The sequence below is a fragment of the Microcebus murinus genome, chromosome 15, assembly GCF_040939455.1.
Source record: "Microcebus murinus isolate Inina chromosome 15, M.murinus_Inina_mat1.0, whole genome shotgun sequence".
In the NCBI taxonomy this organism is placed as follows: domain Eukaryota; kingdom Metazoa; phylum Chordata; class Mammalia; order Primates; family Cheirogaleidae; genus Microcebus; species Microcebus murinus.
This window is the reverse complement of record NC_134118.1, coordinates 26202734-26320926: the sequence shown is the minus strand read 5'-3', so window position 1 is coordinate 26320926 and position 118193 is coordinate 26202734. Positions and strand designations below refer to the sequence as shown.

The window sequence follows — 118193 nt, the reverse complement described above, 5'->3', positions numbered from 1 at the left end:
TATTGTTTACACAAATACTTATTCTTTTTGTTGTTGTTGTTTTTGTTTATTTGTTTTTTGAGACAGAGTCTCACTCTGTCACCTGGGCTAGAGTGCAGTGGCATCATCATAGCTCATTGCAATCTCCAACTCCTGGGCTCAAGCAATTCTTCTGCCTCAGCCCCCAGAGTACCTGGGGCTACGGTGGTAGCCACCACACCTGGCTAATTTTTGTAGTTTTTGTAGAGACAGGGTCTTGCTCCTACTCAGGCTGGACTCCAGCTCCTGATCTCAAGCAATCCTCCTACCTTGACCTCCCAAAGTTCTATAATTAGAGGTGTAAGCCACCGTGGTTGGCCCTACAAAGTGCTTATTATTCTGATATTTGCTTCCTTTCTCTTCTGACTCTCCATTTTTATCTGAATCATTTTAAATTTACCACTGATACCTATCCTCATCAATTGAGGTTTTATTCTTAGCATTTTTACTTAGTGTGTGGTTTTGCCATAGAAAGTTGGTTCATTTCAAGAGTTCATAGGGCCCAGACTACCTCAGTATATCTGCCCTTCCTGTGGTCTCCTTGCACTTACTTGTGAGTTGGATCCTGTAAAGACCCTCCCTTTTAGGTGCTGTCATTAGATCAATTTGCTGAGCTTCCACTCTGAGGTGGAGTCCTCTCCTTTAGCAGGTGAATGCCTATAACTGATTCTGGGTTTCCCAGCTCTTAGAGCTGTCATCAGTTCATTTTCTCTCTCATCATTTCCTCTCTTACTTTTGTTATATCATGCAGGTTTTGTTGTTTGTGGTATACAATTCCCACTCACTTATATTTGAGAATTTATAAGAATACCTCATCACCTCATTTTGTTGAGAATATTGCTGACATTTTTTAATTTGTATTTCTATCCTAATTGTTCTGCCTTTTAAATGGAGTGTTTCAGAGAGACTCAACAAGTATGTCAAAGCAGCTACCATCTTGTCACAAATCTCCTATTATTTTATTTTTAACTAAAATATTCTTTCTTCCTAATTGACATATCAAAGCTTAGGCTTTCAAAAGGCAAGACTTTTTCTACTATCTTAATGAGGACAATCATATTCCTTCTTCTAAGTACTATAGAGGAAGTCTTCTTGTCATGCAGAGCTGGTTTCTATGATCTTTCTTCCTCAAATCACCTGTTCTGAGCTCCTCTCCTGTTTAATCCAGCCAGGTCTCTGAAACCAGCTCACATGCTCATAGCAGTTGTTTAAACTGGATATAGAATTTCACCTTCAGCAAAACATAAATTCCTGGAGGATAGGAACTTGGTCTGTTTTGTTTATTATATTCCTAGTACCTAGAAAAACCTCTTACACATTGCAGGTCTTTTTTGAAATATGAAGGCTTCCATAGAACATATCACCATCAATCATAGAATTTGTTGCTTTTACTTTTAATATTTATTTAGTGCTTACATTTTCTAGTAGAATTCCATGAGTGCAGTGATTATATCTGTCCTATTTGCCATTGTATTTTCAACACCTATCATAGTAAGTGTTAAATGAATGGATGAACATCAAATAAACCAAGTGTGTTCAAGGTACCTATTTAACTTACTATCATTTTCCCTTATATATTATATTATTCTACCATAGCTCTTTTCAATACTGAAATACAATTATTTGTTTACATATCTATCTCCTTGAGGCGGTGGGCTTTGAGTCTTTAACACCTGCTATACAGTTTGGCTTTTTCTTTAATTACTAAATAGATAAATAAGTAAGTATAGCTTTAAAAGTAAACCAAAAAAAAAAAAACCCTTGTGGTTATGATAAAAATATCAAGCTGATTTCTTCTATGTGCTTCATATAAGTGTTGTGGATGGAAAAAGAAAAGATGTTGTGAATTGACAGGTATATATATATACTAAAGGTATAATTTAATAATTTGGTCCTGTAGTGTATGAGTGTAATTTCTTTCCTTGCAAACATGAAATAATGGGCTTTAATTCTAGGACTTTGTTTTTGTCTTTGAAGCTGAAAAGGGAGAGCTTTTCCAATTTCCACTTTTGAATTATTTCTACAAATTGAAGAAAGATTTTCAGACAGCAGACAATAAAACTATATATACAATATGTACTAGTTCAGCAAATACGTATTGTTCAGCAAATAGCTCTGTGCCTCAGCCTCCTGGGATCATGGTAATATTGTACTTCCTAGTCCCCTTGTGTTTGAGAGGGCCCATGTGACTAATTCTGGCAATAAGTTGTTAGTAAAATAACATCTACTATTTCCATCGTGCAGATAGTAAATTGCCACTGTGAAACGCTCCAGAGCTCTCTTTTGCTCTGTATGGGGATCAGCAATGTTTCCAATGAAGCTGCTCCATCACAGTGATCTCAAAGAGAGAATGATGCTGAACATCATTCTAAGTGAACATGTGGCCCATCTAGCTCTAAGTGAATATGTGTCATGATCAAGAAATAAATCTTTGTTGTTTTAAGCCACAAAGACTTTGAGTTAATTTGTTACCTGAGCATAACCTAGATTTTCCTGATTGATACAAAATGTAACAATTGAAAACATGAAAACAGATAAGAGCTGTATAATAGGTAGGTAAACCATTGGAACACCAAAGAGAGTATTTGTATTTTAGCACATTTAATTCTTGACCTTCCTGGATGCCAAGGCAAACGGTGAAACTTGCTGAGTTATTTAACTTTCAACATTTAATATTGAAAGCTATATCGATTGATTTCTATCAAAAGCTTTTCCCAACTCTACTCAAAATTTTGCATTTGCATTTATATATCTCAGTGGAAAACACTGTGAAGGACCAAGTAGTCAATAAGAATATTTCAAAATGAATATCCTATCTTTAGCCATAGAACTATCAAGCGTGGAAACCAGCACATTTGCTATTTTTATTTATTGAGTTAAAAGTACATAGGCTCCGAGGCCACACTTACCTTGTATTTAATCTCTACTAAACATTAAATGTAACTACTTTCCAGCTATGTTATCTAGTAAATAGATATGAGATATTTTGCAGACTAACTTGAGGGATAGAAAATATCTATCAAATATGTAGCGCATAACAATAAGTAATAGTTTTTAATACTATTATTTTATCTGCAGTGCTTTGTAAAAGGGAATCACATTCATTGCCTTATAGTCTATTCAAATTCTTCAGCATGACTTTCTAGACTTTCTCTACTCAGTCTGCACCTTATCACCATCACTTTCCATCAGAAACCCTCTGGCCCAGCCAGGTGTGATGGCTCGCACCTGTAATCCTAGCTCTCTGGGAGCCTGAGGTGGGAGGAGCACTTTAGATCAAGAGTTCGAGACCAGCCTGAGCAAGGTTGAAACCTCATCTCTACTAAAAATAGGGGAAAAAATTAGCTGGGTGTGGTGGCATGTGCCTGTAGTCCAGTCATTTCTAGGGAGGATGAGGCAGTAGGATAACTTGAGCCCAGGAATTTGATGTTGCTGTGAGGTAGGCTGATGCCACAGGTACCTGATGCTGGCAACACAGCAAGACTTTGTCTCAAAAAAAAAACAAAAAGAAAAGAAAAGAAAGGATCCCTCCAGCCTCACACAGATGAGTATCCTTGGCCTTTCCAGAACATTCTTTGTGATATCTTTGCTGAAGCTCTTCATTGTTCTCTCTTTTTTGGGGTAGGAGGCAACAAAAATATTCCCAATCCTTAAAGCCTTTTTGGAACTTGATTTTATATTTCAGCATATTTAATTTTGACCTTTCTGGATGCCAAGGCAAAAGGTGAAACTTGCTGAGTTATTTAACTTTCAACATTTAATTTTTTTTTTTTTTTTTTTTTGAGATAGAGTCTCACTGTGTTGCCCAGGCTAGAGTGAGTGCCATGGCGTCAGCCTAGCTCACAGCAACCTCAATCTCCTGGGCTCAAGCAATCCTTCTGCCTCAGCCTCCCAAGTAGCTGGGACTACAGGCATATGCCACCATGCCCAGCTAATTTTTTGTATATATATTGAGCAATTAATTTCTTGAGCAATTAATTTCTTTCTATTTTTGGTAGAGACGGGGTCTCGCTCAGGCTGGTTTCGAACTCCTGACCTCAAGTGATCTGTCTGCCTCGGCCTCCCAGAGTGCTAAGATTACAGGCATGAGCCAACATGCCTGGCCTCAACATTTAATATTGAAAGCCATATCAGGAACCTAGCATTGTTTTATCTGTTTTACACATGATATTCCAAATATTCCTAAATTATGAGAAGAGTAATTTATATTTGCTTATATGCCCTTAGTCTTCAAGGAAAGGGTTTTTATCCCCAAGAAAATAAATTAATTGGCACTGCTGGGAATTGTACTTTAGTTCTGCAATTTAGAAAAATAGAATAATTCTCTAATACAGTGATTCTCCAGCTTAAATGTGCATTTGAATAACCTAGGGGACTAGTTAAAATACACTTTTGGGGGACTCCTTTCCAGAGGTTTTAAGTCTTATTTGGTCAAGGGTCCAGAAATGTACATTTTTAACATGCACTCCAAGTGATTTTGAAGCTAGTGAATCATATATTTTTTTTGAGACAGAGCAAAACTCTAGCTTAAAATACAGTATTAAGTACAGAGCTAGAGCGGAAGTGAGGTCAACCTATGCTATCAACACCTTTGTACACATTTGTGAACATTCATTTACCTTCTTACCATCAAGGGGAGAGGAGTTAGCATTATTGGAAGTCTACTATATTCTAGGTGTTTCCAGATACAGTATCATTTAATTAACCCAACAATCCCAACAAACAGATATTATAATCAGCTCTTTGGAAATGAGAAGATAGGTTCAATAATGTTCACTGCAACATAGTAAGTGACAAAGTTCAATTTCAAACCCAGGTCTGTCTGACTTTGGAAACCCGTCTGTCTTATGGTATCTGTCTTGTATTTGATAAGAGTCAAGAATGAAGTTTTTGGCCACAGAGCTAAACAAAATTAAGCCATTTAGACTGGTCTCAAACCTTCCTAACCTATGGGTTAGGAAGCACTGAGCTAACTTTCTGTTTTCTGAAAGGAGAATATACCAGTCTAGTAAACAGTTATTTGAGTCCTTTTAATCTTGGAGGAGAAAACTATAAAATAAAATTTCAGATATCTATATCGGAAGTTTTCCATGAAGAAGGAAGGACCATCTGAATGAACTGAATTAATTTTCTCTATCTCTTAGGCTATATCTATCTGCTTCTGCCTTGGACCCATTGTCTTCATCCCCTGATTCTTTAGATTTAAAAATAGGAAGGAGAAGGGTTGTCTGACATAGCTCTGAACAACTTAGTCATGACAGCATCCAATAAGTTCTGAAGGGCAGCCTGGAAAGGGAGGTTTGTGAATGTGAAGAAGTATTGAGATAAGAGTATTGCCCTACAGGTAAACAAGTTGGCCTTTAAAATACTTTCTAAATTGCTTCTTCTGTTCTACCTTGTCCTAAGGAGAGATTCACTCTGAGACACTCTTCATGTGATGGAGATGGGTTGAAGGTGTACCAGCCTGTATAAGAAATAAAAGGAGGATATTAATTTGATTAGCACTGTGCTTAAGCCCGTTGATAAAGAGGACACGAATCTTGTCCTTGAGAAGCTTTTGATATGATTGAAAAGACCAAATAATCATGTACCCCAAACACTACAGACATAAGAAAACCAATGTTTACTCATGACATTTGCAAAGCATTCATTAGTGTTTGAATTCTGGAAATGTACGAGTCTTATAAACCTTGGACAAATTACTTACATTCGTTAAGCTTCTAGTACCTCAACTATAAAATGAGGACAATAGTAGCGTCCACCTCAAAGAGTTGTTTGGAGCATTACATGAGATAATTCATGTAAAGTGTTTAGGATATGTTAAGCTATCACTATTATTAACACAATATTCGTTTGCTTTCTGAAAATTGGTTGGGTAAATCCTGCCCTTCCTTGCATTAAGAAGAGATTAATGAGTGGAAAAACTGATGCAATCTATAATCATAATTAAAATGGTAAATACAAAACTGATACTGTTTCTCCAGGGAGATTTATTCACCAATGACAGTCTCTTAGGGATCACTTACATGCTGGGTGAGAACTGGTTTTATCTGCCTTTGAATCATACTTAGAATAAGGGGACAATATTCTCTGCCTCCAGAATTACATTCACCTTACTTCCCATAAGAAGACCTTTGGTACCTCTTATTGGAGGCTTCGCCTGATCGTACCTGTTCCCCTCTCTCAGGACTTTTGGAATCCAACCCTTCTGCAACCTTTCTCCTAAGTAGGCTTCTATAACTAATGATGCCTGCTTAATACAAGTCCAAATAAGGTGAGGTATGTTCTGACAATGTCTCTTTCTACTCACACCAGCCTACATAAGCCTTGGGGTTTGTTCCGTTTTATTTTGTTTTGAGAGAGAAAATGGAGGTTCTGAGTTTTGCACAAGATCAGCCAGGATAAGATGCCTCAATGAGCTAAATTAATTCTCATTATGCCAAACCAATGACTGTCACTTTGAGATAGGGAACTAGCAGGTACTCCTCTAGCAGTGCTTTGGGCATTGCTGCATTGCCTAACTGAGTCAGGAAGTCTCAAAACAAACTTTCAGATTACTCTGATCAAAACAGGATGGAGGCAGGACAAATTCCAGCCAGTTTGAACCAAGATGGTGGAGAAATAGATGGTGTCACCCCGATTCTAGGAAAACACTGCCCTTTCCATTAATATTCTTCCCCTTGGTTAGCCTATAATTAAGCCGTTGCCTAAATAGAAAAGCAACAGGAACCAGCAGGCCAGTTTTCTTCTCTGGGGAGAATTTGCCTCTGCTCTGTCTCTGGGATAGACTTGCCATAGTTTCTGAATAAATCTCACTTTCACTCTATACTGTTGGCTTGCTCCTAAATTCTTTATTACATGAAGCCAAGGACCCACTTGGACTTCAAGTGGCTCCCAGCATTGGGAGTCACTTTCCTGTGTCAATTTCTTCATCTCAATCCCAGAATTATGTCCAAAAGATCCAGCTGTCTAGCAGAAAGGAAATAGCAAGTCAAGTCACTAAATATCAATTCTCTGAAAGCCAATATCCTGAAGATAAATTTGAGGATCAAACAATATAAACAATGACCAATAATCCAAAATACTGAGAATATTTTTGAAGGAGCAGGATCTTATTGTGCTTTTTTCTCTGCCATTTTATATGCAAAAGCATTGATGTCCTGTTAATTGTTTCTTATTGTCTTCTCTGTTGTTGGAGACATATTCCTTTGCCTCTGCCTCTGTATCTGTCCTCGTCCCTGACTTTGGTGGTTTAACAGCTGCAACAAACCATCACAGCCATGGATTCAGATAGTTGTATGACATTTTGCAGTTTAGAAGCTGGTTAAAGTGACCTGGTGTCTGGGAGAGGCAGGAATCCATCCTCTGGTGTGTGGAACCTCCGGCTAATCCTTACAAGCCAACCTTAACATTTACCTCTTTTTAGGAGGTCTTTTTGGTTAAATCATCTATTTCAATCAATCTTCATATATATGCCTCTTTCTGTTAATTGTATTTCCATTCTCTCTGCACTCCAGATTAAAACTTCAAAGTTTCTTTCAACTCCTTTCTCTATCTTATGCCTATGCCTCACTCTTGATTTCCACTACCACGATCCAGTTGATGTTCTCAGCCTCTCTCCAGGAGCCTTCCAGATGACCCTCCCAAACTTCCAGACTCTTCTTATTTACCCCCCATTATGCTGCCATAATAAATATTCTAAAGTGCTACTCCAATCACTTCATACCATTCCTGAAAAATCTTCATTCAGTCAGACTCCTTAACCTAGTATTCAAGATTTTTCATATCCTGGACTCAAGTTATTTTTACAACCTGGCTTCTATTACACCACTTTATGCACGCTATGCTGCAATAATTGATGATGTGTGTTTTTTTCATTCTTTCAAACAATGCATATCCCTCTAATATCCTTCCCCATCATTTCTAATATTAAGATACCTTCTATTCCTTCTTATTTAATTTTCATGCTTACATATATGTTCAAGGTTAAAAAAATAGTAAATTCAAATCCAATGTTTTGGTCAAGCACTCTCAGAATTCATGCCCACATTTAGTCTCTAAATCTCTGCCCCAAACTAGCAAAGTCCTACAATGTTTGTTATGTATTATTCTTTTCCTCAGGTATTATTCTTTTAATTAGCTATGGAAGAGCCTGCTGGGATCTAACCCTGTTTACTAGATAGCTGTGGAGAGGGACATGAGCAGAATTGCTTTCCTTTTACCTTGTATCCCTCTCAGTAAGGAGGCATAGCATTTTTTTAATATTTTATTTTTAGAGCAATTTTAGATATATAGCAAAATTGAGCAAAAAGTACAGAGACTTCCCATAACCTCCCTGCTCCCACCCATTATCAACATCCCCCACCAGAGTGGTTCATTTGTTACAACTAATAAACCTATATTATCACATCATTGCCATCCAAAGTCCATAGTTTACAATAGGGGTCACTCTTTTTTTTTCTTTTGAGACAGAGTCTCACTCTGTCACCCTGGGCAGAGTGCAGTGGCGTCATTGTAGCTCACTTTAACCTCAAACTCTTGGGTTCAAGCTATTCTCCTACCTCAGCCCTCTGAGTAGCTGGACTACAGGTACATGCCACGACACCTGGCTAATTTTTTCTATTTTTGGTAAAGATGAGGTCTCGCTTTTGTTCAGGTTGGTCTTGAACTCCTCACCTCAAGCGATCCTCTCACCTCGACCTCTCAGAGTCGAGAGGGTTTGAACAAAATAATAATGTATATGTGTCCACCATTATAGTACCATACGGAGTAGTTTCACTATCCTAAAACTCCTCTGTGCTCCACATGTTCATTCCTTCCTTCCCAAACTCCCTGGCAACCATTTTTTTACTGTCCCTATACAGCATGTCATGTAGTTGAAACAATACAGTATATAGCCTTTTCAGATTGGCTTCTTTCACTTAGTATAATAATATACATTTAAGTTTCCTCCATGTCTTTTCTTTTCTTCCTTCCTTCCTTTCTTTCTTTCTTTCTTGCTTTCTTGCTTTCTCTCTCTCTCTTTCTCTCTTTCTTTTTTTTGAGACAGAGTCTTGCTCTGTTGCCTGGGCTAGCCTCCATGTCTTTTCACGACTTGATAGCTCATTTCTTTTTAACACTGAATAATATTCTGTTGTCTGAATGTACCACAGTTTATTTATCCATTCACCTACTGAAGGACATGTTGGTGGCTTTCATGTTTTAGCAATTATGAATAAAGTAACTATAAACATCTGCGTGTAAGTTTTTGTGTGGACATAAGTTTCAACTCTTTTGGATAAATACCAAGGAGTGCAACTACCGGATCATATAATAAGATTATGGTTTAGTTTACTGGTATTAACTGAGTAGCACCTAAGTGGACACATAGGTACTACAGTAATAGGGTATTGGGCAGGTGGGAGGGGGGAGGGGGGCGGGTATATACATACATAATGAGTGAGATGTGCACCATCTGGGGGATGGTCATGATGGAGACTCAGACTTTTGGGGGGAGGGGGGAAATGGGCATTTATTGAAACCTTAAAATCTGTACCCCCATAATATGCCGGAAAAAAAAAAAAGATTATGGTTTAGTTTTGTAAGAAATTGCCAAATTGCCTTCCAAGTGACTGTACTGTTTTGCATTCCTACCAGCAATAAATGAGAGTTTCTATTGCTCTACATCTGAACCAGCATTTGATGTTGCCAAGGGTTCTAGATTTTGGACATTTTAGTAGGTATGTAGTGATATCTCATTGCTGTTTTAATTTGCATTTCTCTGATATGGGCTCATATAATGTGGACTATCTTTTTTATATGCTTATTTGCCATCTATATATCTTATTTGGTGAGGTACCTGTTAAAGTCCTTGGCCTATGATTTAGTCAGGTTGTCTGTTTTCTTATCATTTATTTTTCAATGTCCTTTTGTTTTTTTGAGGCAGAGTCTCACTCTGTTGCCCTGGCTAGAGTAAGTGCCATGGTGTTAACCTAGCTCACAGCAACCTCAAACTCCTGGGCTCAAGCAATTTTACTGCCTCAGCTCCAAAGTAGCTTGGATTTCAGGTATGCGCCACGATGCCTGGCTAATTTTTTCTATATGTTTTTAGTTGTCCAGCTAATTTCTTTCTATTTTTTTTAGTAGAGACAGGGCTCTCGCTCTTGCTCAGGCTAGTCTCGAACTCCTGAGCTCAAACGATCCACCCATCTCGGCTTCCCAGAATGCTAGGATTATAGGCATGAGCCACCGTGTCCAGCCTCAATGTTCTTTTATATTTTTAATATATTTTTAATTTTATTTGATAAATATAAATATTTTATATTTATAAAATATGTCGTTTGAAAATATTTTTCTCCCAGTCGTGGTTTCTCTTTTCATTCTCTTGAGAGGTATGGCATTTTCAAACAAGGCAGTTTTATCAGACAAAAGAGGAAAACTGTCTCGGCTAGAATAGGAATGTGGGTGATAGGGTACCACAAACATTCTGTATGCACCGTCTACCACAAACATTCTGTATGCACCGTCTATCCTCATTCTAATTCTTGGAGTCCTGCTCTTTCCTCATCTTTTCCCTGACTTACAAGAGACCTGCAGAATATTTTCAACTCACTTTCCAGTACCAATTTCTACATTAGTCAGGGTCCTTGGTTATAAACAAGAAAACCATGTCTGATAACTTAAACAGAGAGAAAACATTAGAAGAGTGGTAGTTCACAGAATCAACAGGGAGAGTGAACAACAAAATTTTCCAAAAAAGAAAAAAAAAAAAAAAGCAGAAATGAAGAGAACCAAGACAACCAAGATCCCACCCTAGGAAGAGACTATATGGACACATCCTTTGTTGCTGTCACTGAGATATACTTTATTTCAGCTGCTAGCAACTCTGAGAAACTATGGGATATTAATCAGGATGGTAGCTGCTCTGAATTTCTGACAGTCCCTTTCTCCCATTTTCATTCCTTTGCATCATTTCTACCCAGTTTCAAATCCTAGGTATAAGCTTCTGATTGACCAAACCCAGATCACATACTCTCTTTGCTGCCAGGTATCTGGGAGAAGAATATATTGCCCACCATCTATTGCCTTCTTTAGTCAGACATAAGAGCCATACTAACAAATATCTACCTACCTATCTCGCAGGCTTTGAATTAGAAAAAATATATATAAAACCACGTTCTTTACTGAAAGACCTTTTCAAATGTTACTTTATAATGTTAATTATGATAGTTATATTCATTAGTATTGTTATGATTTGTATTGAGGATATGTTCCACCTCTCCCCTATAAAAGTATATTTTTTTCCTAGTATCTTCAGAACTTCTGCCAACTCACAATTTTTTAAAATCACCTGATTTTCCTTGATTTTAGCAGATCCTTCCCATCAAAATTCAATGAAACACATGACGGAAAGTTTCCCACAGGATTTCATTCTCATGGCCTTTACCAAATATCCATGGCTGGATCTTCCTCTCTTCTTTGCCCTCCTGACCTCCTACATGTTCACATTGTTGGGAAACATTGTTATTATTCTGCTCTCTCAACTGGATTCTCAACTTCAAAGTCCCATGTATTTCTTTCTCACCAACCTTTCCTTTTTGGATCTCTGTTTCACCACCACAACTGTTCCTCAAATGCTGTTCAATTTAGGGGGATCCAATAAGAACATCACTTACATAGGCTGTATGGCCCAGGCCTATGTATTTCACTGGCTGGGCTGTACTGAATGTGTCCTGCTTGGCATCATGGCCTTAGACCGCTATGTGGCTGTGTGTAAGCCTCTGAGGTACTTCGTAATCATGGACCATAAGCTCTGCCTACAGCTGTCCAGCACTGCTTGGCTCATTGGTCTGGCTAATTCATTGCTGCAGTCCACACTCACAGTCCAGCTGCCTTTGTGTGGGAACCAAGTACTGGACCACTTCTTCTGTGAGCTTCCTGGTCTTATTAAGATGGCTTGTGTGGACAACACAGCCAATGAGATTACTTTATCAGTGATGGCCACCCTCCTGATAATGGGTCCTCTCTTCATGATTCTTGTCTCTTACAGTTATATTGCCCAAGCTGTATTTCAAATCCCATCTGCTAATGGGAGACTTAAGGCCTTCAACACTTGCTCGTCACACTTACTGGTGGTATCTTTATTTTATGGGCCTGGCATCTACATCTACATGCAGCCCTCTGAGAATGGCCCTCAAGACCTTGCCAAAGTTTTGACCCTGTTTTACTGTGTTATCACTCCTATGGCCAACCCATTCATCTACACCCTGAGGAACAAGGATGTTAAAGAAGCTTTGAGAAGGTTTCTGAGAAGGGCCATTTCACCCAAGACAATATGAGAAAATGATGCTTTATTTTGGATGGGAAAGCTCAGCAGTAATATAAAATACATTCTCCTTTTGATATATATTCCATCAAAAACATGGTTAAAAGTAAAGAAAATCTTTACTTATGAAGATAAACACCTTTATAACAAAACACCTGAAAGTTTGAAAATGCTTTCAAACTTTTAGTATAGTATCAGTGGAAAATGATAACAGTGTATGAAGTTCTGGAATAAAAAATATAAAAGGAATCACTTTGAAAAGTGTCTAACTAGGTTTGAACTTTATTTATTTAAGATAGGTTCTCACTCTGTCACCCAGGCTGGAGTGCAGTGGGACCATTATAGCTCATTGTAACTTCAAATTCCTAGGCTCCAGCTATCTTCCTGGAACACAATTTACAAATACTTTTGTCTTTTAACTTTTATACTAGAGTTGAAAGTGATCTTTGCATCACCATTACAATATCAGAGTATTCTGAAGTTGACTCACTGCATACTTATCTTCACCAGTCAGTTTTATGTGTTTTCATGATGCTAATTAGTGTCTTTCCATTTCAACTTGGAGAATTTCCTTAGCATTTCTTGTAAGGCAGATCTAATGGTGATGATCTCTCTCAGCTTTTATTTGGAAATTTCTTTATCTCTCCTTCATTTCTAAAGTACAATTTTGCCAGATATAGCATTCTTAGTTAGCAGTTTTTCTTTTCAGCACTTTGAATATATCTTTCTACTCTCTAATGGCCTGCAAGATATCTACTGATAAATCCCCTGATAATCTTGTGTAGGTTCCCTAGGATGTGTTAAGTTGCTTTTCTCTTGTTTCTTTCAAAATTCTCTCTTCCTCTTTATTATAACTTTTGACAATTTGATTATAATGTGTCTCTGTAAAGACCTCTTAAAGTTCAACCTATTTGGGGGTCTTTGGACATCACAGGTATACATGTTCAATTCCCTTCTCAGATTTGAAAAGTTTTTTGTTATTGTTTCTTTAAATATGCTCTCTGCCTTTTTGTCTTTCTAAGCTTTTTCTGCAACTACTATTAATATAATGCATATATTGTTCTGATTGATGGTACCCATTAAGTGACATTGATGTTATTTACTTGTTTTTTATTCTTTTTTTCCTTTTGTTTCTCTAACTGACTAATTTAAAATGACCTATCTTCAATCTCACTGAATATGTCTTGTATGTGATTGAGTCTACTGTTGAGACTCTTAATTGAATATTTCAGTTTAGTCATTTTGTTATTTAGGTCCAGGATTTCCATTTGGTTCTTTTTGCATGGTTTCTATTTCTATATTAAACTTGTCATTTTTCTGATTTTGTTTAACTCCCTATCCATGTTCTTTTGCAGCACATTGATCTTTTGTGAAATAACTATTTTGAAACTCTTTGTCAAGCAGTTCATGGGTCTCCATATCTTTAGGGTCAGTTACTGGAGTTTTATGCATTTCCTTTGGTGGTGTCATATTTGCCTGATTATTCATACTCAGTGTAGCTTTGCTTTGCTATCTTTGCATTTGAAGGAGCAGACATCTCTTCTAGTCTTTACAGACTGGTTTCAGCAGGTAAAGACAGTCTCCTACCTAATGAAGTTGCCTCCAGGATTGGAGAAAACCTACTTCACAGAAAAGGAGATGAGAAAATAAGTTCATGATGATGGGATTCACTGATCCTATTCCATACTATATCATCTAGAAGCATCTGGTCTGACAGATAGTTGGACTGGCTTGCTGAAGGCACAGCTGAATCACCAGCTCAGAGTAATACACATTCTCTAGGATGTAATGTATGTACTGAATCAGAGCCTCTAAATGATGCTGTGTCTCCAATAGGAAGAAAATAAGAGTCCAGGAGCCAAGAAGTGGAAGCAGGAGTGATTGCATTAATCATCACTCCCAGTGAAACATTGGGGGATTTGTACTTCCCATCTCCACAATTCTAAGCCTGGCAAAGCTAACGGTCTAGTCACAAAGCCAGAAAATATAGCAAGAGTCCAATTAAATACAAGCTGTGACTGCCACCTATGCGTTTTGGAACCCTTGTGTCCAGGGGTCAGGAGAAGAAAAGATTGTCACCATAAGGGAAGGGTAATTTGATCCTGATTAGTAGGAGGAGGTAGAGCTATTGTTACATAGTGAGGTCAGGTGGAATATATATGGAACTCATATGATTCACTTAGTTACCTCATGATTCACCCTTGTTTAGTTATTGTGATAGATGGATAACTAGACCAACAGAATAGAACAAAGAACCAAGAGTAAAAAAAATACATACATAAAACTTCTATTTATAAATTAATGGGCATGCAGATTAGTAGAGAAAAATGAACTGTTCACTAGTGTGGGATAATTGAGTATTCATGCAGAAAAAAATGCAAATAAAACTCAATCACTGTCTCACATCATAGCCCCCCAAATTCAGTTTTAAATATAAAATTTGAGGTAAAAAACTCAAAATTTTAAATCATCTGAAAGAAAATGCAGAATAATATTTTAGTCTTTTTGGGTTAGGAAAATGTTTCTTAAACAATATCCAAATAGCACAATCTATACAAAAACAAAAGTAAATTTAATTAAATTAACCATAACATTTTCTGTGCCTCAGAAGACAACATAAAAACAGCTGGAGAGATCAGCCTCAGATTGAAATGGCAGATATGAATTAAGATTTTGTGAAACCTGAATTTTATATAATTTGGGAAGTTCTCTCTAAAAATAGAATACAAAATTATGAATGTACAATTTACTAGGGATGCTCCTGGAGACTTCAAAGCAACCCAGGCAAGTGATGGATTCTAAATATCCAGTATATATAAAGAGTTCTTTATAAACCAATAATAAAAATGTGTACTATGATATAAAGCCAATAATTCACAAATGGTAAAATCCAAATTAGAAAATTCTCACTAGTAACATAAAAATGCAAATTTAAAAATAATAGTATATAAATTTATACAAATAAAATTAAAAAGAGTTTGAAACTTCAGTGATATCAAAAGTTAGAGAGGATATGAATCAGCAAGAATTCTCATGTGCTACTAGAGGGCGTATAAATTGAGAATAATTTGACATTATCTAATGCACAGATTCCCAACTAGTGCATTGTGGCACGTGGTTATGCTATGAATGTGTGACAGGTGTCCTCATACTGATCTCCTTAGAGTGGCCAGACAAAAACAAGGGAACTTCGCACACTGAGTATAATCGGAAAAAAAAAAAAAAGAAAAAAAAAAGAAAAGAAAAAAACAAACAAACAAACAAAAAAAAAAAACAAGGGAACTTAATAACTTTAGAGCTGATTGCTTCCAGTCACAAGTACCTTCATATGTTTATCCTAGTTTGTTATATATTTATTATTTTCTTATGTATGAGATGAGAAGGGTTCAAAATAAATGTATTAATTAGAATTCTTAGTTTCAAACATCAGAATCCATGCTACAGATGAAATGTAGAGAAATTTGTTAAAGAATATCAGATGATTTACAAAGTCTACCAAAAGCCCAGATAGAGAGATACTGGGACTATTCAGTAAATGGAAAATGCCCAAATTTTACTCCCAGACTGCTCATATACACAATCCCACAACACTGAATAATAACTGACATTTTCAATATAAACACTGAACACAGGATAATACAACATGGGCTCTGGTCACCTTTGCCTCTAAAAGTTCATAACTTGGCCAAATGCTGCCACCCTCATTTACATAAATTCTGCACAGTATCCTCTTCCTCATAGTGCTCTCTTCTAAGTTGAAGTTTTTCATGGATGCATCTTATTGGTAAAACACATATCACATGCCTGAACATTATTTTCCAGAGAAGTTGGAAAGTGAGTTTTTCTAGCACCTACCTTGAAGAGTTAGAAGTTATAATGGGGGAAAGTAACAGCTATGGGAAGGTTGTTTAAAATATTCTGGGCAGCCACAAATATGTCAAATATTCATAACATCCTATACAATAAAGAGGAACATACCCCCTTTACATAGTAATTGCACTCCTGAGTAAATGCCATAAAGAAAAGCTAAATGTACTAATGATGCTCTCACACATGTGCACAAAAGATGTCCATACTGTTTACTACAGCATTGATTGTAAACAATTTACTTCACACCAATAGGAGAATGGCAAATAAATTGGAGTATATTTATAATCTGGAAGGATGTACAACAGGGAAAACAAGTGATCTAGAGATAGATTTGTCAACATGGACAAATCTCACATGTAAAGTGCTAAGCAAAAAAAAAAGTAGCAAAGAAATATGTAAAAATACACACATATATATACTGCTTATAGGTATTTTTAAAGTTATAGATAGATATGCAATCTAAAGTGTTCATGGAAATGAAAACTACCAAATTCTGGATAGTTGTTACTTCTGGGGAGAGCAATGAGGTCAAGAAGAGACATATGGATACAATTTCATCTGTAGTGTTTTATTTCGTAAATTAATTGGTAGATACACAGGTATGTGTTATTATTCATGCTTTTAAAGCTTATAATATTAATATTTCCAAACAAATATAAAAGTGGACAGGTTAGTTTAGTGAACAACCATGTGTTCACTATTCAATTTCAGTAATTACCAACACAAGGCAACTACCATTTTCAATCTCTCACTGTCTGGATTATTTCAAGGTAAATCCCAGATATCATATAATTTTATCTTTTACTAATTCACGATGTATATCTAAAAGATATGGACTCATAATATTTTTGCATAACTCAAATATTCATAACTTAAGAAAATTTGGGAAGCTGAATAAAATTCAATATAAGGCAGAAGAAAATGTCCAGAATATTGCATTGTAGGGAAAAAAACAAACAAACAAAGAAGAGAAAATATTAAAGAAGGGGTAAGAGCAAAAGAGATAAAATGAGATGGCCTAACATATGTATAATTGGAATCCAAGAAGGAGAGAAATCCAGTTAGGAAAACTGCTAAATTCCAAAGATAAATATAAATAAAAAAATAAGCCCAATACAGAAGATAGTTTACTATCCAATGAACATTGATTGGACTGATTTTTTAACAGATGTGGTGGCAGCATCAGAAAACAAAATATTTTCAAAATTCTAAAAGAAAATAACTGTTAACTGCCAACCTAATATTTTTCAAGAATGAAGGTGAAAATATTGTTCAAGAATGGAACTAAAATAACAACTATTTCAGAGACATAAAACTTGAGATCATTTATCACCAGCAGACTAAAGGAAATATTAAAGGGTGATCTTCAGGAAGAAGAAAAATGATTTTAGATTAAATTTGGGAAATGCATAAAGGAATGAAAATGATAAATAATGCTGTAAAACTAAATAAATATTGAATAATAACATCTTGAGGGAAGGGGTTAAAATATAGAGAAAATTAAAGGAGGATATGTGCCATCATGAAAACACATGAAAGTATAAAATTAACTGGTAAGCAAACACACAAATGAAGAAGCGGAAAGACTCAAATGTTACCACTACAAAAAATACCAAACCATAAATATAAACAATAAGAGAGAAAGAACAGAGCAAAAGATATATAAAACAATGAAACAACAAATTTAGAAAATGATAGGAATAAGTCCTCATATATAAATAGTAACATTGGATGTAAATGGATTTAATTTTTGACTTAAAAGATGTAGACTGGCTGAATCAATAAGAAAACATGATCCAACTATATACTGCCTACAAAACTTAATTCGCCTGTAAAGACACATGAAGGGACTGAGTCATAAAGGGATGGAAAAACATATTCCACACAAACATAAACCAAAAGGGAGTAGGAGGAGCTATACTTAGACAAAACAGACTTTAAATAAAAAATAATAAAAAGAGACAAAGAAGGTCACTACATAATGATAAAGGGATTAATTCAGCAAAAGGACATAATCATTCTAAATATATATGCACCCAACACTGGGGCACTCACATACATAAAGCAAATATTATTACATCTAAAGGAAGAGATAGACTCTAATATAATAATAGTCCAGAACTTCAACATTCCCTCTCAACAATAGACATATCATCTAGACAGAAAATCAACCACAACAACCAAAAAAAAAAAAAAAAAAAATCCCACTGGATTTAAACAGTACTTTAGACCAAATAGATCTAATAGACATTTACAGAACATTTCATTAAACAGCTACAGAATACACATTTTTTTTCCTCATCAGCACATGGAACACTCTCCAGGACAGAACATATGTTAGGCCACAAAACAAGTCTCAACAAATTTCTAATAATCAAAATCATATGAAGTATATTCTCAGAATATAATGTAATAAAACCAGAAATCAATATCAAGAATAACTTTGGAAACTATAAAAATACATGGAAATTAAGCAACATACATCTGAACAATCATTGGGTTAACAAAGAAAATAAAAAGGAAATCAAAATACTTCTTGAAACAAATGAAAATGGAAACAAAACACACCAAACCCCAAAAGAATATAGCAAAAGCTGTGGTAAGAGGGAAGTTTATAGCAATAAATGCCTACATCAAAAAAATAGAGAGATTTCAAATAACCTAATGATGAACCAAGGAACTAGAAAAGCAAGAACAAACCAAAACCAAAATTAGTAGAAAGAAAGAAATAACAAAGATGAGAGAAGACCTAAATGACAAAGAGATTGAAAAACTTTTAAAAGGCTCAATTAAACAAAAAGTTGGGTTTTTTAAAGATAAAATTGATATACTACTATCTAGACTAAACAAGAAAAAAATAGATAATACCCAAATAAAAAAATCAGAAACTAAAGAGGAGACATTACAATTGATAGCACAGAAATATAAAAGATCACCAAGACTAGTATGAACAACTATATGCTAACAAATTGGAAAACTTAGAGGGAATGGATAAATTCCTGGACACATAAAACCTATCAGAATTGAATCAGGAAGAAACAGAAAACCTTAGGAGATCAATAGCAACTAATAAAATTAAATTATAGTAAAAAGTCTCCCAACAAAGAAAAGTCCAGAACCTGATGGCTTCATAGCCAAATTCCACCAAACTTATAACAAAAAAACTAGTAACAATTCTCCTAAAACTGTTCCAAAAAATAGAAGAGGAGGTAATTCTTCCTAACTCATTCTGTGAAGCCAGCATTCCCCTAATGCCAAAACAAGATAAGGACACAAGGAAAAAAGAAAATTATAGGCCCATATCCCTGATGAACATAGATGCAAAAATCCTCAACAAAGCATTAGCAAACTGAATCCAACAGCACATGAAGACGATAATACAACATAATCAAGTGGAATGTGTCCCATGGATGCATGGATGGTTCAACATACACAAATAAATAAACGTAATACATTACATCAACAGAATGATGGACAAAAACCATATGATCATCTCAATAAATGCAGAAAAAGCATATGATAAAATTTAACATTCCTTTATGATAAAAATGCTGAACAAATTAGGCACAAAAGGAATATGCCTCAGCATAGTAAAGGCTGTATATATGACAAACCCACCACTAACATCATACTGAATGGGGAAAAGCTAAAAGCTTTTCCTCTAAGAACTGGAACTAGATAAGGACTCCCACTTTCATCACTCCTATTCAACACAGTATTGGAAGTCCTAGCTGGAGAAATCAGATAAGAGAAAGAAATAAAAGGCATCCAAATTGGAAAAGAGGACATCAAATTGTCCCTCTTTCCAGATGACATGACCTTATATTTAGAAAAACCTAAAGACTCCACCAAAAACTCTTAGATTCGATAACAACTTCAGTAAAGTGGCAGGGCACAAATCAACATACAAAAATCCATAGCATTTCTATACACCAATAATGAACTACCTGAAAAAGAAATCAAGAAATCAATACCATTCATAATAGCTACCAAAAAAAAAAAAAAAAAACCAGGAATAAATTTAACCAAGGAGGTGAAAGACTTCTACTAGAAAAACTACATAGCATTGATGAAAGAAATTGGAGGACACCAACAAATAGAAAGACATCCTATGCTCATGGATTGGAAGAATTAATATTGCTAAAATATGACCATACTACCAAAGAAATATATAGATTCAATGAAATCCCTACTAAAATACCGATAACATTTTTCAAAGAATAGAAAAACCAATCCTAAGATTTGTATGGAACCAAAAAAGAGCCTGAATAGCCAAAGCATTCCTGAGCAAGAAGAGCAAAGCTGAAGGCATTACACTATCTATAATTTTGAAATGTATTACAAGAAAAACCTTATGAATGTGATGAATGTAGGAAGGCCTTCTTTCTAAGCTCACATCTCATCAGAGAATCCACAACAGAGAAAAACACTTTATGTGTCATAAGTGTGAAAAATCTTTCAAACAGGAGTCAAGTCTCTTTCAACATTAAAAAAAAACACAACTAATCAAAATCACCTCACTTTAATTATCGTAGTAAAAATGTTAAGCAGCACTTGTTCCTGCAGACTTCAGAGAAGCCACGTGAGTATTCTCATTGTCTGTTACTATCTCAGTCTCCTCTGACGTGACAGTATCCACAGACTAAATTCTTTCTCTCAGGGTGAACTAAGCCAGATTTTCTATTTCTAGGCATCAGGGATGGCTAGTTAAAAATGTAAAGCTTCAGGGTGACCGATTTTACCCTATTCACAATTAAATCCAATTTAGAGAAAAATGCACATCCATAACCCAGAGTTGAAAGTACAGCACTTCTCAAGTGAATAGTTAAATGTAAGGCATTACTTTTCTTCCTTTTTCTTCCTTTGCTTTAGAAATGTGTTGAGGTTAATACCGTAATAACTTATCTGAGACGTAGTTTTAAAAGGCGGTTGATATGAGTGAGGGTGAAGAAAGAGTACTAGGTTCCATCATCCACTAAGCTACTGTGTGACCTTAGGCATATTGCCCACTTTCTTAGTCTTAGATTCCTCATCTGTGAATTACAGGATCAGATATATAATCTCTCTAAGGTCTCTTCCACCTCTACGGTTGATTTTTGTGAATGCCATTATACCTCTATATTTTATTCCTCAGCTTGACATTCAAGAGCCCCCTCGGCAAATTGGTTTTAGTATTTCAGATGTTATTTTCCCTTACTACCTGACATGAGCTCTGTGCTCCTATTACATTAATCTTACCTTCCCAGCCATCCTGTGTATACTCAAGCTTCCATGTCTTTGTCTTTCATTCCTCCCCCTTCATACCCTGAATGCCTTCCCTCTTTGCTGTTTCTCCACCAGATTATATATATGTCTTACCATAACCCATTTAGAATAAATAAGCTTTCTGAATGCTGAACCTCTCAGAGGTTGTGTAGCAGTACCCCTAATGTGTCACTATAGATGGGCTTGGGCTATATGTTAATATTAGTGACCTCGTTGGGCTCCTACCTGTAAGAGGCCAGGAAGGTTTGCCTGTGTGCCTTCAGTTAACTTGGTGACATTGAGTTTACTTTCTAAAATAAGATACTTCTCCTTGAAGAACAGAAGGACAATCCCTTTCTGGGGATATCCGGGAAAAGCTAGTGCTCAAGGAGGCACTGGTCACTCTACCTGAGGAGGCAGCCTGTGATGCTGACCCAAGCATACCAGACTGTAAAGGGAGTCAGAAGAAACTCCTTTTTGCTGATGCAACTGTGCACTATACATGCAGGTAGGACAGTCCCAAGAGAAAGTACTTGTTCAAGCATCTTTACTTTATGCTAGTGCAGAGAAAAATAAAATGAGCTGGACATGGAGACGAATGCTGAGATCCTCCCAAAACAAAGAGTGGAGTGTGATGTAAATCAAAAGATAATTTAGAAACTTCACTGGACCAGAAGACAAGTAGCAAAGCTCAAGGCAGGAAAAGCCACAGGTAAATAAGAGTACAGTATATCCTGGGATGCTTGAATCAGAAATACCCTCCATGGCTCCCATATGACAGTTGATTTCAGGGACTGAGTGACTTTGAGGACATTAGCTATCATTTCCATTGAGTCTAATATTACTGTCTGTTAATAATAGAGCTATCATTTTGATATGATTAGCCAGCTACTGACAAGTGGACAGACCTTGAACTTCCTCTAGATTTCTAAGGGAGAGATTAAATTTCCAAATGTGACAGCCTTGAAGGGTAACTTGAGCTACAGAAACTTAAGACTCTGGGATGACGATGGTGTTTTGGGCATAATTAACTGAATGTCTGGTGAACCATTCAATGCAATGCCACTTCTGCATCTTCTCTCTTATTCTTTTCTGCAGTTTTTCTCTCTTTTATTCACCTCTCCTTTTTCTTTTCTCTTTCTCTTCCTTTTTTTTTTCTGATCACCTACATTCCTTCTATATTGTAAGCATCATTTCTTTCTGATTTCCCATCCCCTCCCCAAACTTGTGTTTCCTTGATATTAGTGCTTGTGGGGAGGAAGCAGAAACACTGGGTTCAATCAGAGATTCGGGGGTCACATTTAAGAAAAAAGGAGGAAAAATTCTAATTAGGGAGTCAAAGCTTAGAACCCTATATCAGAATTTATGATTAGCTGTTAGTAACAAAAGTCTGAAAAATACACAATGTGTATAGTCCTTTCACGTAAAAGAGGTATAAAAGTAGACAGTTTGAGGTTGTTGTTTTTGCTCTATGGATTCACCAGGGATCCAGGTCCCTTCCACCTTGTCACCATCCTTTGTACCTAGCTTCTCTTCCCTTGGCTGCTGAAGCACTGGCCATCAATTCTGCATTCCAATCAGCAGGAAGGGCAAAAAAGGGACTCTCCCAGCTAAGTCAGCATTGTTCAAGGAGACTTCTCAGAATGTATACATTTCCTCTTATATCCAGAACTTGTTCACATGACCACACTTGGCTGCAAGGATAACTGAGAAATGTAATCTTTGTTTCAGGTGCCAATGTACACACATAAAGATTGGAATTATTATTTGATAAAAGGGAGAGAATACTTATTTAGTAGACAAACAACAGTTTCTGCCCCAGTCCCAAATAAAGGTATGACATTTTAAGTTCCAAAGTGCAGGTACCAACCCTTAATAAATGTGTGCTGAAAGATCAGTGGACAGATGAATGAATGATGATAAGAGGTGCAAGGAACACAATCAGAACTAGGAAATACAATGGTTCTTCTCGTGGATATTAAGAGGAAGGTGGCGATAAAGCAAGGAGAAGGAAAAGAGGAAGTGAGGAATAAGAATGGAAAAAACCCCTGAGTTAGAGGTCTCTTACCTTACCAAGCTTCCTTTAATAATAATAATAGTATTAAAAATCTTTGTGAAAAAGATATAGTTTAAATCCATTTTTAAATGGTGTCAGAAGACTTTTTAAAAATTTTTTTTTTTTTTTTTTGGAGACAGAGTCTCTCTCTGTTGCCCTGGCTAGAGTGTAATGGTGTCATCATAGGTCACTGCAACCTCAAACTGGGCTCAAGCAATCCTCCTGTCTCAGCCTCCCAAGTAGCTGGGACTACAGGTGCTCATCTCCATACCTGGCTAATTTTTCTATTTTTTTTTTTTTTTTAGAGATGGTGTCTTGCTCTTGCTCAGACTTGTATGGAACTCCTGAGCTCAAGTGATCCTCCTGGGCCTCCCAGAGTGCTAGGGTTATAAGCATGGGCCCAAAAGATATTTAAAAAAAAAAAAAATCCCCCTAGAATCCTACCTCCCTAATTTAAGAATTACTTTTATTTCTTCACATTGTCTATTTAGAGAGATTGATAAATAAATATGTCATTTTTGTCAGTGTATTTAGAATTTTCTGATCTGTTCTATTTTTATTAATCACTCTTATTTTTAAAATGCTCCATGTTTCATTGTAACTATATTTATTATCTTGTGGCTTTTATAATAATTTTAGGTCAATTTAGGCTTTAGATATGTATACAGTCATGTGTCAGTAACAGCAATATGTTCTGAGAAATGCGTCATTAAGCAATTTTGTTGTTTGAACATCATAGAATGTACTTACACACACCTAGATACAGCTTCCTACAGACGTAGGCTACATGGTATGCCTATTGCTTCTAGGCAACAAACCTGTACGGTATGCTACTGTACTGAATACCGTAGGCAAGTGTAATAAAGGTAAGTATTTGGGTATCTAAACATAGAAAAGTTACAGTAAAAATATGGTATAAAAGATTCTAAAATAATACATCTATATAGGGCAGCTCCATTATAATTCTGTGGGACCATGGTCATACATGTAGTCCATCACTGACCAAAAAGTCATTATGTGCAGTGCATGACCTGTATATAAGGCCATCTCTACCTCTATTTGGGATATGTTTCACATAAGGTGGGATAGTTGAGTAAGAAGATTGTCATACATGTTTTTTGTCTAATGGACACTATGTTAACATTGCAACCAAAGAAATGGCCCCTTTGATATCCATATGGCTAACTCACCCATCAAAGCCAAAGGAGCTAGCTGATCAGGAACCTGGATTTGAGTCTAGCTTGGCTGACCTCAGCAACACACTTCACTTCTCTGAGCTTTGGTTTCTTCAACTGTAAAATGGTTTAACTTTAAAAAAAAAATTATGGAAGTATGAATATAATTAAAAATACAGGAAGCATATGTGTACCGGTAAATAAAATATCATAAAATGAAACCAAATCTAGATACAGCCTACTACACACCTAGGTTATATGGTATGGCCTATTGCTCCTAGGCTACAAACCTGTAAGGCATGGTACTGTACTGAATACCATAGGCAACTGTAATAATGGTAAATACATAACCACCACCAAGGTCAAGAAATAAAACCATTGCTAGTGTTCCAGAAGGCCCCACTTGTGCTCCCTCCTAAATTTTCCTTTCCTTCTCCTTGTTGTGACTTCTAACATCAGATGTTAGTTCTTTATGTAAATGAAATCATGAAGTATGTGTTTTTTTTAATGTCTGGCTTCTTTCACTCATTATTATGTTTGTGAAAATTGTCAGTGTGATTTGTAGCTGTCATTCATTTGTTTTCATTGTTGCATAATATTCCACTGTATCAATAAACTTTAAATTTTGTATCTATCCTACTGTTAATGGACATTAGGGTTTGTCCAGTTTAAAGCTATCACAGAAAAATGCTGCTAAGACATATCTTTCAATATGAGCATATAGACATTTCTGGTGGCTGGGTAATAGAATATGTATATATTTAACTTTAGAAGATATGCCAGAGTTTTCCAAAAATGGTTTCACCAATTTATACTCTCACAGTGTATGAAAATTTCCATTGCTTCATAATCCTCACTAACATTTGGCATTGTGAAGCCATTTTTAGCAGGGATTTCAGCATTGGGTGTGTGGTTCTTTGAGAAATACCCAAAGACCTATTGCTGAAATTCAAAAGCCTGGAAACATGCAGTTCATGAGGCTGCATGAAAACAAGCACTCTCACACTTTGCCGTTGAGAGTACAAAATGATAAAACTACAAAGACCTTCCTTTCTCTCCTCTCTCTTCTTTCTCTCTTATTGCTCACTGCAGCATTATTTGTTAAAATAAAATATTGGAAAGAACCCAAATATCCATCACTATGAGGCCTGTAGAAAAAAATGATGGTACATCCACATTATGAATTATTATACGAGTGTGAAAAACAAAGACTATTTCTATGAACAGATTTAGAATAATGTCCAGAATTTTCTGTTAAATGATAAAGCAAGATGTGAAAGAGTGTATATAACAACTTACAGGGGTAAAGGAGATAAATTCTTATTTTTGCAAGAAAAAAGAAAAGGCAGGGAAGGGATAAGGGAAGAAGGAAGGAAAGATGGAGAGGATAAATAAAACACTAATGAAAATGAGATATGAATACATACATATATATATATATATATATATATATATATATATATATATATATATATATAGTAAAGGGATGAGGGATGGAAGCAAAACTCAGAATATACCTTCATATATAATGTTGATTTTGAACTAAGTAAATGTTTTGTATTTAAAAAAAATTGAAAAGGAATGAACGAAAAGCAAACCCTGAAATTGAATACAAACAAAAACAAATGATCCTAACTATATATCAAGTTTATAATATAACCATACAGAGAAAAGAATTAATTCAAATATTGTATGTATACAATACTCTGACTATACTCCTTAATAGGATATAATTCAAGAACAAATAAAACAAAGAAATTTGAATTCTACATAACAGGTATGTTGCTGCTAGTGATATACTAATATTGTAATTTTGAAACTATTTTGTTTATAAGTTAGAGTGAATTGAGTGACTATATTGATGCTGTTAGGAGCCAGGGTTTTTACTGTGGGAAAAAGGAAAAACAAATATGTGGTGGTGAAAATAAAAAACAATTCTGTTGGGTTATTTTTTAATAGAAGGTATCCTGTAAAATCCTCATCGTATATACTCCAGCTCTTGTCTACTGACAGGGCCTAGAAGCAATGATATATCCCATTAGCAATGAGCTTATCCACTGCCCCAAATCCAGATCTTGGTTTCTGTAAACCAGTCTCAACTAATAAGAACTGTGGCTTCATGGAGCAATGACGATTTCAAGTCTAGGGTAAGAAAGTATTAAATGAGCCTGAAATATCTTGTGTGAGAAAGTAAACTCCACAAAAACTGTTGGGGACTTACTGAAGGATATAGAAGCCAGTTTGAAAGGGCTCCAACTGAGCAAATTTGACCATCAAAATAATACTGACAGTAACTGTTTATAACATTGAATTTTAAAAGAACACATGAGTTTATCATGATAAAATGAGAGAGAGCAAAGGAAAAGTTTTCCTTGTAGGGAATGACAAGTGATAAATGTAGAAGGAATGTGCCTTAGTTTCCCCATCTGTTAAATGGAGATAACTGTACCTAACTTACAGGCTTGTTATGCAGAGAAAATAAATTAATATGTATAAAGCACTATGTTAGCTATTATTGTATTGCCCCTGGAAGAGAATGTGCCTTCTAGCACCTCACTACACCTGGAGAGGGGAGTCAGCGTGGCGACCACAGAGGTGTGGGAACCTCCGGGCTTCCTAGAAGGAACGCATGCGCCGCCGTGAGCTCGCTATTATAACGCACTTCCGGCCTTTGTAGTCTATCGTTCTCTGGGCTGCGGTTGCCAATGATACAGAGGTGATGTGATCTGGGTTACGTGGCTTTTTCTCTCACTGATGCCTCGGTGAGCTTCGGATTCGGGCTACTGCTGAGGGTCTTCGGAAGGGCGGGTCTGTGCGCTGAGACCCCGGACTGGCTGTGGGGAGTTGGCAGCGAGGGCTTCTTGGCCAGAGGTTGGCCGGGCAGGTGAGGGGCAGAGGAGGCTGCTCCGGAGCCTGGAAGGGCCTTGTTGACTAAAAGTCAGTGTCCTTGCTCCCTACCCTTACCGCCCCCACCCCATCTCTACTCCTGAGCTTTTCAACCTCTCTGCCCTAATACTGGTGGCCCTGTAAACTCTTCCCTATTCGCATCTCATCCGAATAGATGCGATATAGAGGGATGTTTGTATTTTCCCATGTCTTATTCTCAACTATGGACTTGAAACAATGAGCAGGGATAGTTTTAAAATATGCCACAGCATCTTATTCTGATTCATATTTAGTCTCATTCACATAGTATAAAGGCTTTTGCTATCTGTTGATTTTTTTGTATGAATATTTAAATAGCATGTACTACCATGTTTCCCCGAAAATAAGACAGGGTCTTATGTTTATTTTTCCTCAAGAAGACACCCTAGGGCTTATTTTCAGGGGATATGTTATTTTTTTTAAGTACGGCACAACAATCTACATTTATTCAAATATAGTTAAGTCATCTTCTTCTGGAACATCATCATAACAATCCAAACCCCGAATTCCATCCTGAATTTCTTGTGACTCTATTTCCTTTAGAACCATTGGCCCCAATCGCTCATGTTGAGCAATAGAGCTCTCATGGGGTGGGTGAGAAGGGCTGCTCATCTTCTTTACTGCTCCGCCAGGAAATGCATGGGTTGTGCATACACTGCATAGCAATGCCCATCACTAGGTCTCATTTTTGGGGTAGGGTTTACATTGTGCAAATGCTTAGAAATCCTGCTAGGGCTTATTTTATGGGTAGGTCTTATTTTCAGGGAAACATGGTATTGTCAGACAGGTGCTGGTCTAAGCACTTTCCAAGTATTTCTTCTCATAACTCTATGAGGTAGGCACTGTTATTATGTAGACTGTACCTTCTCTTTTTAACATCCAAGAAGTAAGGTCATACAGCTGATAAAGGGTGTAGTCAAATCCAGGCAGTTTGGCCCCAAAGCCCATTTTCTTAAAACCTTTGCTATGCTAGCTGCACTCTCTTGTTTCTGTGTTAGCTTTACAGCCGCAACCCAGGAGGTTACTTTTCTCATTTGAATCCAGTCTTTCTTTCGGACCTTAGTAGTCCTGGGCTTCTAGTAGGATTTACGGTTGAAGAGGAGTATCTGAAGACGTATACATCTGTCAGTGTGTCCGCAAACCTGATGAAATAGCCATTCTATTTGCTTGTGTGCATGTGTTTCCCCACTCATCTACCCATATTGTTCTTTGGACAATAGAAAAGATTACAGTCCTGGCCCTAAAAGAAGGTAGCAACTATTGATTAAGCCACCATTATACCTAAATTGTACATTATCTCATTAAAAGGTTAATGTGTATGTTTATGTGCCAGGTTTTGTGTAAAACCACTTTATTTATTTATTTATTTGTAAAATCACTTTAAATGCATTATCTTACTTAATATTCTCAACAACTTTGCGAGGTAGTTTTTTTTTTTGTTTGTTTGTTTGTTTTTGAAAGAGAGTCTTGCTCTGTTTCCCAGGCTAGAGTGCCATGGTGTCAGACCACCTCACAGCAATCTCAAACTCCTGGGCTCAAGTGATCCTCCTGCCTCAGCCTCCCAAGTAACTGGGACTACAGGCACACACCATGACACCAGACTAATTTTCTGTTTTTAGTAGAGACAGGGTCTTGCTCTTGCTCAGGCTGGTCTCGAACTCCTGACCTCAAGCGATCCTCCCAGAGTGCTAGAATTAGGCATGGCTGCAAGGTAGTTGTTGTTGTCTTCATTTCATACATGAGTTTGAAGCTTGGAAAATTATCAATCAAGTCACTTGCCCTATATCACTTTGTTAGTAAGTCAGAATTTGCAGTTAGATCTGCTTGTCTGGGTTCTCTGCCACCTCATACTACCTTCTACTTATTTCAGATAAATAGAAAAATAGGATTTTTATCATCTCTGTGTATTTGTGTGCATCTAGGTGTATGATTGCAAATGCATAAAAAATGAAAGGATACATTCCAATCTTCAATACACTATTCTGGGAGTAGAACTTGGTGAAGGAATTCTATATTCCTCTGTACTTTTGAGATTTCAAAAAAATAGTTGTAAAGAAAAGTAACAGTATAAGATTGAAGTGAGGGTAAAAAGTAAGGCTCCTATAGTATATTAAATAAGAGCTGGCAGGAGGAAGAGGGCAAGCCAAAACAAATGAAGAGGACTTCAGAAAGGATGTGAAATTTAAATCAAGCTGCAGAGATTGGGTAGGGTTTGAGTAAAGGCAGAAGGCAAGAGCAAGGACATGGCACAAGGATGAGAGAAGCGTGATTAAAGAACAGTGAGAAGGAAAGCCTGACTGGACCGGACAGTTTTTGCATGTGGAATAGAGGAAAGCAATAGTGAAACCAATGGAAGCTAGAGGTCTGACTGGTCTTAAGCCAGGCGTGAGAGTTTGGAAATTTATTTAGTAAGTGGAGAGCCATAGATGGTAACAGCAGAGGTAAGTGTAGGAGGATGTATTATGTTAAAGGCACATTTGTATTGTACGTTGCTTAGTCTTATCCGACATGCATATCCTGGGTAAAGAATACTTCTCCATGAGGACAATGGTAGATTTGGGGTGTTAAGCTTGCTGAGGCTCTAGGAGAAACCATCTTTAAAATGCAGATGAGGCAGGAGGATTGCTTGAGCCCAGGAGTTTGAGGTTGCTGTGAGCTAGGCTGATGCCATGGCACTCACTCTAGCCTGGGCAACAAAGCAAGACTCTGTCTCAAAAAAAAAAAAAAAAAGCAGATGTATTTTTTAAGGTAGAGGAGACTATTATGCTAATTATATAGCTGGCATAAACATTAAGGTTGTGATGCTGAATGGCAGATTAGTAACTACATTTGTGACCAGAAGGGCAGGATTGTGAAAAAAATTGGGAAGCAGTCTTCAAAGAAAAACTAAGATGTGCTGGTACAAGGATCTGGTTATTTGGACTACCAGATAAATGCAAAATCAGGTGAAGGAAAGCAAAAAACAAACAAAAATGAAACCTAGTATATACAGAGAATAAAGGGAAATTGAATTTCATGAAACTGAGTAAAGATTTGAACAACACATACCAGAAAATGTCTAACAACACATACCTGAAATGATCTTCTATGGGCAGAGCTCAGAGCTTCAGCTGCATTGTTTGTGAATGGAAAAACTTTAACTTGAAACCAAGTGTAATAGGTGGCAAATAGGGAAAAAAAACATTTTGTAGAAGCCTGAAAGATTGAAAAAAACAAGAAAGAAAATGTGAGTGGCTGTTTAATCCTTTGAACCCGGGGTGGGTTTATTGAGTAATATGAGAAGCACATATTCTGAATTTTTCTGCAGATAGCCGGATGACTTGCTTCTCACTCCCTTCAGGTCTGCTCAACTATTACCTTACCAACAAGGCCTTCCCTGACTACATAAAATGGCAACCTTTCTTCCCCCTTACTCCCTATCTCCTTTACCTTTATTTTCTCTATGGCATTTATCACCACTTGTCCCCATTCCTCATTCTGTCCCCTCCATTCCCCACGTAGAGCTAAATATATATATATATATATATATATATATATATATATTTAAATTTGTGGAGAAGATTATGTTACAGGTTATCCAAAAGGATGTTGTCTTACCCTAGTAGTTTTTCCCCTTTGATAATTATGTGACCTAGTGATAACTAACACTTTTGGGCAGAGGCTTTCAAACTTTTTTGACCAGGACCCTCAGTAAGAAATATTTTATATTATAACCCAGAACACACATACACATGTATATTAATGTATACTTGAACATGTATGAGCTACACACACAAATAATTGAAATAATTTCACAAAACATTATGTATCCTTACTTTATGTGACATACTATTATTTTTTAAATCCTATATCATTTTTAAAAATCCCCCAAAACCTGGTCACATCCCACCACACAGATTTTATGACCCACGAATGAATCATGACTTGTAGATTAAAAATGCTTTTGTTTTGATTTTAAGAAAAAAAATTATAGTAATTCACTGCAAAAATTAACCTAATCTGGGGTGTTGACATACATCATTAAATTAAATAATTAAGAATAGGGTATTTACAGTAATAGGGTATTGGGCAGGTGGGTGGGGGGAGGGGGGAGGGGGGTGGGTATATACATACATAATGAGTGAGATGTGCACCATCTGGGGGATGGTCATGATGGAGACTCAGACTTTTGGGGGGAGGGGGGGAAATGGGCATTTATTGAAACCTTAAAATCTGTACCCCCATAATATGCCAAAATAAAAAAAAAATAAAAAAAATAAAAAAAGAATAGGGTATTTAAATCTTATGTGAACACTGATCACATTACAATTAGAAGAAAAGTTAGATTAATATGGTCACTAGGTCACATAATTATCTTTCTTTCAGAAAATTGCCTTCATTAATTGCTATCCTAGTTAAGATTGTTCATAAACTTTAAGTGGTCATGGACATTTGCCTCAGCAGTAATTTTATTTTACATAAAATTGTCTACTCTGTACCTTCAAGATGCTTCAAAGAGAGTTTTGAGAAAATTAAAGAATAAGAAAAAGCTCAAATTCTATTCCTGTTTTAAAGTATTAGAACTAATATTTCTTTCATTTTAATGTCTTTGGGCCAAGACCACTGCAGTCAACTGCTTTCTGATTCTTTTGCCTTAGTGCATAGATCACTAGGATATTCATTTAATCTTTCAAGAACATTTATAAGAAAAATAATAGTGGTAATTTATAATACTTTAGAGTTTACTAATCTGGCAGCTTCTTTGTGTTCTTTATCCATGATCTCATTTTATCTTTTTTTTTTTTTTTTTTGAGACAGAGTCTCATTCTGTTGCTTGGGCTTGAGTGCCGTGGAGTCAGTCTAGCTCACAGCAACTCCAAAGTCCTGGGCCCAAGCAATCCTTCTGCCTCAGCCTTCTGAGTGGCTGGGACTACTCAGAAGTCAGCCACCTGGTAGCTCATGACACCATGCCCAGCTAATTTTTTTCTATATATATTTTTTTAGTTGGCCAATTAATTTCTTTCTATTTTTAGCAGAGACTGGGATTCGCTCTTGCTGAGGCTGGTTTAGAACTCTTGACCTTGAACGATCCACCCACCTCAGCCTCCCAGAGTGCTAGGATTACAGGCGTGAGCCACTGCATCCGGCCTCATTTTATCTTTATATCAACCCAGAAAGATAGTCAGTGTTGGCTTTAGAATTCCTATTTTATAGATTTAGGAGGGTAAGGCTCAAAACATGAAGTCCAAGACTTTGGAGGGAGTACCTGGAGGATCATGTCTTAATCCTAGACCTTCCACACTTCAAACGTAGATCTCTTTACTCCACACCTCACCTAACTGGAAAGACACTGCCTCTCCTCTCAAGTGCATTTGTTAAGTTTCTCATTCTGTCTTTTTATATTTACTTTCCCTTCATCTTCCATTTTGTTTCCCTTTTCTTGATTCTCAGTGTTATTTATGACCACTTGGGTCCAAAGTGCTTGTTTACCTTTGCTGAACTAAAAACTTACTGTGAGTCTAGTATCTTGCCATTCAAATGGAGACCCAGTATACTCAAACTGATTTGAGCTATTTCATTCAGGATGATCAAAATGGTCCCTTCCTTCAATAAACTGCAAGTTTTTTTGTTTAATTTCTGTTTTCCTTCCCATATTACCTACATCAGTATTTGGATAGTCCTCATCATTAACAAGCATTCAATATTCTTCATGAGAAAAAGTGACTTTTAGTATAAATACTCCCAGTCTCTGCTGTCATGAGGTTTTTCACATTTTTATATGTATCTTCTGTGCCAATTATATTCTAGATCTCAGGATTTCCAGAGGAAAAGATCAAGGGGGAATTATCAAGACTAGATTCTTTTCTGAATGGCCACAACCATGGCCCTTCAGACTACAGAGATGCAGGAGGGACCTCTGACAATGAAGGTAAAGGAAGAAGAAGACCATTCATGTGGGCCAGAATCAGGCCTGTTAAGAAATAACTCTCATACCACAGAGATCTTTCGTAGACGTTTCAGGCAGTTCTGTTATCAAGAGACGCCTGGGCCTCGGGAGGCTCTTCGAAGACTCCGAGAGCTCTGCCATCAATGGCTGAGACCAGAGATGCACACCAAGGAGCAGATCCTGGAGCTCCTGGTGCTAGAGCAGTTCCTGACCATCTTGCCTGAGGAGCTTCAGGCATGGGTGAGAGAGCACCGCCCTGTGAGTGGAGAGGAGGCAGTGACTGTGCTGGAGGACTTGGAGCGAGAGCTGGACGAGCCAGGAGAACAGGTGGGCAGATGAAAGAATAGGGGTTTCTATAGGAACAAGATTGGGGTTTCAGTGTAATAAGAGGAAGAGGAGGAGGAAGAATATTTTTTATGCCAGATTTGTTTTGTTGTAGGTTTTTAATCTCTCTGCCTCTGTTTTTTCTTTGCCTACTTCTTGGTCCTTCTTTTTCTATCCAGTGGCCCTGAGAAGGCCTCCTTGCAATGTCCTCTCTGATATTTGGTTCCCAACTGTCCTTTTTCTACCAGGTCCTGACCCATGCTCATGAGCAGGGAGAATTCATAAAGGAGACGGCAAGTCTAGGAGCAGCTCAGGAGTCATCAAGTGGCCATTTCCAAACCTTGGAGGAGCAGCTTCCATGTAACTTGCAAGAGGTGTGCCCGGTTCAGGAGATTGGTGAGGATTAGAATTTCCTTAGGGAGCCTACCTCATTCCCTAAATGTTTATCAGTTCAACACATTTTTTTAGTGTCTGTTATGTGCCAGGCACTGTGCCAGGTACTAGGGATACAGCAATGAGCAAGGCAGACACGGTCCCTTATCTCACGTAGTTTACAGTCTGGTGGGAGAGGCAGACAAGTAAACAAGCAGTTATGATACAGGGCATCGTCTCTCTGAGTCTGGGTATAGTTGTTTTAGAGTGGGAAAATAAACAGAAAAAGTGGCTGCTTGTCCCTTTCTACCTACTCTCATGGCCATTTTTTTTCTGTTGTTATGAATATTATCTTTCATATTTCATGTTATCTTTCATTTATCGTTATTTCAGATGGCAAGGCTAGGACTTGGAATGTGGAGTTAGCCCCAAAAAGGAAGATTTCTAAGGAAATAAAATCTCTTGTACAAGTTTCTGGAAAACTGAATGGTGATATTACTCAGATGCCTGAATGTGGAGACACCTGTGACCAGGAGGGCAGATTGGAAAGGCAACGAGGAAGCTCTTCAGCAGACAGACCCTATATCTGTGGCGAATGTGGAAAAAGCTTCACCCAGAATTCTATCCTTATCGAGCACCAGAGAACTCACACGGGTGAGAAGCCCTATGAATGTGATGAGTGTGGGAGAGCCTTCAGCCAGCGGTCAGGCTTATTCCAGCACCAGAGACTCCATACTGGGGAGAAGCGCTACCAGTGCAGCATCTGTGGCAAAGCCTTTAGCCAGAATGCTGGGCTTTTCCATCATCTCAGAATCCACACTGGGGAAAAACCTTACCAGTGTAATCAGTGCAATAAGAGCTTTAGTCGGCGTTCTGTTCTCATTAAACATCACAGAATTCACACTGGAGAGAGACCTTATGAATGTGAAGAATGTGGCAAGAACTTCATTTACCACTGCAACCTCATTCAGCATCGGAAAGTCCACCCTGTGGCTGAATCCAACTAACACCTTGGAACAGGTAGGGCAAAATTTCCTGACATCAGACCACTAAGCAAGGTAGCAAGGATATTGTTTCTTACTTTGTTCCTAAAAGAACAATAATAGTTTAATCCTTTAGCATAGAAAGTTCCAGGGAAAGCCAGGAAATGCCCTTATTTATTTGCTGAGAAAAGCATTGTATTTTAAATACATTTGTCATATTCTCTGTGGTCAGTGACATCCACAGCTTTGCAATACTGAATATGGCTTCTTGTGTTGACTTCCTTTTATATGCTGTATACCTAATCTCACACACACCAGTGCAAAAGTTTTCTAGAGTACTTCAAGAAAACTTTTTCATAGTTCTAGTTCTAGTTCTTAAAAACTTTTTTAAAAAGTTAAAAATAAGCTGGGCATAATGGCTCATGCTTGTAATCCCAGCACTTTGGGAGGCCGAGATAGGAGAGGATCTCTTGAGGCCAGGAGTTCGAGACCAGCCTGGCCACATAGTGAGAACCTGTCAAAAAAAAAAAAGAAAGCAAAGTTTAATTATATGCAACCTGAGTACAAAATAATGTCAAAGACAGTTCACTGACTATGTAAAAATTAATTTTAAAATAATTGTAGTAAAATTTATAATGTAAACCACCTGACTTCTTTCCATGCACATAAGATAGGATAATTGGCTTTTTAACCTACAAAAGGGGGCAAATGAATCCTCCCATATTAATGAACAAGACCCTTCTCCCTATAGATTTTTAGTAATTTAGCCTTCAGTGAGGAACCAAGTAATTGAAACAGCCATATATTAGCAGCTCAGTGGCTAATCATACAAATACTGCTCATGATTTTAAATTTGTTCAGAGGCCAAGAAACTTAGCTAAAAATCTGATACCTCACTTCAGATCTTTGTTTTGAAAATATAAAGCTCTTCATATTTTTCCCATAACATAAAATGACCATTGTCAGTTTTTACCTTTTATCTTCTTTCTTTAATTTTTTGTATAGAAAATTTCAAACATATACAAGAATAAAGAGAAGAATATGATCAGTCTTTTGTGTTGATTGTGAACCTCCACACTTCTTGGCATTCACTATTGATTACTATTAATACCATTGCCATACATACAAAAATTTCTTTCCCTTAACACTGATTAACTCTTCGCACAGCTTTATACTAGGCCCAGGAGGCAAAGAAATGGAAAACGTATAGTGATAACGATCTGGTTTGGAAGACTCAAAACAGAGAGGGTAACTTAAGAATAATAGAATCACTCTAAGGGACCTTACATATCACTTCTGGCTGCCCTTATTTGCTAGATAGGGCAAAGGAGTTTCTGGGAAGTAACCAAGATCATACAGCCATTTAATAGCAGAGCTGTAATTATTAATTGAACCCTGTCCCCTAATTCCTAGTACAATGCTCTTTCTACTAAGCTGCTGGAAGAATATATCACCAAATAGAAATTACAAGTATATGGAACTTAAAGAATTTATAAGTCATTGAGGTTTTGCTATATATGTTTCAATAAATGCACAACTCCTCCATTTAATTTACAGTGGAGTCCAGGAGAGATGCTCCTCATTCTTCATTGGAAGCATTTTATTTATTTTGTAGCGATCGTTTATTTTTAACTTTTAAAATTTAATTTACTTAGTAGGGCTTTTTGAAAAAGATCATTCTTTACCTGGTTCAAAAATCAAAACAATATATAAAGGTCCCCATCTTTCCCCTTATAGATAGCCATTTTACTAGTTTCTTATGTATTTTTCAGTGTTTCTTTATGTAAACATAAGAAAATATACCCCAGGTGCCCTGGCTCACGCTTATAATCCCAGCACTTTGGGAGCCTGAGGTGGGAGGATCAAGTAATCCCAGGAGTTTGAGGTTACAGTGAGGAGCTATGATCGCACCACTGCACTTCAGCCTGGGGGACACAGTGAGACCCTGTCTCTAAAAAAAAGAAAGAAGAAAAGAAAAAAAAATTCACTATATAATCTAATTTCCTCCATTACACAGAAAGAGGGTGTATTGTTTATACATTCTACATCTTGTTTTCATGAAAGCATATAATCTTTAGAAATTTTCACATCATAACAGAAAGAACTTCCTTATTCTTTATATAGGTGAATAGTATTTCATTTGCTGGTGCTCCATTTATTTAACAAACTCCTATGGATGAAAAATCACTATTTTAAAATGTTATACATTCTGTTTCATTCTTCTCCCCAGTTGAGTTGAAGTTCTCTTCATTTAAAAGCTAACAGCTTTGGCCGGGCGCTGTGGCTCACGCCTGTAATCCTAGCTCTTGGGAGGCCGAGGCGGGCGGATTGCTCAAGGTCAGGAGTTCAAAACCAGCCTGAGCAAGAGCGAGACCCCGTCTCTACTATAAATAGAAAGAAATTAATTGGCCAACTGATATATATATATAAAAAAAATTAGCCGGGCATGGTGGCACATGCCTGTAGTCCCAGCTACCTGGGAGGCTGAGGCAGAAGGATCACTCGAGCCCGGGAGTTTGAGGTTGCTGTGAGCTAGGCTGACGCCATGGCACTCACTCTAGCCTGGGCAACAAAGTGAGACTCTGTCTCAAATAAAAAAAAAAAAAAAAAAAAAAAAAAAAAAAAAAGCTAACAGCTTTGACATGAATTAGGAAACAAGGTGTGGACAACAAGAATTGCACATGATTCTTCTGTAGGGAAATGGAGAAATGATAAGTAGTGTTTTTCAGTGTAGTGTATTAGTTTCTGTCATAAATTCCTAGAGCTAACATAGTGAACTGTTTGTATAACTACTTGTGACTAATTGTGTGTATTATCAAAAATCTTAAATTTCCTCAAGAGTATTTTTTATTGTGTCTTGAAATTAAATTATTTCCAAGAGAAATACATATGGATTTTAGAGTGATGTTAAGGAAAATATAGTAGAATTAACTTTGAAGTAAATTAACTTCCCAAGTAAATATATATTCCATGAAATGATGTAAGCATATACTATGATATTCTGAGTTCATAAGTATCTTAAATGCCTCTTCATATGTTGAAACAATATGTTTAGATAATTCCATTACATCAGGACTTAAAAGATCTAAAATATGAACAGATCAGGCTTTTAAAGGATGCAGTGAGTTTTATACCCAAAACTGAACATTGGCTGTTTGGTTTGTTTTGTGCTTGTTTTTTATAGCTTCTCAAAAATTCTCATTTTTCTCAACAACTGGTAAAAATACTAAGAAACAGAAGTTATTATATATGCTGTAGAGACAGATGTACTACTTAGAATGCAATGATGCTTAACATGATTAAAATGACTTGACAGTTTACCAAACTAACTTCCCTTGTTTTCGGTTACTGTGCTAATTCTCTTAATCTAGGATGTACATTTCCTCATTAGTTAAGAAATAATATTTGATTTAACTAATAGATAATGGCATGTCAACCTTGGCTGCTTCTATAACTATTTCAGTCCTTCCTGGCTAGAAGTTCTTAGCTGTCTCCCTTTCACATTTTTAAATTTCCCTCATTTTCTCTTCTTTTTTTCTATCCTGGCTCATTTTATTCAACCTGTGGAAATTGCTCTCTCCTATCCTTTCAGGTTCCCTGGACCAGTATCCACCCCTTCTTATCCTCTTAAAAATTCTAGTCTGAAAGAGCAAAAGTGGTCACAGTTCTACAGCTAAGCAAGGTGTAAGAAATTTCAATTCAAATCCAATTAAATAACCATATTGGTTCTTGAGGAGAGCCTAGCACTCCTTTGAGCACTGTTCAAGACAGTGGATACTACATCAGGAATAGCTGAGAATCTTGCAACCAAATCTGCCTAGAGCTGTAGATAGAGCCCTGAAGACTCTGTTTCACTATAATTTTGATTAAATAAGGATTCTAGGAGTATCAAGTCTCTGTCTATATTTTGTATTTGGAAATAACTCCTATTTTGTATATCTGATGATACTTTTCCTTTAAAAAACATAATTTATAGTGGAGGATTGTTTTATATTTTTTCCAAAAGACAAAAATTATCTCCAAGGAGATTTTAAAATAAAGGTCTATCTAAAGTCAAAGTTATTATAACATATGAAATATTTTCTGTGGAGGAGTTTTGAAATATAAAATATATACCAGTAAACCTTTGTCATTGGTTAAATGTTGAGCCCAGTAATTGAGAGTAAAGAAGATTCTCTGTAGAGGGAGACAGAGGGTAGAAAAAAGTGTTCTAGGTAGAAGGAACAAGGCGGGGCAAAGTCCATCCAAGATATGCTCAAAAACCAGGCGTTTTCCAATTTGTCTGAATTACAGAGTTACTTCAAGGAGGTACAGGAGTGGGAGATGGTAGGTAGAAACCAGACTGAGAGGGCCTTGAACACTTTTGGAATGACTTTAGTCTTTGTTTGGTAGGAGAATATTAGCTTTAAAAGGAGATTTTTCTGGAGTTTAACCCATTTCATACATACATGAGGAAAGTGAAGCCCAAGGTGCTCAAGCACTTGTAGTGATTTTTCTGTTTTTCAATCATACTGAAAATTTTAGAAACAAAACCAACTGTGAACAAAGATTGTTGTGGATTACATGTAGTTTTACAGACACTTAGACTTGGAGCCCTGAGACCCATTTGGGGCATCTGCAAACAACAGCAACAACAAAAATGCGATGGAAAGAGAAAAAGGAAACACAAAATTTGAGAACATAAATACTCATATGGCAAAATTAGATGCTAAAACTCTGGATTGGGCCAACAAATGATGACCAAAGAGAAGGAAAAATAAAAATCTAGATGCAGATACAGAGTGTCCCAAGAAACATGCTTTATCTTCATAATAATTATTAGAAATCTCTTCATCTCTCAATGGGTCCATGTGTTTTAGGTACTGCTGGCTTAAGCAGTATAAATAGTCTCACTGCCCTTGACTCCTCATCCTTTTTAGTACTTTCTATAAAAAGGAGAATAGAGAAAAGAGCATAGTCTATAAATCACTGTGATTTTTAGGTATCTTTGAGCCCACCAACTGCCAACTGTGCAGTGATGAAAGCACTTTTTCTCGCTGGATACCTGCATTAGAATCACCCGGGTTATTTAATTTAAAAAGTTAAGCTCACTGTTAACATAGCTAGTTTAAAGTGCAGTTTTCTGGTGAGTCCCACTCCAAACCTACCGAAAGTTTCTGAGGCAGGGCCTGGGAATTTGAATTTAATTTAACTAGCATAGGCTGGTGCAATGGCTTATGCCTGTAATCCTAGCACTCTGGGAGGCCGAGGCAGGTGGATGGCTCAAGGTCGGGAGTTCAAAACCATCCTGAGCAAGAGCGAGACCCCCGTCTCTACTAAAAATAGAAAGAAATTAGCAGGACAACTAAAAATATATAGAAAAAATTAGCCGGGCAAGATGGCACATCCCTATAGTCCCCGCTACTTGGGAGGCTGAAGCAGGAGGATCGCTTGAGCCCAGGAGTTTGAGGTTGCTGTGAGCTAGGCTTACACCATGGCACTCTAGCCCGGGCAACAGAGTGAGACTCTGTCTCAAAAACAACAAAAAAATTTAACTAGCATATAAGTGGTTCTCAGACATAAAGTAACTATATAATTTATTGTCCCGTCTGGGACATTTTTTAGAATGAAAGGGAGTGCTGTTAATAATTACACCTAGGCAACAGCCATAAACCAGGAAGTATGGTCCCCCTACTAATAACTTTTGCAACAGGCAGTAATTTAAAAATACTGAGGAGATAGAAGATGAGACAGAAAATAAAAAAGAATACAATGTTCTCTCATGAAAGCTAAGGCAGAACAGATATGAAAAAGGCTGTTAGAAACTTAGGAGTAGCCACCTAGACCAGGGTAAATCCCAATAACAGATCTATTGGATTAGATAAGAAAGGGTGGGACAAAATGTCTACAAAAACAAAACAAAGGGACCCCCTCCCAAATTAAACCCACTGTTAACATAGCTGGTTACCTAAGATGACCCTATTAAGTGAATGGTTTACCAAACAAGATGGAAGCATCTGAGTGGTATTGGGACTGATGGAGTAGGGTATTAGACCTTATATTGTAAAGTGGGAAGATAGGGCACTGACTGGATCAGAAGCTTGCAGAGATAGGGCAGAGGGTGAGCCATTTTAAGCAGGTAGCTAGGATGAATGGAGGGCCAGATATTGTGCCAAATAGTTTCATAAATTATTACATTTAATCCACATAATTTGTTGGCTGTGGAGCCAGAACCCTCTTACCATTGCATGGTGCCAAAGACAAACTGCTACAGGTGACCCTGCTGTCATATTCAGCAGTTGCCTCAAGGTCATTGACTAAAGGGATGGGGATGGGGGTAGTGGTGGCCTCCCATCACCACCACTGCTTCCTGTGAATTCAGTATAGAAGGGTATGTAGTCAGGGATCTATAAGCCCCAAACTTGCTAGTGATTAAGTTATTCAGAGGGACCTGATTTATTTAAACATTTAAAACAATGAAGAGCAAGCCAACATCTGTCCCTGTTATTGCCGCTTTTCTCAGGTGGGTGTTGACTGTTGCTTCTGACCCTTGTGGCAGCGCTGCCAGGGCAGAGTAAAGATTAACCGAACAATTTGTGTCCTACAGGTATTATATCGGACCCAAGGGACCTTTTTTTGCTTTGAAAACTGTATTACATCTTCAGAGAGACATAACCAGGGCTTGGAGGAGGAGCAGCTCTGAGCGTGCCTGTGCCTAGATTCCCGCCCCCATATCTTTCGTCCCAGGGGCCTGGTTGTGTTTGAAGGCGTTAGTTAGGGATAAACTGATGAATCTCTCTGAAGGCTCCAGGGAAAGATCCTTACATCTGGGAGCTCCGAGGACCAGGGTCCTAGGGAACATAGTGCCAGGTACGATCCGGTGGAAGCGGTAGGTGTTTTCAGTGGGAAGTAAAGAAGTCAGCCCAGACTGAGTGGCTGCGGGATACCAAGGGCCATTTCTGCCTAAGACTTTCCGGGAAGGCTTTTGAGCTTGAGAACGTAAGCCACGTGTTGGGCACAAACTAACCACTGAGATGGTGAGTCCTCCAAGTTTCCTAGAGAGGCGGCAGAGGAGGCAGAAGTGCTTTCGAACCTTGTGACGTACTTCCGGTGTCTCAAGTGAGTTGTGGACCGAGTATTCCCTTTTCCCTGGGCTGGTGTCGAGTTGTTGGAACCCCCTCACCCCCTGACTCTAAGTGGGTGTAGACGGGTTAGTTCCTCTACCCGTGCAAGATGCTCTATACCTCCGGAGAGACCACGATACTTGGAGGTGGGGCTCTTACCCCCTTTTCCCAGGCCTAGTTCGGGATCCCTGATATGACGTAGATCTCTCAGAATCCGGATTTCCCTTTCCGTGTGTGCGTCTCCAGACGTTTCGGAGATTCTAAATACTGAGTGAGCTCAAGCGCTGTACAGAGCGCGGTCCGTGCGGACAACTCAGTTCTCAGATGGGAACGCAAACGTGCCAGCGGAGAGGCCTCCCGGAGACCATTGGCGGACAAGTCTTAATATCTAAAAGCTGGTTTCCTTACCTATACTTTTCCTGAATCCTCGGCCATTTTACCTGAACAGTTTTTCAGTTTTCATAAAAATCTCTTGTAGTAATTGTCTTGATTTACCTATCTGTATTGTAAAGGCTTAGCACTTTTAAAAAGTACATGCTCCTCAGAATTTTGCCAAACAACAGAAGATGGCACATGACCTTCCTATGGGTAAGAAAACTGATTCAGAAGTTAGCACATTCAAGCAAATATTTATTGAATGCCAAATATATGCCAGATATATGCTGTTCGTAAAAATAAGAATAAACCAGATTAAAGGGACATTCTTTTTTTTTAAGCGGCATTCTTTATAGTGTATTAGGAAAGACTGATTGCCTTGAGGAAAACAAACATCGTATATAGGAGCTTTGGAGGTAGGAAGTTAGAAATACTTCCTTGCATATATCATAGCAGAGCTGTCTCTGTAGACTATTAGGAGCTGTATAGCAAAAAGGAAATGGACCTTGGGAGATAGAGTATATGACAGAGTTCAGAAAACTACAAGTAAATATAGGTAGGTGTGGTGGAGCTGAGGCAAAAAGGAAAAGTAGAGAATATCTGAAATAGACCAAGGAATTTAGACTTTTTAGAGCAGTGTGCTTTTCTATCTTTTTAGTGTCATGACACATAAAGAAAATTTGTATTCATACTGCTAAGCAGAAGAGACTAGGCTAAGGGCTTCAGCCTTATTGGCCACTCCAGTATCAAATGCCAGCACTCCTATAAGACATTTTCGGCACCAAGTAAACTATGGCATTGCATGATAGATGGGCAGGTATATGCTATAGACCGAGTATTCTCTATCTGGATTTAAGCAGGACAGTAACAATCTTACTAGCCTTCTAGAAATATTATAGGAGCTGTGTGATAAATGAATTGGTAGGGACCAAAACCGAAAGCAAGAGAGACAAGAGACTTGTCAAAGAAAGAACCAAAACCGTAAGTTCTGGTGGATGTAAGTCTATAGCTATGGAAATGAACAGAGTCTGGAATGCAGCTATCTTAAAGATTTAACTAGACTTGATAACTAATTAGACTGATGAAAGTAAGGAAGAAAAAGTGCTGAGAGCACTGCCTGTCACATAGTAAGTGCTACATGAGTGTTTTTTAAGTAAAATAAACGTAGCCAGGGATAAGTAGGCAGTTTGGGGGGTTGGAGGATTAGGTGAATGCAGTGCCATTTTTTAAAAGATGGGTAATATTGGAAGAGAAATTAGTTAGGAGAAAATGATGAGTTAATTTTTGATGGTGTTGAGTTGAAGATGCTCATAAGATACAGTGGAACAATCTAATAAGCCATTGGATTATAAGGGTCTGGAGCTCCAAAGAAATATTGGGATGAGAGAATCAGATTTAGGAGTTCTCAGGTGTTGGTTGATGCCATAGAATGGATGAGATTGCCAAGGATGAATGTAGGATGAGAAGGCTGGATCTCAATTTAGGATAATTAGACATTTCTTAGCAGTCAGAAGAGCCATGAAGTAGACTTAAGAAACAGCTATTAGAAACATATATATTTAACAAGCACTTAACAGTCATGTGCTATATAACAATGTTTTGGACTGCTTCATATACAATGGTGGTCCCATAAGATTATCTTACCATATTTTTACTGTACCTTTGCTATGTTTAGATACACAAATATTTACCATTTTTGTTACAATTGTCTACAGTATTCAGTACAGTAACATACTATACAGATTTGTAGCCTAGGAGCAATAGACTACCATATAGCCTAGGTCTACAGACCTATATCATCTAAGTTTGTGTAACTATACTCTATATTTGTACAACAATGAAATCGCCTAGTGACAGATTTCTCATAATGTATCCCCATCATTAAGTGATACGTGATTCTACTTTCTGAGTGCCAAGTATTGGTCTAAATACTTTATAAAACCCAACTCATGGAAAAACAACCAGAAGAGTGTAGTGTTTCTTAGAAGATTGGGAGTGGTTAGCAGTGTCAGGAGCTGTAGGGATATCTGGTAAGAAAAGGACTGAACGATACCTCCTGGATTTGTGTACCAAGAGGGTCTTAATTACTTGATTTGGGACCTTTAACTCAAATGTGGGACCTCCCTGACAGCCAAACATACTATTTTCTAAAACCAAAAAGTACATTTGAAAACATCTAGCACAATTCTTGGCACAGACAAGTTGACTTATACAGACATATCTCTTATTTGCCCTTTTATTGTGCTTCACAGATAATGCATTTTTTTAAATTGAAGGTTTGTGGCAACTCTTCATCAAGTAAGTCTATCAGTGAAATTTTTTTAAACATGCTCACTTGGTGTCTCTGTGTCACATTTTGGTAATTCTTGCAATATTTCAAACTTTTTCATTACACATGTTATGGTGATCCATGATAAATGATCTTTGATGTTACTATTATAATTGTTTCAGGGTGCCATGAACCACACCCATATAAGACAACAAAATTAATAAATAATATGTGTGTGTTCTGACTGCTCCACTGATTGGCTGTTTCCCCATCTTTCTCCTCCTCAGGCTTCCTCCTTCTCCTTGGGCCTCCCTATGCCCTGAGACACAATAATATTGAAATGAGGCCAGCTAATAACCCTACAGTGGCCTCTAAGCAGTCAAGTAAAAGGAAGACTCTCATGTCTCCCATTTTAAATCAAAAGCTAGAAAATATTAAAAGTAGTAAAGAAAGCAAGTCAAAAGCTGAGACAAGCTGAAAGATAAGCCTCTTGTACCAGTTAACCAAGTTTCAAATGCAAAGGGAAAGTTCTTGAAAGAAATTAAAAGTGCTACTCCAGTGAACACATAAATATTAGTAATAAGAAATCAAAACAGCCTTATTGCTGATATGGAGAAAGTTTGAGTGGTCTGGATAGAAGATCAAACAAGCTTCAACATTCTGTTAAGAAAAAGCCTAATCCAGAACAAGGCCCTAACTCTCTTTAATTCTATGAGGACTGAGAGGTGAGGAAGATGCAGAAGAAAAGTTTGAAGCTAGCAGAGGTTGGTTCATAAGGTTTAAGGAAGATGTCTCCAAAATATAAAAATGTAGGGTGAAGCAGGACTTGCTGATGTAGAAGCTGCAGCTAGTTATCCAGAAGCTCTAGGTAAGACCATTGATGAAGGTGGCTACACTAAATAACAGATTTTCAATGTAAATGAAACAACCTAATTTTGGAAGGAGATGCCATTTAGGACTCTTTATTTTTAGAGACAGGGTCTTGCTCTTGCTCAGGCTGGTTTTGAACTCCTGAACTCAAATGATCCACCCACCTTGGCCTCCCAGAGTGCTAGGATTACAGGCGTGAGCCACCGCACCTGGCCCCATTTAGGACTTTTATAACTAGAAAGGAGAAATTAGTGCCTGACTTCAAAGAACAGGCTGATTCTCTTGTTAGGAGTTAATGCAGCTGATGAGTTTAAGTTGAACCTGATGCTTAGTTACCATTTTGAAAATCCTAGGGGCCTGAAGAATTATGCTAAATCTACACTGCCTGTGCTCTAGAAATGGAACAACAAAGCCTGGATGATAGCATATTTGTTTAAGAGCATGGTTTACTGAATATTTTCAGCCCACTGTTGAGACCTACTGCTCAGAAAAAGATTTCTTTCCAAATATGACTTACTGTTCATTGACAGTGTACCTAGTCACCCAAGAGCTCTGATGGAGGTGTACAAAGAGATTAAAGTAGTTTTTGTGCATTCTAACACAATATCCATTCTTCAGCCCATGGATCAAGAATTTCAACTTTGTAGTCTTGTTATTTTTTTTTTTTTGAGACAGAGTCTCGCTTTGTTGCCCAGGCTAGAGTGAGTGCCATGGCGTCAGCCTAGCTCACAGCAACCTCAATCTCCTGGGCTCGAGCGATCCTTCTGCCTCAGCCTCCCGAGTAGCTGGGACTACAGGCATGTGCCACCATGCCCGGCTAATTTTTTTTTTCTATATATATCAGTTGGCCAATTAATTTCTTTCTATTTATAGTAGAGACGGGGTCTTGCTCTTGCTCAGGCTGGTTTTGAACTCCTGACCTTGAGCAATCCGCCCGCCTCGGCCTCCCAAGAGCTAGGATTACAGGCGTGAGCCACCGCGCCCGGCCAGTAGTCTTGTTATTTAAGAAATACATTTAGTAAGGCTATAGCTTCCATAGATTTTGATTCCTCTGATGGCTCTGGGCAGAGTCAGCTGAAAACCTTCTGAAAAAGATTCACCACTCTAGCTACCACTAAGAACATTCACAGCCCAGTGCGGTGACTCTTGCCTGTAATCCTAGCACTCTGGGAGGCCAAGGCGGGCGGAATGCTTGAGGTCAGGAGTTTGAAACCAGCCTGAGCAAGAGTGAGACCCCGTCTCTACTAAAAATAGAAATCAATTAATTGGCCAACTAAAAATATATAGAAAAAATTAGCCAGGCATGGTGGTGCATGCCTGTAGTCCCAGCTACTCAGGAGGCTGAGGCAGAAGGATCACTTGGGCCCAGGTGTTTGAGGTTGCTGTGAGCTAGGCTGACACCACGGCACTCTAGCCTGGGCAACAAACTGACACTCTGTCTCAAAAAAAAAAAAAAAAAAGAAAAAAGAATATTCATGATTCATGGGAGGAGACCAAATATCAACATTACCAGGAGTTTGGAAGAAGTTGATTCCAGCCCTCATGGAAGACTTTGAAGGGTTCAAGACTTCCGTGGAGAAAATAACTGCAGATGTAGCAGAAATAGCAAGAGAACTAGAATTAGAAGTGGAGCCTGAAGTTGTGGCCAAATTGCTTCAATCTCATGATAAGACTTTAGTGAATGAGGAGTTGCTTCTATGGATGAGCAAAAATAAAATAAAATATTTCTTGAGATGTAATAAAAAAGGTTTCTTGAGGAACACCTGGTAAAGATGCTGTGAACATTGTTGAAATGACACCAGAGGACTTAGAATATTACACAAACTTACTTGATAAACACCAGCAGAGTTTGAGAGATTTGACTCCAATTTTGAAAGTTCTAACATGAGTAAAAAGCTATCAAAAACCATTGTATGCTATAGAGAAATCTTTCATGAAATGAAGAGCCAGTCAATGCAGCAAACTTCATTGTTGTCTCATTTTAAGAGATTATCACAGCCTCCCCAACGTTCAGCAACCACCACCCTGATCAATCAGCAGTCATCAACATCAAGGAAGGCTCTCAACTAGCACAAAGATTATGACTCACTGATTGTTATTATGACTCACTGTTGTAATTGTTAGTATTTTTCATCAAGAAAATATTTTTAAATTAAGGTATATATGTTTTTACACATAATGCTATTGCACTCTTAATAGACTACAGTACAGTGTAAACATAACTTTTATATTCACTGCGAAACCACAAAGTTTATGTGACTCACTTTAGTGTGATATTTGCTTTAGTGTAGTGGTCTGGAACCAAACCTGCAATATCTCTGAGGTTTTCCTATGAGAGTTAATTGACTAAATTTCTGACATGCAATATAAGCAGGCAAAACTGCATTGCTTTTTGCCACCGTTGTTTTTCTTCATCATCTGACTAATTCACCAAAGTTTCTATATCAAAAAGGTAATAGAGTCTTATTATTATTTAATCCTGAAGTAGCTAAAATATCTTTTAGTTAATTTTTATGCTATTTTTCACTTGTTTGTTTTATCTTTTGCAGAGTTTCTCTACCTTAAAATCATTGCCTTGATCTCCCATAGTTTGGAGTTGATCTCTGTTAACATTGGATTTGTTAGGTCTTAGCATCAGCCTAAAGCACACTTACTGCTGTAGTGAGCCAGTCTTCTGAGCTATTTCACCCAGGAATGGATTCAGTCCAGCCCTTCTAGGCTGCTGAAGAACCAAAGAAATGTCAAATAGTTAAAGAATCTAGTCTGCACAGAAGGGGAGATTCTGGCCAGGAGTTCTTTAGACAAAGCTTCAAGCAGTTCTGCCGTGGTTAGTCACTTGAGCCTCAAGAGTCTAGCTCCAGGCTCTTTGCCATCAGTGGCTGAGACCAGAGATACACAGCATCCCTGCTTGGAACTACTGATACTGGAACAGTTCCTGATCATCCTACTCAAGAACTCAAAGTGTGGGTGCAGGAGTAGCTAAAGCTATAGTAAGGAGGCTGTCACTGTACTGAAGAACTTGGAGAGGAAGCTGGATGATCCAGGAGGAAAGGTACGGTAAAGAAGAAATGGTCTATTATCAAACAGCAGTATTATCTCCAGAGGGAGATAAGAGAGCTGAGATCTACTCTCTAGTATAGTCAGAGGAAAATGGCCTGAGTTATTTATTTTTGTTTTTATTTTGTTTTGTTTTTTAACTTATTGGCCTTATATATTTTCCTTTCTCTATCCTTTTATCCCCGGTGCTTGCAGACTAGGGAAATACTGCTTTCTACCCTCCCATCCTGTGTTCCATAGTAATATTGGGATCTTAACCCAAGCCAAATTGTATCAAATTGTCCCCAGGTTTCTGCCATCCTACAGGGACAGGAAATGCCTTAAGGACAAATAGTGTATCTGGCAGCAGCATAGGACTCTCCTGGGGTCCATCTCCAACCAGTAAAGGTCAGCTCAGCTCTGAATCTTGAGAGTTGCACTCTGTTCGGGAGAAAGTTAAGGAGGAGATCACACTGGGAAAAGTTAGGAAATGTTGATGTCTTTTTGCATTTTTCCAAATGAGCCTCATCACTAAAATCTTTGCCTAACTTTCATTTGATCTCTAAGGCCTGTTCCACTTTAAACCTGTTCCTCTAAGCCAGGAGTCCTCAAACTTTTTAAATAGGGGGCCAGTTCACTGTCCCTCAGACTTTTGGAGGGCCATTGGAGAGTGCGGTGCACATGCCACACATGCGCACTGTGGGCCCAGGACGAGTCGGCTGCTAAGCAGGACAGGCAGCCGTGGCAAAAACACCTGGCAGGCTGAATAAATGTCTGCTGCATGTGGCCCGCAGGCTGTAGTTTGAGGACCCCTGCTAAGCATATTATTTTACCCTTGATTATGTTTCTTTTCTCTCTTCACTTCTTTGTATTAAAATTGTTGAAAAATCCTGCTAGTCTCTTATCTCATATTGCATGGTTCAGTTTCTCTGTTCTAACTTAATACTTACCAACTGCCCTGACCCAGACTTCTTATCCCAAAGGCAGAACAGTTTTGTATTTTGAAGCCAATAGAAAAATATTGAAAGGCTACATGCAATAGAGAAATTTTAAAATGTACATTTTTTAAAAATGAGTTTAGGAAACATAAAAGATTTATTGGTAGGTGCATGCTTTTTAGAAAAGCATATATATATGTATACCAAAATGTAATTATACTGTACATTTTATTTACCACTTGTTTGAAAACTTAATATTACATTGTGGATATCTTTTCAAGTGAGTTACATGTGGGGTTTTTTTGTGGGTTTTTTTTTGCCTTGTTTAGTTTTTTTTGAGACAGAATCTCATTCACCACCCTGGGTAGAATACAGTGGTGCCATTGTCGCTGCAACCTCTGACTCTTGGGCTCTAAGAGATCCTTCTGCCTCAGCCTCCCTCGTAGCTGGGACTACAGGCGCGTGGCCACAATGCCAAGCTGGGCTTTTTTTTCTTGTCTTTTTGGTAGAGATGGGGGTCTCTTGCTGATGATAGTCTCGAACTCTAGGAATCAAGTGATCCTCCTGCCTCAGCCTCCCATACTGCTAGGATTACAGGCATGAGCCACTGTATGTGGCCCAAGTCAGTTACATGTAATATAATACATATACATATAGCTGACATACATGTCATTGTATTGGTATCAAATTATTTTTAAGTAGCCCTAGAGGGTTTAAAAATTATTTTTTAGAGACAGACTTTCGTTTTGTCACACAGGCTGGGATGCAGTGGTATGATCATAGCTCACCATAACCTTAAACTCCTGGGCTCAAGCAGTCCTCTCACCTCAGCCTCCCAAGTAGCTCTGACTACAGGCATGTGCCACTATGCCTGGCTAATTTTTTAATTTTTTTGTAGAGATAGTATCTTGCTATATTGTCTATATCTTGAAGACATTTTGGAAGAAGTTCTTTTTTTGTTCCCTCCTTCCTATTTCTTTTCTTCCCCATAAATAACCTTTCCTTGCTCTTTATTTTTATGGATTATCCTTTCATTATTTGTTGTTTAAATACAAGCATATGTACATATACATGTAAACACACACAACTCCCCATTTTTTAAATGGCAGCACACTGTAATTTAAGTCATAAACTCAATACACATCTGTTTTATGTGAAACATTTTATTCTGTCTCTTGTTTCTAGCATCTTATTCCAATAAGTGCTTATTTAATGAGCAAGTGATTTAGTATATATAATTATGTATGTATGGATTATGCTAAAATTGTCAGTCTTTTCTTTCAGATGATTTAATCAAATGGAGAAAAAGAAAGTGTTTCCAGAGCAGAAGAAATCTGAAGAAATAACAAGCCAACAGGAAAACTCAGTCAGATTTGAAGGCAGTATTCCTCAGAACTTTGATTGTATAGAAGTCCAAATGTATGAGGGAGAACTAAAAAAACATCCAGAAAATACCACAGTGCTGAGTGTGGAATGATTTTCACTAAGAATTCTGTTCTTAGCATCAAAGATTCACCCTGGTGAGAAATTCTATGATTATAATAAGTGTGGAAAAGTCTTTACTCAAGTGCAGGCTTCATGAAAATAAGAGAATTGCTTTTTCATCATATCCACATTGGAGAGAAACCCTTTCAGGGTAATCAGTGTAGCAAAATATTCCTTCGATTTTTGTTCTTTATTAAACTTCAGAGAAGTCACTCAAAAGAGAACTTAGGAAATTGATAAATATAGATGGAAAAGGCTTTGAACAATAGCACCTCATCTGACATTGAAATCTCTTAAGTGTCTAGCATCTGAAATTGGCAAGGCAGAATTTCTGTATACCAGACTGCACAACAGGCTTTGATAAGAACCAGCCCTTCAAAATGTACCCCCAAAATTCTGTCAGATTTAACAGAACAAACATTCACTTTTTCCCTAACAACTTGATCAAATAAAATATTTTAGTGATTCAAAGGATGTCCTGTGGACCACCAGTTTAGGTTTCCAGAGGTTTTACTAGTTGTTCCAAAATACAATTTTCACAAAAACTTACACTGCTGTTTAATAATATTTTTTAGTGAAACCTTAAATTGTACATAAAATACAAATAGGAATATTAGATAGTTAATGTATTTTAAATGTTGCTACAGTCATGATGATTTGTCAAGTCAAAAAATCTTATTCAGCAACTTTTTAGTAACAGCACAGTGAATCTTTGGGCCTTCCATTTCTACTTAAGTTCTGATATGTAACACAAAGCTCCCAGCCAAGATTCCAAAAAGAAAGATGAATCTTTTTTTTTTTTTTAAATAGAGGTGTATTAATTTGCATTAGGAAAACATTAGAGATACTCAAGCAAGCTAGTCTTCAAAGAAAAGAAATAAGCAAACTCAGATTTTGCCTATAGGCCAGGCAAGTAATATAAATGAGCAAAGCAGTCTTGGAGTCAAAAACAAGGGAAAACAACAAGAAACATTTTTTATATTTCATTAAGCATCCAGGAAAATTGCCAAGCTTATCTTTTTTGATCTTGAGTACTACTGCATGAGAAAGATGATCAGGTTAATTATTCATTTTGACCACCATAATAATGACCTTTTCATGCTTTTAAGTATAGTATATTTTAAGGAAAAGCTTAATAAGCTTTATTGCTGAATTACTTAAATCATCAACTAATATTTTTGGAACCATCATTAATTTTCATACTGGTCATTAAATTATGACTTATGTAATCATACAACCAATGTTTCACAACTTAAAGCCAATTCTATCACAAGGGATCTTTAAGACAAATAGGTTTGATTATCAGTTTAAGAATAGGAATCATGATGTAAGTAAAAAAAATACATTGCCTTTGAGACTAATTTTCCTTTAGCAAATTTAGCCAAAGATCATATTCTTATCAAAAGCATGTCTCCTTTGAAAGGAAACTCATATTTCTAATACTAGATAATCTTCCTAAGAGGGCAAAACCTATCTAAAGGGAGGGACTGCTTCTCAAATCCACTGCATTATGTGGGGATGCATGTCCAGCATTGCCATGTCTTTCAATTTAACTTTTTTTTTTTTTTTTGAGACAGTCTAGCTCTTTCGCCTCAGCTAGAGTGCAGTGGCATCATCATAGCTCACTGCAATTTCCAATTCCCAGGCTCAAGTGATCTGCCTCAGCCTCCCAAGTAGCTAGGACTACAGGCATGCATCATTGTTCCCAGCAAATTTTTTTTTTTAATATTTTGGACAGATGGGGGTCTCACTATTGCTCAGGCTGGTGTTGAACTCCTGGGTTCACGCGATCCTCCTGCCTTGACCTCCCAAAGTGCTAGTATTATAGGCATGAGCCACTGTGCCCAGCCAGAAACAACTTAAATGTCCATTCTGTCAAAGAAATCTTGTCATATGCTACACCGTGGGTGAACCTTGAGGATATTATGCTAAGTGAAATAAGCCACTCACAAAAAAGACAAATATTACATGATTCCACTTATTTGAGGTATCTAAAGTAGTCAAACTTTTAGAAAGAAGGTAGAATCGTGGTAGCCAGGGCCTGGGAGAAGGGGAAAAGGAAAGTTGTTGTTCAATAGGTATAGCGTTTCAGTTTTGCAAGACCAAAAAGTTCTAGATATTTGTTGCACAACAGTGTGCAAACCTTAATACTACTATACTGTACACTTTAAACATGGTTAACATGGTAAATTTTATGTTAGTGGTTTTTACCACAATAAATTTTTTAAAAATCAAAATGATAAGTTTTTTAAAAAGGCTTGTGTCCATCCCTGACAATCCGAAACTACCATCGGACTCTCTGGCCAGAGAGTTTGAGATTATGGGCACCTTACCTGGCTTCTTTGTACCTGGGATATTACAGCTGCAGTTATACTTAGGGAGGATTGACCTCTTTGATTCTTTCTGTCCAAGAACAGGATATTGCTTTCTATTTGTTTAGGTTCACACTTAACCTTTGAGGAGAGTTTTAAAGTTTTCTTCATATACACTTTACTCATTTCTTGTTTATTCCTAAGTATTTTCCCTTTTTTGTTGCTATTGTAGATATGGTCTTCTCTTCCATTATATCTCGTAACTGGTTCTCGCTGGTTATTCGTATATATGAAGGCTATTAACTTTTAGTATGTTGATTTTATATCCTGCTTATTTCCTAAATTATCTTTTTAATGTAGTTTTTCCATGAATTCTGTGGGTTTTCAGATGTATAATCATATCATTAATACAGAAAAGAGAACATCAGAGAATCATTGACGGTGAAAAAGCCTGCAGAAAACAGCAGGTTGGCTCTTGAGATGCCTCCTAGCAGAGGTCCCTTCACCATCATGAGTGGGAAGGTCAGCGGGAGAACATCCCTTTGAGGAACCGCGAACCTCAGAGATACAGAAACCTGAAATGAGAGTGGAAAAGCACGGGATTTCCCAATCTTCGGAGCAGCTCTACAAGCCTCGACCACCCACTGGGTCGGGGAAAGTGGGGACAACAGCCCGGTAAAGAGAAAGAGAAAGATAACCAATTCCGTCTACCCTCAGGCTGCGAATCCTCAGCCGCCTCTTGCGTGGGCGCGCGGAAAAGCTACCGAGTTGAAAGCCCCTCCCGCCCCATTCCTAGAGCAGCCACGGAAGTGCGCCTCGCGCGGCCCGGCTAGCCGGTCCCGTGCCCCGCGCGGCCACTTCCGGCTTTTGTGGGTCGCCCTTGGTGGGTTTCGGGACCTGAAAGGGTTCGAGGTCTCAGCCTTTGGCACCTGCGGTGGAAGTCTTCTGTTGTCCTTTGTGGGCAGCGGGGTGAACAAGCCTGTGCTCCGGACGCGGCGGGCGGGGATTTCTGTGTTCCCGCGGCCGGAGCCCTTTAGGCCCGGGCTGCTGTGGGACCGGCCCCGGTCCTCCCCTGCCCAGGCGGGTCCGCAGAAAGCTCTGCTTCCTCAGAGGCCATTCCCCGGCCTCCTTGCCGAGGACGTCAGAGCCCTAGGGTGAGGGGCCCGCTTGCAATCTCTGCAGAGGGTTCGGGCTGTTAGCCCCTTCACTCTTGGATTTGTCTTGGGCCCTGAGCGGTGGTTGTATCTCTCCTGTTCAGAGCCTCTGGACATTTCTGGGCATTACTGGGTCACAGACGCTGGCCGGCGCCCCTTTCCTGGGCCTGCCTTGCTTTCGATTTATAATCACAGAACTCAAGGCTAGAAGAAAGCCTTAAAGAGTAATCTGTCTCTTCAGCCTTTTCACGTTATAAATGAAGAATAAGGAGCAGAGAGATTAAATCCCAAAGAAATAAATTAATATGACTTTGTTGCTTTTATGATTTCACGGTTTCCACCAGACATTTGGGCATTTAAAAAAAAAAAAAAGCAACTAATCAAGGATATCCCAACCTTTTATTATTATACTCTTGTTCTGAATGTTAGTTTTATTCCATTTACTTGTTCTTTATTTTAGGACTAAATAGAAATATTTCCTGCCACATCTTACTCTTCCTTGAAGTTCTGAAATACTTGGCATCTTTTCTCTTTAAATTAGTTTATTATTAAGTCTTTTCTATCAAAGTATTTCTCTTAGTATAGTAAATTTATCTGGGGGCAGACTTTCAAAAGTCACACTTAAGTTCTTAGAATTTGCAATTTTTATTTATGGTATAATTTGTATTAATAATGATGGCTTATTCCTCAGGTACATCCAGGAAGAAACTTTCCAGGTCAGATCTTACTTGAAGCACTGATAAAAGTTTTGCATAGCTATGATGGCATCTACTTGGGACATGCAGGCCCACAAGGACCAGGATGAACTTTTGGAAGTAAAGATAGAGGAGGAAGAGGAAGAGAAGTATACCACCAGACAGGATCAGAACCTGCAAAAGAACAACACCCATAGCAGAGAGATCTTCAGACAGTACTTCAGACAATTTTGCTACCAGGAAACATCTGGACCCCGTGAGGCTTTAAGCCGACTTCGAGAACTTTGCCATCAGTGGCTTCGGCCAGAGACCCACACCAAAGAACAGATTCTGGAGCTGCTGGTTCTGGAGCAGTTCCTTACCATCCTGCCAGAGGAGCTCCAGGCCTGGGTGCAGGAACAGCATCCAGAGAGTGGGGAGGAGGTGGTAACTGTGCTGGAGGATTTAGAGAGAGAGCTGGATGAGCCAAGAGATCAGGTGAGAAAAAAGATGTGATTTCCGTTTGAGAAAAGATAAATTATGGATTTCTAGTCCAGAGGGAAGTACAGCGTTATTCCACTAAGCATAGTCTTAACAGTTTGGTGCATCAGAAAGGGGCCCAAGTTTAATGGAAAATTGGTTAATATGGTGTTAACTTTTGTGCAGAGGGATGGTGTATTTCTGTACTACAGTACAAAATTCTGTTTGATGAACATGCAGCTTAGCTTAGAAACAGAAGACTTCTAGGACAGAGAAAAGATGTAAAGACAAAGGTAGCAGGTTGGGAAGCAGCCCTGTGAAAGGGGCATCCCTTCTGTTGCACAATATAAATATGAATTAAGTTTCCCTGACTCTCCATTAAAATATTTAAAGATGGAGAAATGAAAGTCACCTTCTCAGGGGAATAAGAGGTAGGAGCATAATGGAAAGATAGTGGGGAGAAGCAGAGCAGGATTCCATGTTTCTTTGAGAAGTAGAAAGCCTAGTTAGGTGGAAAGGTGAGTTTTAAGAAGAAAAGTTGAGATAGAGAGTCCAGGACTTTAAATCCCAACCTCTGGAGTTTAGATTTTATTCTGTAGGACAGAGGCTCTGAACCTTTTCTGCTTGAGTCTAAATGAGTTTCCTAATCCTAAAACGTAAAGGAGAACCAAATTATGCAGAACTGTTTTGTTCTGTTTTAATAATGATGTAGGACAGTGGTTCTTAACCAGTGGGAATTGTATGCCCCAAAAGGCATTTGGCAATGTCTTGAGACATTTTTGTTTTTTGTAAGTGAGGGATGTGCTGCTAGCATCTGGTGGGCAGAGAGGACAAGGATGATGCTAAACACTTTGGAACACACAGAACAGTCTCAGACAACAAAGAATTATCTGACTCAACGTATCAGTAGAGCCTGGTCTAGGAAAGGTTGGTATAAAGAGGATGAACTTAGTGAAATAATAAAACAGGAAGTGTAATCTAGCATTGGGATACAAAATAGAGTGGAGAAAGAAGGAGCCTCTGGCAAAAAGATGTAAGTCTGAAATAGGGTTGTGAAAGTGTGATTGCAAGGGGTGAGGCATGTCTTACATAAGAATTAATTGGAAATTATGACATTGGATTTATAAAGAAGGAAGAATCAATGGAGAACTCTACAGAGCAGTCTGTTCTAGGCTAAGCACTAGGGATGTGGAGCTTGAAAGACTAGTGTAGTGGAAACACTCCTAACAGTTAAAGACTGTAGGAAATCAGTAAGCAGATAGTTACTCTTTACGGCACTGTGAATACAACAGTGAACAAAGCATAGAAAGTTGCTGCTCTTATGTATTAATAGATTCTAGTCTACTGAGAGGAGACAGATGGTAAATTTTTAAAAAAAACAAGCATATAAGATGTCAGTGGTGATAAATCCTGTTAAAACAACAGTAACAACAATAAAAGCAGAGAAAAGGAGCAGTGAAGGAAATGGGGATTTTGCTATCTTTGGTAGACTTGTCAGAGAAGGCTTTTCAAATAGGGTGATGTTTAGAGCAGAAATCTGACTTAAAAGAGCAAGCCATTAAGCCATCAAGGATAAGAGCATTCAGGCAGAGGGAAAAGTAAATAGATAGGTCTTAGAGGGAGAATGTGCTTGTCATGGTAGAGATGTGTTTGTCAAGGAGGAGATAAAATAGTTATAAGGAGATAATATTATAGGGACTTGTAAGTCATTTGGGCAGAAAAGAGATATAAAATGACTTAAATTTTAAAATAATCACTGTGACTACTGTGTTAAGAAAGTTCTACAATGGACCTGGCATGAGGGTTGGGGAGGAATAGGGGTCAAAGGTAGAAACAAGTAAACCATTTTAGGAGGCCATAGATGTATACAATAATCTAGGCAAGCGATATTGGTGACTTGGACTAGGATAATAGCAGTGAAAGTGGTAAAATGTGGATTGGATTCTGGATATATTTTGAAGGTAGAGCTTGATAGATTTGTTTTTATATAGAATTAAAGAATGTGGGATGTGAGAGAAAGTAAGTTAAGGATTATGCCAGAGTTTTTAGTCTGAACATCAGGTAGAATGGATTTGTCATTCATAGAGATGGTGAAGATTGGGAAAAAAAGTATGTTTGGGGTGGAGGGACAGGAATCAAAAGTTAGATTTTACCCATGTTAATTTTGAGATTCCTGTTAGAATCCAAGTAAAAAAGTTGAGCAAGCAACTGGATATGGTTGGAATTAAATAGAGGGCATCTGTGCTAGAAAATTGGGATTTTCAGAGTGTGCATGATATTTAAAGCCACCAGACAGGATGAGATTATCAAGGGAGTAACCAGCAGTGGAAACAGAAGGAGTGGCCAGGGAGGTAGGAAAAGAACCAGAAGAAAGAATGGGATTTTTAGGTGCAGGCAAGAGTAATTTGGTTTTAAACATGTTGAGTTTGTATTGCCAACTAGTCCTTTCTCTGAAAGCCTGCTGGGGTTAGCTAATGTAGCTTACAGCTTGATTTCTGAGACCTAGTTAGAGATCCAGGGATAGAAGGCACAACTCAATGTACTGACCTTTTGTTTTTTCTTTCTTTTCTCAAATTTGAGGTATGAAAAATATCTTTTTCTGTACTTTTGATATTCTGTACATTTTGCTGATTCTGGCTCTTATTCTGGAGATAGAGGCTACAAAATGAAACTGTATCAGAGAAATAAAGGCAGTGTATAGTGATTTCTTATTTACAAAATTTAGCATTTGAAGGGAATGGGGGAGTAATGTGAAGGCCTGTTGTATGCCTAGGTCCTGTGCTAGATGCTTTGTATACATGATATGTATAATCTCAAGGAGAGTAACTAAGGTCACAGAGCTACTAAACGAAGAAATGAAGTAATTGGTGTGATTCCAAATCCTTGCTTTTAAATGCAAGAGGAAATGGGCCTATAGAGGAATGGGAGCCACAGAGTGGCTGAAATTGCTGAATAATGAGTTAGTTCATTGAGGAAGCAAGGGTCAGAGGGAAGCAGAAAGGGATGGGATTGAAGGCAAAAGTAGAGAGAAATGTGAGCCTTGAAAAAGAGAAGACATCTTCCTCTAAGAAGGGAAGGAGAAGAGTATGAGGATGGAGATAAAGTGAAGGGTAGATGATTTTTGAGATGATTGTGATCTTAGATAAGTAGAAAAGAAGATCATCTCCCTAGAGAGAAATGGGATGGGCACCTCAGAAGGGCAGAGATGATTGGAAACAGCTTCTGGAATGAATATGAAGAGATTTCTCTCCTTTCCCTTTTTTCCTTTTCTTTCTCCTTCCTTGGCCCACCCTCTTTCTTTTCTTCCTATTTCTCATTTTTTGTTTCCTTTTGCCTTTCTTTGCTATCATTTCTCTGTATTATTTCCTTTTACTTATTCCCTTTCCTTTTCCTCTTTCTCTTATGTTTTATTTTCCCCTAAGTTCTATGTTTTTTATTCTTCTGCCTCTTTTACCTTCTTTTTCTTTTTTCCTATGTTTTGTCTTTCTTTCCCTTCTCCACTTCTTTGAACATGAGACAAAGTATTAATAGTAACCAACATACTTTAGCTGTTAACAACAGGGGAAATTATTTTGGGCTGGGGAAGGGAAGATTCCTCATAGGAGGCAACATTTACATGGGCCTTGAAGATTGGGTAGGGTTATGACAGGCTGATATTTGGGAAGAAGGTTATTTCAAGTTTCAGTAAGCTGGGTGCCACTGCTATGAATAGTGTACTTTTTTGTTTTTTGTTGTCAGAGTGAGTCTGTCAGCTATATCTCATTTTCTTCAGGTCTTAGTCCATACTGGGGAACAGGAAGTGTTCTTGCAGGAGATGGTACCTCTAGGAACAGAACAAGAACATAGTATGTCCTTCCAGTCCGTAAAAGCCCAGCTAAAGTGTGAATCTCCGGAACTTGGAGTCCAGCAGGAACAAGGTAAAGAAGAAAGTCCCATCTTGGAAGGAAGAGGAATACAGGGAAAATTAACACAGAACATTGGGGCGCTTTTTTACTTAGTTCTGTTTCTGCTCATTAAATTCAGAAAGGGCTCTCTAGGAATCTGATGGCTCATACATGGACTGTTGGACAGCCTGGTTTCTCAATCTTCAATTCTTTCCTTTTATTTAATATTCATGTTTTTCTAAATTCTAGTTGTATTTTATTTTAGATCACTTAATTTAGTCCTTCTGATACTGACCTCTGTGTTGTTTCTAACCTTTGTTCTACCAGACAATACCACTATCTTCCACTTGGACTATATCCTTTCTCCTTCAGTAAGTAAGCCTTTGCCCCATAATGTCTGCAACTAACTCTCAGATGGTCAAGACAAAAAAAAAGTTTATACTAATAAAGAGAAGGAATAATAATGCAAATGTGGCAAAATATTAAAAGTTGGGGAATGTGTAAAAAACCCTCTACCTTCCTTATCTCTACTTTGTCTATAATTTTTTCTGTTTCACTTAATTTTTTTAAATAGGTAAAAATTAGTGTGGTTCAAAATCAGAAATTTTAAAAGTTATTCAATGAAAAGTTTCCACTCTACTCAATTCCCCCAGTGATCTAATCTCTTCTCCCTACTCTGAAATAAGTTGTCACTGTTACTAATTTCCTGTGTGTCCTTCCAGAGATGTTTTCAATGAATAGACATTTTTCATATTGAAACAAATATATTTTTCTCCCTTTATCGCTAAGATGCTAGATTCTTGCATTTTTTCTTTCTTTCTTTTTTTTTTTTTTGACATAGTTTGGATTTGTCTCACATCTGGACATTTTTTATTTCTTAACAGCTGGTTAATATGAAAATGCTTGGGTGTACTGCACAATAAACTTAGCCAGTCCCCTGCTAATGATATTTGTCTTCAGTATTTTACTGTAACAAATAGTGCTACAATAAATAACCATGTGTGTGAGTATGTCTGTAGCATAAATTCACATATGTGGAACCACTAGGTCAAAGGTTTGATATTGTGAAATTGCCCTCTATAAAGGATTGGATCAATTCACACTCCCACCAGAAATGTGTGTTATCCATTTTGTGAACACAGTGTTGTATCAAACTGATTAGGCAAATCTGATTGGTAAAAAATTATATCTCAATTTATTTAAATTTGCTTTGTCCCTGATTGTGAGGTGGAACATATTTTCCTATGTCTAAGAGCATTTTCTCTCTTGGAAACCATCAATTTTAACTTTGCCCAGGTTGTTTTTTTTTTTTTTTTTGAGACAGACTCTCACCCTGTTGCCCTGGGTAGAGAGCCATGGCATCATCATAGCTCACTGCAGCCTCAAACGCCTAGACTCAAGTGATCCTCCTGCCTCAGCCACCTGAGGCAGGTACCTCTGACTACAGGCTCATGCCACCCTGCCTAGCTAATTTTTCTATTTTTAACTGAGACGGGGGTCTCACTCTTGCTCAGGCTGGTCTGAATTCCTGAACTCAAGAAATCCTCCTGCCTTAGCCTCCCAGAGTGCTAAGATTACAGGTTTGAGCCACTGCACTTGGCCTCTTTACCAAGTTTTATAGTGGGTTATTGATTTCTTCCTTAACAATTTTTGAAGTAACTTTATAGGTTAGGTCCATCTTATATTCTAATGCCATTTTATGGTCATGAAGAAACTTCTTATGTGTGTTTCATTTGAATAATTTTAAATTGCCTAATGAAGTTACTATTTGCTATTGTTGGACACTAGGTAACATTTGTGATCCCTTTGTAGTTTCAGATGTTGAGACTGGAAATGAGTACAGAAATTTAACTCTAAAGCAAGAAATTTCTGAAGAAATGGAACCATATGGGAATATATCTAATAGATTTGAAAATGATATACCTCGGTCTACTAGGTGTGGAGAAACTCATAAACTTGAAGAAAAAACAGAAGAGCCTTCTGGATACTCCAGGGAAGATAAACAACCTACATGTGATGGAAATGGAGCAAGTCTGACTGAGAACTCAGACCATACTGAACACCAGAGAATCTGTCCAGGAGAAAAATCTTATGAATGTGATGACTGTGGAAAAGCTTTTAGTCAACAATCACGCCTCTTAGAACATCAGAGGATCCATACCGGAGACAGGCCCTATAAATGTGAAGAATGTGGAAAAGCTTTCCGTGGAAGAACTGTGCTTATTCGACACAAAATAATACATACTGGAGAGAAACCATATAAATGTAATGAGTGTGGCAAAGCCTTTGGCCGGTGGTCAGCTCTTAATCAACATCAGAGACTTCACACAGGAGAAAAACACTACCACTGTAATGAATGTGGCAAAGCCTTTAGTCAGAAAGCAGGCCTCTTTCACCATCTCAAGATCCACACAAGAGACAAACCTTATCAGTGTACTCAGTGTAATAAAAGTTTTAGTCGGCGTTCCATACTTACTCAGCATCAAGGAGTTCACACTGGTGCGAAGCCCTATGAGTGCAATGAGTGTGGAAAAGCCTTTGTTTATAACTCATCCCTTGTTTCCCATCAGGAAATCCACCACAAAGAAAAGTGCTATCAGTGTAAGGATTGTGGGAAATCCTTCAGTCAGAGTGGCCTTATTCAGCATCAGAGAATTCACACTGGAGAAAAACCCTACCAATGTGATGTATGTGAAAAAGCCTTTATTCAAAGGACAAGTCTTATAGAACATCAGCGAATTCACACTGGAGAGAGACCCTATAAGTGTGATAAGTGTGGGAAGGCTTTTACCCAAAGATCGGTCCTCAGGGAACATCAGAGAATCCACACTGGAGAGAGGCCCTACAAGTGCGATGAGTGTGGGAATGCCTTCCGAGGAATCACCAGTCTCATTCAGCATCAGAGAATCCACACTGGGGAGAAACCTTACCAATGTGATGAGTGTGGAAAAGCCTTCAGACAGAGGTCAGATCTTAGTAAACACCAGAGAATCCACTCTGGAGAGAGGCCCTACAAGTGTGATGAGTGTGGGAATGACTTCCGAGGAATCACCAGCTTCATTCAGCATCAGAGAATCCATACTGGGGAGAAACCTTACCAATGTGATGAGTGTGGAAAATCCTTCAGACAGAGGTCAGATATTAGTAAACACCAGAGAATCCATAATGGAAGTGGTCCCTATATATGTAAAGAGTGTGGGGAATCATTCAGGCAGAATTCAGCTCTTACTCAACATCAGTCTATCCACAAAGGAGAAAAATCTGTTTCTGTGTGATGACCACAGGGAAGCTATCTCACAGACTTCAGGCTGGTGAGAAATACTAGCTTTCTAGTGATTTGGGGCAAAACTTCAGTCACTATTGCTATAAGTAAACCTCATATATTTAATAAGAACCCTCTGTGTGCTGCCCATTGTATTAGGTGTTGTGGAGAACAAGAAAATAACACCAGACTTATTTTCTTGAAGAGTTTACAGCCTAATTTGGGATATATAATATCCACATATTTAGTTAAATAAGACTTTAGTAGAGTAGGATTGATGCTCAACATGGTATAGCATTAAAATGGCACTTGTTAGACAATAAATGCTATAAATTCTAAAGATAGATTTGTTTTGCCTAGGGTGGTCAGGAAAGACTTTATTGAAAATAGGGTTTGATGAGCAGATTTGGATGGTAAAAGGGAGAAAACATTTAGGTAAAGCAAATGTAAGAGGTAAGAGTGCCTGTGGTTTGGAAGCATCAGTGACAAGACCTAAAGTGGAGAGTTTATTCATAGTGGGCAATTGATTGCATTAAGTCAGAAGCAGCTTAGGAACAGACTGTGGGAGGGCTAGAATGTCAATGATTTCATCTGATAATTTACAGCACTTTGACACTTACAGAGCACTTTTCTCATTTAATTCCTAAAATACCACTGTAAATCAAAATTAGTCTCCATTTTAAAAATGAGGATACTCTTGCTTATGGAGTTGGTGACGTAGCTATAATACCACACAAAACCCAGTACCTAATTGCCAGGTCTCTGGTTTCTAGTTCTGTCCATTACAGTAGTGATTCCCCAACTTTGATGAACATCAAAATCACCTGTGGAGCTTGTTTAACATACCTGAGTCTTACAGACATTCTGTTTCATAAGGCCTAGGATGGGAGTTGAAAAATCTTCATTTTTATAGTGCCACAGTCACTTGTACTCTAATATTTGAGAAACATTGAGTTGAGTCACAGCTGACTTCATAATTGTGTGTGAAGTGAAGAAGCCTGAATACAGTCCTGTAAACAAGGGGATACTGTAGACTTTTATCACAAATCCCTACAGGGGACATGTGCCACCAACTCTTTAGAATAAACAGGAAATTAGACCACCATCATGCCTTAAATCTAAAGTTTTAAGGTGGCCTTTCCATCCCTTCAAAGTTAAGTATTTCAAAACCTACATTCCAAGGCTTATTACCAAGGTCTTCTGAATGCAAGGACTTATATGTTTGTTTATTTAGGGGAGAGGTGCTGGTATTCATTTTTACTTTCAACCTCCCTTTGTTTCCCATCTCTGTCATTATCATTGAATTCTGAGTTTTCTAATAATTGCTCTTGAGAACAGATTACAATTTTTTGGTTTGTATACCTTCTTGAGCACATAAAAGGCCCAAAGATTACAGATACTATCCCTTGGGCGTCTGAAAAAATAACCAACAACTGGTTGACTTTACCCTTGTATTGCTGAGTTAAAAACTCTGGATGAGAGCTTATGATGATTATTTTTGTGGGCAACAGATAAGCCACATAGAAGTACATATGATTCCTGATCTGTTTGTCTTTTTATATAGGAATCAATCTCTACTGTCCTATTATTTCTTTCCTGTTTTACCTTGCCATAACAAATTCCACACCACAATTTCTGGGACTATCTTCCCACTCTAGCCCAAGGCAACTGCAGTCCCTTTTCTTCCCTCACTTCTAGCGGTCAGTGGGTTTGAAGTGGTGAGGCAGTGACAATAGGGGAAGGGGAGAAAGAAAAAAGTAATTTCCATTCTTCTTTAGTAAGTCCCACTCCTAATTACATTTCTATGCAGCTCTGTGTCTTTGTCCTATCTTCTTTCCACTCCTATGATTTATTCTGCTATTTCCCTAATGTCCCTGTCGCTTGCTCCACTATTCATAACTTCTATACAAAATATCATCACAGGGTTAGAACTGGGAGAGTCCTTAGTCCTATAGAAATACCTGTGTTTCTAGTTTTCTAAGTTATAAATGTGAACACATTTTCCCCTAGAAATGATAATGGTATAAGTACTATAATTTAGGCATATGACATGTCAAATTGGCTTTTGGGATTGGAACTTAATATGACTTTCTGCATGGAATAACATTCTTGAGTTCACAACAGAGAAAAGCAAATGAACAGTTGAAAAACAACCACTGCTTATTTAGGCTTTTTCATAACACCAACATTGGAGTTGCACACATAAAGCACTGAGGCAACTGGGATTAGAAACCTAGCTTTTTTACCTCAAGGAAACAAACAAGGATCCCAAATCTATACCTGAGAGCTCTATAGCTATAAGTATATGAGGCCTGTTCCCTAGCTAAACTTACTCTGCTTCCCATTTCTCTCTCTTATGCAAACTCTTCTCATTGGAGGGGACTTAGTAATGTGAACCTTTATGAGAATGCCCTCCTTACCAGACCAATGCTATTCATATTCCTTATCTAGTCTGATTTTATAGACTTGTTATCCAAACTGAAATGGCTCTGCATAGTAATTTCAGAGCCTCTGTGTTCAATCTGATTGTTCACTCGAATGGAAGCTGCTTTTTAAACTTACTTTGCACTTTTTTCAGTGTCTTTATTTGGGGTCTTTCCAGTTAATTTTCTGCTTAACATGTTTCTGTCAATGCACACATGTTCCTCCACTTGCCTTTCTGCACACTACTTAATCTAACTCTCTTACGTACCAAATATAGAGGGACCATAAACAAAGACCAAGAACAATGGAATATGCCTATTATATAAGAGGAAACAGTTCATACTTGTTTAAAAATAAATGTGGGTGTTTTGTTGTTGTTTCTTGTGCTTAAATACAATTGTAGTACCAAAAAAAGGTGGAGTGGCATGGAATTTCCAGGTACACATCATGGATCAAACTAGTTATCTAGGATAAGGAGAAAATATAGAAGAACAAAGTTACTACTTGGAGCTAAATTGACAATACAGAAAAATCGAGGCTTTGAGGGGCAAATAGAGGATGTGACAAAGTATGTTAGATATGGAATAGGAGTGCTACATTGGGGAGTACAGTAAACAGAGAATGCCTTTGATACGGTCAAGAACATCTTTATGGATAAAAGATAGATGTGGTGTGACAGATTCTAGGAAATCAGGGACCTTTGAGGCATCTTATCTATGTGGATTTTGAAATAATCAACAATAACAGGAGCCAGAATGGAAAGGACAAATGTGAAAGTGAAGCGGGTCCAAGGTAGAAGTAATGGCAGTTAATAATAGTAGTAACCACAACAGCCAGTAAAAGTACCTGGTATAAACTCAAATGAATTAATCATAAAGCAGCAGCTTACAGATTACATTAAGGATGAGAATAAGGTTGCCTGGCTTTTCTTTTCTACTTGATTCAAGGTAAACAAGACATTGATTGTTTAAGGCAAAAAGCACAGAGGAGTTAGGGGAGAGTCATGTTTGTAAAGCAATGAAAAGTGAAGTGAGTGTAAACACAGCTGTGGATGAAAAAGTAACCTGACAAATGGATTCTAAAGAGTACAGTAGGAAGGGACTCCAAAGGAAAAAAGATGGATCTCTCCCCCCCAAAATAAATTGTATGTAGTGGTTGGTAGAATTTGAGGTATGAGATAAAGCTCATGGGAAAGGAGAATGGGATTGAGCAGGGCTCTGAATTGAGAAATCTCAACTGTATGGCGAGGTTGGAGATGGAGAGCCCTAAGATACAAGAACTTAGACAAGCTCTGTACTCCTATACTCCATACAGAAGTAGCCTCTTTTGTTAATATACAAAAAATAGATTATTAATTGTAGAGTTGTTATAGTCAAAACAAAGCTATTATTGGCCAACTTTTGGAATTGAGAAAAAATAATACTGTACATTTATTAATTTCTTACTAAGGGACAGGCATTACTAAATGATTTACTTATATTATTTCACTTTTAGCTGGGGAAACTGAAATCAATGAATTAAAGCTGCTCAACCTCACAAAGTTAATATATGGTGGAGCCAGGATTTAAACTCAAGCAGCCCAATTCCAGAACCCATACTTTTAAACTCTGTGATACTCTTCCTGTTCTATTTCAGTTGAATGAACCTTATTTTGCAGTATTTAGTGTCTTGAATAATTATCTGTAGAAATTTTTCAACTCCTGTCACTATTCTGGAAAATACTTAGTCCTGGGGTCCAGACACCTCAGGTAATAACATCACCACCCTCTCTGCATACCAAATCGTGGGTGAGGTTTGGCCAGCATAAACACAGCCCTGATTCTTGTTGCCTGCACAGTGAGGATGTCGCAGGAGACATTCTACTTTAAAAATGGGTTCTTTATATGAAAGGATCACCCTGCTAGCTTAGAACCATAATTCACATTCTGCTTTTTTCTTTAAGGTAGATCATAAAGATTTAAAGAGATGTCCTCAAGTGTTAATAACCCATTATAGATTTATCTTTGATAGAGTTTCTAAAAGTGGTTTTATATTTGGAGCCAGTACCACTTTTTTGATTAAAAAACATAAATATATATAGAATATTGGTTTTGTTTGCTTAAAATTGACATCTTATAGTTCATATGGTACCCCTGTTGACTCCACAAGGCCAGAGTTTGAGCAACAAGTGCATGTTCAACCTGGGGATAATCATGTGGATAGCCTTTTTTTTTGAGACAGAGTCTCACTCTGTTGTCTGGGCTAGAGTGCCGTGGCATCAGCCTAGCTCACAGCAACCTCAAACTCCTGGGCTCAAGCGATCCTTCTGTCTCAGCCTCCCGAGTAGCTGGGACTACAGGCATGCAGGCACCATGCCCAGCTAATTTTTTCTATATATTTTTAGTTCAGCTAATCTCTTTCTACTTTTAGTAGAGATGGGGTCTCTCTCTGGCTCAGGGTGGTCTCGAACTCCTGACCTTGAGTGATCCTCCCACCTTGGCCTCCCAGAGTGCTAGGATTACAGGCATGAGGCACCATGCCCAGCCAATAGCCTTTAATTGAATCTCTTCCCAACTTTTATTCTTTCACACCAAAAAGTTCTTATACCACAGCCCCTCCAGCAGCTCATTTTATTAGAATGTCTTTGGATTCTTGTTCCTTTTAAATGTTTCTGGGTATACTTGTTAAGGAGTCCTAGCACATTTTTTGTACATATACAGTATTTCTACATATATAAATATATGAAAAGTATATGTGTATGAATATATTTTTATATATTATATGTAATTTTTATTATATATATAAGTTAATTTGATGTACATAAATGGATTTTCACAAAGCCAACCAGGATTAGCGTTTTAAATTTCTCAATTGGTTAGCTCCCTAGCTTACATTGTAAGACTGTCATTGAGAGCCAGCAGTTTTTCCCTTGATTTTATGGAAACAGTTTATTTTCTTCACACACATTAAAAAAAAAAAAAATTCAGCATCTGAAACCTGTCAGGGCTCGAAGAGCCTTCACCTATCATACTTCAAGGTGATCTTTGGGGTATATGTTTGCTCCTACCAATCATCTTCCTAAGCCCAACTGGCCTGCTGCTAGTTGTCCCAAGAAGTACTACTAAGTGGAGGCCCTTTGTAACCTCTGATTTATGATTAGATCTTCATTATTGCTCTTGAAGCTTGGTCTGCATATCTTACTTTTTAAATCTAGTGCCTTAGTTCTGCCTACTTCAATGAGGGATTTAGGAGTATCTTTCCATTTCACCCTGGTAAAGAACGAGGCAGTTTAGAGATTCTACAGCTTCCTGTAGCCAATTTTCTTACTCTTAAGCAGGGTTTAAGAACATGATTTCTAGAAACAGATTTCCAGGGTTCGAGTTTCATCTTACTAGCTGAGTGACTTTGGGCAAGTGATTGAACCTCTCTTGTGACTCAGTTTCCTCATATGTAAAATTGTGATAATAGTATTACCTAATTGGGCAATTATTTGGATTAATAGAGTTACATATTATGTAAAGGGCTTAGAGTAGTGCTTGGCATATATTTAGTGCTTTAGAACTGTTTGCTATAGTTTTGAGTGTTATTGTGGGCTCTCAAATGCGTTGGCTCTAGATGCCCTAGCCCAGGTCAGAATTTATCTTTAACCATTCTGCAAGATTTCCAGGACTGCTTCACAGTCCTCCTAGCCCTGGGACTAAAGCTCCCACCAGGTCAGCTTTCACTTTCTTGCCTTAGGAACTGATGAACAGTAGCCAGTAGGGGACACATACCACCCAACCTGGAGAGATTTCCCTGTCTTTTATCTCTGCCCCTGTTATTAGAGATAACTAGCAGCCCACAGTTTCCGCTGTTTGTCTTGGGGCTGCTATTCTGAAGTTCTGGAGCAGAAAGGCCAGCCCCCAGCGGGGCCAGACACCCCCCAGTTTGGCAGCGTGAGCCCTTGGGGTTACCTGACTGCACAGCCAGAATGGCGCTGCTCAGCGAGGGCTGGGTGCTGCCAGACAACCACAGAGAGGAAAAAGCCTCCAGAATCCTAGAGAAGCTGAATGCTGAGGCAGCTGGTGATCGCAGCCATACCTAGAGTTGCAGGCCTTCCTGCCTTTGTGACTTACCTTTGGCGGCGGCGGTGGGCTCAGGGTCTTGGGCTTCAGTTTCAGAATTCGGTGACTCTGATGAGGTTGGGCCTGGTGGTAGAGAGCTGCCGGGGAAAAAGTTAAGGATGACTTGCAAGTTGGGAGGTATCAGGATAACTGGGGCTGTTGAGAAAAAGAGGAAGGTCTGTGTTCCTGATTTTGTAGAAGGGAAAAGTTGGGTTGGCTGGGGGACATGATGTGATTCGTGACTCCCCCAAGAGTAGATAGGTCGATGTAGATAGGTCGATGCTTGAGTACAAGGAAAGAGAAACCACCTACTGGTTGTGAGTTTGAGCAAATTACTTAATCGCTCCGTGTCTCAGTGTCATTCATCTGCCAGTGGAAATAGTATCTACTTAACTTACTCCATTCATAGTATATTTTAAATAAATATTAACTGTTATTTCTCATTTCCTTTTTTTTTTTTTTTTTTTTGAGACAAAGTCTCGATTTGTTGCCCGGCTAGAGTGCCGTGGCATCAGCCTAGCTCACAGCAACCTCAAACTCCTGGGCTCAAGCAATCCTCCTGCCTCAGACTCCAGACTAGCTGGGACTACAGGCATGCGCCACCATGTCCGGCTAATTTTTTCTATATATATTAGCCAATTAATTTCTTTATAGTAGAGAACGGTCTCACTCCTGCTCAGGTTGGTCTCAAACTCCTGACCTCGAGCAATCCGCCTGCCTCAGCCTCTCAGAGTGCTAGGATTACAGGCATGAGCCACCGTGCCTGGCCTATTTCTCATTTCTGTTGCTCTTTTCTCTACTATTTGTGTGGGATGCACTGAGGGGGAAAACCATTGGGAAGGGGGTCGTATCTTTCTCTCAAGCTTTATTAACATAAACATAGTAAGTAAAACTATAGTAAAACTAGTAGATGGAGTTGGCAAATAATTTGCCAAGTAACTCCCGCTCTCCTGATTTATTTAGCTTCCTGACACAGAGTTCCGTTTTCTTTCAGTGCATTGTCCAGGTAAGTGAGTTCTTGGTTGGGTTAAAGAGCTAAACAAAATTTAGTTTCTGTTAACATTGTTATTTTATGCTTTAGGAAGAAGACTAGCTACAAGGAAATACTTCTGAAAAATCAGTGTGAACCCCAAGCTGGAGTGAATCTTCTCCTGAGCTCTCTGATTCCAGAATGGCAGTCCTGTTGCAGGAAAGATCTCTAAAATTGACTAATGGTAGAGGAAGAGGTCTGTGTCTGGGACCAAGAATCAAGCTGGCAAAGAAATCACAGATCTTTCCTCAAACTTTAAGTTGTGACTACCAGGAGATAGATACCTGTACCTCACAGGACTGTCAGGAGACTCAGGGAGCTCTGTCCACAGTTCCTGAGGCCAGGAAGACATAATAAAGAACAGGTGCTGGAACAGGTCCTGACCCCTGCCTGGGAAGCTGCAGACCTAGGTAGGATAATATCATCCAGAATGTGGTTCTGATTCTGAAAGTCCAGGAAAGAAAAAGAAGAAAAGAAAGTAAAATGTTTAAAATTTAAATTTTAAAATTAAAAAAAAAAAAGAATGTGGAGAGGAGGCATCGATCATGCTGGAAAAGCTGAAGATACAGCAGGAATGAAGGACAAGCCACAGGTGGGAAAGGTCGGGAGGATTACTTATAGCTTGACTAGTAAAAGGCTTTGGGAATAGCACAGAAAGCAACAAAACTGAACCTCACAATCCACCAGATGTCTGTGGAGTCATAACCCAGCATTTCCCTCTTGGACTTTAATTCTCCCTTCTATTTATGTGTACCTTTGGAACCTTCTTTTTCTATATTGGGGGTTTTTGTTTGTTTAGGCATTTTTGCTGAGGATTGAGCTTCAAATTCAATTTTCCAATACCAACTTCATTCATCCTGTTGCCTTTAGGTCTAAGGCTAAAGGATAGAACAAGATATGCTTATGGCAGTGATAACACCTTGAAATCAAAGGTTTCAGAGCTAACCTAAGACCCTATCTTAGTTTAGCTCTCAGCATTGTTGCCTTTTGCTATGGAAAGCTGATGATAAAGGATCTCTGGAGAGAAAGAGAAGGAGAGCCTTGCAGGGGAAGCTCTTTATGACCTTTAGTAGTGTCTTCCCTCTTAAAATCTTGCCTTTACTCCTTGTTATCTACCTGATCTTTAAGTAGAAACTCTCAACCATATTTGTGGGGTTTTTGGTTTTTTGCCCTATTTAACTCCTTTGGCTACAAAATGTTGCTTTATTATGTTTTAGACCTGAACATTACCTGAAAAGTTATTTCCCCACTGTAAATTTTCCACTTTACTGATTTCCCACATCAAATTCATATGGTATATTTTGAAACTGGTTTAGCTGTTGTTCCAAGTTAACTTTTATTATATCCCATGTTTATCGATCCATTCAACAAATATTTATTGAGCATTTCATAGATCTATAGTAGTGGCCTAGGAGCATATCAGTAGATAGAAATAGTCCTTTTAACTATCCTTAGCAAATTAAACTTTCTCTTGATTTCATGATATTCCTTACTTCTCAGCTCTGGATTCAAACTGATCTCTTGACTTTTTTGATTATACCTTCCTGATTCTTTGATTGTCACATTTTATGAGAACAGTCTTCCATGTTCTTCCAGTCCCTTTCTGCCTAGCTCAATCTTCTCACTCAAACAGCACCCTCCCCCTGCCACCACCCCATGTTCCATGTGCCTTCTTGGGCACTTCACAAAATTGAGATGCCAGTTTAGAGATTTTAAAAAGGTATGCACACTTTAGGTAAAACTGGGTTTTACTTTTGTCACTGTTCCTTATCATAAGTCTCATTTCAGAAGAGACAACTGACATTTGAATTGTGTGTGTATTTTTTTTAGATGGTGTTACTAAGAATGAAAATAAGAACTTGGCTTCAAAACAAAAAAATTCTGGAGATGCTGAATTATGTGGGGGGAATCTGTAGAAGTACAACATCAATGCAATAAGTGTAGTAAAAGCTTTAGTTGCTGGTGAATTATTACTCAGCATCAAGGAGTCTGTGCTAAAGAGAATCTCTTTGCAATCAAGTTTTGAGAGGCTTTTGCTTATAGTGGATCCCTCCTTTCCCACCAAGAGATCCACCACAAGGAAAAATGCTATATTATGAGAAATGTGGGAAAGCCTTTAGCCATAGGGGCCTTATTTGACATCAAAGAATCCACATAAGAGAGAGAACATAAATGTGCTGACTGTGAGAAGGCTTTCATTCAGCAAGGAAACCTTATATTATTAGAAGCTCTGTGAAGAACATAGGAAGGAAGGCCTCTACCCAAAAGTCAGGACTGACTATGCACCAGAGAATCTACACAAGAGAGAGATCTTAGAAACATGATGACTGTGGAAATGTTTTCTGTGGAATCACCAGCTTTTTTCAGCATTGGAGAATTCACACTAAAGGGAAAACCTGACAGTGTGATGAGTATGGAAAAGTCTTCAGAGATTGGGCCTTGGGAAATATTAATATTAGCAAATTCATATTAGGCTCATCAAAATGAGAGAATTGTGAGAAGTTGTATGGACAGAGATGAAGCCTCAATAGCAGAATCTCTATAGTACTGAAAAGTTAATATAGTTAATGTAAATGGGCAAGTTGTATGGGGAATGAGTATTTTAGACTGCCCACTTTAGCCAGTATGAACATTAAATGAATGCTTCATGTCAAGAAAAGCAAAAGTCAGAGGGTTTTTTTCCTTTTCCAGAGAGGTCTATATATGTAAGCAGCCAGGACTTTTGAAATAAGTTGTTTACCTGTATCACTGGACTTGTGATCTGTCTCCTGGATGATTGTCTGTGGGTTGGGTAACATGTTATTTCCTTTATGCCTGCTCTAGTCTCATATCTTTAATTTATTCAACAAGTATAGACAGTGGTATTATCTACTGCCTGTTGTAAATATATATTTTATTTTTCTTTATGGGTTAAATTGGCGTGTATGGATACCCTAGGACACAAAAAGCATATGTATAATGTTTCAGTAAATTGTGAAAGGAACATCATTGAATTGCTGGGCACTTTCATAAATTTGGGACTGCCTCTCTGTTCTTCAACACAAGGCCATGTAGGTGTCTTTCAGAGAGTATATTTTTTCCAGCTTTGGATTGAAACAGTTTTAAAAAAAGAAAAACTTTTTTTTTTTTTTTTTTTGAGACAGAGTCTCACTTTGTTGCCCAGGCTAGAGTGAGTGCCGTGGCGTCAGCCTGGCTCACAGCAACCTCAAACTCCTGGGCTCAGCGAGCCCAGGCATGCGCCACCATGCCCGGCTAATTTTTTGTATATATATTTTTAGTTGGTCAATTAGTTTCTTTCTATTTTTGGTAGAGACGGGGTCTCGCTCAGGCTGGTTTCGAACTCCTGACCTTGAGCGATCCGCCCGCCTCGGCCTCCCAAAGTGCTAGGATTACAGGCGTGAGCCACCGCACCCGGCAAAAAAAGAAAAACTTTTAATTTATGTAGACAGCAAAAGCAGGAGTACAAAATGTGCCAGGTTTTTTCCACAGGATGGCGCCAAAAGAGGCCATGTGACTGCAACACATATGGTAGAACATCCTATTGCTGAGGAGTTGATGTCATGCTGCAGATGAAGAGTTTTATTGCTTGTAGCTTATACCTGAAATGAGAGGTAGAAAGTCTCATTCCTCATCAGAGGAAACTACCTTGTAACAGCCTCCATGGTAGGTAGGAAGGTGAGTGGGAGAAGGCCTTGGAGCACCCCCTGATGAAACCCTCCCTGCACTCATGTTCTTAGGTGGATTACAGGACTTAGATCAGCTGGTGTTAAATCCTGGTCTATGTGGCACATATGAAGACATGCAAGTTCCCAGGCAGCCATGATGCAGTCATTCCCCTGAAGAAAGAACTATTAAGTTGACAACAAAACAAGGACAGAGACCAGGCGGGTGGCTCACGCCTGTAATCCTAGCACTCTGGGAGGCCAAGGCGGGCGGAATGCTTGAGGTCAGGAGTTCGAAACCAGCCTGAGCAAGAGCGAGACCCCATCTCTACTATAAATAGAAAGAAATTAATTGGCCAACTAATATATATATATAGAAAAAATTAGCCGGGCATGGTGGCGCATGCCTGTAGTCCCAGCTACTTGGGAGGCTGAGGCAGGAGGATTGCTTGAGCCCAGGAGTTTGAGGTTGCTGTGAGCTAGGCTGACGCCACAGCACTCACTCTAGCCTGGGCAACAAAGTGAGACTCTGTCTCAAAAAAAAAAAAAAAAATGAGGACAGAAATTGATAAAATACCTTGGAAGACAGAAGAGTTTAGTTCTTAAGTACTTCAAGGGCAGAGATATTATCTAGTTCATTTTTGATTCCTTGGCACCTGACCTAACACAAGTTTGCTGAATGAATAAATGGTTGTAAATGCATAATTTGTTTAGAAATAAGGGAAGACTTATTTCTGGAGATAGAAACATGAACACTTTGTTCTCTAGCAGTGCCAGGGAACTTTATTTTATGTTAAAAATACAAAAGAACAAATAGAACCAGCCAATTCTCAAAATCACTCATTCAACAAGAACTCTGCTACACGCTGAGGATACAATGGTGTAGTCATTTATCTCTTGTCTCTGAGCCTCATACCAGCCTCATTCCCTATCCTGATCTGTAAGCAGGATAGGGAGGCCACAGACATCACTTCCGAGGGTCCTACTGCCAATTGGAAGAACTGATCCAAAGGTAGGAGAAGCACAGTTAAAGGTTTTAATGCTTTAGTTAATACTGGAAACTACAGTATTGTGATGATGAATTTTATGTATCAACATTACTGGGCTGCAAGGTGCCCAGATATTTGGTCAAATGTTATTCTGAGTGTGTTTGTGAGGGTGTTTGGGATGAGATTAAAAATTGAATCATAGACTAGGTAAGGCAGATTGCCTTCCCTAATGTGGGTGACGTTCATCTGATCAATTGAAGGCATGATGAGAACAAAAATGGCTGACCCTCCCTTAAGAGGTGCTCCCCCTGTCTGACTATCTTAAGCTAGGACATTGGTTTTTTCTGGACTTCAGACTCAAACTGAAACAATGGCTCTTCTTGGGTCTCAAGTCTGCCAGCTTTTGGACTGGAGTTCACACCATTGTCTTTCCTAGGTCTCTAGCTTACAGAAAGCAGAACTTAGGACTTCGTCTCCATAATCACATGAGCCAATTCTTACAATAAATACACATATATTAATATATACATACACATATACATATACATTCTATTGGTTCGGTTTCTCTGGAAGGTCCTAATACAGGTTCAGAAAGTTTGAAAATTATGCAATGCATTTTTATTAAGAATTCATTCTCCACACCTGTGCACGCCGAGCTCCTCAACAGCATCTGTGAAGAAGGGCTGGGCCATCATCCCCAGTCCAGATGAGGACGGGGAAGCTGAGGACTGAGACTTGCCCAAAGCCACATGGATTATAAAAGGCTGCTCTTCAATTGATCTAATCCAGGAGCTCGCAAATGGTTTATCTACGGATATTGAGCATCCGAAGTTGAATCCCTGAATCTAAGCATTCCCTGCTGCTCCTTCACCCTTTGAAGAAATGTCTGTCATGTATGATGATTCCGTTGGAGTAGAATTGTCCAGCGATAGCTTCTGGGAGTTTGGGAACTATAAGCGGACCGTGAAGCGGATTGACGATGGCCACTGCCTGTGCGGTGACCTCATGAACTGCCTGCACGAATGGGCACGCATTGAGAAGGCGTACGCACAGCAGCTCACCAAGTAGGCCCGGCGCTGGAGGCAGCTTGTGGAGAAGGAGCCACAATATGGGACGGTGGAGAAGGCCTAGATGGCCATGATGTACGAGGCAGAGAGGGTGAGCAAGCTACACCTCGAGGTGAAGGCCTCGCTGATGAATGAAGACTTTGAGAAAATCAAGCACTGGCAGAAGGAAGCCTTTCACAAGCAGATGATGGGGGGCTTTAAGGAGACCAAGGAAGCTGAGGACGGCTTTCGCAAGGCACAGAAGCCCTGGGCCAAGAAGCTGAAAGAGGTGGAGGCAGCAAAGAAAGCCCATCACACAGCGTGCAAAGAGGAGAAGTGGGCCATCTCATGAGAGGCCAACAGCAAAGCAGACCTGTCCCTCAACCCTGAACAGCTTAAGAAATTGCAAGACAAAGTAGAAAAATGCAAGCAAGATGTCCTTAAGACCAAAGAGAAGTATGAGAAGTCCCTGAAGGAGCTTGACCAGGGCACACCCCAGTACATGGCGAACATGGAGCAGGTGTTTGAACAGTGCCAGCAATTTGAGGAGAAGCGCCTGTGCTTCTGGGAGGTTCTGCTGGAGGTTCAGAAGCACCTAGACCTGTCCAATGTGGCCAGCTACAAAACCATTTACCGCGACCTGGAGCAGAGCATCAGGGCAGCCGACGCGATGGAGGACCTGAGGTGGTTCAGAGCCAATCATGGGCCCCGCATGGCCATGAACTGGTCGCAGTTTGAGGAGTGGTCTGCAGACCTGAATCGAACTCTCAGCCGGAGAGAGAAGAAGACTGCTGACGGTGTCACCCTGACAGGCATCAACCAGACAGGCGACCAGTCTCTGCAGAACAAGCCCAGCAGCAACCTTAGTGTCCTGAGCAACCCTGTGCAATCCATGCAGTCACAGTCCAGCTACAACCCCTTCGAGGACGAGGACGACACAGGCAGCACCGTCAGTGAGAAGGAGGACATTAAGACCAAAAATGTGAGCAGCTTCGAGAAGACCCAGAGCTACCCCACCGACTGGTCAGATGATGAGTCCAACAACCCCTTCTTCTCCACGGATGCCAACGGAGATTCAAACCCGCTTGACGAGGACACCACTTCAGGGATGGAAGTGCGAGTCCAGGCCCTTTATGACTACGAGGGCCAGGAGCATGACGAGCTGAGCTTCAAGGCTGGGGATGACCTGACCAAGATGGAGGATGAAGATGAGCAAGGCTGGTGCAAGGGACGCTCGGACAGTGGGCAGGTTGGCCTGTACCCTGCGAATTACGTGGAGGCGATCCAGTGACAGGCTATGGGGCAGGCCAGCAGACGGACAGAGGTGGCAGGCCAGGAGCTGCGGTGCCTCTAGCCGGCCACGTGGGCATCCACTCGTGTTCCCGCAGAAGATGAAGGTTCCATTGTTCTTGGCTTCAGGGTGTCCCTGGCAGGCGGATGAGCTGGTCACTTCACTGGGGACTCGGCACCCTTCCAAGTGCAGCTGGAGGATCTGAGCGGAACAGCAGAGAAGGAGCCGGCCCTGCCGCCGCCCGCCGCGTCGCTGGCTTATCATGGATCTGTATGCTCTCGACCGTGTCTCCTCTCCTCGCAGTCACTGGGTTACGCTGATTCTAGTTCACTGATCACTTTCTCTGGCGAGTCCTGTCACTTGCAACTTAAATGAACAAACTTACATGCCATTCTCTGAGTAAAGATTTTGAGGTTTTTAATTTAAAGGCTGTATACAGTTATACTTTTTTTTATACCTGTTCTTCCATTCATTCATACATAAATTACCACACAGATGGATGGGCACCAGTCTCCAGGAATCGCTGTCTCCGTTGTGTGCTACGCTGTTGCCCAGCCTCGCCTCTGCGCGGGTGAGCGGCGGGAGACCGTCGCGGAAAGGTGGGCGCGTGTCACGGGCTCCCCGCGCCCTCTGTGCTCCGGCGTCTGAACGCAAGTGTCGGATACAGCCGTACGCAGTGCTCCCTAAATCGCCATATTTAAAAACTGTCACTCTAACCTTGCTTAAAACTTTACTCTTTTACAAATTAACAGTCTTAACAGTGAGTTGGAAGGTTAAAAAGTAAGAAGACTAACTTTTCAAGCAAACGCATCTGTGTATATTATTTGTGTCCGGAGAAATCTAAAAAGCTTGTCTACTGTTTTAATGAGATTTGACAGCTTTTGACAGTGGCTTTCATTTGTAAAGTGCGTGAAGTCTGCGGCATGCAGGCACAGGCCTGGCTGGCCGCTGGCCCTGCCCCCAGGCGCAGACGTGGGGGGCCTGTAGCACAACACTGTAAAACGCCCGTGTTTTTGCACCCGTCGCACGCTTCCCAGCCATCTGTGTTCCCTGTGGGCAAACAAAAGCTGGATCTCACCCACAGCACAGGCCTCTCTGAATGTCCTTAGTCGCCAGAGAGCCAGGGGTGCTGTGGCCAGAGCTACACTGTGGTCACGTGGCAGGCGGGTGGGGCCGGGCAAGATTCTATTTTATGTAACTCAGACGAGGTGCCGCTCCTGCCGCCATCACGAGCTATGCATTTCTGCCCTTTCCAGCAAGCTCGGCGTCTTGCTCTGAAAGTGGATGTGTGTCTGTGTCTGTCATGAAACTTACCAGCAGAAACCCTCACTCCTATGCTACAGATTTACCAAAAATTGTTGTCTTTTTAGTTCCTTTAAAATGTATAGTATTTTAGGAAAAAGCAATAAACAGTTGATCTTGTGCAAAAAAAAAAATTCATTCAAAGTAACCATATGGTTCATTACTGTAATACAAATGACCTACATTAGGATTTGTTAGATTTGTATACCCTAGATCCCTGAAAACTTTGAAGTATCGAGCCTTCAAAAGTGGCATAAAAACAGGGACTCGGATAGATTCGTAAAGGATTTTGGATAACTCAATTCCTGATAAACAAAATATCTGGAGCAAGGGAAAATATATCACAATGGTAAAATCATTAATTATGAAAAGTGACCAGAAAATCTTGCTATATCTGAATTCCAGAGTCTTAGACTGATATTATAAATATGGAAGAGACTGTTGGTGCCAGAAACCAAGTGAGAAATCTGAGTAAATGCAATAATGAAAGCACATTTCTACAAAAAGGAGAAGGGATAGACTAACAAAAGTTTGCAGGAGAGCAATAATTCTGAAATAACTTTTGTAGAAACAACTCCACTTGATACGTACACAACAAATACTAATGTATTGCTGACTAAGAAATGTTTTCTCACTTGAATTCACACAAATGAAATTTTGACTATCATGATGGATGAGAAAACTAAAAAAGATGGTCTACAAAGTATGTTTAATGAAAAGTAGATAACCTGAAGAGGTAAATTGATGGTTAAAGTTCTCATCATGAATCCTTAAGGAGCTGTTACGACACAGGTGATTTGGGAATCAATATATAAGAGCAAGACTGTTACACTGGTAATAGAGTTCTGAAACCGTAAGTAATATTTGTTTTAGATATTTAGTTCAAATCCACTGACCTGGGCAAAGTGTGAACTTAGCAGGGTAAGTTTTGATGCAGTTTACAGTGTGCATTGGGTGGTAGGGTAAGGGAAGATAGTGTCTATAGCTTTAGGGGGCACTTGGTTAGGCCCAAGAGAAGTAAAGGACAAGAAGTGAGATGCTGAGCATTAGAAAATTTATCATTTTATTCTGACTTGATAACTGACTTTTTGTTGTTGTTGTTTATTTTTTTAAAAAAGCAATTTCCTTTCTTTTAAATTATTTTTTTTTAATATAATATTCCAACAAAGCCTCCAAATAGATAACTGACTTTTACACTGACTGAATAGGAAGGTTTTGTCCTTTCTAAAAAGTATCAAAATTAACCACAGGGAAACAGTAACTAAAGAAAAGAATTCCATGGATGGCACATATTCACAATGATATGGTTTAATGACAGAAAAGATATCTAAGGCATTTGCACTAGAATTCCTAGTCTGGTAAAGAAATGTAGATTCTTTCTATCACAACCCCATCCTCACCTCTGCTCTGCCAATCCTGTGTACTTGGCAAATAAATGCACTAGACTGAGGCACAATCTAGGACCTCAGAGAACGACACAGCACAGATGACCTTGGTGAGAAATTCCTCAGAAATCTAGACCATATTGGATTTTCAGAGCTATGAAGGTAATCTCACCGGTACATTAAATAAATGTTTAGCACCTGTGTACAAGGCACAGAGGGGAATGTAAGACTTTGTGAATCTGATCAACTGTGGAGGATTCATTATAGTCAAACAGAATAGTCAGAGCAGCAGCCCCTGAACCACAACCATCTACCCCGTAGACGTCATAAAGTGCTGGTTGAGGGCAAGCAGCCAGTCGGCATGCCCATCAAATTCCAATGGATGGGAACAAACCATTTCAGGTATACTTCTAGACAACTCTCCCACAGCCTCCTATCAAATAAGGTTTTGTTCCAATCATCTTCTACAATGTAGAAAATAAATCATCTCAGCCAGCCTCTATATTTTCTAACATCTGATGATGTATGCTGGTAAATAAAGCCTCAACCTATAATTTCTATAGTCAGGGCTCCAAGGCAGCTTCAGTTCAATGATGCATGAGCACCAACTTTGGCATGTACAGCATGGGTCACTGTGATAGGATTTTTTTTCTCAACATGGCTTCTCTGTTGAACAAGATATGAAATTCAGGTGAAGCCTTTTCGACATGGGTCACACTGACAGGGTTTCTCACCAGTGTGGATTTTTTGATGCTCAATAAGGCCTGTATTCTGAGTGAAACTTCTCTCACACTCATTACATTTATAAAACACAGGCATTTCCATGTGGTCCCACTGGCTTTTCGTTTTACCCTGACTTTCCCAGGCCTCTCCACACTTCGGATTCTCAACATTTTTATTGCCGTGGATCCTCTGATGTCTCAGGAGATGTGAATTCCGCCTAAAGGCTTTGCCGCACATGTTGCACTGGTATGGCTTCTCCCCAGTGTGAATTTTATGATGTTCAAGGAGGCTGGAACGCTGGCTGAAAGTCTTCCCACAGTTGTCACACTCGTAGGGCTTCTCCCCAGTGTGGGTTCTCTGGTGTTTGATAAGGTCTGAGCTGTTACTAAAGGCCTTGCCACATTCTTCACACTCATATGGCTTCTCACCAGTGTGGACTCTCTGATGAATGACAAGGGCAGAGCTCTCAATGAAGGCTTTGCCACACTCCTCACATTCATAGGGTTTCTTACCAGAGTGGATTCTCCTGTGCTTACTCAGGCCTGAACTCTGAGCAAAACTCTTTCCACATTCATGGCAAATGTGCCGCCGCCTCCCCGCTGTGGCATTTTTCTGCTTTCTTTGTAACCTGCCCTCCTGTTCACCAGCTTCTGCACATGTAGGCATCTGGGCAGTGTCTTCACCCAGGTGGCACGGTCTCTGCCCAGGCTCTTTTCCTGGAAGCTCCTCAGCTGGAGGCAAGTCCCTGATCTTAGGCTGTATTTCATCACCTGAAACATCAAATGGCCGGCAACTGTCAGTTCTGCCCTGCCACAGGGGGAGAACTCTGTGACAAGGACCACGAGGCAAGAATCAGAGTCTACAGATGCCATGGAGAAGGATTTGAGTACAAGAAAGAAGACGGGAATAAAGGGGGAGAACGGGAGTGCTGGGAGGAGGGAGCCCTGAGAATGGGAGTGGGGCCATTGGAAGTGTACAAACGGGGAATGGAGGAGTGGAAGGAAGGTGATGAGGGCCCAGGATGGTGTAAGGGACCCATGTGGCAGCTCTAAGCTCTAAGAACAGTGGAGCAGGGCCGTACACCTGGGGTGAAATGATGAAAGGGTGAGCAGAAGGCGACACAGTAGACAGGGCAAGTAGAGGATTTCTGAAGCATTCTGCAAGAAACAGTGAAAGTTAAGACTCAAAAATTGGTCTCTGATCAATGATATGGGCAGTATCTTTAACTGTGCCCCAGGCAGAGCCAGGGTCCCCAAAGAGAACTGGCTTCAGTGCTGGGGGTTCTGAGCAAGAGCCCCCACTGTGCTGCCAACGAGCTGTGTGCCCTCACACGAGCCAGGCAGTCTTCTGCGCCTCCGCACCCTCATCTCTGAGGGCAGGGGCTGTAGTCGAGGTCTAAGATCACTTCTAGCTCCTACATTCTGACTCCATGGCCCGTTTCCTGAAGAGGCCCCTCAGCTTTCCTCCTCTGTCAGAGCCAGGAACAGGAGGGGACAGGAGGAAATCAACATTCATTGAGCATCTATTATGACCCAGACCTGTACTAGGGCTGTATCTGCTTCATCGCACTGTAGCTGACCAGCACTCTGGCAGGGCAGAGAAGCAAGCAAGGCCAGAAGGGGGAAGGAGCCAGTGAGGAAGAGGCTTTCAGAAACTGTGATTCTGAATCCAAACATAATGGGGCACAACAGCTCTTAACATCCCAATAGGTTCCAATATACAAAGAATGCCAAGAAATCTTAAGCCCATCGGTCTTACCCAGGGAAACCAGGCTGCCACAGTTCTCCTGTCTTTCATCTCTATAGAGGTTCACCTGAGATGAACCCTGCTGTGTCCACTCAGGTGTAAGGGTCAAGGCCACATCTTCCATTTTCAGCAGCCCCTAAAATAATAGATAATCCCACTGAGGAAGGGACTGAACAAAGAGATGGAGTAGAGAAAATCTGGGAATCAGAGACAACCCCCCAGGTTAGTAATAAAACAGGAAAAGCCTCTTAAGTGGGTACCTAAATGAATTTAGGGATAAACAACTTCGGGATAGATAAGAAAATTAAAATCCTATCTGGGGGCCGGGCGCGGTGGCTCACGCCTGTAATCCTAGCTCTCTGGGAGGCCGAGGCGGGCGGATTGCTCGAGGTCAGGAGTTCAAAACCAGCCTGAGCAAGAGTGAGACCCCGTCTCTACTATAAATACAAAGAAATTAATTGGCCAACTGATATATATATATAAAAAATTAGCCGGGCATCGTGGCACATGCCTGTAGTCCCAGCTACTCTGGAGGCTGAGGCAGTAGGATCACTTGAGCCCAGGAGTTAGAGGTTGCTGTGAGCTAGGCTGATGCCACGGCACTCACTCTAGCCTGGACAACAAAGCGAGACTCTGTCTCAAAAAAAAAAAAAAAAATCCTATCTGGGATTGTGTGAAGGATCTGGGATGGGGATCGAGGGGAGTCAGGGGCTAGGGGGAAAATGTCTTCACAGAAGTGCAACAGTAGTGAATGACACTGAGGGACAGAGAGGGCCTCAAGCTCACCTGGGACTCTGGAGTGAGCCTGGCAGCTACCACTGTGTCTTCTCTGCAGCACCCTCCCTGAGCAAGCCCAGGAACCTGGAGAACTAAGAAGGAAAGAAGCTATGGATGAGCTCTACCCTGGCATGCAGCCTCCCTGCCTTGTAGAATCTCAGTTCAAAAACTGGATTAATAAATGCCTGCCGAACAAGTTTAGACAGGAGTGTATTCCCTTCTAGAACAACTGATTCCTAATGTCCCAATTCTAGGGCCTAAAGACATTCCGTGTGCCCTGTATATATACAAAAACCACACAAAAAGGCAGGAAACTCGTTAGCATTGGTGAAATGAAAGGTACATAAAAAGAAAACAAAAAAGCTTTTCATTTGAAGATCTCTTGAATTTTGCCAGGGAGAGGGAAAAACACAATTTTTGTTAATATGCCCTTAGTAGCTATTAGGGTGCTTTCTGCTTTGGTTTTGAAAAGCTAAGAGGAGTCAGACAAGGCTGGGCCTAACAAGACAGAACTAGAAGTCTGGTTGTATAGAACTTGTTCAGATTCAATAGAGAAAAGTAAAGAACTTCAGGTTTCCTTATAGGAAGCAAACTTAAAAGGGGGCACAAAACAGGTGGTTCAGGCCAGAATCTCTGTTGAGAAATAAAGATTGCATGTTGGCTGGAGTATCCCAGTGTTGTGTGTCTTGAGAACTTGCATGCATGTTCAGGGATGAGGACACCTGAGAACATACAGCCCATTTCCTATGGAGTGAATCTCATGTTATTTTAATAACAAATTTAGAAGATTTATATCCTTTAATTTGCAATAGTCCTACAATCTATATAGTCTGGCTGGCTTTACAAATTCTGTTTATTTTCTTCATAGGACTTAACACTATCTAAAATTAAATTATAATATTAATGTGTTTATTTGCCATCTTCCCTTCTAGAACATAAGCTCCATTGGAGCAAGGACTGTCTCACTGACAGCTCTATCCTCCATGCCAACACCACTGGCTATTACATTAGAAGCCTCCATAATTGTGTTAAATGAATGGAGAATCAATTCTTTCCAAACCTGGCCAGGCGCAGTGGCTCATGCCTGTAATCTTAGCACTCTGGGAAGCCAAGGCAGGCAGATCGTTTGAGCTCAGGAGTTCGAGACCAGGCTGAGCAAAAGTGGACCCCGTCTCTATTAAAAAGAGAAAGAAATTAACTGGACAACTAAAAATACATTGAGGCCGGGCGCGGTGGCTCACGCCTGTAATCCTAGCTCTTGGGAGGCCGAGGCGGGCGGATTGCTCAAGGTCAGGAGTTCAAAACCAGCCTGAGTAAGAGCGAGACCCCGTCTCTACTATAAATAGAAAGAAATTAATTGGCCAACTGATATATATATAAAAAATTAGCCGGGCATGGTGGCACATGCATGTAGTCCCAGCTACTCGGGAGGCTGAGGCAGAAGGATCGCTCGAGCCCAGGAGTTTGAGGTTGCTGTGAGCTAGGCTGACGCCACGGCACTCACTCTAGCCTGGACAACAAACCGAGACTCTGTCTCAAAAAAAATATATATATATTGAAAAAATTAGCTGGGCATGGTAGCACATGGCTGTAGTCCCAGCTACCCAAGAGGCTGAGGCAGGAGGATCACTTGAGCCCAGGAGTTTGAGGTTGCTATGAGCTAGGCTGATGCCATGGAACTCTAGCCCGGGCAACAGAATGAGACTATATTAAAAAAAAAAAAAATCTTTCCAAACCCAAATTTTAGTAAAATTTTATTTACTATGTCCAGTCTTGGTTGTGACAGCTTTCTACCATTGTGTTTGCAATTTCCCTTTTAGTCCCAGTCTTAAATTAGAGTCAATCTCTGATGGGCATATAAAGCAATTGTCAATTATCTTTTAGGGGGTCCTTAAATGAAATTGGATGACGTCTATAGAATTTATACTGCTAAGAAGATAATCCTCACCTCTGTCTTGTAAGGGCTGGGACTTGAGTAGAGCCTTCATTGGCTGAAATTGGCTACTTTGTGACCCCTGAGGTGGTGTCAACACTGTCATCTTGCAACAGAGCAGTTCTTGCCCCTCGTCACCACCTAGGACCTAGAAGTCATTTATTTTTATTTTCATTTATTCATCAAATATTTCCATAGCACTATGTGTCTGGCAGTATTTCCAACAGCATTATAAATATCAACTCATTTAACACAAACAACAACTATTTTATAAGGGAGATGCTATTACTATCCTCATTTTACTGATGGGAGAAATAAGACACAGCCAGTTTAAGCAGTTAATAAGTGGCAATGCTAGGATGAGAGCTCAGGCACAATGACTTCAGAGCCCATGTTCTTAACCATTATCCTATGTTCCCTCATATATGCATTTGTGCTTTTATGATAACCCTTTGGAAAGTGGTGCTAAGTACTCAAAGAACACTACTACCTTTCCTTATCTGAAAAATGAGGATAATAATTTCTAGTTTATGGGGTTTGGGAGACCAGGAAATAAGATCACAGTATATGAAATCACCTAACACAGGACCTGGCACACGGTATGTCCCCATTAAATGCAAGTTTCCTTCCAGACATTTATAGTTAAATTACAGTTTTCAAGTTACTTTCTAATATCCAGCTCAATATTTCCCACATCTTTTATCAAAAATGGGCCGGGCGCGGTGGCACACGCCTGTAATCCTAGCACTCTGGGAGGCTGAGGCGGATGGATTGTTTGAGGTCAGGAGTTCAAAACCAGCCTGAGCAAGAGCGAGACCCCATCTCTACTATAAATAGAAAGAAATTAATTGGCCAACTAATATATATAGAAAAACTTAGCCAGGCATGGTGGCACATGCCTGTAGTCCCAGCTACTCGGGAGGCTGAGGCAGTAGGATTGCTTGTGCCCAGGAGTTTGAGGTTGCTGTGAGCTAGGCTGACACCACGGCACTCATTCTAGCCTGGGCAAAAGTGAGACTCTGTCTCAAAAAAAAAAAAAAAATGAAGCTAAAAGACTCGCAATGACTTTCCATTGTTACATGGCTTGTGTTCAATAAGGTCCAAGTCAAGAACCTTGGTTTCCTGATCACCAGAGAGAAGGCTCTGGTCACATGTTCTCCGAGGGTATGTGGACAAGAACATGGGATGACACAAGGAGGAAACAGTCTCATAAAACAGAGAAGAAGATGGAGGTAAAAATCAGCCCATTTTCTTCCAGAGGTTCATAACCAGTAGTCCATGGACTGACTACCAAATGGTCCATGAACTTGGTAGGAAAAAAACGACTCTTATATTAACCAGCCTCTAGGAGAAATTTATCATTTCCTTCAGTTATGAATGGAAGCAACAAACCAATGTGGCATAAGCAGCACCCAGGACTCTGTCACCAATAGAAACTCCAGATGCTCATCACATTACAACCAGGCAAATATAGTCAAAAGCCATTTGTACTTATCACCATTTTGAAATTTTCAGTTATTAGCCCTGTCCCTAGGTCTTATTATTTAGTACATTAATAAAAAAAAAAAAAAAAAAAAAAGGCCGGGCGCAGTGGCTCACGCTTGTAACCCTAGCACTTTGGGAGGCTGACACGGGTAGATCACTCAAGATCAGGAGTTCGAGACCAGCCTGAGCAAGAGTGAGACCCCCATCTCTCTACTAGAAAGAAATTGGCCAACTAAAAATACATAGAAAAAATTAGCCAGGCATGGTGGCGCATGCCTGTAGTCCCAGCTACTCGGGAGGCTGAGGCAGAAGGATTGCTTGAGCCCTGGAGTTTGAAGTTGCTGTGAGCTAGGCTGATACCACAGCACTCTAGCCCAGGCAACAGAGTGAGACTCTGCCTCAAAATAAATAAATAATATTTTTAAAAGCACATATATAACTTTATAACAAGTTTGCTTAATACTTTGCTAACTGTATTCCAATAATTGAGTTATTTTGTAATCCTTTATATTTTTCTTTATGTATTTAAAAATACTATTATGAGGCTGGGCACGGTGGCTCACGCCTGTAATCCTAGCTCTCTGGGAGGCCAAGGGGGGGGATTGCTCAAGGTCAGGAGTTCAAAACCAGCCTGAGCAAGAGCGAGACCCCGTCTCTACTATAAATAGAAACAAATTAATTGGCCAACTAATATATATATAGAAAAAATTAGCCGGGCATGGTGGCGCATGCCTGTAGTCCCAGCTACTCAGGAGGCTGAGGCAGTAGGATCGCTTGAGCCAGGAGTTTGAGGTTGCTGTGAGCTAGGCTGATGCCACGGCACTCACTCTAGCCTGGGCAACAAAGCGAGACTCTGTCTCAAAAGAAAAAAAAAAAAAATACTATTATGAGAAGGAGTCCATGGAATTCACCTTGCTACCAAAGAGGTTTACGGTACAAAAGAAATGGAGAACTCCTGGATCTTACAAGAATGCCCTTCACTTTGATCTTGAGATTTCAGGAAGCTCTCAGATACTAAACCTGTTCTACCTGCGGCATCCGCTCATCCAGCTGCCTCTGCAAATACTCCAACAGCACCACCACCTCCTCCCCGCTCTCCGGATGCTGCTCCCGCACCCAGCTCTGCAGGTCCCCGGGCAGGATGGTCAGGAACTGCTCCAGCACCAGCAGCTCCAGGATCTGCTCCTTGCTGTGCATCTCAGGCCGCAGCCACTGTCGGCAGAGCTCTCGGAGCCGGCTCAGCGCCTCGCGGGGCCCCGGAGCCTCCAGGTATCGGAAGCCTCGGAAGCGCTGGCGGGAATACTCCGAGCCCAGAGCGGGGCTGCCAGGCGAACTGGCTTCTTTCTTCTCCACCTTGATGACCAGATGCCTCATCTGGTCCTCTGCAGATGGGGTGTCCCGTGCTGTGCTTTCCCTTGATTCTCTAGCCATCCCAGGCCAAGGCAGCACACAGACCTCCATCTAACGGTGACCTGTATTTCTGCAGAAGATCCTGAAAGGTGGAAAATCATTATTAACCAGTAAAGTTGCAAGTTGTCCTCCCCTCACTCCCAGGAACCTGGGGACATCTCCAGGGGAGCAGCTGCAGAGATTTCTTCCCCACTTTCAAGTACTTCTGCAGCTTCATCCTCTACAACACTCCAAACCTGAATCCCGCTGTAAGCTTACCAAAGGATGTTCTGGGGTGAGCCTGGACACCCCCAGAACATTCAAGTGATGGGAGAGAAACGGAGACTGGGGAAGACCCAGGCCACTTCTTGGACCCTGCAGGAAGCCCCTCTCAGTGACTGGTCAGAGTTATACCTTTAATAAACAGGTCTGTGCTTGTCCAAATTTCAAGATGACCTCAACGATTTACTGTCCTAATCCCCAGGACTTTGAATATAATTAGATAGCATGCCCGGGCTGACCTTAAGGAAATGAATTCTACAAACAACTTCAATGGGTTTGTAAGTAGACTCCTCCCCAGACCTTCCAGATAAGAGCCCAGCCCTAAAAGCACCTTAGCTTTGGCCTGGGAAGATCCTAAATAGTAAACTCAGCTGAGCCTGCCTTGCCTTCTGACCTAAAGAGCTGGAAATAATAAATAGGTTTTGTTTTAAGTTGACAAATTTTAGGTAAATTGTTATATAGCAATACAAAACTGATAGAGTTGGCCCTCCATATCTGCAGGTTCTTTATCCAGAGATTCAACCAACCAGGGATTGAAAATATTTGCAAAAAAACCCCCAAAAATAATAATACAATAAAGAAAAAAACAAATAAAAAATATAGTATAACAATTATTATTATTTTTTTTGAGACAGAGTCTCGCTTTGTTGCTCAGGCTAGAGTGAGTGCCATGGCGTCAGCCTAGCTCACAGCAACCTCAAACTCCTGGGCTCAAGCGATCCTCCTGCCTCAGCCTCCGGAGTAGCTGAGACTACAGGCATGCGCCACCATGCCCGGCTAATTTTTTCTATATATATTAGTTGGCCAATTAATTTCTTTCTATTTATAGTAGAGACGGGGTCTCCCTCTTGCTCAGGCTGGTTTCAAACTGACCTCGAGCAATCCGCCCGCCTGAGCCTCCCAGAGTGCTAGGATTACAGGCGTGAGCCACTGCCCCCGGCCAATAACTATTTTTGAAAACATAGAATTTACATCATATTAAGTTTTATAAGTAATCTAAAGATGATTTAAAGTATATAGGAGAGGCCAGGCATGGTGGCTCATGCCCATAATCCTAGCACTCTGGGAGGCCGAGGCAGACAGATTGCTCAAGGTCAGGAGTTTGAAACCAGCCTGAGCAAGAGTGAGACCCCGTCTCTACTAAAATAGAAAGAAATTAATTGGACAACTAAAAATATATAGAAAAAATTAGCTGGGCATGGTGGCGTATGCCTGTAGTCCCAGCTACTTGGGAGGCTGAGGCAGTAGGATCACTTAAGCCCAGGATTTTGAGGTTGCCGTGAGCTAGGCTGACGCCACGGCACTCTAGTCCAGACAAGAGAGTGAGACTCTGACTCAAAAAATAAATAAATAAATAATAAAGTATATAGAAGGACGTGCATAGTTTATATGCAAATACTATACCATTTTACGTAAAGGACTTGAGCATCCACAGATTTTGGTATCCTCGGGGGTCTTAGAACCAATCCCCCACAGAAACCAAGGGATGACTGCACCAGGTCTTATCTGTGGTCAAGGCACTACAGTAAGGAAAATAAAGAAAGAAGGCAGGCCTTTGGATCAAAAGAAATAGGACTGAAGTTTTACATTCTGGATACCAGCTAATGAGACTTAATTCTTTCTGATGTGAGGCTTGCCCAAACTACTGGCATAATATTGACACTAAACTTTGGCTGAAAGTAGGGTTCCTCCAGACTCCTCTGAATTTTGGCCTGGAGGACCTTCAGTTTTTTTCAGATACATCAAAGAAGCAGAAAACATCACCAAGCCCTTACCCTGGAGACAGTAGTGACTTCCCCTGCTCCTTGCTACCTTCTCAATCTGTCACTCTCTTTCTTCCCCTTGTAGGCCAAACTTCTTTTTTTTTTTTTGAGACAGAGTCTCACTTTGTTGTCCAGGCTAGAGAGAGTGCTGTGGCATCGGCCTAACTCACAGCAACCTCAAACTCCTGGGCTCAAGTAATCTTGCTGCCTCAGCCTCCCCAGTAGCTGGGACTACAGGCATGCGCCACCATGCCCTGCTAATTTTTTCTATATGTATCAGTTGACCAATTAATTTCTATTTATAGTGGAGACAGGGTCTCACTCTTGCTCAGGCTGGTTTTGAACTCCTGACCTTGAGTAATCTGCCCGCCTCGGCCTCCCAGAGTGCTAGGATTACAGGCGTGAGCCACTGTGCCCGGTCTAGGCCAAACTTATTGAAAGAAAGCCCTCCACACACCAACTCTAGTCCTCACCTCCCACTAAGTTTTCAATACACTGTAGGTAGAAAACTGCCAATGCCACTAAGATTGTACTTGCAGAAGCAACCAGAGATGCTTCCTTCAGTTACCATTTTCTGTGGCTTCTTCTCAGGCAACCAGGCTGATACTGCTGTCTACTTCCCGAAACTCACTTGTCCCTGATTCAGGGACCCCGCCCTTCTTCCTGTTTCTTCCTATTGCTTTCCTCCTTCCTGTTTCTTCTCAGCCCCCATCACAATCTAGTTAAATGCACAGACTCTCAAGCCAGATTTCCTGGGCTCATAATCCTGACTTTACTATCTGCTGGTTAGATGATCTTGGTAAATTATATATCTCTGCACCTCACTTTCCTTGCCTGTAATAGGGATAGCAATAGCAGATAGAGATATTGTGAGCACTAAGGAAGTGTATATGTAAAGTTCTGTACTATATAAATGTCAGCTAATAGTATAATTCAATGGTCTTTCTCCTTTTTAGTATGAATAGGTACTGGTGTTCTGTTCTCTACCCTTTCTTTTCTCTCTTCACATTCTTTGAGAAGAGCGAGACCCCGTCTCTACTAAAAACAAATAGAAATTAATTGGCCAACTAAAAACTATCTTTAGGCCGGGCGCGGTGGCTCACGCCTGTAATCCTAGCACTCTGGGAGGCCCAGGCGGGCGGATTGCTCGAGGTCAGGAGTTCAAAACCAGCCTGAGCAAGAGTGAGACCCCGTCTCTACTATAAATAGAAAGAAATTAATTGGCCAACTAATATATATAGAAAAAATTAGCCGGGCATGGTGGCGCATGCCTGTAGTCCTAGCTACTCGGGAGGCTGAGGCAGCAGGATCGCTTGAGCCCAGGAGTTTGAGGTTGCTGTGAGCGAGGCTGATGCCACAGCACTCACTCTAGCCTGGGCAACAAAGCGAGACTCTGTCTCAAAAAAAACCAAAAAAACACTATCTTTAATCACTTGCAAGATGTTAATTCCTATTTCTAGGCTGACAACTCGTGATTCCTAACCTGAGCTGCCTCCTAGACAGTTCTACATAGAAATCTTGCAAACAAATCCAATCCAATATGCCCCAAACCAAGCTGATTTTCTTGCCTCCTAATCTACTCCTTCCGCAGTATAGCATCCTCTAGAAACAGCAGCAGCACCCACCAGGTTTCCTCAGAGTTATCTTTGACTTGCTCTCTCACTCAGGTACCACACTGGACCAGCTGATCCAATCTATTCTACTCCTGGAATGTCTCTCAAATCTGTTCCCTTTTCTCTACGCTCCCTGCTATCACCATGGGCCTGGCCCTCATGACTATCACTAGCCTATTAAGTGCTTTCAACCCTACCGGCTTCTTACCCCATCTTCCAGGCTGCCTCCAGAGAGCTCTTTCTAAAATACCTAATCAAGTCATCCCCCTGCCTAAAATCACCAATACTTCCATTCTGGCTAAAACACCTATTTCTACTCATGCCCATTGTTGATCCTCTATTCCCATGAATTGGTACCTAAGTTATGGGACCGTCACATATGGTCATACAGGTTGTGCATGCCCAAAATGCCCAGCCAAAGGGGCCAATGGGAGCTCAGGTAGGGCTCACAAACTTGTGCACTCCTGACTGTGCCCACTCAACAAAGGCATCTGTTTTATAATGGGCACAATGTCTCCCTGAATTTGCAAGAGAGGTCAGAGCTGCCCTGCCAAGCTGTTTAGTATACCGTTAATACAGTATTTATTTTCATGCTTCCACATCTCTGCAGTGTAAAAGCACTTAAGCTCTGAAGCCCAAGTTAATCATCCCCTCATCTCTAGAGCCTTCTTCAACCACTTTAGGCATAAATGAACTCTCTCCTCCCACTTCTTTTCTTTGTTACAAAATAAATAAGATAGCTTATGGAAGAGCACAATGAAAGAGCTCAATAAACTCCATATTAGAAAAAAAAACAGTATTTGTATATCTGTGTTCTTTATTAAAAATTTGTCTTTCCTGCTGGACTGAGTTTCTTGAAAACACCTCTGTCCTTAGCTTACACAGTTTTGTATTCTCCAGGTCCTAGCACACAGTAAACACAAAATAAGTTCATTGTTATTGGTTTTTAAATGAAAGGATAAATGAATGCAGAAGCATTAGGAAAATAGTTATTTTTGTAAAGCCTTGTTTCTCAACCTCAGCACTATTAACATTTGGTGGGATTAATCCTGTTATGAGAAGCAGGGGAAGTCGTCCTGTAAATATTAGGATGTTTAGCAGTACGCCTGGCCTCTATCCACTAGATGACAGAAGCACTGCCCACCCCTAGTCATGATAATCAAACATCTCCAGACATTGCTAAATTTTTACTCTGAGGACTGCCTTAAAATCACTGCCTTAAAGAGCAACAAATGTGACGTTCTGAATTACAAAACCTCCTAAGTCTCAGTGCACTAAGCTTACAGGGAACTTAGGAGCCAGAGGAGGGAGTCACCTGGCAAGTGGTAGCAGCAAAGGTTGCTTCAGGGAATAAAGGCAAGCATCACAGGGACTCCTAACTTAACCATAGTTGGACACAGGCAGGGGCTGGGGGTCTATGTCCCCTGCAGATATGCCTGGGGAGGCACACATGGTGTGCCATGAGGAGTAAAGAAGGGATGCCCAGCCCCTTCCTCACTGTGGAGTCTCAGAAGTTAGAAGACTGCAGAAATAAGTTACAAATGGGCATTCAGAGACTGCCAAATGTGTCTTGCAGAGGAGCTGGCAATATGGGTAATGGATGCCAGAATGAGGCTCATAAATAACTACATGTCTTAGTTAGAAAACGGGCACTAGACAGCCTGGATTCAAATCCCACCTCTGCCACTATTAGCTGTGTGACTTTGGACTGAGTTACTTATTAGTTACTCAGTGCCTCAATTTCTCACAGGTTATTTCTTTTCTTGGAAGGTACTCCCAGAAGCCATGAAACCTGGGCTTTTCCTAAGATGAAAGGGAGACCTGAGATTCCTTTGAACCAGATGGAACTAGATTTTAAACCAGAAGTGACTGCAAAGTTATTTGACTGGGCTGAGATATCAGGAATCCCTCTTCACTCAGTGGAATGTAGAGGCTAGAAAATGTAAGGTTGGTAGAGGTTACAAAGGGAAAAACAATTCCATGAGAAAGAGCGAGACCTCCTCTCTACTAAAAAAAAAAATAGAAAGAAATTAATTGGCCAACTAAAAATATATAGAAAAAATTAGCCGGGCATGGTGGTGCATGCCTGTAGTCCCAACTACTCGGGAGGCTGAGGCAGGAGGATCACTTGAGCCTGGGAGTTTGAGGTTGCTGTGAGCTAGGCTGATGCCATGGCACTCTAGCCTGGGCAACAGAGTGAGACTCTGTCTCAAAAAAAAAAAGTGAAAACCAATTCCAAACCTTTCTGAGTTTTTATTCCTCAACCCAACTCTCTACAGTTCAAAGGATTCTAGGGAACAGATAGAATTTAGGAAACTGAGAAACCCCATAATTATCACAAATGAAAAGTACCAGAAAATACTTCTTTCTAATGAGCTGCCACAAGAGATCTGGGGCACTGCTACATGAGCTAATATTATCAAAATAAGTGTGCCTAAATCTAATCAAGTCTTTAGATCCAAATACCAGTGTACAAGAGAAAATTACATTAAAGGTTTTCAAACTTTGCTATGCATTAGAATCACTGGGGAGCTTTTAAAACATCCTGATATCTTGGCTGCAGCCAAAGTCAATTAAATCAGTCTCTTTGGGGTGGGACTCAGGCATCAATAATTTTTTAATACTTTCTTGGTGATTCAAATCTGCAATTGAGTTTGAGAACTAATAAGTTAAAGATACTGAAAAGAAGCATTTGGCCAAATCCAGAATGTAGGACATTTCATAAAATGGAAGACCCAAGTTCCTCAACAAATAAATGGCATTTTTACAAGAAGGAGGGGGAGGGAAGGGAACTGTCATAGATTAAAAGAGACTGAATAGACTTATCAACCAAACGCAAATGGTAACTACATTTAGACCCTATTAAAAAAAAAATAACTCTGAAAAGACATATTTGAAAAAATTAGGAGAACTTCAATACAAATATTAATGAATTCCTATCAATATTGTTGAGTGTGATAATGGCACTATGGTTATGTTGTGATAAAAATTTCTATTTGTAAGAAATTAACATTGAAGTGTTTGTGCTTTGGGTGGACTAATATGATGTCCTGGTCTCCAATTTGCTGTAAAATGAAAGAGAGAGAGGGAGAGAGAGAGAGACAGAGAAAGAAAGAAAGAAAGAAAGAAAGAAAGAAAGAAAGAAAGAAAGAAAGAAAGAAAGAAAGAAAGAAAGAAAGAAAGAAAGAAAGAAAGAAAGAAAGAAAGAGAGAGAGAGAAAGAGAGAGAGAGAGAAAGGGAGGGAGGGAGGAAGAGAGAGAGAGAAGGAGAGAAAGAAAGGGAAGGAGGGAATGAGGAAATAAAAGAAAGTTAAGAGAGACAGAAAGCGAAGGAAGGGAGGCAGAGAAGGAAGGTGAGAGGAAAGGAAGGAGGAGAGAAGAGGGGAGAAAGGAGGAAAAGGGAAGGAAAGAGAGGGAGGGAAAAGAAGAATGAAAGAAAATGTTCAAAAGATAATGGTTGAAACTGAATGATGGGAATATTGGAGTTCATTATAATATTCTCTCTACATTTATATTATGTTTGACATTTCCCCCCAAATTTTTAAAAATTTAATTCAGTTCTACCTTTCTTCCTGAATAATACAGTCTAAAACCATTTAGTTAGGGTCAAGGAAGGTGAGAGAGAGGACTACAGCCCAACCCGGAGTGGATTTGGAGCCTACGTGGAGTGAAGAGGGTGGCCACAGAGTGCAGAGAAGGAGACTATGGCAGGAAAACTAAACTAATGCATTACTATCATCAATTCCACGGACCCCATTCAGGCTTTATCACCTGTTCTATTTGGGGTCTAAGCCCAACTGAACAGAGTAAGAAGGCATGGGACTGGGAAATTAGCTGCAAACAAAAAGTCTGCAAAATAGTAAAAAAAATATGTCAAATATATAGATATATTAAAGATAATAAAAGCAAGTTTTCTCATTATCAGAAAAAAATTACAAATATGGAAAAGAGAAAGCTAGAATGAACCCTGTAATATTGACTTGGAATGAAGTGTGTTAGTATGAACTCGGTTTCTAATATTTATAGTTATATATACACATATACACAATATACGAGTATATACATGTGTAACTCAAACTAGGACTCTCCTGGAGGTTCAAAACTGGCAGATCTCCAGCACTAAGCAAGACCCGAGATTTCTACTAACACCAGGGGTCCTAGTCTTTATTCCCTGTTAAAAACCCCTCTCACTCCTTCCAATATTCAGCCAAGGAAAAGGTATCCCTGAATTTTAAAGTCTTGGGGAGTTTGAGCATCACAACACAAACTAGTGCGGGTCTTTGCTTTGGCATAGGCTCTTCTTCAGGATCATATTTTTCCCCCCTAAAATATAGAAATCATCCATTACAAAAAAAACTGATGAATGGCACTAAAATTCAAAGGAACAATAACAAAAGTCAGTCACCATGACTAGTCACTAAAGATAATTTGCCACCATAGTTAGAAATAATATGAGTAAAAATAATAATAGCAAGTATTTAAGTCATGTTTACTCTGCACTTAGTACTATTTTAAGCACCTTACACATATTAACTCATTTAATCCTCACAGCAACCCAGCAAGGTAGGTGATATCATTATCCCCATTTTACAAAGCAGTAAAATGAGGCACAGAGAGGTTAAGGGACTGGCCAAAAGTCACACAGCCTATAAGTGGCAGAGGCAGGATTCGAACAAGGCAATCTGACTCCAAAGTTCTGGCTCTTGACCAGTGCCACGGAGTAATTTAAAGACCTTTGAACTGACCTTGTCTCCAGGCAGAACAAAAATGTAACTGCTCCCATTTTCAAGGCTTGTCTATGTGACCCAAGAATGCCGTCTCCAAACGACCTGAGGGACCGACCACACACCCGGAAACGACCCTAGAACAAGGACACCCGTAGTGGGCCCTACGCGGGCACACCCAGTACCATTGCGTTCGGCCACAGCCGTCCCCCACAGCCTCTCCCAGGGGTCTCTCTCCCCAGGAGACGAGGCTGCAAGGGACTGGGGAGGAAAGGACTTCTCTTCCCCGCCCCGCTCACACCTGCAAACGCACCCCTACCCGGGGACAAAAGAACAGCAGGACCCGCCAAAGGTAAGCCACGGAAGGACCTAAACCCACACCTGAAAGTGGGCGCGCAATGGGTGTCTCCCACTCACCCCATACTCACAAAGTTTCCGAAACTAGCAAACCGCCCGCGGGGCGGGGCACAGAAGCCGCTTCCGGGCCTCTCTAGCCGCCTCCCTGACAGACACTCTGTCGTTCGCTCCCTACCCAGCGCGTCCAAGGGCGGATCGCTCATGGTCAGGAGTTTGAAACCAGCCTGAGCAAGAGTGAGACCCCGTCTCTACTAAAAATAGAAATCAATTAATTGGCCAACTAAAAATATATAGAAAAAATTAGCCAGGCATGGTGGCGCATGCCTGTAGTCCCAGCTACTCAGGAGGCTGAGGCAGCAGGATCGCTTGAGCCCAGCAGTTTGAGGTTGCTGTGAGCTAGGCTGACGCCACGGCACTCACTCTAGCCTGGCAACAAGTGAGACTCTGTCTCAAAAAAAAAAAAAACTTAAAAATCAAAAAAACAAACTTTCACGCTTTTAAAAGAAAATTTGGAATCATTTATTCATAAACTCAAGTAAAGCAAATTTTTTAAAACTGTACAAATATACAAACTAGGAAGAAAAAATAAATAAATTTGACCTCACTGAAAATTAAAACTACATAAAAAACCCAGGAACTGGCCGGGCGCTGTGGCTCACGCCTGTAATCCTAGCTCTTGGGAGGCCGAGGCGGGCGGATTGCTCAAGGTCAGGGGTTCAAAACCAGCCTGAGCAAGAGCGAGACCCCGTCTCTACTATAAATAGAAAGAAATTAATTGGCCAACTGATATATATATAAAAAATTAGCCGGGCATAGTGGCGCATGCCTGTAGTCCCAGCTACCCGGGAGGCTGAGGCAGAAGGATCTCTCGAGCCCAGGAGTTTGAGGTTGCTGTGAGCTAGGCTGACGCCACGGCACTCACTCTAGCTTGGGCAACAAAGCGAGACTCTGTCTCAAAAAAAAACAAACAAACAAACAAAAAAAAACCCAGGAACTAGTGGAAAAGATAGTCAAAAGATTGGTAGAAGATATTTGCAACACATGTAGTCAACAAAGGATCAGTGCACTTAATGTATAATGAACATATACAATTTTTTTAAAAGCCAGCAAGAAAACAGAAAAAAAATGACAATTCCCAGAGGAGAAATCTTGAATGACCAATAAACATAAGTAAATATATTTAATCATTAATAATTAAAGAAAGACAAATTTTAAACCATTTCATATCCACACATTAGCAATAGCACTTGCTGTTAAGGTGACAGTTTTGAAACTCTCATACACAGTTGCTGATAGTATAGATTGGTACACTCAGAAAGCAATTTTGAAATACATAGTAAAATTGAAAATGATACACACATTGGCCTAGCAGCTTCAAAGTATTTACTGGGTAAGAGCTCTTATATATCAATAATAATGTTAAATGAGTGACTAGTCTAAGCCAGACATAGTTTTAAGTGTTTAGGACACACAGCAACAAAAAAATGTAAAGATTACTGCCTTTGTAGAGCTAATGTTCCAGGGGAGACTTACAAAATAAATAAATAAATGAATGAATGAATGAATAAATGAACATTAAGTAAAATAAATGCATAAACTAGAATGGAAGTTGATGAGCACTGTGATTTAAAAAAGAAGAGGAAGAAAAAGAAGAAAAAACAGAGAAACCAGAAGCCCTAGCATGGGCGGGGGCTAACGTCAGTATAAAATAGGAAATAAAGACAGTGTAAGTCTGGTGACATTTTGGCCAACATCTGAAGGAGACAGTTAGCCCTTTGCATATCCAAGAATGTTCCTGGTAGAGGAAACAGCAAGGAAGCCAGGGTAGCTGAGGTGGAGTGAGCAACAGGGAGGGTACAAAAGATAAGATTAGGAAGGCAACAGGTGTCATTTCATATAAGCCCCAGTGGGCCATTGCAAGGATTATAGCTTCTACATGAAATGGGGCGACTTTGCAGGGTTTTAAGGAAGAGAATAACATTCTGACTCAAATGATTACTCTAGCTGCTGTGTTGAAGATGTCCTATAGGGTAGCAAGGACAAAAGCAGGGAGACCAGTTAGAAATCTGTTGCAGGACTCAGTGGGGAGACAGGATGATGTCTTGGACCCGGGGTTACACTTACCCACCTTTCTCGGGAACAGTTTACTTCTCCGGGTCTTAGCGACGTAATCTGGAAAGTCCCTTCACTCTGGTGAAGCCTTCTGTCTTCAGGTCCCACATTCGGGAACCACTTGCCAGGAGTTCCCCAGCGACAGGGTTGAAGACAGAGTGTTGTGCAGGAATAAGAAAAGAGACAGTGGAAGAGAAAGAGTGGGGTCAGGGGACTGGAGGTTTTCCAGACCAAGAGTCCAAGAGTAATTCCTCATTCATATTCATCCCAAGAACAAAAGATCATGGTAAATCATACAAACATGTTCTAAAAAACATCCCACAGGCAAACAATGTTCTATAGATTTCCATAAAGATTACATATCCTAAAGATATCCCACAGGCAAACTTTAAAGATTATAAAGATTAAGATTTTTAGGTGCACAATAATCTCAGCAAAGCTATTTCTAGCCTAAAGCTAAATAAGAACATAAATTTGGGATTGTAGTCAGGCTAGTTTTTCAGCAGGTTGGGTGTTCCTGATTGCAGTCCTGGAACAGTTTTCCACCCCAGAAGAGAAACTATTTTCAGTTCCTCCTGCCCTTAGAATGTCTTTACCATTTGGAATGTCTTTACCATTTGCAGAGGTTCTTATGCGGTGAGTGAGATTCTGTCTCAGAAAAAAACAAAATATATCAACAAATTATTCTGTCATCAGGAAGCAAAGTAAAACAAGACAAAACAACAAATTATAACAAAAGAAAAATTTCAGATTATATGAAAGCATTAATTCATTAAGAGAAAAAGCTAAATTTTGAATACGGTAATAAATAGGCTCTTGGATTGTTTAATAATCTAATTAATGAAGAAGAGTAAATACACTGAAAAGAGATTTAAAGTTCTTGCACATTTGACATAAAATATTGACATTGACAAAGAAAACATAATATACCATTGACAATAAGGACATCTAAGACCAACTAGTTAATAAGATTTATCAGTACAAAGGGATTCTCAGATTAGTCTCCACACAAAATACTTAAAATGTCCTGAAAATCTCATAGCTCATAATTGAAAGAAACTTGATAGAGGTTTACTCAAATGTCATCAATTTAAAAATGCTTTTGATCAACCATGCTAGAGGAAAGACTACGTTATCATTTTATTTTTTCTAGAAAAATTTAAATTATAAAATTAACATACAAAGAAGCAGCCCAAGAATATAAAGCCAACAAATTAGAGAAAAATTACTGTAGAGGTGTGTCAGGTAGTTAAATAATAAAATATTTTATTGTTTTTCTGATTTTTGTTTGTGGTTTGGAAGACTTTAAAATGTGTGATGTGATTTTCCATTCTAAATCTCCATTTTCATATCTATATCTGTATTTGTAATTTTCAATTTTTCCCTAGAGAGAGTCTCTTGAATTGTTTGAGCTAGATCTCCCTCTGTCTGTATTTCTTTGTATTATAAATTTCATGAGGGTGGGCATCTTGTGTTCGTCATTATTATTATATCCAGTCTCCGAACCAAACCCTGGACACAAAGATTGCATTCAGTGGGAGTTTGTATGATGAATGAACTTTTTTTTTTTTTTTTGAGATAGAAAAAAAAAAAACTCTGTCCCCCTGGCTAGAGTTCAGTGACATCATCACAGCTCACTGCAACCTCAAACTCAAACTTCTGGGCTCCAGCGATCCTCTTGCCTCAGCCTCCCAAGTAGCTGGGGCTATAAGCACCCACCACCACATCTGGCTAATGTTTCCATTTTTAGTAGACACAGATGTGAACTAAAGTAGGCTTAACCCCCACTGGCTGACTGAATGGACTCCCTTGTGGCCAAAGGAATATCCTAAAACTAAATTGTCTGCCAGGAAGAGGGAGGTTAGATATGCCTTATCATGCCCCCCTCCCTTCTTGGGGACTTCCTTTGTAACCCATTAACGAGCCTAAGGATATGCAAGACAAATCTGCAGGTCCTCAATTTATATAACAAATCTATGTCTGGTGGCTTGTCTCTGATACCAAACAGCTCCTTATATTAAAACATTCCAAGCCTTTAGACAAAGCTTTATGTCTTTAACCAATTACAATCTAAAGAATCTTTAAACCCACCTATAGCCTGTAAGCCCCCCCACCTTCAAGATGTCCCACCTTTTTGGGCCAAACCAATGTATGTCTCCCATGTATTGATTGATAACTTTACCTGTAACCCCCGTCTTCCTGAAATGTATGAAAACCAAACTGTAACCCAGTCACAGGGAGTCCACTTGCCCAAGGCCTCTTGGCAGTGGCTCCGGGTCATAGTCCTCAAATTTGGCTCAGAATAAATCTCTTAAAAATTGTTTTACAGAGTTTGGCTTTTTTCCGTTTACACAGGTGTTGGGTCAGGAGCCAAGAGGGAAACACACAAAGCCCCAAGTATAGCAAAATGCTGTTTATTTGAGCATCTGGGTGAAGATGAGTGAAGGCTGAAAAAAGTGTCCACCCTAGGAAGGGGAGAGCGGTGGGTTTTACAGGAGGTTTGGATGGAAGTTTGGGGAGGGTAAATTTTTTCTCTGAACAGTAACCAATTCTGCAACTGTCTGTCATCAGAGTTAGATTTACAATCTCTTCAGACTCCTGGGGCTATTGTTTCACAAGCCTTATGATCACTATCTAAGTTTGCCATTAACCGCATTCTGTCCTATACATACTTTTCAGGTTCCCATCAGGAGCAAGCCTAACAGATCTCACTCTTGCTCAGGCTGGTCTCGAACTCCTAAGCTCAAGCAATCCTCCCATCTTGGCCTCCCAGAACTAGGATTATAGGTGTGAGCCACCGCACCTCATCAATGAAGGGTTTTGTTGTTGTTGTTGTTGTTTATTTTAGACAGAGTCTCGCTTTGTTGCCCAGGCTAGAGTGAGTGCCATGGCATCGGCTTAGCTCACAGCAACCTCAAATTCCCGGGTTCAAGTGATCATCCTGCCTCAGCCTCCCGAGTAGCTGGGACTACAGGCATGTGCCACCATGCCTGACTAATTTTTTCTATATATTTTTAGTTGTCCAGCTAATTTCTTTGTATTTTTAGTAGAGAAGGGGTCTTGCTCTTGCTCAAGCTGTTTCGAACTCCTGACTTTGAGCGATCCTCCCGCCTTGGTTTCTCAGAGTGCTAGGATTACAGGCGTGAGCCACTGCGCCCAGCCATGAAGTTTTAAAAACAAATTCAACCTCTCAACATGTATTACCCATCTCCATTTATGTGGCTACTGCCTTGATTCAGGCCCTCACTATCTCTACTCTGGATTCTTACAGTAGTCTTCTCACTGTTCCTCCTGCCTGTAATCTCATTTCATTACAAAATCTATCCTCACATGGCTGCCAAGATAAAATTTCTAGATGCAAATTTGATCATATTGCTCAAATTCCCTGATTAGGGATGCAGAAAAAGTAAGAGCTGTGCCTTCTGCCACATACTCCACTCATCAGCCATTCTGATCTACCTAGTTTTTTGGATGCATTTCACCCTAGTCCTGCTTTTGTATATGCTATTCCTTCTCCCAGAAATTACCTTCCTTTACTCCTTTTCCTGTGTACATTGGCAAATTCCTACTGCTGCTCATTCTGTTCCACTAGTTTTCCTTTCTCTTCCATACCTCTAATTCGACCTAGTATTTACACTTATTTCCTAGATACTATTGACGGAAAAGAATCCAAACTCTGTAAAATAATTCAAAGAGGTTTATTTATAAGCCGAATTTGAGGACCATGACCCAGAGCCACGCCCAAGACGCCTTGAGCAAGTGGACTTCTGTGGCTGGGTTACAGTTTGGTTTTATACATTTTAAGGAGACAAGAATTACAGGTAAAGTCATAAATCAACACATGGAAGGCATACCTTGCTTTGGCCCAAAAAGGTGGGCCATCTCCAATTGGGGGCTTACAGGTAATAGCTGGGTTTATAGATTCTTTGACTAATAATTGGTTAAAGACCTGAAGCTTTGTCAAAGGCTTAGAATGTTTTAAGATAAGGAGGTCTGTTAATCAGAGATAAGCCACCCGACATATTTGTTGTGTAAATTGAGGACTTTCAGGTTTGTTTGTCTTGCCAGCCTTAGGCCTGTCAGTGAGTTACAAAGGATATTTACAAGGGGGGGGGCCATGATGAGGCACGTCTGACCTCATCCTGGTAGGCAATTCAGTTTTAGGGTATCACCTTGGCCAGGAGGGGGTCCATTCGGTCAGCCGCTGGTGGGTGGGAAGCCTTAAGATTTTATTTTAGTTCACAATATGCACTTACACAGCATTTACTATGCTCCAGGGACTATTTTAATAGATTTACATTTATTTTATTTTACTTCATTTCATATGAAAGTCAGTTTTACCTAGTTGTTCACATGACCTTCTCCTACACTTTGAGATTCCAGAAGACAGACATGGCAGTAAAAAACTAACAAAACCGCATAAAAACAACTTTGTATTCTCGTCCCCACCACTACCTCTCCTTTGTGGTATCAAAGAAACCAGAGGAAGGGAACCGACTTGGGAAACAATACATAAGTATTAGAAGCAAAGAAACTATGCAGACCCTCGCGCCCTAACATTTTGCGTGTCTATGACCGTCTGACTTCCAGAAGCTGAGATTTCTCTGCCTCGACGCAATGGGGCTGGGATTTCGGCCCGGGCTTTGCAACAAGGTAATCACCAAGACGCAACACCCTCCCAATTCCTAGAAAGGAAAAAGCTCTGCGCCGCTCCGGAGCCGGCTAGGCTGACGCACTTCCGGCCTTTGTGATTGATCGATTGCCGGGGGCTGCAACCCCGCCAGCGGAACTGGAGCCTCCCGGTCCCCCGAGGTGAGTCTTAGCCTCTCGTCCGGACTCACCCGGCTCCCGAGAGATTTAAGGTTCCGCGCCTAGGAGTAGGCCGGTGGGGGCGTCCGCGCAGGCGTGGTCCCGGCCGCCCTTGCTCACCCGCCGGGACCCTTCCCCGACTTGAAGCGCCTGCGCCATAGGAGCAGGTCCCGCCCCTGCCCCAGGTGGGGCCGTGGGAGCGACCTCCAGAGGGGCGGAGCTTTGCGGCGGCACTGAGGTCTGGAGGTAGAGGAGGAGCCTCTGACTGCGGATCCCTCTACCGGCCAAAGGCTGTACCCCTGTGTACGCATCACTTTTGTTTAACAGCTGTTAACATTAGGCAGTATCTTTCGCATATATTTTTTCTTTAAATCCTGTAAAATAAATTACAAGTGTCATGGCTTGTCAGCCCTAAATAGTTTCTAATGCATCTCTAAAAAATTAAAGACATTTTCCTACATAACTACAGTATTATTAGCACACCCAACTAAGTGTAGGAAGATTCTCCAATATCATGTAACAACCAGTTCATGTTCAAATCCCTCCTTTCTCCCCCAGTTGCCCCACAGATGTCTTGCAATTGGTTTGTATCAACTAGGATCCAACTATGTAGTATAACTATTAACACTAATAAGACTATTAAAACTATTAAGACTCTTACTGACAATCCTACCCTTCCCTCTCCCCCATCCCTTTGCCTTGTTAAAGAGGCTGACTCCTCCAGTCCTGCCTGTAGAGTCTGGGGAGACTCCTCCTGCAGAGAATCCCCACTTGCAGATTTGACTTGTTTCCTCATGGGATTAAAGTTGTTCCTCTGCTTCCTTGCCCTTGTATTCAGTTATCCTTTGGATTTATTTTACAATACAGGTGGTTTACGATTTACATTATCTCTTTGTTTTTGTTGCTAAATATGCTGAAGCTAATAAGAAAATGCTCTTTTATGTTCTTTCTGCCATGTTTTTAGATGAGTGAAGGAAAATGGGGACACATCAACTGCAATTGTTTCACTCTTTGCTGCCTGACACATAATAGGCACTTAGTAAATATTTATGAAATGGATTCCTTTGTGGATTACAGGTAGTGCATAGAAACTGAATATTGACTTTAGGATGAGCTCTCCTACTTCCTCCGGGAGTATACCTTGTACACACCACAAAAATTATGTCTTTTTTTTTTCATTGTACTGTAATTGTACCATAAACTCCTCTGTATTCCCAGCTCTTATCAGAGCTCCATAAATGTCTGAACCACGTTTACAAAGGTTGAGCTGTTTCTCATTTCATTTGTATGTATTTTTTAAAGTTTGTAGAACACAGTAACATCTTACCTAAGTGAAAGTCTTTCCCAGATTCAATGCAATAGCCTTCACCACCCCCTTCTTTCAACTTTTGCCTTTTTTTACTTCCACTCTTGCTTCTACCCTAATTCCCTCAGCTCATTCTCCATCCAGTAGAAGAGCTTCTTAATACATAAATCCATTCTTGTCACTTCATTTCTTTATAGCCTTTGACGGTTCCCTTCACACTTATGAAATCCAAACTTCTGTGCCCTGCACTATCTACCCCAGCTTGGAGGTAAACACTTTAGCCTCCTTTCATTTCTTTGACCACAGCATGCCCTCTCTCAGAACCTTTGAATAGTGCCAAGTGCTCTCCCTGCCACCCCAAACCCATAATCTATGTGGCTCACCCCTTTTGCTCTCAAGGGCTCAGCTTAAATGTTACCTCACCTCCCACCCACCACATCTAAATAGATTCTCCATTTATTTGATAATTCAGTGCCTGGTTTATTTTTATCATAGTACCCATCACAAGTCATATCCTTTTGCTTTGACAACGGAAAAAAAACCAAACTCTGTAAAATAATTTTAAAGAGATTGATTCTGAGCCAAATTTGAGGACTATGACCCGGAGCCACCTGTATGAATCTAACCATATTGCTGGTGTTTATGGAGATACGCCAGTCTCCTAAGTACCCCTGCTGTGTTATATCTGATCTTTATATATATATATAAAACTATAAACTATAACTTAGTCTCTGTGTATTCTTTTATTTCTCTCTGGTGCCTATCAATTTCCTTATCCTCTGTGGCGACTCCTATCTTAGGGACTTGGCTCCGTGGGGAGAAGTAGCCAATCTCCTCATGGACCTGCCTCAACTACTCTCTCCCTGCAAGATCTAATGCTATGACAATGAAATAAAATCCTTGATGCCCCTCAGTTTTCCATACAATGAAGTCTAAACAGCTTAGTCTAGAGTTCAAAGTCATTTTCTATTCCAGTATTATGCATCTTTCTAACCTCATCTTGTCTCACATTTTTACCCACACCCCATATTCTGTAGTTCACTATTGTCAGCCATGTCTGTCCTTAGAGTCACTGTTTGTGCCCTTAAATACCTTTGCTCATGTTTGCTTGATCTGTGATGTTGAATCCCCTCCTATCAACCTTTCTCTGCCTGAGAAATTCCTGTTCATCATTTTAGCCTAATTCAAATGTACTTGGTCCTAAGCCACATTCTTTCAATGCTCCATACCTGGTCAGATTTTTTTTTCCTATTCTTTGCTCCCTGGATATTCAGTTGAGGCCTCTATTATAGCACGCATCATTCAGTATTATAGCTAGTTTTGTTTGTCCTGTTCTCTAGCTAGAGCTACCATATACTGATGGTCTACCAGGCTTTTAAATCACTACTACAGGTTGAGTATCCCTTATCTGAAATGCTTGGGACCAGAAGTATTTTGGATTTTTTTCAGGTTTTGGAATATTTATATTTATGAGTTGAGTGAGCATCCCTAATCTGAAAATCCTAAATCTGCAATGCTCTGATAAGCATTTCCTTTGAGCATATGTCAGCACTCAAAAAGTATCAAATTTTCAAGTATTTCAGTTTTTAAATTTTTGGATTAGGGATGCTCAATTTGTGTTAATTATCTTTTTTTTTTTTTTTGAATAAGTACTTTATTCCAAATGGTACAAAAAATCAGAAAAAAATATAAAGGGTATTCAGTGAAAAGCAAATTTCCCTTGCTTTCCTATTCCACAATTACCTAGTTTTTCTCCCCTGAGGTTCTCCCCCATATCAGTTATCTGTTGCCATAGTAATGTGATATAATAAACACCCATAAAACTTTGGTGGCATATAGCAATAAGCATTCATTCAGCACATGAGTCTATGAAGCATAGATGACCTAGGGTGAGAAGGCCTTATTTGTACATCTGCAGTCATTTGTGGATCTACCAAACAGCTCTGCAGAGCTCAGGCTAGGCTTACTCACATGTCTGGTGGGTTAGCTAGCTGTTAGTTGATCTCGGATGGTCTCACTCATCTGCTCCACTGGGGTGATTTGGCTCTATCCTGCATGTCTCTTATCTTCTGAAGGCTAGCCTTCTGGCAATTTCAGAGAGCAAGAATAAGGAAGCTCAATCATACAACTACCTTTCAAGCCTCTGCTTGTATCATATTTGCTAATATCAAGTCATATGGTTGAGCCCAGAGTCAATGTGAGGGCACTACAAAGTACATGGCTATGGAAAAGGGTGGAGAATTGAGGCTATTAATGTACTCTGCCATAGCCTTTTTCCATTTTCTAAACACATAAGTAAATACTTTGTATATATACTATTTATCAACATAAATGATAGCATTCATTGTTTCCATACTTTGCATTTTTCCCCACACTACTTCATTATTTCCATTAATACATAATGTTCTATCACCAGGTGTATTCTCCTGAAGAAGATTAAATCAGGGAATCTTAAATCACAGTTATCCCTTCACCACAAGCTGGAGTGAGCCTCTGAGTAATCCCAGAATGGCTTTAACAGATGAGTAACATGGACTTAAGATTGTGAAGGTGGAGAAAGACCCTATATGGGACCAAGAAACCCACCTTTGAGTGACCAACTTTTCTGGCCAGGAGGCCTCCCGACAACTTTTTAGGCAGTTTTGTTACCAAGAGACTCCTGGTCCCCAAGAAGCTCTGAGCCGGCTACGGGAACTTTGTCATCAGTGGCTGAGGCAAGAGACACACACCAAAGAGCCAATCCTGGAGCTGCTGGTGCTAGCGCAGTTCCTGACCATGCTACCTGGAGAGCTCCAGGCCTGGGTGTGGGAGCATCATCCAGAGAGTGGGTAGGAGGCTGTGGCTGTAGTTGAAGGTCTGGAGCACAAGCTTAGTGAGCCAGGGCACCAGGTGAGAGGAGGGAAGATGTTGGCCAAGACTATAGTCATCTGATGATATGCCTAAGGCTGGTGGATCCACTTCCAAGATGGCTCACTGGTACGGTTGTTGGTAGGGGGCCTCGGTTACTCACTGCCTGTTGACAGGAGGCCTTAGTTCTTTGCTATGTTGGTCTCTCCCTAGGGCTGCTTGAGTGTCATCACAATATGTCAGCTGGCTTCTTCCAGAGTAGAGGAGATAAAGAGAGACAAAGAAAAAAAGCCATAGTGCTTTTTATGACTCAAGTTATATATCATCACTTCTGCCACATTTTGTATTCAGTGGAAGTGAGCCATCTAGTACAGCCCACACTCAAGGGGAGGGAAATTAGATTTTATCTTTTTTTTTTTTTTTTTTTTAAACAGAGTCTTGCTCTGTTGCCCAGACTACAGTGCTGTGGCATTAGCCTAGCTCACAGCAACCTCAAACTCCTGGGTTCAAGCAATCCTTCTGCCTCAGCCTCCTGAGTAGCTGGGACTACAGGCATGTGCCACCATGTCTGGCCAATTTTTCCCATATATTTTTAGTTGGCCAATTAATTTCTTTCTACTTTTAGTAGAGATGGGGTCTTGCTCTTGCTCAGGCTGGTCTTGAACTCCTGACCTTGAGCAATCCACCCGCCTCGACCTTCCAGAGTGCTAGGATTACAGGCGTGAGCCACTATGCCTAGCCAGATTCCACCTTTTAAAAGGAGGAATGTCAAAGAACTTGTGGACTTATTTTAAACCATTTGGGCTATCTTTACTCTCCCCCTCGACTCATAACCTTGTTCAGCATCAGAGGATACACACTGGAGAGAAGCGCTATTGGTGTAATGAATGTGGTAAAGCCTTCAGTCAGATTGGAGGGTTTTTCCAGCATCTCCGTATCCACACTGGTGAGAAGCCGTATCAATGCAGTCAGTGTAGTAAAAGCTTTAGTAGGCAGACACTCCTTATGAAACATCAGAGAAGCCACACTGGAGAGAGACCAGATGAGTGTGATGAGTGTGGGAAAGTCTTCAGTCATCATTGCAACCTTATTAGGCATTTTAGAATCCATACTATTACAGAATTGGACTAAGTCTATGGACCCTCAGGCCCTTAGTGGAGCCATTTTGGAAAGTAAGATTTTACAGTGGCTTATTCTTTTCTTATCAAATGTATTTTGCTTTGGAGTAAGTAGCTTGTCTACAAACCATGTGCTAGTGTCTCCGGGGTGGATGACTGTGGGAGTGGGGGGTTTCTAGGTGGCTTCCTTATTCTCTATCCTTTGGTTAATTTCTACTGATATACTGTAAAGGGATCAAATCTTATCTGGAAAATATTGGTATGGAGGGGCTATTTTTGAGTAATACTGAATATTGAACAACTCAACAGTGTATCCTTTCTCCAAAATTGATTAAGTTCAAAGGATATTCAGAGAGAGGGTCTTTTTTTTTTTTTTTTTTTTTTTTTTTTGTAAGAGTTACATTTTATGATCCAGCAATCCCACTACTGGGTATTTACTCAAAGGAGAAAAAGACATTTTATAAAAAAGACATTTGCACTCGAATGTTTATAGTAGTACAAATCATGGTTGCAAAGATGTGGAAACAACCCAAGTGCCATCAATAAGTTAGTGGATTAATAAAATGTGTTTTCATGTACTCACCAGCAAATTGGTATTAACTGATCAACACCTAAGTGGACATATACGAATAACATTTATCGGGTGTTGGGCAGGTGGGAACGGGAGGAGATGGGTATAGACATAATGAGTGCAATGCGTACCATCTGGGGGATGGACACGCTTGAAGCTCTGACTCAAGGAGGGAGAGGGGCAAGGCAATATATGTAACCTTAAAATTTGTACCCCCGTAGTATGCTGAAAAAAATAATAAGGGACAGCACATTTTTACACCTGTCATTTTGAAAAAGAAGATTTTTGTATTGAGAATGCTCTCAGGCACAAAATTCTCAGATTCACTTTAGATGTCTGTAAAACTGAAAGAATAGCTTTATAGTTTTATATAATTACTTTTATAAAATCTATGCTTATATATTACTGATAGCTACTGAAAATATTACAAATGTATGAAACTGGCACCACAAAGTTTTAAAATAAAGTAAAATGATTAATAAAAAAAATAAAATATGTTATATGTATACCATGGAGTACTACTCAGCCATAAAATAAAGAAAGTGGTGAACTATTATTACCTTTTGTAACAACCTGGATGGAACCGGAGACCATCCTCCTAAATGAAGTATCACAAGAATGGAAAAACAAACACCACATGTATTCACTGTTTAAATTAGAACTAAATGATCAACACTCGTGTACATATGGTAGTAAAATTCAACAGAAATCAAGCAGGTGAGAAGCGGGAAGGAGGAGATGGGTAAATTCACAACAAATGGGTACAATGCACACTATCTGGGTTATGGGCACACTTACAAATTTGACTCAAATTGTACAAAAGCAATTTATGTAACTATTTATTTATTTTTGTTTTGTTTTGAGATGTAGCAAAACAATTTATGTAACTAAATAGTTTGTACCTATATTCTATAATTTTTAAAAAGTTACATTTTTTTCAGTTCAAACTCATTTTCCCTTTTATTTATTTATTTTATTTTATTTTTTTATTTTTTTATTTTTTTAGAGACAGAGTCTCACTTTGTTGCCCAGGCTAGAGTGAGTGCTGTGGCATCAGCCTAGCTCACAGCAACCTCAATCTCCTGGGCTCAAGCAATCTTCCTGCCTCAGCCTCCCAAGTAGCTGGGACTATAGGCATGTGCCACCATGCCCGGCTAATTTTTTGTATGTATATTTTTAGTTGGCCAATTAATTTCTTTCTATTTTTAGTAGAGATGAGGTCTCGATCAGGCTGGTTTTAAACTCCTGACCTCAAGCAATCGCCTGCCTCAGCCTCCCAGAGTGCTAGCATTACAGGCGTGAGCCACTGCGCCCGACCCATTTTCCCTTTTATTAAAGTCCAAGTTACCATTACATGGTTTGGTACCCAATAAAGGAAAACATTTTCAAATAAGGTAATATGTTATCATCAGTATTTCCAGGTGACTGTTTGCAATCACGTAGTAATATCAATAAATTCTTAGGAAGCCCATCCATGGGGTTTACACTTTGTCAATGCCCAGTTCCTCTGGAGTGGAGATTCCCAATTCATTTAAAATTGGTCTAAGTTCCTGGATAACATAGGGATAGATTTCCTTATGAGGTCCTGTTTTGTCCTTAACAACCTCTAGGATGCGAACTGCACTAGCAAAATCATTTAATCGTCTGCATGCCTGCAAAGCATCAATGATTTTGGGTTCTGGAACCAGATCATAGCCAACAAGTGTGTTCATCCCTTTAAGCAATTCCCAGGCATCTATATCTGGCTTGTTGAAGTACGTCACCCAGAGAGCATCAAACTCCTCATCTGTCTCATGTGACCCGTGGGAATAGCAGCGAATTGACTGAATGGCGGGGCCGGGGCGGGGTGCAGGAGGCCTCGAGGGCCGCCCGGCTGGCTGCGGCTGGGCTGCGGGAGAGAGCGGTGCCCGCATGACGGCGATGCCAGGGAGCCGGACCACGCTGGAGAGAAGCCAGCTGTGAGCTCGCAGGACGCTCCGGAGCTGGCGGGGGCTGGACTCACACCAAAAGTTACATTTTATTTATTTATTTATTTATTTATTTATTTTTTGAGACAAAGTCTCACTTTGTGGCCCGGGCTAGAGTGAGTGCCATGGCGTCAGCCTAGCTCACAGCAACCTCAAACTCCTGGGCTCAAGCGATCCTCCTGCCTCAGCCTCCCGAGTACCTGGGACTACAGGCATGGAACACCATGCTCAGCTAATTTTTTTTTTTTTTTGTATATATGTTTTTAGTTGGTCAATTAATTTCTTTCTATTTTTAGTAGAGATGGGTCTTGCTCAGGCTAGTTTCAAACTCCTGACCTTGAGCAATCCGCCCGCCTCGGCCTCCCAGAGTGCTCGATTACAGGTGTGAGCCACCACACTGGGCCCAAAAGTTACATTTTAAACACAAAGTTTTTGGAAATAAGAATTGTCTGCATTCTCACAGGAATTCATTGCTGTAGTCTCCTCTAGGAATGTGAATAATGGCCTCTGTGAGCAGCATTATGTATGGTCTAGTCTTGACAGTATAGAAATCTATGTCCCACTTCATATCTTAACTCCAAATTTTCAGGACAGGCCATTAGCATATTTAAGTTTTCTGGTTTTGTTATAATGAGTAATATCATACTGTAAAACCTCTGTTCTTCACAATGTACCTCTTTAATTCATAGCCTTTTCTGTCAGCATTATTCCCCTGCCACTGCCTTTTGGGGGTTAGTTGGCAACTTCGAGTGCCATTACATACAGCATCTTTGAAGATATAACTCTGTAAAGAAAAGGAGCCTCTGACCTCAGGGGCAGCTTGCTGTTTACTGGGGACACCAGCATGCTCGGGATATTCATTGTCAGGGTTAACCACATGATTTGGCACGGTTCTGTCCAGGTTCAAATCCTGCCTGTCCATTTGTGAGCTGTGGAACTTTAGGCAACTTATCAAAATGCCTCTACGCTACAGCCTCCCCATCTGTGAAATAGAAGAAATAACAGTACCCTCCTTGTAGGATACATAAGATTAATTAAATACAAACTTGTAAAGCACTTAAAACATAGCTCTCAATAAATGTGCACTATGATTTACATAAGAAATAATTTAATACCATTTAACAAATGTAAGTGGAATTGTAAGTATCATGTTAAAACTAGGATATTAAATGCCTCTGCTGATGTTCTCATTATACTTTTCTCCACAGTCAAAATCTGAATCAGAATTTCAAAAGAGTTCAGCTTAAAAGTATATTGCCCTAAACCTTTGTCTTTGAAGTTTATTTTATTTTATTTTTATTTATTTATTTTTTTTACCTCAACCACACTGGAATGCATGAAGTTTATTTTAAAAATATTATTGTAGGCCGGGCGCGGTGGCTCACGCCTGTAATCCTAGGTCTCTGGGAGGCCGAGGTGGGCGGATTGCTCGAGGTCAGGAGTTTGAAACCAGCCTGAGCACGAGCGAGACCCCATCTCTACTATAAATAGAAAGAAATTAATTGGCCAACTAATATATATAGAAAAAATTAGCCGGGCATGGTGGTGCATGGCTGTAGTCCCAGCTACTCAGGAGGCTGAGGCAGAAGGATTGCTTGAGCCCAGGAGTTTGAGGTTGCTGTGAGCTAGTCTGACACCAGGGCACTCACTCTAGCCTGGGCAACAAAGCGAGACTCTGTCTCAAAAAAAAAAAAAAAATATTATTGTATATGTGTGTATTTCTTTATAGCTTAGAAACCATATCAAAAAACTCTTTAAAATTCCTTTACTATATCATTTGTTAATACAACAATTAGCAGTTAGCTAAAGCCAGATTTTCTAGAATAGTGCTTATCAAATTTTAAAGTGCCTACAAGTCACCCGGGATCTTGCTACAGTGCAGACTCTAATTCAAAAGTTCAGAAGGGGCCCAGGAATCTGCATTTTTAGTAAGCTCCCAGCAGATGCTGATGGTGCCGGTTCATGGAGCACACTTTGAGTATCGAGGCCCCAGACTTCCCTGAGTATTGGTGTGGGCCATCTAATATGCTAGAGGCACCAAGCAAATAACAGCTCCCTTTGCATCCTTCCACCAGCGACCTCTACATCAACATGTAGTCCTTAAACCTGTGCTCCCCACATGGACCCACTGCCTGTCCCACCCTAACAGGAGTGAGATGCCTGTGAAGTGCAGTGGGCAGGTGGAGTGAGGTGAGTTTGGGGAGCTAGGTTGCTCCTGCTCTGGCACAGGCAAATACAGCCAAATCTTTAACCAGGAAGTCTAAACAGGACCCATAAATGTTTGCTGAAAGGAGCTGCTGTATGGTTATACACACACAGCAGACATGCCAATCCTCACTCTCAGTGCTCTCTTGGGCTCTCTGAGCTGCTCAGGCCACAGGAACAAGGTCCCAGCTGAGATGTCCTTACCCATGGTGCTGCTACATGCCATACTTATCTTCAACACTGAAGCCCTGTTTGGTCCCTCTGTGACTCCAACCGCAGGGCTCAGCAGCCTCTTCCTCTCTCACCTACTCAGAAAGGCAAAGAAAAGCTCACAGAAGAGCAAGTAGCCACAAAATAGAGACCAAAAGGGGTAAAGGACAAAAAATTAAGGGAAGGTGAGATCTCCCAAACAGGTGAGAGAGGGAGAGGGAAGAAATGGGGGAGAAAAAAGGGCCTGATAGAGCAAGCCTGCAGCAAAGAAGAAGTTGAAAGAATTTGGGAATGGTTCATTTTTTTTAGATTCTGTTTCACTGATCTGGTCCAAAGTGTTAAAGTAGATGATGCTACCACTTCTCTGCATTCAGTCCCATTGACTGACAAAAAGGACTTTCAGTGCCTGTGATCAAAGAAGTGCCAAGAGACCTAGAGAAGAAGGGAGGTTCCGGTCCTGGGTAGGGGAACACAGTCATTCCAGAGGCATCCACTGAGTACCTGCTTTGGGCCGGCAGGCACCATGGTAGGGGCTTGGGACACATCAGCAAACAGAGTAGACAAAGATTCCTGCCTCAGAGTTTACATTCTGGTGGGGGGCAATAAACAATAAGCATAGTAATTAAATTATACAGTATATTTAGAAACAGAAGAAATTGGAGCCATTTGAAGGAGTAAGGTTTCATTATATAGGGTGGTCAGGGAGGCCTCATTGAGAAGGAGGCATTTTATCTAAGATGTGGAGGAGATACAGCCTGACGCTATCTGGGAGTAGGGTGTTCCAGGAAGAGGGATCAGGCAGTGCAAAGGCCCTAATGTTTGGAATAAAAATAGCTTTCCTGTTGGATTAGTCAAATGATCCCCACAATCACTCTAGAAGAGGAAGGCATAGGTATTTATCACTCACGTTTGTAATTGTGTAAGCTGAGTAGGGTGAAATAAAGTGGATTGTTGATGTCACAGGCCTGCCTGCAAAGGTGGCAAAGGTCTGCATTCAAGACTGACTAACTCCCTGTCTAGTGATCTTTCCTATTAAATACCTGAAAACCTTGTTTTACACTCTGGACAAATATTATTTTCTTCCTCATCTAGAAAACATATGCGATGCCCCATAAATAGGTGTCAATTATTTTGAATGAGTAGCTATGGTAGGGGTTTGGCTGTAGATTTGGCTGTATTTGCCTGTGCCAGAGCAGGAGCAGCCTAGCTCCCCAAACTCACCTCACCCCACCTGCCCACTGCACTTCACAGGCATCTCACTCCTGTTAGGGTGGGACAGGCAGTGGGTCCATGTGGGGAGCACAGGTTTAAGGACTATATGTTGATGTAGAGGTCGCTGGTGGAAGTACACTGGGGTAGGGGGTGCAGCAGATAACCTGTTGGTACACAAGAGGAAAAAATGCATAGAATCTTGCATGTCATGTGATCTTAATGGATGGGTGTGACAGGCTGGGGAGTATGAGTGCTGAATTGCTGCGATTCTGAAAGCAGCTGGAGCCTGGTGGGAGGGGAAAGGGCTTGGAAAGTGAAGGGGTGGGACAATGGGAGATACAGTCAAGTTTGCTACTTGGTGGCATAGCACAGCTGTTGTTTGTTGCTATCTAGCTGTGTGACTGTGGACAAGTTACTTCACCTCTCTGTGCCCTCTGGAAAGCCATGAAGATTAGGTGGGTAAGGAGAGAGATCTCAGAATGTAAGGCAATACAGGTAAAGCCTGGACATCCATTTGTGAGGCGAGTGGGGCTGGGTGGGGGCGGTAAGGAATTGGAAGGGAAGAGCCAAGAGGTCTCAGGATGTTTGGGGAATGGGGCAAGGAGAGAGTCTCCGGCTTGCCTCTGCCCTAAATGGGGCCCCATCTTGGTCAACGAGATGAAGTTTATTTCTGAGCCGCCTAGAGGCAGCAGGAGTGTTCGCCCGCGGTGGAGGGGGAGTGGGTCCCTCGTGCGGTGTTCGCCCACGTACCACCACCGGCATAGAAGAGTCCTGGTCAGAGCTTGACCTGCTCAGTGTGAGTCCTGGGGCGAGTGGGGCGGCGCCTTCCGCTCCACGCTTAAGCCCAGGAGTGACTGGGGTGTCACGAACCGTGGCTAGATAAATGCTGGCTTTTCAGGAATAAAATAGTAATAATAGAGACTAACGTAGTTCTTTTTTTTTTTGAGACACAGTCTCACTTCTGTTGCACTGGCTGGAGTGCTGTGGCGTCAGCCTAGCACACAGCAACCTCAAACTCCTGGGCTCAAGGGATCCTCCTGCCTCAGCCTCCCTAGTAGCTGGGACTACAAGCATGTGCCACCATGCCTGGCTAATTTATATATATATATATATTTTTTTTTTTAGTTAGCCAATTAATTTCTTTCTATTTATAGTAGAGACGGGTCTCGCTCTTGCTCAGGCTGGTCTGCAACTCCTGACCTTGAACAATCCCGCCTCGGTATCCCAGAGTGCTAGGATTACAGGCATGAGCCACCCACCTGGGGGAGACTTCCATAGTTCTTACCATAAGGCCGCCACAATTCTAGTTGCTTAGCATGTATTAACTGATTTAACCCTCAGACATGATCTAAACGTGATAATTAACTCCATTTTAAAGAGGGGGAAATTGTGGCACAAAAAGATTAAGTCACTCTCCCAAAGTCAAAAAGCTTGTAGTCAGCAGAGGCACCCACTGTGTTCTTGATCCCATTTCTTTCTTTCTTCTCTTCTCTTTTCTTTTCCTTCCTTCTTTCTTCCTTTTCTTTTCTTTCTTTTCTGCAAGGTCCTGCTCAGCACTTCCCGAACCCACCAGTGCAGTGGCTGGATGGTAGCTCCCTGCAGCCTTGATACTCCTGGGCTCAAGGGTTCCTTCTGTATCAGCCTCCTGAGTAGCTGGGACTATAGGCCAGACCACCACCCTGGGCTAATTTTTTTATTTTTTGTAGAGAAGGGGTTCTCATTATGTTGCTTAGGCAGTTGGTCTCTAACTCCTGGCCTCAAGTGATCCTCCCATCTTGGTTTCCAAAAATCTTAAGATTACTGGCAGGAACCACCACATCTGGCCTTGACTCCATTTCAGATAGAGTCAAAGTCTGCTCCATCATTGATTTGCCTTCTATACCCACAAAACTACAAAGTATTAGGTCAAAGCTCTCAGTCTACGCTGGATTTCTTTTTAACAACTACCCTACTTAGAATTGACAGCATAGTTTATTTAGCAAATCTCCTGTTGCTAGATACTGAGGTTGTATCCTGTTTTTCGCTATTTGGAACAACACTGCAGTGACATGCCTTGTACTTCCAGATATATTATTTTACCTGTAAAAATTTCAGTATATATCATTAATAAATAAGAACCCTTTAAAAACATAACCATAATACCTTTATCACCTAAAAATTTAATAGTTATTTCTTTATCATTACATATGCAAAAGATGTTTTAAATTTCTAGTTCTTATAAACATAATTTTTTTACATTTGTTTGAATCAGGATCCCCCCTGATATCCAAAAAGAATATCTGCCTGATACATCTCTCTTTTAATCTATAGGTTTCCCATTCATTTCATTTTTTCCCCATTGCATTGCATTTTTTGAGGGGGGGAAAAAGAGTGTTCATCCTGTAATTGCTCACTTTATGCATTTTGATGAATGTATTTCTGAGGTGTAGTTTAACATTTTTTTCTGTCTTCTGTATTTCCTGTGAGTTGGTAGTTCACAGGGGTTCAGTTCCTTGACACGCAGGCCTCTTTAACATGACAGCTTGCTTCATCAAAACCTCCAAGGGAGAGCATCTGCTAGAAGACAGAAGTCAATTTTTTGTAACCTAATCACAGAAGTGACATTCTCTCAACATTGCTGTATTCTATTAATTAGAAGCAATTTAAGGAGAGGATTATATAGGCCTTGAATACTAAGAAGTGGGATCATTGGGAAACATTTTAGAAGCAGCCTCCCACACTTGACTCCTATGTCAAGTATCCCAGTTCTCAAAGACAGTGGAGAATGACAGAATTAAAATATCACATCATATGTG

General features: G+C 40.0%; 3 protein-coding genes and 2 pseudogenes across 11 annotated transcripts; 4 read left to right on the top strand and 1 right to left on the bottom strand.

The window, feature by feature from the left end:
• The first annotated feature begins 27355 nt into the window (after nucleotides 1-27355).
• ZSCAN23 (zinc finger and SCAN domain containing 23) lies at nucleotides 27356-40464 on the top strand. 2 transcript variants are annotated; one of them, XM_012742050.3, is made up of 4 exons: nucleotides 27356-27429; nucleotides 33380-33845; nucleotides 34091-34238; nucleotides 34608-40464. In XM_012742050.3, exons 2-4 carry the CDS (start codon nucleotides 33441-33443, stop codon nucleotides 35219-35221), a joined length of 1167 nt encoding a protein of 388 aa, XP_012597504.1. In that variant the 5' UTR covers nucleotides 27356-27429; nucleotides 33380-33440; the 3' UTR covers nucleotides 35222-40464. The 2 variants fall into 2 exon arrangements, with proteins under 2 accessions (XP_012597504.1, XP_075866664.1); XM_076010549.1 differs by lacking the exon at nucleotides 27356-27429 and having other exon boundaries at nucleotides 33056-33845.
• A 6787-nt stretch (nucleotides 40465-47251) lies between these two features.
• Nucleotides 47252-73386, top strand: ZSCAN12 (zinc finger and SCAN domain containing 12). Of its 7 annotated transcripts, none has more exons than XM_076010545.1 (6): nucleotides 47252-48866; nucleotides 51073-51308; nucleotides 53999-54260; nucleotides 55431-55911; nucleotides 59666-59810; nucleotides 61590-70675. In XM_076010545.1, the coding sequence occupies exons 4-6, from the start codon at nucleotides 55498-55500 to the stop codon at nucleotides 63050-63052; spliced, it is 2022 nt and encodes a 673-aa protein (XP_075866660.1). In that variant the 5' UTR covers nucleotides 47252-48866; nucleotides 51073-51308; nucleotides 53999-54260; nucleotides 55431-55497; the 3' UTR covers nucleotides 63053-70675. The 7 variants fall into 7 exon arrangements, 6 of the variants coding, with proteins under 6 accessions (XP_075866660.1, XP_012597488.1, XP_075866661.1 ...); XR_012923230.1 differs by lacking the exons at nucleotides 47252-48866; nucleotides 51073-51308; nucleotides 53999-54260 and adding exons at nucleotides 54286-54739; nucleotides 72406-73386 and having other exon boundaries at nucleotides 61590-62910; nucleotides 70627-71167; XM_012742034.3 differs by lacking the exon at nucleotides 47252-48866 and having other exon boundaries at nucleotides 50711-51308.
• Nucleotides 73387-76108: 2722 nt separating this feature from the next.
• On the top strand, nucleotides 76109-77990 carry LOC109731404 (protein kinase C and casein kinase substrate in neurons protein 2 pseudogene; annotated as a pseudogene).
• On the top strand, nucleotides 76775-77990 carry LOC142876341 (protein kinase C and casein kinase substrate in neurons protein 2 pseudogene; annotated as a pseudogene).
• A 2167-nt stretch (nucleotides 77991-80157) lies between these two features.
• LOC105858719 (zinc finger protein with KRAB and SCAN domains 3-like) lies at nucleotides 80158-104107 on the bottom strand. 2 transcript variants are annotated; one of them, XM_076010544.1, is made up of 7 exons: nucleotides 99170-104107; nucleotides 87944-88406; nucleotides 85445-85577; nucleotides 84557-84670; nucleotides 83506-83588; nucleotides 82732-82855; nucleotides 80158-81743 (listed from the first exon to the last, which is right to left on the bottom strand). In XM_076010544.1, exons 2-7 carry the CDS (start codon nucleotides 88373-88375, stop codon nucleotides 80938-80940), a joined length of 1692 nt encoding a protein of 563 aa, XP_075866659.1. In that variant the 5' UTR covers nucleotides 88376-88406; nucleotides 99170-104107; the 3' UTR covers nucleotides 80158-80937. The 2 variants fall into 2 exon arrangements, with proteins under 2 accessions (XP_075866659.1, XP_012597499.1); XM_012742045.2 differs by lacking the exon at nucleotides 84557-84670.
• Nucleotides 104108-118193: the final 14086 nt, after the last annotated feature.

Bases quoted from the DNA above. Each gene is read 5' to 3' on its own strand.
- LOC105858719 (XM_076010544.1), bottom strand. From the start codon at position 88,375: ATGGAGGTCTGTGTGCTGCCTTGGCCTGGGATGGCTAGAGAATCAAGG. The intron at 83,589-84,556 runs GTTTGGAAAGAA...TTTCCTTCTTAG, and splicing joins GAGCCACTGCGCCTGGCCAG to TTCTCCAGGTTCCTGGGCTT. The intron at 82,856-83,505 runs GTGAGCTTGAGG...CTATTATTTTAG, and splicing joins GGCTCACTCCAGAGTCCCAG to GGGCTGCTGAAAATGGAAGA.
- ZSCAN12 (XM_076010546.1), top strand. From the start codon at position 55,498: ATGATGGCATCTACTTGGGACATGCAGGCCCACAAGGACCAGGATGAA. The intron at 55,912-59,665 runs GTGAGAAAAAAG...CATTTTCTTCAG, and splicing joins TGGATGAGCCAAGAGATCAG to GTCTTAGTCCATACTGGGGA. The intron at 59,811-61,589 runs GTAAAGAAGAAA...ATCCCTTTGTAG, and splicing joins TGGAGTCCAGCAGGAACAAG to TTTCAGATGTTGAGACTGGA.
- ZSCAN23 (XM_012742050.3), top strand. From the start codon at position 33,441: ATGGCCACAACCATGGCCCTTCAGACTACAGAGATGCAGGAGGGACCT. The intron at 33,846-34,090 runs GTGGGCAGATGA...TTTTTCTACCAG, and splicing joins TGGACGAGCCAGGAGAACAG to GTCCTGACCCATGCTCATGA. The intron at 34,239-34,607 runs GTGAGGATTAGA...TCGTTATTTCAG, and splicing joins GTGCCCGGTTCAGGAGATTG to ATGGCAAGGCTAGGACTTGG.